Source organism: Lampetra fluviatilis, chromosome 38, assembly GCF_964198595.1.
Source record: "Lampetra fluviatilis chromosome 38, kcLamFluv1.1, whole genome shotgun sequence".
Classification (NCBI taxonomy): domain Eukaryota; kingdom Metazoa; phylum Chordata; class Hyperoartia; order Petromyzontiformes; family Petromyzontidae; genus Lampetra; species Lampetra fluviatilis.
The window spans coordinates 8,179,057-8,311,119 of NC_136312.1; the positions used below are offsets into that span (position 1 = coordinate 8,179,057).

The window sequence follows — 132,063 nt, forward strand, 5'->3', positions numbered from 1 at the left end:
GGGTGGGGTTGGGTGGGGAGGGGCTGGTCACTCCGTGGTGCCCTTATAAAAGTCAACGTTTAACCTACTCACGCCGGCTTGTGCCCGCCCTCACAGTCGGGCATATTTGCGGAATACACCACGCCGCCGTTGACCCTGGCCATTGACCGAGCAACCCAACGTTCCTACCAGCTCCCTTCGCAGGAATGTTTTTTTTTATTAAACAAAACAGATCGGGACATTTCAAATTCGGAGAGAATGTAACATTTTATTTCACACATGCTGTACAAATCCTAAATACAGGGGACTTTTTTTAAACAATGAATAAAGCGATATGTCTATGTACAAGCTTCAAGGTCGACAACGTAGCAGGAAATGCACTGTGAATAAAAGAGAAAAAGGTACCAAGACAAATAAAAATCATAATATAACATCTGAAGAAAAATACTTGTTGATTAAATCCCATTAAAGCACGCACAGGGTTGGGAAAGCCGCTGTCCATGTCCTCATGCGATCAGCTTTAGTGCTGTTGCTCGTCAGGGCAACGTAAGATTAATTAGGCCTAGTGCTTTAATTACGATGAAGGCACGGATCTAGAAAGTAGTAGTAATTGGTAAATTTATCGATTAAATTAAAGACGTCAACAAAAAATATGTATAGAAGGCCAATGACCAGGTCCAAATTTGGTAAAGAAACGGTGCAGGTTCTGTGCAAACTGTGAAAAGTGTTGCTGTTTTGTGTTTTAATAGAAAGAGCTAGAGTGTGCATCATGAAGAGCAATAAAATAGAAAACAATTAATTTGCAAAAACCTTTTCATCTATACAAATATACAACACTGTTATTTATCTTACTTTCTTTCCTATTCGTTTTTTTACACACACGCTGTACACGGATTTTAAAAGAGAAGTCCGTTTGTTTTTATTTCAGCATCGCCGCGGACCTCCGTGCTTTTCGCGACTTCCATCGACGCTTGAGATCCAGAACAGGGAAAACCGTTGCTCTTGTAAAGTTGTCCTTCGACTGGCACTCCATTCACTGCCAGAGGGACATTGTAGGCCTGTAGTGTTGTTCAGTACCGATGTGTATTGTTCAAAGGAGTGATGTTGCAACTGAGGTAGGGGAAAGCATTTCACAAACTGGCTGCAACACTTCGTAGTACCGTTGTTGTCTTGGAAATCCTCTCCAACTGTGAATTCATATTTCCACGTTTTTAGAACATGCGGCCAGTCTTGGCGCTATTCAAGTCGTACAGCCTTCCTATCTCTGCTGAGCAGTACCATTAGTCGTGCTAAGCAAGTACCAGCACAAGTACCGACAATCCAGGGGTCACGCCCTTTGACGTACAAACACTTTCGCAGGATGCCAAGTACTGTTCTTGCTTGCATCGCGCAACCGTTGTGACACAGGCTTGCTGTGCTCTGCAACGCTGAGCTCACGTACAACTGAAGCCAAAAACTTAAGAATAAGTTACCATCCCAAGAATCCTGGGCCAGGGTATGGGGAGAAACATAGAATGCTTTCTTTCTGTGCAGTTTGACAAACCGTGTTTCCTGCGTCATTGCAAATAAGCGGCGTTAACAAGTACCAACTTGCGGTCACGGCAGCTGTTTACAGTCTTAAGCCGCTTAAGAGAAGGTCCGCTACCCATCTCTCAGTGAGCACGATGGGCACGGGGTGCTGCACGTCAGTCCACGTGTCCGAGACGCGGCTCGCCGGCCGCTCTACGTCTTGATTCGTCTCGGTTGTGGCTGCGAGGCTTCCCTCGTTCTCTGTCCGAGTGGTTCGCTGCGGCCCGTCGTCTCGGCGGCTGGGGGAACTGCTGCTGCCGCTGCCGCCGCCGGAGCAGCGACACCGCCGTCTGGGAACGGTGGCTCCTCGACCTGACCCCCGGGCGGGGGCTGGCGGGGGCAGCCGAGCGCGTGAGTGTCGGCCGGGGAGCGCCGCACCGAGCGCGCGCATGCCTCTGTAACGTTGCACGCACACGGAAGGAGAGCGATGTTGGAACGGTTAGCTTCGCAAAATCAAAAATGTGAGATTTGCGGTTCATCTTTGCCCAAAACAGCCAAAAGGCACCGTCATGCTGATGAATTATTCCCACCCCTCCCCACCCGCTGTTGGTGAAGGGTGTGTCGGTATGTTTTGGCCAACATTTTTATCCACACTAATCGAGCCAGAGAGAGGTGCTGGTCTTTTATAGGTGCTCTCACCCAGTGGTGGAAATTGCAGTCTTTCCCAAAGCAGAGCCACTTCTGCCAGTACCCACATGGATAACTACTGCACTGTCCTTGTAGAACCTATGTTAATACACTGTCCAAGGTACTCGTTTTAAGGTGGAGTCAACTTAGGGGAGATCCGCATCAAGTTTAAATTACAATTGAAGGTGGATGTCCATCAGGAAATCTAATCCAGGTTTATGGGTTTTGCAGCAAAATGCGACAGCCCCTTAAGCCACACACGCATACACAAACCAGTACTTCCTATGCAAGTAAGCTGACAAAATGGTATGCAGAATATTTAAACACTCCAGGGTCATCAAAAACATTATACTTGGTTCTCAAGCAACGTCAAGCGTGATTAATACCGCGGCTAAAAATATCTGACCCAGCGATGTCCACAGGCGACCATGTTTGTTAATTCATTATTTTACAGGAAGGCGGTGATTAATCAAATGTTGGCTTCCAGCAAAACAAATCTGCTTTCTCCGGCATCAAGTTCATAAACTGTGGTTCAGTTTCCAACCAAGGCTTGTACCTGAACACCTTTGGTGTTTTAAATTGAAACAATTCCATCCATTCCCATTAGCTGCGATCAACTGATAATTCACAGGACAATCATCTTCAACTGGTTTACTTAGATGGTGACTGTCCCCAACAAAGGAATGTGGAATTTCCAATACAGCGTCAAGGTATCTAAAGACGGGCGCTTACCCCCATAATGAGGACACTATTTTAGTCATCTTATCGTTCAGTGGTGTAATTTTTTACTATTTGGCGAATGTTGAATTTAGTTACTCATTTTAGAGATCGTGTTTCGTCATTTGAAAAATAGTCGGCCATGGGTGCTGGGAAATTACTTCACCCACTTTTCAACCGCTCACAGAGGCCACTGGGAGTTCCCAAGCTAAACTACAACAGGGCTTTAGAACAATTGAGATGGCATGTGATGGAGAGAGACATTTAGGCACCTGGCTGGATCCAAGAACCCCCTCACACTGCCGTAGTAGTAACCTTGCCACCCAGCCCACCCACTCCCTCACCGGCCCATCCCTTACCGTCGGCGCACTTGGATGGGCAGCCCTTCCAGCTGTCGGTAGGCCCCGCTAACCGGTCGTGGTTGCTGGGATAGATGTGGCTGCCATTGCTGGTGGGCGGTGAGCACGCGGAGTCGGGCTGCTGTGGGGCCATCCCGTCATCCGAGCTCTCCCCGCCGCCGTCCTCGTCTTCGCTGATGACGTCGTCGCAGTCGACTGGGTTTCCATTTGGGAGCAGGGCCGCGTCTGAAAAGCGAGGAGACATTAATCATATAAATTAACTGAGTCCGTCCCTCTGCAGATTCACCGTTGATATCCCACAAAGCTGTACTCATGTTAATGACCCCGGACGAAAGGAAAGGATGTGTACGACCCACGACCGGGATTTGAACTGTAGTGTAACGTTGCGATTGCGAGTCATGCACTTGAACCAGAGAAGCCACGCGCGTACCCCTGGTCATGTCGGCGGCTTGCTGCCTTGCCAGATGGCCCCGGGGCTCCCGCTTGCTGTACAGCACCCTGAGCTCGGCTCCGCTCGCCTGCGGCTGGAAGAGGAGGGGCCCGGCCGGAGAGTCCGCGTCGGATTCCATCTCCACGTGGCAGTGACCGCCGCCTGCACGGACGGAGCGAGAGAGACTCGTCAAACGCACGCCAACGATTTCTTTGCGAGGTACCCGTACAGCGTTGCCTCCTCACATGCCCTGTGTGTCCTTCGGCTTCCTCCCACAATGCGAAACACTCAATAATAATGTGGCCAAACTTCTAATGCACAATGCGCTGGAAATATTATTGACAAATCAGTGAAGCTTCCCAGTTTACTTTATTAGTGACAGTCGTGAAAAATGCAAGGCTGAAAAAGACTTATACTGCTCCATATTCTATTTGACAACCATGACCAAAGCATAATAATGTAATTTATTTATCTATTCGCTCACCGAGTCTCAAGGCTCTTTTCAGGAGGGTCCTGCACTGGGATGTATGGCCAATTAATTTTTAACCCTTTCCCGTGATGATGATGTACGTATACGTCATCGTAACTTAACCGGAAGAAAAAATTAAATAACTTTACTGGTGACGAGGCTTCCCACAAGGCCATGTGGGAGAGCGTGGCACAGTTTGGCACCAGCTACTATAGAGTGCGGTCGTGTCACTCCAGTTCTCTATTGTGAGCACAATGGCTCTATGCCTCTGACTAAAATTAATTCTGAACCGCTTGCGCATTCCGAGATTAGTTTAGTTTTTGTATTTACTTACAAACGTCTCGGACCAGGAAAGGGTTAAGGAACATTTTGCAAGTGGAAGGAAACTAGAGCAACCTGAAGAAGGACACTGTTCTAAGGGTTCACACAATTTTAATTGATTAAACTCAAGCATCGTTGCGTGCCTTATAAATAACAATGGTGACAGCAGTGAAGGTGAGGGACATGGTTGATTGCACAACAGCAAAGCAAAGATTCTGTGTTTGCGTGTCAACTCACCTCCACCGCGGTGCTGTGCCAAGTGTCCATTGGGTTGCAGAGCCCCAATGTTTGGCTGGTGGTTGGGACCAACGTCGCCAATCTGCCCCAAGACGTCCTGCCGCTCAGACAGCGCCCCTTGCGATGAGAGGCAGCTGGGCACGTCCGGGGGCACCATCGTCTCGTCTGTGTCGTGGGCGACACGCACGGGGGGGTAAGGCTTTAATCCACTACGATAGGCCTAAGCGAATGACAAAAATCTTCTTGGTTCTTTCGGTAAAGTCACGTAGAATGGAAATAATAAAATTAAAACATAATAAAATAATTCTCACCACGTTTCGGCCACAAGGCAAGCAGCCGTCCTCAGGTGGAGAACAGGTCTTTCGAGAAGACAGACCTGAGGACGGCTGCTTGCGTTGTGGCCGAAACGTCGTGAGAATTATTTTATTATGTTTTATTTTTATTATTTCCCTTCTACGTGACTTTACCGAAAGAACCAAGAAGATGAATCCCTGCAGTCACGAAAGCTTTAAATCGAAATTGAATGACAAAAAGTCACATTCGTCAACAGTACTGCCTTAAAAGGAAACTGTATGTAGAAAAGGTAATGGAATTGGCAATGGCCATTCTTCATAGCAGAAAAATGGAATTATGGATTTGTGAAACTTAAACCCACATGCCTATGAGGTGGGCAGCAGATGGAATATGAGCAAGTGGATTAATTAGCCCATCTGTGCAGACCCTTGGGGTGTTTATCATCTCATATGCCTGGGTTTAGGATAGTGAAATATTAACAATGAGGCTGGTTAATTTACATTGTTGATTAAATTGTACTTGGCAGTGCTGGATAGATGAAGGTGGAAAGTCCTTTAAATACTGTTTGTTCCCATTAGAGAAAGTGGCATCCAAAAAACAATTGCCACTACACAAACATGTTGGTAGCGAGGTTGTGTGTCCCACATTGTTCAACGTGATTTTCAATCTTCCTTCGATTAGAAGGCATGGGGGTGGTAAACTTTGATCACTATTACAGAATTATTCGCTTAAATCACATTAAATTATGTAATCACGATTTGCAATTGACCCCAGCTCCGGTGATATCATTGGAGCCCACTTCTGTCAAGTGACAAATGCTCAAATTTGTGATGTTACACAACCTTGTCTATTAGGCGTCATTCACAAAACGGTCCCTCTCTGGCATTAGCGCAAATGAAGTGTGCCTGAGCGCACACACAGGCGGGCGAACGCCGTGTATTGCAAAAGTTAATCTATAATTGAGGGTTTGTAACAAAAAAATCAATCACAGTAACAAGCATGTAAAAACATTTGTATTTCATCGTGCCATTACAAAACTGGCTTGGCTGCTGGATTGCGTGGTTAGCGGTGAGAGGGGCTAGTATAATACATCCTTTGTGCAGCTGTAATCTGTGGTTGAGAACAGCCCAAAGGTCTGATATGTAAAAATCAGCCAAGAGGCCTAAATATTTGCTCACCTGTGTGAATGAGAATTCTCCTATTTCCCTCGCGTCAAAAGCCGCATTGAATTGAGTGCGAAATCAACACTTTAAACACTCGCAGAGCCTTATCGTACCGTTGGCACTCAAATCGATGTGTGCTCTGTGGTATTTTCCTATTCTCTTTGTCAATATGCAGTATTTGCGGCTGTTGTACAGACTACCTGCTCTAACACCCGTGGGATTCTGAAAGTCCCTTTAAAGTAATATTCCCGTTAATAAGGTTGTACATTGATGATGGATGGTCTGAAACTAACACACACTTTATTCCTCACTTATAGACTCAACTGGCTTTCCTTATAGGTTCGTATATTTCAAGCAGAAATAAGTATGGTTTTGATCGTGTATCTAAGTATGCATTTTAATACGTGACTGCAGTGAAGTCAATAGTGAACACAAGGAAGTCACGGGGCCGACTTTTTATCTTCCCAGTGATAATGTTTACACACCACACCAGGTCCTCATTTGAGTCAACGTAGGGGAGGCTCAGGACCAGCCTAGATATTCGTCACTGATATTGGCCATAAGCGGGACTCAAACTCAGGTCGTCGTTTGTATAGCACAGCGCACGAACCACAACATTACTGCACGCGTACCCACACACACGTTCGTTCATACTCCAAACGGTCTGCCCTGTGACAACACCCACGCGCACCTGGCTGGGTTTACTTTAAATCCAAGAACAGAAATTCCAAAGCTTGATAAACAAAGAAGAGAGATTGCTTGGGTCCAGTGCAGCTGGTTACCTTCCTGAGGTCCCACAAGGGTGAAAAATACTGAAGTTCTCAGAAGCAAATTGTAAAGTACTTAACCCAAGCAAGCCTCCATGGAGTCTGGTTTAAATGGACTTGATTAGGATGGTTCTGATTTGGGATATTAAACCAATTTCCTACGTAGCACTTTTTTTTAGTGAAGGCAGTTGAGCAGTGTCCTGAGGATACCCACTAATATTTCAGGGTGGGGCTTAAATTTCGTACACAGGTAGACAATGCAATTGCACTGCCTAATACACACTGTTGTTAATTACAGGTGGATGACTGGTGGACTTAATGTCTTCATCAACCAACCCGAGTCACCACGATAACAACCGTGAGTCCACCACAACCAGAAAACAACGGTTATAGCATCTGTCTTGCTCACCAAAGCAATTGGGGAGAGCTCATCCCCCTGTTAGTGACCCTAAGCCAAAGGGGGAAGATTCTGCATTATCGTGGCAGGGGCCAGTTTGTTTACGCATGGGATGACAATTTTGACACTCTGGGCCCGATGCACGCCTCTTTGTCTGATAGGCACAGAAAATGCACTAATGTCCCTGTCGCGATCATCCGTGTGAAGCTGGCGCTTTTGTCTCGGCTTGAATCTCAGTGGAGAGCCACCGAGTGTGTGCAATGACCCCAAACTGCAGAGGGGGCGACGGTGAAAGCGCTGTGTGTGTTTGCAGCAACGCACTTCTCATCTCACCCGTGTTGGTGGAGCTGTACTCCTCGCTCTTGCGCCGCGTGTGGTAGATGATGATGACCCACACGAGCGAGGTGCCCACCACGCAGCACACCACGGCGATGGTCACGATTCCCAGCACCGTGCTGCCATCGTCAATCTTTAGGGGTGTCGCGGGCTCGCAGTTTGGAGACGGCGTCACTGCGGCACAGAGACCACGCTTAGGTTATATTACACGTCGCGTCCCAACGCTTGCTTTACCATCTGTGGCTACTACATCTTCTTTCGAAGGCAAGAGCCCCATTCATTATTTTAACACTGGGATGAATGTAATGTTGTAGGGGTTTTGGGCTATAGACGTAATAGACTGTTGGAGCAAGTGCTGTCTGGTGAGCATCTACTAAGGCCAGCACGGCACAGGAGGTGGTTAGTAGTCAACACCGTGCCTTGTTGTCCGCTCCCCTACACAGCGCACCAGGTACTCATTTGAGGCTGAGTTTACAAGACAAATGATCCCTCGTATAGCCTCAGTAGGCTGTTGGGGCGACTGCTGTTAGCGAGCAACTATGAACGCCGGCACAGCACACGATGGGGGTGGGTGGCCAGCACCACGCTCGGCCGCCTTTGTCTCCCCTAGTGGCGATGTTTACACACCGCACCAGGAACTAATTTAAGGCTGAGTCGACCGAGGGGAAGCCCAGAACCGGTTCAGAGTTGACGCACACACTCGTGTTGCCTCCACCTTTGAGCACGATGTCTCCGCGCTCCGTGCCGAGCGTGTTGGACATCTCGCAGGTGTAGCGCCCGGCGTCCTCCGCGCCGGAGCCCACGATGATGAGCAGCTGGTTGCTGGCTGTGAAGAAGTGGCGCTCCGTCACGCTGAGCACGCCGCCGTCCTTGGTCCAGGAGATCTTGGGCGCGGGGCTCCCGCCGGCGATGCACTGCAGCACCGCCGTCTCGCCCACCACCACCGTGCGGTCCTCCAGCGGACGGACAAACGAGGGCGTTTCTAGAAGAGAGGCGGGACAGACATTGAGGGTGAATTACGCTCGTAGCGCGCAAGGGTTTGCTTGTTTGTTTTAATCGACCAGATTGAAACGTTTTCCAACTATGAGGTCGAAAGTGTTCATATGCAGGGTCGCAAAAAAAGTCTTGCGATGATCATCCAATATGAAATAAACTTCGGCGTTGCAGAGTTTGAGTTAATTTCATGTGTTACACAGATGATCCTGATTAGCCAGTTGTGCCGCAACAAAAACGCCAGTATCACAGAGAACGACTCCATGAATATTGCACAACTGACAATGTATTTGATGTCATACAAAAACTCAGTTCAACTAAACTCTAAATTTAGTAAAAGTAACATAAATACACGTGTGACAAACAGACTGATGTTGGCCACAACTCGAGTGGCATGGACAACAAAGACAGATCTCTCGTGTAGCCTGAGCAGACTTTTGGGGTAAGTGCTGTTAATTCTAGATTTGAAGCTTTCGTGACTGCAAGGAATCATCTTCTTAGGTTTTTTCGGTAAAGTCACGTAGAAAGTAAAATAAAATAAAAAAAGTGCTGTTAGCCAGTACCTTTGGAGGCTGGCATAGCACGGGCAAGGTGGCCAGCACCGATAATAACTTAAGGCAGAGTCAATCTCAGGGAGGCCCAGGATCATGGTCACTGGTACTGGCCATAAGCAGGGAAACGAACTCTGGTTGTCTAGTTCGTAGCGCTACACTACCCAAGCGTGAAGTTGCCTTCAGTGTGCGAGTGTGCGTGGTTGACAAGGCCCCCTCACCGAGCACGGTGAGCGTGGCATTGGCGGTGATGGTGCCGGCGCCGTTCTGCGCCGTGCAGCTGTAAACGCCCATGTCCTCAGGCTTCACGTCCATGATGAAGAAGACGTCGTCCTTGGGCATGACGTGCATCCGCCGCTCGCGCGCTGCGGGGAAGTCCGTGCCGCCGTCCTTCTGCCACGCGATCTGCGGCACGGGGTGGCCCTCGGCCGCGCACTCCAACCTCGCCTTGGCCCCCGCGCGGATTGTGATGTCCCTGGGCAGCTTGGCGAAGGACGGGAAGACTGGCGGAGGGGGGAGGAGGGAGCGGAGATTGAAATTATGCTTAACACTTACACTCCCGCAGCCAGTTATTCGCAGTTGTTTTTTTTTTAGTTAGGCCACAATGTTCTGGCTAAATTTGTGTCGTTAAGAGCCATTCGCCACCTGGCAAAGATAAAAGGACATCATTCTGGAAGTCATTCCGACTTCCTGGATGTTTTTTTCTGGAATTGGCAAACTGAAAAAGTTATAATTGACCGTTTGCAATTTAATTAGTTTGGCTGTCAGGTGATGGAGGGCCCTTAACGAAACAACCGCACTCCTATTTTTTTAAAAATAGTTTGTCGTAACTTTGACCCCATGCCCCTATTGGACATCTGTTGAAAAAGAGATTCATAACTCATAAGATTTCTCCTCGACAAATAAAGATTCTGAATTGGCCACATCATTGCATGGCCTAACCAAAACGGCAGCAAGTCAAGTCAAGCAGTAAAGTTGACTTAGCCGTCAGTAAATAACAGAAAGGTCGACCCCTGCCCCTCTTTACTCTGAAGGACGACAGACAACAGAAATGTTCAAACTGTTGTACAGCAAAAGCTCTGTTATCCGGTACCCATGGGGAACGGAGGGTGCCGATTAATCAAATATGCCGGTTATCTGAGAGTAATACTTATGGCGCATAAAACTTTTCAAGAAAGAAACTCGGCCTACATTTTAACTATGATATAGGAATTACTGTACTCTTTTAGAGAGGTACTCGCCAGTCAGTTGCAGAGCATCTTAAGTTCATTGTATAGAGAAGCAGTGGGACTGCTTAAGAGTACAGTAAGTACTGTATGTACAGACCGGCGCTACCAGCGTCCTAAATATTCCATAAACAATAGATCTACGAGAAGAGCACAGCAGGATGTCGTACGGACGTCGGAATTTTTCCGGATACGTCAAGGAAGATTTATATTGCCAGATGCCAGTTAATAGAGCATTCCGGATATTGTCTGTTCTAAGGCAGTGTCGGAAAGTGAGCGCCCAGCCTTACTATTGACAGTGAGCTTGGCCTTGTTGGAGTAGGAGGCCCCGAAGTGGTTGGAGATGACGCACTGGTAGCGGCCTTCGTGCTTGAAGTCCACGCTGATGAGGTGCAGCCGCGTCGTGTATTCCGTCACCTCCTCTTCCCGCTCGCGCACCTGGGGGTTGGGAGCACGAAGCTGCTCGTTGCCAAGGGTGTTTGGGCGCAGAGAATTCCACCTCGGCCCGGTAGTAATCCCAGCAATTGTAGGGGAAGCGATTGTGACGTGGTGCTACTCGTGTGTATAGTTGTGTGGGTGGGAGGCCGTAGCCTTGTCGCGGACCCACCTGTTGTTACCTTAAGCAAAACTAATACTGTCGTCTAGACAAACTGGACGTCGTCAATGTGCATCCAATAATTGACGTGGCATCACATTGCAATGTGATTTCAGAGATCTAAGTTCAAATTCTGAACTTAGATCTCTAATTTCACGGTGGTTAACCCACTGCACTGTTAAGCCGTTTGTTGTCCTTCCCACGCACCTCAGATGAGCACAAGTTGCCTACGTATGGTGCGAAAGAAGTTTAACATACACACGCTCCAAATGAAACTAAAAAGCTGGAAAAGTTATAAAATGTCAAATAAGTTGCGCGAGTAAGTGGCGGTGGTTAAGCGGGCGAGTGAAATTGAACAGGTGGCCCCATCTCATTCCTTGCGCAGTGCCAACCACGCCATCAGCCGACGGACCGCCCCTCTCCTCTTTACCTGGGCGTAGTTTTCGACGTGGCCGTCTGAGATGACCTCGTTGTCTTTCTTCCAGGAGAAGGTGATGGGCGAGTCGCTGCTGGAGCGAGCCGAGCACACGAACGTCACGTTGCTGCCTCGCAGCGCCATGGTCGTCTCGGGCTGGACGCTGATCTGCGGCTTGGGGAACGTGTCTGCACGCACATGCACACACCCACCGCAGCAGCAGCAGCAGAACACGGGCGAGACACAGAAAGGGATTCACTCAGGGCTGGCTCGGCTCGGCAAAAAACACCTGTTTCCCGCGAAGGACGCTCGCTGGCACAGCTTGGGTGAACCAATGTGAGCTCGGAAAATTCAACACGGCCATCCAAGCATTTCTACCTACCGCACATTAACTGAAGCCATTTTCCTGGCTAACTAATCTGGACAGACTTCAACTTGCACGAGTTGTTATTCACCCAGCCACGTGCCGCCGCAAACACTGACCGCAGACGTAGGAGTCAGGCTCCACGCTGAAGATGTCCCTGCCCTTGAGCCACTCGGGGTGAGCGCAGTCGGCCTCGATCGTGTCCCGGAAACCGCGCTCCTCCAGCCACGGCGGCAGCCACTTGAGGGTGCAGTCGCACAGCAGGCTGCTGCTGTTCAGCCGCCTGCATGGCGTGGGAGATCCGGGAAAAAAAGGCACGCAAGGGCGGTTAAGAAGGTTTAGTGCAATAATTACTAATTAAGCATCAAGCCAAAAACATGCTGCTCCAATCTTGCAAAAAGTTCAAGTCGCAAATTTGTCCCGCGCATTTTTTTGTTGTGTGGTTCAGAGTAGTGAGAAACCATAGACAAGTGGGAAGGCAGCCACAGAATCAGCGCCAAAAACTGTCCCGAGCTTTGGGGCCCTGAATTGGTATATTCGGCCAATTCCATTAATGAGTGATTAGACATGTGGGACGAAACCCAGGAGTTTGATGGGGGGGGGGGGGGGGGGCACAACTCTAAATCCACTTGCTCGCTATATATACTGTCAACTCTGCGCGATTAATGGGAAGGGAGCATACATTTGCGTGATCCACAAACCCTCTCCTCCACAGCCTTGAATTACAGGTGTGCGGCAGCAGCAGCAGCACCACCGTGAATTATAAATGTCTACATATGTAGACGTGAGCTGTAACCAAACCATCCAGAATGCACCCATTCTTGTCAGATGCTATTCAGAATTTGAGCACAAGTGGCGGGATTGGCAACCACCATGCACAGCAGGTGATTAGAGACTGGAGGACGATGTCGTAGGCACCAGAGGGCGGTGTAGCATTTGTTGTGCTGTACTCCTACGCTAACACAAATATGCTCTCCACCTTCACCAACCAGCGCTATCGAGCGTGGTGAAGACGGTCAAAATAACGGCCATGACCCACACAGCATGACTAGACGAATGCTACATTTGTAATCATGCATTCGTTTTGGTGCTACCTTCATTTGTACTCACATTTCTGTCAGGGCTTTCAATGAAGAGAAGGAACCGTCTTGGATGGACATCAAAGCGTTGTTGCTCAAGTCCCTGAAAGGACACGCAGGAAGGTTACTTGACCGGTTTTCACACAGCCACACCAACAAAACTACTCAAAAGGAGGTTACTTTAGCAATAAAGACAATTCAACAAAGCTCCAAGTTGTTTAAGTACCCACTTTGTTTCACCGTTGTGCTTCCCTATACGCTATGTTCACTGGGTCCACTGATGGGGGTGGTGATAATTGTGCACGACTTGGGAGTGTGTGGATGATGCAGGTTTGTTAGCCAGGACATTGGCTGTGTTGTGCTGCAGCTGCAAGCATGTTTAACAAGTCTTTGACACTTGTGATTTCTTCAAGGCATCAGTCAATGACAGAGATACCCCATCTTCATAACTTTTGAATGGCAGGGAATCAAATCAAAGAGGTCACCGCCTGACAATGTTTGCTGATGCCACCACTTATCGCTGTCATTTTCTTTCGCGTGACGGATCCCTTGGCTGTTAAACAGTTAACGAGTGATGTCCGAGACCAACATTTGGCTTCAGGTCTTCACTCTGTTTACTGATCCTCTGGGAGCCACACCAATGCCTGTCTTGATAACCTGACCCTCTATCCTGCACATGCACCACCGCCATTACAACTGTCTCTCCGAGATGACAAATACAATGTTTTCATGGCACATGCTATTCCAAGATTTCAAATTGTTCGCACCAATTTTTCCAAAAAGTTCTCATCGTCCATGTGTGTCCAGACGAGATATTTCACTTTGTCTGTACTGCCCGAGGTGGCATGACTTTACCGCTTCCAATTTTACTCACGTGGCAAATTACGGTGAACTATCAAATCATTTAACTCGTATCCGCCGAGTAAATAAATCGGTTACTAAAGTTTTACAACCTTAGATGCTAACGATTTCTGCTCTGGTTCATGGACTGCAAGTATCCATTTACATGCACCTGCACTCAAAGAGAAAATTATTTTCGCGAGTTTTTCATTGTTAAAGTGAACCTCCCTTACCCAGAGCGTAACACGGCCATTCCTGATTCCAAGTTGCTCACCCAATCCTGGATTGCTATTGGTAGCATCCTCCTCTTATACCCGAGGGGCAGAAGCTGATTTTGGATTAATATTGCTCAAGAGGTAGTACATTTGAAATCAAGAGAATGCGGCTTATTTTACAAATTAAAGGCTTATTTTTCCCTATTTTGATCACTGATCTAAAGCACACTTTTTTCTGGCTCTGCCAACGCTGCTAACAAATGACTCACAACCGAGTCAGCCATGTGGTCTCTGCGCTCCCGGCAATGAGTAACGTTCGGCTGACTTAATACAGTGAGTGTTTCACAATTCGTGCCTGCCCACACAGTTATTTTAACACTAAATAGCAGGGTTTTTTCGTGTCATATAAGCTAAACCACAGTCATCGCGTTACATTCTTAACTACGATGTAATTCTTAACGAGCCAAGACCACTCGCGCCACACAATTGCTCATTAAAACTCTGCGCTTACAAAATACGCAGAGGAAAGACCTGCCTCGCAAAAATACACATCTGTCCAGCAATAACTGGCAACAATGGGCGATCTTCGAAGCGGAAACGAACTGGCCAACCATTCAGTCTTATTATGCCTCCTGATACACACCGCTTGGAAGTTCCCAATACTCACAATTTTGTTATAAAGTAAAGGTAAAGGTGCAGCCTGACGGCGATCGCTTGCTCCTGCCACTGCTGGCTGCTGGGGTAGGAAGGGCATTCACTAGAGGGAGCTCTGCAGCCTCCTCTAGAGCAGTAGTGTTCTTCACTAACTTTCGCCGATAAGACATCATCAGTGTGAGGGCTGCCACACATTTGAAACCATTGGGGTTTGACAGCAGCACGATGATGATGATGGAGGGGTGTTTTCACATTTGTGTATTGTTGGGGGCCGCGCGTCAGGGGCCGCACTAAAGGCCACCACAGTGGCCTGCAGACCTTGCAGTGAAGGACGCTGCTCTAGAGGCTATTTGGCCTTCTCTCCCACACTTGCCAGATGCCTTGCAAGAGATGGGAGCACCAAAACTTCAACCCCCGCCACATGCGATATGCCGATCGACTAAGTGTGGAGGGCCTATTTATACTGCTGGAAGGACAGCGGATGATGGGGTTTAAGAAAGCGGATGATGAGGTTGAAGCAACATTATTTCAAATGGTGAGTCTGGAGAACGAACCGGCGACCTCTGGACTGCAAGTCCATTGTGCTTCCCGTCACACCGTGGGCAGCATCCCAATAATATGTTAATGAAGAATGCAAAATACAAAAAAAGTATAGAACTCCTACGCTTCGATGCAACACTCTACAGCTGCTGCACGGCTGGTGCACAGAAGTAAAGTGACAGGGGGAGGGGGGGGAGGGGGGGCAGGAGGGGCATCCTTCGGCAATTACGTGACCAGGCTACGTCGTCTTCCAGTGGAGGCTATTGTGGCGTTTCGGTGGGCTCGCAATCGACGCTGTGGGGGAACGTTCGCGAACGCTAACGTACGTGACACCGACGCGAAGAGGGAAAAAAAAAACACAACAAAAAGACATTTGTCCCGCAAGAACTGGAAACGGCGCAACGCTCGCAGAAAAATAACAAATCCAGTCTAGACTCGCAGATGTGGCTAAAGCGAGGGCTGGTTTCGGAGCCAGATTGCCATATTACAAAAGCTATCTTGCGCGCGCTCGTGCAACCGCCAGCCACATGTGTAACTCCTTCCTGGGCTTCGACTCGCTGCCAAAGTAAATGCGCGGTTACCCACGAGCGTCCAAAACGAAAGTGGAAATGTCGGAAGGGCTCCAACTTGAGAAAGAGTCGAGAAAGAGTTGGCGTAACGTGCACAGTAAAGCAAAAGCTACTAAAAGCATTTGCAAGCGGCTGAAGCCAGCAACAGCTGAATACTTTAGCACCTGTTTTGGCCACACTTCTGTATACCCCTTTTATAAGTTTTGGTCGCATTATTGTGATTGGCTTCCGAGCAACTTAGCGCATTAACGTATAATGTGTATTTGCACAGGGCAAACACGTACACAGTAACTCTCACAGAGATGCAATCTGTGGCGGAGAGTCTCTTCAAAGTCAGCCATGCTTATAATGCACTCTACGCGGTTATAGGCGCTCAATATCCAGTCACGTGACAATGTAGTGAGACCAACTTTTAGTCTACTTCATCGTCATCGGTTAATTTTTTTACATTAAAAAAATCGTGGCAGCGGCAGTATATGTAAGGTAAAGGTGTAGCCCTGCAATTTTTTGCTCGCTCAACTGTTGGCAGAAGGGTAATTTGGCCTACTCTTCCACACTGGCCAGATGCCTTGGAAGAGGTGGGAGTAATGACACTTTCCCCCCTGATGCCCGACCTGCTGATCAACTTTGCTCAAGAATCAATACACTGGGTACCACTTCCACAACGGTACTCAACTCTTGAGCAGAGCTCTGAATCGGCCATGAATTGGGACTCTGAACTCGCGCATGTTTTGACTGCGAGTTGAGCGGTGTAACCACAGGGCCACTCAACCGTATTGTGACTACACAATTCTGCTCATCGGCAAAACAGAGACGAATAGTCAAAAGGCAGTCGGGAGTAACTTACAAGTACTGCAGTCTCTCCAGACCGATAAACGCCTTCTTGGCAATAGACTTGATCTTGTTCTCACTCAATACCCTGGAATCAAAGAGATACACAAACAAGCAGGAATGTTAAAAAGCTGTCCCATAAGTCACATTACCACATGCTTTCCAGAAACAACAGAGCGCATGCAAAGATGTGCACGCCAAATTTTATCCTACAGGGCGCAGTAAAAATACGGTGTGCAAGGTGTGACTGTTAAAAAAAGGTGTCTTTTTGTGGTTAAAAGCATTTAGAAATTTAGCACAAGGCACATGTAAAACAAATTGTGGACTGCGCGTGATAGATTAAAAAAACAAACATCTGTTTTAATACGTAGGGGTTGTCTGTAAAGACAGAAGCAGTTTGAATGGTGGGGCTGAATACTGGGGCTGTGTGAAAGACAAAAGTGTTTGCCAAAAAATGTATATTAAAAAAACACTTGAATGATTTTCGCAATGCACATAACAGAAGCATTTCAAACAATCACACCTGAGACAAAGGCCAGCAGCGCCTGGGACTATCAAATCTCGATACGACGAGTGTTGCCAACACTATGGCAGACATGTGGATGTTTAGAGGGATTAGACTTGTACGATAAAAAAGTCATACTACCAAGCGCATGTTTTGTCTTATAGGCCCAGCTCTCACTGCTGTACAATTGGATTTTTTTTTTTAGTTTCCTTCCCCCTAATTCTATTTTAATTGTACTTGTACTTGCATATAACTAACCAAAAAGCCACAACGTGCTTTTATGTTGATGCGTTTCAATGACGAGATGGCGCTTTGGATGGCAGACTTGTGCCAGAAAGGCACCACGTTTTAAACACCAATAACTTGACTAGCTGTCGGGGTCGTCGTTTGCCAAGTACACTTCTATTCGGAACTCTGCACCTAACCGTGTACCACTGCGTCTCAAAGAACGGCCCCCGAAAGATGACGTCAATTCAGTTACTTTGCAAAAGACCACTTTTAATCATGGGTGTCTGGTCCAGCTTTTGAAGCCAGGATCTCAGCAGTGCCGGCTCGGCAAGCTCAACTCTGAGCCACGCGGACAAATTTGAATACATTAGGGTGCATGCTGGGAGGTGGAGTTGGTGCTTGCTATGAAACAAAAAGATTGCACATGGAATTTTCTGTTTGCAGCATTGGATGCTATTAACTGTCGTACTGCATGGAAGAATCTTGAATGTGTTAGTCCCTAATATATCTGGGGTTCATCAAGGTGCTCCAGCTATCCCACATTCAACATAACAGTTAATAACAGTAAGTTATTTGTAAATCAAGGGCATTGTGAACATACATTAATTATCAAGCAAAGAGCATGAGGCAATGTTCACAACTTAGTGCCTGAACACAGTTTGCATTTAAAATATTTAATTCCTATAAAAATTAACGCTTGCTTCGCTAGCTCCCCAGTGTGCACTCTGCTCCACACACACGTGTCACAATGCAGCTAAACCTGTCAAACCACTTTGTGGGTGTCATGGCAAGAAGTCGCGCTATTAAGTTTTACCCCGGGGACAACGCCCATCCCCATGTCACTGATGAAGACCTCTTCGCTCGACGTGCGTCGACAGGTGCGAACACACCACCCGGCCACTCCATCCATCTCGGCCCCTCGACAAATTGCTTTGCGCGCCTCCGTTTTCCAGCGCCGGTGTTTGTGTGCGTGCACGCGCAGCGATATCCTCGCCAAAGCCAAATTGCTGCCATCTCCCTTATCGTCGGAAGCCAATCGAGCTCGCCGCCGCGTACGCCTGGCGTTGCACGAGGCGCAATCGAAAAGGCAGGGGCGTTCAAATCCCGAGGATTGACTCGGGCCTCATCATCCCTTTGAGGGTTGATAAAACGTCGGACTGATTTACAGAAAGACAACAGCGTCGAGCACCCCCCCCACCACCATCGGAATGTGGAATTACCAACAAAGTCTGGCGGTGATGAGCATTTTTTATCTGAGCAGCATGACCACTGGGTTTATTTTCCCCCATTACAAATGTACATTGGTGCCTCGATAAATAAATTACCCCATCTTAGGTGTGGCATGATCTCTCCTGGCTATGCTATATTTTAAGTTTGTATTACAGAACACCTTTCTTCCACTGCAATCTTACGGCTTATTATGAATAATAGGTAAAGTGGTCCCTTCTTCATAGCACATACAATGATTCTTCATAGCAAATACAATGCTTCGTCAAGGCACATACAATACTTCTTCAAGGCACATACAATACTTCTTCAAGGCACATACAATGCTTCTTCATAGCACATACAATGCTTCTTCAAAGCACATACAATGCTTCTTCAAAGCACATACAATGCTATGAAGAAAGGTAAGAACAAGCAATCAAGGGGATTATACACCTACGCAAATACAATTTCTTATTGCTGCCTTGTTCAATGTTGACATAACTGCACCAACAACCAAATGGACGATTACAAATACCGCCCTTGTTGATTTGCTATGCATGAATATATATTGTTGAAGATTCAAGTCGGTAATAAATTTAAGCTCGTTTTAAAATGACGACCCCATCACCGTTTTACAACGCGGGAGGGTTAGCGTGTTATATTTCTAAAAGGAAACCGTCTGAAATGCACATTATGGGGAGGAAGAGCTGTCGAAAATGAATAGAGAAAATGAAAGATAAATGATGATGGTGAAGGCATAATTCAATCTAGACACATTAGACTGACATGTAGAAAGCCCTCACATCATCTCAGGTGAGCTTAAGGGCTCTGACATTTCGAGTGGGGCATTTGCTTTCAATGACAGCTAAAATTGCAAGTAGTAAAAATATTAGCAATTCAACTGTAGAAAAGTACTGTGTTACAAGTAAAAAAAAAGGAAAACGTTACAGTTTGCAGTGTCAAGCTTTTCCTTCCTACACCAACGTATGTTACCATCAATAAATAAGGCAATCTTATTTTTGATGTAACTCACTAAACTGCTTTGCTTAGTACTTTTAACATTTAGCATTATTTTGCTATGGTATCCACTCATTGTTATGTGACAATTGGAAGGTTACAAGCTTAAATAACCGGTTTGCGGGCAAACTCAACCCATCATCCCCCCAGGCTCACTAAAAGAGCACCAATTTGTGGAGTGTCATTAGAAGTCCACATTGAGAGACTGATCCCCTGCCATGAGAATGTGGAATTTCCCTCCACTCGCTCAGGGCTGTCAACGGTTAATGGGCGCCACTATTTCCACATTCGAGAAGGGAGACAATAACTTGTTTCTAGAACTCGCATAACGTCTGGTTAACAATGCCGAGCTGTCCACAGCAAGCGATACATATGTAAGAAATGTCTCGGGTCTAACCCAGGGTAATCTTCGCACGACGCCACTGAACAATGGTCTCTTCTCGGCATAAGTGTCAAAGCGAATCCTGAATGTCACAAGTGGACAGGGCAGAATTGTTGATCGATGTCTCTACTGTGATGGGGCTTGCCTTGTGACACCGTCTGCCTTTGCAGCTCACAGCCATGCGTAGCGTCTTATCTCATTGGCACGACTCATCTCAAAACGTGGATTTTGTTTTCCCTCTGCAGGCACTTCAGCCGCACCGAAAGGCGCGAGGATTTTTCAAAGTGGTCCTTTTGTTTGAAACGAAGAGCCGCGAAAAGGACAAAGAAACCAAAACAACACTCGCTGGACCGGCTGAGCCAAGGAATAGGAGCTGTCGACACCCGAGCTTGCCAACACGGCGCTAACGATCGCCCAAGCATGCCATGTGTCGACAAAGCTAGCTCCAAACACCACGTCAACTTTGCCCTCGAGCCTAATCCACGTGAAGCCATTCTTCACGGTGTACATATATACCCAGGTAATTATTCACCATATAATTGTGCAGACTGCAGGGGCAAGTGCTGTTGTAGCGAGCACCTATTCAGGGTATGGCAGACGCTACAGCTAGCCACCTTTAGTATTTCCAGTCCTCATTTTTACACAATGCACGAGGCACTCATTTACAACAGAGCTCACCTACGGGATGCCCAGAACAGGTTCAGAGATTACTGATGATGTGGCGTGGCTGTGGCTCGGTGCTTGAACCGCCGGTCAGTGATTGTACACACACGCACACCAAAAATGTGGATTCCTTCAGTGGGTGGCTGCACCAACTTTTGCTTTAAAATACAAGAATAAACGTGCGTCTTAGAAATTGTGGACTTTGGTAACAATAATCAAACATTCTCGCTCTTTGCCCTTAAGAGCAGGCAGGAAAACGCCTTGATACACACATCCCAATGTTGTCCCGCCATCTAGAAAATCTGTCACATTTGAGATGCTTTATAAGTCCAAACTGTGATGTTGGTAAATATATATTTTCAAGTCGATCCTGTAGATTTTCTTACACTTGGAAAAAACAAAAAAAACCGATACATTCACTACACTAACACATGATGACTAAAGCCGACCAATGCAACTTCACCAGTAAAAAATCTGACCGTTTTGCCTTTGCATCCTGTGCTATTATATATATTCTTACGTATTCCTTCCACACTGGTCTGCTTGCGAGCGCGCCTGCGTGTGTGCGCGCGCACGCAGATGTCCACCCTGTGACAGGTGCTGAAGCAATCTGGAGAATGTTAATCAGTCGAGTTGGTATTTTTTTCTCTGGTTGTTTGTTGAAATCTGGCCCTGCGTGGAGGAGGACGACAGCTGCGCAAAGCCAGTGCTGCTCTCACACTTCCTGCAGGTGCCTGTGCTTACATTTTCCAAGAGACACGGCCAGCCAAGCAGACACAAGAGCTCGCTCAGACACACACACGCACACGTGTTTCCCCACCACCCAAACCACTGCTTTGCCTCTTCCACTGCAAGCCGTCCACCTCGCAGGCATCGCTTTGTTCCCCAAAGACGCGAGGGGAGGGAGACGTGGGGCGAGTGCGTTCACGCAAAGGTTTGCGGTCCGAGCGCGCAGTGGCCGCCCTAGTTAATGCCGCGTGTGCGCATTAACGCACCAACGTACGACTTGATGTGGCAGAGCGGTGGGAGCTTTTGTTTGCCGCTTGCTGTAGAGGTTCGTGGTTCAAGCCTCACGGCCGCCCTGGTTAATGCCGCGGGTATTTTAACCAATAGGCGCCGTCTTCCTCACAAAGGATGTCAAGGTTACCGTGAAGCTCTTCAAAAAAGCGTGGGTTACAAGTGCCGGGATCAGCCCCCTCTAGCAGACTAAAGCCGTCTGAAACATAGCGCCTTAGAGATACCCTTGCATTCTAAGAATCGCACGAATACAAACTGTACTAAATGACTATTATTACAACTCACAAGACGGTTATTTTAAGTTTGCTTTATTTCCTTGTCTAACTTGAAATAACTTCATAGCTTTAGTGTGCACTCTATCATCTTTAATGTATGTTATGATGTTTATAAAACCAATGGATGGCAATTGTAGCGTGGTGGTGTTATGGAAATATAGTATGATTACAACTTCTACTTTGGCTGAAGCATAGATTATGATCGACGGTTATTGTAATTGTTAGGCATTGTCCAAGTGTTGCTAACATACATTCACGTAAAAGGAGTTATAAAAACGTCTTGTACAGAATGCTTCAACATTCATTTCTTCATTTAGACATACGGACAACTGTACTGGAACGGGCGTAACTTCACGAGCATCTATTCGGGCCAGCAAGGCACACGAGGGATGGATGTGAGACCAGCAACATGCTGAATCGCCTCCATCTCGCTCTCCATCCCCATCAAATCCACACCAAAAGAGGCTTTTGGCCCCAGCTGTCGATTGAGGTTATTGCTCAAGAACATTGAACCCAGGTTTTCCAGGATGGAAGGAAGCACACGGTGGAACCACTACACTAGTGCTCCCCCCGTGATCACGTATACACTCGTACAAAAATAATATTCTCTATTCAGCTCTCTAAACCAAAGGGGGCAAAAAGTGCTCCCTCGTGAACACTTCGCAAAGTTCCAGAGTGGCTCAGGTGTGGAAAGGGATGTCCAAATACGAAATTGGCCACCTTTGTCTTTCTAATGCAGACCATTTCACCGAGCGTCGGAGTCTTCCCAATCTTCTTCTTCTTTTTCCGTGTGTGTGTGCGTGAAGACTGGTACTGTAGTTGTTAGTACACTTACGTTTCTATTACAGCAACCAAGATTCGATTCTTGGCCCATGCATACCAGTTCTAAGGAGCACCTAAATTCTGCCCTCGACTTTCCTTCACCCAACTCTTACTTCAACCGATTAAATGTTGCCAAATGTGGTGCAGAATGACTCAAGGCGCACGCCCGAGAAGAGTTGACAATCTGAAAAATGCATCGCTGAGCTAAAGCCGATTGAAAAATAGAGTTTCGATTTAAAGCTTTCGTGACTGCAGGGATTCATCTTCTTGGTTCTTTCGGTAAAGTCACGTAGAAGGGAAATAATAAAATAATTAAAATAAAACGTAATAAAATGGAAGGGTAATAAGTATAACCCGTAAAAACAAAGTTTTTCACTATAAATCCTTTATATGCGTGGCAGCGAACTTAATATAAAGGATTTAAAAATATATTCGCCTGTGGAGGACGCGGGGATCGATCCCGCGAACTTTAGCATGGGAAGCGAGGGTGCTACCAACTGCGCTACTCCGCCACGGCCTGTGGAGGGGTTACGCTCTGGGCTCTTACATTGTTACGTTCAGCCAAAGCCATGAATGAGTTCTATTTGAATATATGTAAAATCATTTTTTTTGCCTATAAAGTGTACAATTTTGGGAATTTTTTTTCACGAACATTCATTGTCTCGCACAACGAGTCTGTGTGGAAAATGTCAGCTCGATTGGATCACGGGAAGTGGGTTAAAAAACGACCGAAATATTTGCACGGTCGTAAGCAAGCAAGCAAGCACGCAAGCAAGCAAGCAAGCGAACTTAATATAAAGGATTTAAAAAATCTATCATCATGTAAACTCCTTTGTCAAGGCGCTCTTCTCCTCCCACCCAGCTTAAATACGCTGCCAAGCTTAGCAGTATTCATTGGAGCGCTGTCTTTCCGACAGCTCTGTTTCTTCACCTGAGGACGGCTGCTTGTGTTGTGGCCGAAACGTCGTGAGACTTTTATTTTTTATGTTTTATTTTTATTATTTTATTATTCACCTTCTACGTGACTTTACCGAAAGAACCAAGAAGATGAAAAACAAAACTTCACGAAACAACAGCTTGAGAACAGGACTGCCCCTTGACTCAACATCAAAATAAAAAAGAATTGGGGGCGCAGGTGGCACAGGTGCTGCATTCCTGACGACGGCCCTGCCAAAGGAGGTGGGAGGAGGTCTGGCTACTTCTCCTGCACAGCCGGGTGTAAAGTCAACGCAATTCCAGGAAATTGATTGCTAGCGTGCGTGCCTGCGTACATGCGTCCGCGGGTGGTTTTTTTGGCACCGTTAGTATAATGCTTCGTGCCGGTGCGGTGTGTGAATATTAGTCCTGAGAAGACAAATACGGCTGGGTATGCTTGATCCTGGCCTCAATAACCCCCCCCCCCCACCACCTTGCGTACCGTGCTGATCTTGCCCCGGTGCTCTGCAAGGTTTAACAGGCAGCGTTTGTCTTTGAGGCGGTTAGTCGTTCCGTGCTTTTATCATGGCAATGCGTATTTGACTCCCAGTCCGAACATCCATCATCATCAGTGGCAAATTTGTATTATGAACCAAGCATACGCCACCCCAAGGTCAACTCAGCAGAAAATCCTGATGTGGTCTCAACATCAGCACTGGGCGAGACAACTGTAGGCCAGGCCATTTATGGTTTTGCCGACGCAGCCCACTTGTGTGTGTGTGTTTTATTTGAGAACTCACAGTTTGTTGAGGTTTTCCAAGCCTGTGAAGGCTCCGTGCATGTCTTCTATTGTCCATGAGATTTCGTTTCCTGCCAGGTCTCTGTTAACAGGCACACAAAAAAACAAAATAAAGACATAGCAGCAGCAGCAGCTTACTCCCGAGCCAAAATTCCCAGCAGCCTTCCATGGTAATGGTTTCACATGCGATGAATAATGTTGGCAGGATAATGTTTTTGATGGGAAATATTGTCAAAGTGACAAAAAAATCCTTGTTTTATGCATTCAATCAGTCTCACTTTAAATGAGTGCTGAACACAAACGTTACTTTACAAGTTGAACGTTCATACCGTGTTCAGTTACACACGAATTGTAATAATTTAGCAGATAAATCCAAAGCCACCCAACTGTAACTATCGCACGTATTCGTGAGTAAAATACTGTCACCAAAACGTAACTGCATACGGCAAATTGTTTCCATTCTGTAATTCAGTAAAAGCACACTTTAGGCCACTCGCAAAACGTATAATCTCACTTTGGCAGTGGCCTGAGGGGCACGTAGACTGGATGGGATTGCGGTGTGGCAAGTCAACTTGTCAGCGAAGTGAAAGGTTACCAGGTAGAATTCTTCTTGGGCGTAAACTCGGCCCATAATCCCCGCCGAGCAGATAAAACAAGAACCATTTGGAAGGAAGTCCACGTTGGACGTTCATCTTGTACCGCAGAGGGATATCCATCATCCGGTGGTCCCCCTCGACTAAAAAACTGCGCTCCTAGACGCTCATTGCATTACGGTGTGCAATATAAATGCACGTTGTTGTTGTGGTCCTAGATATGTACTTGCGCCCACCGCGGAAATGTTGAATTTCCTGCGTTGGTTCAGGGCCTTTTATCCAAGTCAAATGCCCCCCCCCATCCCCCCCCCCATTACTTGTTGGAGAAGCAGGACACTCCGAATTGACTCGACTTTGAATGGAAAACCCCTGAGCAGCAGAAAAGGCCAAACTCGTTTAAGTGTATTCCAGTGGTTCTCACCGTTCGTAGCCCCCCCAATGAAGACCACTAGCACCCCACCCCCAAGGTACTCGGGGGATCATTATTCACTAAGATCACTTGTCCACACCTCTAGTCAACACAGGGTGAAGAAGTAAGGGATATGTAACCTGAAGCATTACACCTTTTGTCGCCGCAATGCGGCGCTGACATTCGCTCGCGCGCAATCAAACATTTCTCCCGCACGGTATCCATACAGCAGCCTGGCACCACCCCCCCCTCAACTACTGTTCTAAACAGTGGCGGCTCTCGTTGTTGCACACGACAAAAAGGATCCCCCCCCCCACACAACCCCTCTCCTGCCACCTCCACCGCCGCTACTGCAAAACGAAATCCCCACCCCCACCGCGCAAACAAACACGCCCTAATCGGAGTGCCTTCACGGCTGGCTGGACGCAAATGGCCGTGGGGTAGCGCAGCGTTAATCAGAGCCTCTCTCCCCTCTCCAGGGCCGTACGCTGCCCCAAAGCCGACCCCCGGGCCTCAATGGCCGCCTGTCCATGCCACTTTCACACCCACTGCCTCCCGTCATTTCCTCTCAACAATGGCACTTAATCAAAGCAGGCCTGCACCCAATTCTTTTTCCACTCGAAACTCTTTGACACAGAAAGAGGCCCCCCGTAAGGTTCGTGTGTGTCTCTCTCTTGGCTTTCCTTCTCCCCACTCTCTCCTATTTGCTGGCACCAAATAACCACCCCTTCTCAAGAGTTATACCTTTCGGACATTCAATGAAAACCTTACCATTTCAAGTGATTGGCAAACAACTGTAATGCAGTCGACGAGGAATGCTTGCAGCTCGTGAACAGACTGTCATTCCACCAAACTACGTTTAGCTGGCCCAAGTTTGTATGAAGTTGAACTTCTTTCGCACCGTACGTAGCCAACCGTGCTAATCGGAGGTGCGGGTAAAAGTTTGACGCTTTAATAAAATAAGCACCACTTTGGGGTAAAGTTGAGTGGTCCACCTTACGACAAGGGTTGACCCCCACTGGAAACGTAGAATTTCCTGCACTGGCTCAGTGCAGCGAGTAGAGACAACACGCACGGCCCCATCGCTCCTTGGAGCAGGAAGACACTGTTTGAATGTTGACCGATTTGCAAGGGCACTTACTGCAATGGCTACGGGCACCGTACAACAATTGGTGAAGGCGAATTGCATGACAATCTGCCAAGGTTCCTAAGGCCGTGTGAAAGGTGATGAAGGTGGGGGGGGGGTGGCAGGAGCAGACACGTATATACAGCGCGGCTTGCGGGAAAATGCGACGAGAACTTGGCATTTACGTCAAACGCGCGCAGTGATCGTGCCGAAACGGGGCAAGGCATGCAAGGTATGCGGCTTGCGAAAGAAATATTTCGTTCAGGTGAACACATTTGCTGAACGTGTTGCGGTTGCATGGTGCAATTAACTCACACAATCTTTGAGACCCTGCTCACCCTTATTGCTCACTGGTGCATTAAAGGCTAACAAAAAAGCAGGCGCCACGCTCAAGTGTAAAAACGGTATCTTTGTAACGAGCGGCGATTTTGCGTAACTCGCTATGAGCAATGATGATAACTGGGCGTGTATTTATTTACAGGGCATGTGGGCAGTAGCATGGTGTATGATATGCGAATAGATTTGTAAAGTCTACAGATCATCTGGCCGATGCAACAAATGGCATCACACCTCGCCATCACTTCTTTCCTTCTGCCATACTGCACGGTCCACTGTCACAGTATCCCACCAGCTGGTCTCCTAAGCTCTTTTACGGTGGCGCGATGTGAACTACCTCGCCCGGTATACAGGAGGTCGTGGGTTCGATCCCAACCCAGACCTCTGTATATTCCGAGTTTGGATGTTCTCCCTGCGGTCGCGTCGATTTTTCTCCGGGTACATCCGGTTTTTCCCTCCACATTTACAAACAAGAGTTTAGAGTATTTGGCCGCTATAAATCCCCACACAAGCCACTTCGTTGCAGACAGGTCACTTCTGAAAAAAAGCTTTTTAGCTCAGTGGGCCTTACCTGGTAAAATAAAAATGGTTTCGTTTTTTGTTTAGTTTTCCCCTTGAATGCCACTCCAATGCACATGTATTGACACCCAACCCTCCTCTTATCCTGCACATGTTCCTCACCGATCAGATTGTCCTCTCACCAATTAAAATCTACTACGCCGTCACACACACTCTAAACAATCACGACTTGAAAGAACCTGTACGGCTGAGACGCGTATGGCCAGCGTGCATGACGCTTGCCCAGACAAAGGTTTTACCTCCTCCCCCTCACCACCTTCCACTCAAGCCATCAACGCACCTTACTGCAGGTAAAGTGAAGTTCAATGTTTATTTATTTCATTTATTCCATATATTTATTCATTTATTCCATTTATTTATTGTGTTTCTTGTTTTTTTAAATGATTTTATGCATGTCATTACTGTAAACTTCGTGTAAAAATGCTTTATAATGAGAAATTTCTTGTGTCTGGAACCAATTAATGTAATTTACATTAATTATTATGGGGAAAATGAATTCGGTGTTCGAACAAATCGGTGGTCGAATGGCCTTCTGGAACGAATTAAGTTCGATCTCCGGGGTACCACTGTAGTATGGTAATGTTTGTTGAGTATGTGTATATATGTATATACAGCATAGCTACCTGTACCATTATGCTAGGCTACGTTTACAACATGCAATCGCCTACCCAACGCAGTGCCAATGCCAAGGTTGGCGAGTTTTAATTTAGTAGAGGTCTATGGAATGTGGAGGCAACTCTAGTTTCACCATTGCCACTTAGTTCGCTGCTCCAGGAAGCCACTGTACATTTCGACTGCCCAGCGGCAGATGCCCCTGCGCGCTTCGGTAATGCGAATTTACAAATGAGTCGAAAAGCGCGGTTCAATGACGACCGTTGAAAAAGCGGAGCACTTACCACGAAAAAAGCGACGTAGACCGTGCAGAGAGGTGGACTTTGAACACCGTGTTTTCGGCGCGCGCGCGTGCATGAGAGCACGCGTACAAAAACATCGCCAGTACGGCTTTGCGTGCGCACGCACACACACAACACCTTAATTGCACCTATGGGAATTTCAAAACGAGCAGTTGCTAAGGGGGCTGAAACATGTTTATTCCTATTGTCGGCGGGGCTGCGGGCACGCACGTAGCCGCACACACAAGCCCTCCTTATTGGGTTGAACCCGGTGAGCGTTAAGGACGCCAAGAAATGCGTCAGCAAGGCCTGGCAAAAAGAGCTATAACACACTGAACCAATAACGCGAGCGGAACGTCACACTTAATCGCCTGCAGACCCTTTTGAGGTGGCAATCGGGGCTAAATTGGCTGCCTTGTAGTTTTGGACTTCACCGCGATGGGTCACAGTGGCACACGCATGGGGAAGAATTAGCCAGCCACTGAGAATACCGTTGAGGTCTCCGTTTGACTCATGTTTGCGTAGAACAGACGTGCGCGATAGTCGATTTTGTCACGCATATGAAATCCGTACGCGATGCATGCAAATAGTTTCGACTGCGTCACGTAACTTAACGTGAGAAGGTCGTGGAATCCATATACTGGTGATGGGTCAACTTAGGTCAGTAAAAGACGTACACTTTTGTGGCAAGTCTACGGTGGTTTGTTCTACAGAAAGACTGGCCTCCCATCACTGTTTCAGGTCCACAGGTAGAGTGGATCACTATCTCATGCTCTATGAAGCAGACACTTTCACGAGACTTTGATGCTTTTGACTCTGTTCCTGTCCATGGGCGGCCCTGGGGCCACTGCTCAGTGGAAATGCTCCAGTCCTTTGGTGGGGAGTAGAAGCACTATACAACAACCTCCGACAAAGTTGAACTCGTTTTATCCATTCCAGACCAAGACATGAACTTGCACGTTTCCGACTTAAGAGCCAAACACTACCCACAGGGCCACGTGGATTGGTTGGAGCTGCCAGACGAGTAAACTGTAACTGCCAAGGAGTTACAGAAGAAGTAACCAAGCTGTGTGCCCATTGACATACGGTGGCCACCTACCCACACGCCAAAAGGTATGTGAACGTCCTATTGAGCCCCTCGGTAAAGTAAAAGAAAAAAAAAGAGGCTCTTCACCCCTGACTCACAGCGTGAGGAGGCTGCGCAGCTCCTTGAAGGCGCCATCGGCGATGTTGCTCAGGTGGTTGTGAGCGAGCAGGAGCGAGCGCAGCATGCCCAGCCCCACGAAGGTGCCCTCCTCGATACGGCTCAGGTGGTTGTGTGACAGATCCCTTTGGACAAGAGGAACCAAGGGGCAAGAACGCACGCGACTCAACGCCGGGCACGTCCAAATACACGGATTGAAATTATTTAAATCGATTCCTGTGATCGTAATACACGCAGAGAGAGAGCGTGAGCAATTTGATGATTTGCGATTCGTGCGGATTGCACGTAAACGTTAAACTTCGGGCGGTGGAACGAGATGGATGAAACAAGACGACGACGAGCGAGATGGCACAAACGAAGCGTAGCTCTTCCATCGCATCGTGTCACCAAATCATGACAGAACCGTTGCACGGGAACCGATTAATATCGTCTCGTGTCAGAAGTGATGTGACAGTGAGTGGGGTGGTTAATGCCAGGCTGTGCCGCCGCCACCACCGCCGCACTCACAGCTCGTCCAGCTTCTGGCAGAACTCCCAGGCGTCGAGGTCGATGCGCGACACGTTGTTGTGGCTCATGTTGAGCTGCTGCAGGGAGGAGAGGCCATACAGCCAGCCCTTGGTCACGTTGGTCAGCGCGTTGAAGTCCAAGTGCCTGCGGAGGAAGAACGAGTCGCTGTTTATCACCACAACGTGGGCCTGATACCTATGGTATAGTGTATCGATGGAACCAGATATGTCCACCTATGTATGTTGAACTTCCACACTGCACGTAGCCAACCATGCTAATTGGAGGTGTGGGGGAAGGACAACAAACTAAACACAAAAAAGCAGTCCTAAAGAAATGTGTTTTCAATCTAGATTTGAAAAAACATAGCTCCAGTGGCTTCTTAATATCGGATGGAAGAGCGTTCCAGATGGCCGCGATGCAGTGACCGTCTTTATTCGATTGCTCGCCAAAAGCCGCTGCGAGCATTACCGGAGTTCGTGCGACCAAGACCACCACCACTCGCATTTATATCACGGGGCTCTCACATTGTGGAGATGAGTGGGGGGAGGGGGGTGTCTAGCCTGGCTGCAAAGCTAAAATCACGTGACTTTGACTTTCAATTATGTTTCTCATTCATAAAGCCTCCAGGTGTGTGTCAAGACAGCCTTGCGATACGAATCCTGCAAGGAGTGGTGACGCAAGTGTTTGCACCGCACTATGAATCCGGCTGTCTGAGATTGATTGCCGGTCATGGCTAATATCAGTGGCGAGTGATAACGGACGCGTTTTGGCCTTGGTAAATATCAGCACGAGAGATATGAGGGTGGGTGGTGTGGGTGCTTGACTAGACCAACTCATCAATGCGATGTTTTTAGCCTTAATAGGTGCTCGCTAACAGCACTTTCCCCAACAGCCTACACAGGGTAAACAACTTTTGAATATGTTTCCATGTGCATCCATGGTATCTACAACACAACTGCTATTGCATTTCTACTCGAATTATACATCAACAGGAATTGACCAAACAACCCAGTGCATGATCCTAGTGAATACAAGAGTCCCGACACTTGGCAAGGCTTTCTTGGGTAAGACAAAGAATGTTCAAAAAAATCGAATTGACGTTATGACTACGGCCAGCGTCAATTAGCTAAACATCTGCAGCGCCGAAGAGGAAAGGAGAGCAGAAGAAATATTGGTAAAACGAGCCCTTTTCGCAGACACTTACAAGATCTCCAGCTTCTCCAACCGCCAGAAGGCACCGTCCATCAGACGCCCGATGTTGTTGCGCTGCAGACGGAGCGACTGCAGCGACTCGAGACCAAAGAAGCTCAGGCTCTCGATTCGCTTGATGCGGTTTCGCGTCAGCTCACTGCAAGGGTTGGGAAATTCGTGGAGACAATGGAGGTGCGGTGAAATGAGCACAGTGTGAACCAGACCGAAATCCGCATCGGAGATGCTACTGGCATGATTTTGCGTTTCTTAAACAGCTAACTACGTCACACCACAAATGCACAGACTCCTCGCGGCACATGTTCGCGAGACGTAAGAAACGTCGCCAGTCCGTCAGAGAGTCGGTCACGAATGGGCATCTGTGAAAAAGAGGTTCATTTCGATTTAAAGCTTCCGTGACTGCAGGGATTCATATTCGTGGTTCTTTAGGTAAAGTCACGTTTCGATTGCAACACAAGCAATCGAAACGTCGTGAGAATTTGATTGTTTTATTTTTATTATTTCCCTTCTACGTGACTTTACCGAAAGAACCAAAAATATGAAAGAGATTCATGCCTCATCGGATTCCTCCAGTCACGGCACTGCCTCAAAACAATTTGTTGTGCAGAGCAAAGCAAAGGGCTCATGATAAAAATTTGCAAAATAAATTTTGGCAAATTACTTTATTTGGCAATTCGTTAACAACATCCCTCCCTACAGCTAGACAAATGGCAACCTTCACACCCGTGCTGTGTTGTGCCGCACAGGGATATCTTCCATTAGGGGGTCCGCTAGGTGGAAAAATAAAAGACTAAAGTTGGGCATTGTAATGATTGAGGCGGGACGTGATGCAAGGCGCTTTGAGTTGCCGAGGGATTTAGGCAAGCGTCCTTATTCTGACGAGGAACTAAAGCACAATGAAGAGCAGTGTACCACCTATGACCTTTCACCATGACCAAAAGTCTCCACGTTTTAATCCTAAGGGGGTTTCTGAAATTCCTAAACTCTCTTCCCATTACTGATTTTTTTTTTTGCCGAGTTGAGAATTGGGAATAGTTTTTCAAGTGAAGACAAATGCAGGAAGCATGTGGGGGACAAATTAAGTCTTGAGAGGGACAAAACCATGAAGTTTCAGGCATTCTCGAGTCTCCTTGCTGTACCCGACAGGGAACGTACCCCGAACAACAAGCTCTATGGTAAGGAAAGCGGTATGCTTTTGTTGTAAAATCGGCATTCAAATGTCAGGGCTTGTGATCATGTAAGTGGTTTTATGTCATCGCCATACAAAACATAATGCTTTAGTCTATCAGCTAAGGGGGCTTACAGACGATTGTTTTCCACTAGCATTGGTGGTTTAAACGATGCAACATATGGACTGGTGTCCACTTCTCCGAGTCTCATCAGCAGGCTGTGGCCTGCAAAAACAAATGCTTGATGTTACAGGAAAGAGCTCTCCACAAACACCATTGGATCCCAAGCAATGTTCAGCAGAGCCGCAATATTGTTACTAATAAGAATGGAAATTGTATATCCCTCATTTCTTCCATGATTAAATAATTGAAACAAATTATTGAATTAAACCATGTGATGATCCCCAGAACAGTCATCTCTCCCAACAGATAAGCTTAAAGCCTATAATGACAATGCCAGGGACCCTATCAAACCGACAAGACGTTGCCTTTGGGTTAAACGTGCACACACTCTGAGCAAACGTCTCCTTTAATTACAGGCATGCGTCTCGCGATTAATGAAAGTGTCCATGGGTATTTAGTCCAAGGCAAACAATCTGCGCGATTGGTAGTTCGTTACAGACTGACGAGTACAGGAGAGAGCGCATGCAGTTTTTGCCACAGGACGTTTAACGCCCCCCGCGAAAAATACTTAGGGCAGCAGTCAAGAAATCCGAGACATGTGGTGTGTGCATTCTGAACCACTTCGGCATATCCCACAGCTGCGTGAACAATGACAAACACGCCTCTGTGCGTAATGAAATAATTGAGGTGTTGGCAGACTAATGGCCCCTTTTTCTCGTTTCAATTAGTTTTTGTCATCAGCATTGTTCGTTGCCGTATCTATTTTTATGCGATTATCGGCGTTTTTCAGATAAACGCAGTTTTGCTGCCTCCTTTAAGAGGTTCCCTGCTTGTGTTTATTGTGAAACGTAGGGTGTCTTTTGTTGCTATCAACTAAATGAGGTCGAGGAGAGAAAGTTGTTGGAAATAATAAAACACTTTTCTTCGTAAACTTGCAATGAAGACAGCTCGCAAACGACATCAGAGCACGCAATTGATAACAACCAATTTAAAACACCAGAATATCGGCCGCCTTATCCTAGCTCTCGCGGAGGGCTTCTCGCCACCACTGATGTCCTCTTCTTTTCACCCCCCTCCCCCCGCAATGTGTGCAGATACTGCTGACTCAGTAGGTACTACTGACTCTATTGTATGTAGAGTGTGTAGGGATATATGACTCTATAGTAGATACTACTGACTATATTGTATGTAGGCTATGTAGGCATATATGCCTACAAATTAAATTTATTTTTTGGGGGGTCCACTATCTATAACTTTGTGATTAAGGGCTTCTGAAAGGCTCTTATATTTTCGTAGATGGACAAACGTAACGCCGGGCTTTTATAAAGGTAAGAGGATGGTTTAACATTGAAAATATTTCCTCTGCTCAAGGCCCTCATGTACAAGAGGGGAAAGCTCATTGATAAAATAGCAACGATTTCCCCAAACTGCTACAGACCCGTCACAGTAAGCAACTCAATGCTCAACTAAGCTTTGGGTCGTGTTCATCTCTGTTGGTAGCCCTACGCCAGCGGTCAAAATTCCACATTCGCGTGGGAAGGAACTCGCCATTCCAGAAGGGCAACCATTATTCACTTCCCCAAAAAGTTGTTCAAATATTGCTGACCACAGAGACATGATGGGATTTGAAACCTGCAAGTTTCTGAATGGGAGTCAAAAATGTAACATTCGTCAACATCACTTCCCACTCCCCTAAAGTAAAACATCAATAAAAGGCAATATTTTAGGCAATGGCTCTTCTTCATAGCATAGAAATTAAATAGGGCTATTGGACAAAATGCCAACTTTTCCGTTTGTTTTTGTGTGGTTTTTTTCCCTTTTAGGGGATCAGAAGTCAGGTGGCTCTTGCCACAGTGCCATCTGCCCGGTTTGGTCAAGATTAAAAAAATAAAATACGCACGTTGTTTTAAAAAGTTGAAATGCTACGCAAGTGAGAATGGCTGTTTGATGACAGGCAGTCGAGCGCTGAGAGAATGAGTGTAGCAGGGATGCTGCGGAAGCTCTCTAACGGGTTTAACATGGATCGGGGCGGAATTTCACGGTCCTGGCGTCACTGCCCATCCGAGGGCACACGTGCAAATCTCATCAGGAGGCCGCAGTAAGGACAATTCTGCTAAAACACCGAGCGAACCTTATTAGCCAAAAACAGCCCAAAGTAGCTGTTCGGTACCCACTCATGGATTACAATTAATTGCTACGCTTTTAATACATGCATGTAATCGTACGTGTAGGAGTTGGTTGTGACCCATAGTCTTCTATGCGGTTGGTTCACGTAAATCCTGCAGCTACTAGAGGTGCTGCATTCACAGCAACGCTCAAAAACATAACTAATCCTTGAATTAGATCGTGATGCTGAATCGCTATGATTCGCATAATTGCGTGTTGGGTGAATCGGTGCCCGTCCTTAAACTACCAACAGGAATACAACTCACGACGTGGACATTCAATTTGGTGGCACAATCAGACAGATAATCGGATGTTTGAGTATTTGAATGCCGGTCAAGGGTCGCCTCAGCCCATCATCCATACAGGGTCGATAAAATGAGTTCCACTCTGCTGTTAAAGCAACGTATTGTTTGTGCTCTACATAATCTGTCCCTCGTTATGAGAATGGAGATGCGTGTGCCACCCCATGCTCATTTGAGCACAGAGAACCCCTCCCATTTGATATTTGTATTTACCTTGGCACGCCGACACAACTTTCCAACTCTTATCAAGCGGACGAAGGAGTGCCAAGCCATGGAAATACTTATAGAATGGACACAAAGAGGCATTTCAAGACCTGGGAATGACTGCGCTAGTTTTTTTTTTATCGCAACCACTTGCAAAACAATAGGACAAAAGAAAGAACGGCATTACAAATTTGAAGACGAACAGACTTGAGAATAAAAACACAAATGAAACGTGGACATTATCTGATGATTTAGATGAGTGTTTTGCAAAAGGAAACAAAAACATTGGCAGTTGGGTACAATTAAAACAAAAACCATCTCAAAACTCACCATGTGCGTGGTTTAGACTGCCAACCATACAAGAGGAAAATACATTGTTTTTATTCTGAAAGCCAATTTACAACAAAATTTGCCTTTCACATGTCTTCTGTTGTGAGGCAGTGTTAATGATGAACATGAAAAGATGTTAATATTCATTTTAAATGATTGTTTATACCTATGAGAAATTCAACATACATTATGGATACATAACAGATATGTTAAATAAAATGCACCGGGACCTATTGTAATCGAGTAATTTTAGAATAACGAACATGCAAGCCGTCTAGTAAAAAATAAAGTAAAGAATCAGTCATAACTCGAATGCAATTGAGGTAAACGTTCCAATGGAAATAAATAAATTCCGCTAAGATGCATCACTGTGCAATGAATACATCCGCCAGATGTTATAACAAGCTTTTCAATATTACACAAAATACATAAAAACACGCCAAAAGATTGATGTAAAATTGTCTCTCTTGTTCACAGGAAAAGGGGGTAATGGAGGTTTTGCTCAAATTTTTTGCTTTTACTGAAAGACAAGTTTTACTAGCCGACGGATTCCAAAATAAAAGCCCAACATACGGAGAAGACATTGCTTCACGTGTGCTGCGACATCTGCTAAGGCTATTCATATCGCGATTAACCGGCGGTCACGTGACCGTGTGGAGCTAGAGGTTAAAGGCTGGAGGTCACAGAGAGGCGGGGTGCATGCCTTGTGGGGGAGTTTCGCTTGAGCAGGATACAGGAACGGTCATTTGGGTGATTCTGACAGCGTGAAATTAATCAAATAAAACACCACGCTCGGCTACCTGTTGGCCGATGGCCACTTGACACGCTGATTTTAAATGTGGCGTAACTGCCACCGCACAAATCATACGTCCATATTTTATTTTAAAAGGAATTTTCACACGAACCCATGACTATGGACAGTAGCAGTATCGGGTGGCTTCACTGCTAGATTTCCTATTCTTCTCTTCCTCCTAGAATGTTTTCAAACTCATGAAGGATCTGCCTTCCTACCTCTCTTTATCCTGTTCCGGACCATCATCTCCGCATCCACTCCACAGTCCGTCACATCCTCGCTCACCACTTTGAGTTCCCTCTTTCTAAGCCCACCTCTCAGTCTACCCTCGGGTGCGTCCCTGTTCCCTGCTAAATACATTATTCTTGTCTCGCGTTGTATTCCCAGCCATCTGAGTAGACTTCGGGGCCCGACGGTGGCGAGATGTTAACTATCTCGCCTCGTATGCAGGAGGATGTGGGTTCGATCCCGACCTTGATGCCGGCATATTTGGAGTTTGCATGTTCTCCCCGTGGTCACATGGATGTTTCTCCGGGTCCTCCGGTCTTTCCATCCACATTTGGCTGCTATAAATGGCCACGTGATAAGCAACTTTGTTGGGCTATTAGTTGTGGCCAGGTCGCTTCTGAAAAAGAGCTATATAGCTCAGTGGGCCTTATCTGGTAATATAAAAAGGTTTAGTTTAATTTTAGTTTCTTTTAGCTTGTCCGAGATAGAAGGGTCCCACCACTCCTGCCTTCTTCCTCTCCTCTAAATATTTGACGCTACCCTGTCTTGTGATCCGAGGTCCATCTCACCATCCTCATTTCTGTGGTGCACAACATCCACTCCTCCCTGGATTTTAGAGTCTAACATTTAGACCCAATGTACAGCAATACCAGTTCCATTACCATTTTATGTCCAGTATGGGTGGGTCAGCAAGTAATATGTACATCGCAGCGTTAACTCGCCTGGCCTGCACTACTGCACTGGGAACTCACACAATACATCCTTGGACACACAGTGTACAGATATTGAGGACTCACAGGTGCTGCAGGTGCGGTAGCTTGAACAGCTTGGGGGCCAGGGACGTTATCCGGTTCTTGTTCAACTTGAGACTCAACAGAGATTGTGAGAGGTTGTCCAGGCAGCCCAACTCCAACTGAGAAATCTTGTTGCCATTCAAGTTTCTGTGGGAATGATGAAACGGAGGTCAGCGATCCTTAAAAGTTGTATTCGTTTAAGTTATTACAGTGCGAAACACGGAAACAGGAAAATGCGGATTCAGGTACAAGCTCAGGTTAATGACACGATTCCCATTGTCAAAAAACGAATTTTTGTTTTTTGGCAGGAATTGTCGCTAAGAATGGATGACAGCCGATGGTCCAGAATAGCAATGGTGAGATAGAGGCAACCAATCAATGGATTTTATGAAAGAGGGCAGCCAACCGCGGAGACGGATTGAATAAATCCGTTCAAGTGCAGGCGCTAGGCGGATTATTTTATTTGAAGATCATGAGAAGTGGTGGTGGCTTTGGGTGGCCATCATCCAGCAGTGAATTGATAATAGGTGGTGACTAAACGAAAACAAACTAAAAATCTACAACCCCATTTAAACCCAGCATATGTAAAGGTGACGTTCCATTATTCTCAACTGCCCTGTACAACTATTCACCTGGCTGTTAAGATGTCCAGCGTAGTGCACCCACATCTTTTTAATAATAAGATATCTGAATCCATTGTCATCTGGTCTTAATTAGTCTTTCATTGAGTACCAAACAAAGATCCCCTGTATAGCCTTAACACTGTTGGGGCATGGTGCTGTTAGCGAGCACCTATGAAGGCCGATACGGCGCACCAGTGGGTGGAGGTCAGCACTATGCCTGGCCGCCTTTGTCTGCCTAGTGGCAATGTTTACACACCGCACCAGAACAGAGCTCGCACACGCACATGTACATTAATTTTATTTATGACCAGCTGAGAGCCCATTGAGACAAACATCTCTTTTTTGCAAAGCAGACCAGGGATGGGGAAAAAAAATATTGAAAGAAAAGTTAAGAGACATTAACAACAAAATCATACAAAGACGAGATAAACTATAGCATGGTCAGTGGTGACCGAGCTGAGATCATTCGCACCCTGCGTTTGAGAACTCATTGAACAAAGATGGTCACCGCATTGCACGATTTCAAATGCGCTTCTGAGGCCGTGTGGAACGCTCTTACTTTCGGCATTAGGAAGCCACTGAAGCTATGCACTTTTAAATCTAGATTGAAAAGGTATTTCTTTTAAGAATTGCGTTTTGTTGCGTTTAGTTTCTTGTCCTTCCCCCGCACCTCCGATTAGCACGGATGGCTACGTACGGTGTGAAAGACATTCAACGTCATACGTACGTACCTCAAACGTGTGGCTAATATTTACAGGGTGCTGATGACAACAGTGGGGTTTATATACTTACAGGTGCTTCAGGCGCATGCCCTCTGGAAAGGAGCCAGCCTTTAACTCCGTGATGTGGTTGTTGCTTAGCTCCAAAGACTCCAGCGACGAATACTTGTGGAAGTCCTTTGCCGCAATGGCTCGGATCCGGTTGTGCTGCCTGCATGCAAGCGATAAGCACACAAGGGCACCGTCAGCCTATACAGGACCACGTTCAAACAATCGCAGCAGCTCGCACAGGGGGAAGCCAAGGCACTTTGAAAATCATTTGCGTATTTACCGTGGGCATGCGAAGGTGCGACAGTTGAAATGGTCACGTTGACGAGAGATGTGTTGAATTGTGTGTGTAAGCATCGACTAATCGACGATTGATGCAAATTTACATATTAAGGGAGTGAATGACACTTTACAAAAGAGACAAAAAAAAAACAACATTAAATGTAAACGAGACGGTGAAACTACGTAAAAAATATAATCGAGAGTTGCATCAACTCAGAAACATGAAGAGTGAAAATGTTTAAGAATCATGCGGCGGGGGTGCTGAATAGTTACGAGCCTACTCATGCAGATTTTACATTCTTCCACTGGAAACAAAACTTCCATCATCCTGTATGACCTCAACGACAAGGAGTTATCTAGAAAAAGGAGGCTTACATACGTGGCTGAAACATTTTACGTGGGCCGGAGCAGGCCCAAATGATTTTGGCCAAGTTGTGTGTGCACGTGCGAGCGAGCGCGTGCCACACATCCACACTGCGCCCCAAGACGTACAATCAAAACAAATAAGACGTAAACCCAAAAGCAAACACCTCTTTAGTTATATTCTTTGGGTCTTTCGGTAAAGTAACGGAGATAGGTTCAAAGAAAATAACAAAAAACGACGACGTTTCGATCGCAACACAAGCTGTCGTCATCGCGAAAAGGGGGTTAGCTTCTAAAGGCAAATTGTTTATAAAGGTTTAAAATGGGCATAGCCCAAATGTCAGCTGCATGGGTGGGGCAGCTAGAGTTAATGTAAGTGATGGGCAGCGACCACGATTGGCGGTGGGTTTCCACCAATTAAAGGGCTGCCAGGTAAAAATTAGCATGTTCATGTAAGATCGGTGAGCGGCCTCCACGGCGAGTACGCCGAGGTGGCTATGTTAATGTGAGAGATTAGCACGTTAATGTGAGAGATTAGCATGTTAATGTAAGATCGCAGAGCCGCCGCCACGTCGAGGTACGGCGCATCAAGGTGGCTGTGTTGGTGTGAGAAATTTTACCTGTTAATGTAAAATCGGAGAGCCGAAAATAACGACTAACATCGGAAGGTGGCAGGATGGGAACATCACAGCCAGTTATGACTTAAACAGGTTGATAACGTCCTTTTAATGATTGCTAAATGTGTACCCATCTTCTCGGTTGAAATTGTGTCTGTGTCTGTATATATGGATGGCTTCATGAACAAATCTTTGTTGATAGCCAGTGGGTTTGCAAAGTACCTTCGTCTTCGAGAAATCAATCTCGTGTGAGCCCACCGCATTAAAACAATGATCAGCCACGGCCGAGGAATTGGTCCGACTGTGTTTCAGATCGGCCTTGTGTTCACAAACACGGTCCGAGACATGTCGCTTAGTTTCCCCAATGTAACTACTGCCACAGACACAGCTAAGTTTGTAGACGCCGGGGTATTGCATGTCAGGGATCACATCCTTCACAGATGGGATCAGATCACAAATTTTAAGTACTGTGATGAATCGGACCTGGATCTTGTGTTTTTTATAAGATGTGTGCCCTCTCACTGTTCCAAATGATTCTGAAGCTTTGTTACCATACACTCTGGACTCAGAAGCAATTTCCCCTGCGCCCCGCCTCGTATTTTAAAGCAAAAGTTGGGGACGTATAATACAATCCGGTAGTCGGTTGACTATGACCTCATAACGTTTTATTTATTTTTGTATTGCCACATGGCCCAAGATTTGGGTCTTACAATCCGGAGAATAAGGTATGTGTCGATTAAGGCAAGACCAGGATTGTCATCATGGACGAAGCCAACGATGCCATCACACCTCTGCAATGCCTTCTTATATTCACCACATCCCACAGCTGCCACACATTACGTGGCCAACTCCAAGAGATGCCCAAACAGTATGCCGCCATTTAGCCGCAGGTCTTCCCATTGGTCGCCGGACTAATGGGGATCACGCCAAGGCCTGTCTCATTAACATTAAATAGGACCCGAGCAGAGCTCTGCATAATGAAACTCTAGAAGCCTGCCTTATTTCAGGCAGGTAGCGGATCCTTTGCACTGGCATTCGTTTGCAGAATGCGCACATCAAATGCTTTGGCCTCCAGCCATACTAAGTCAGTGCGGACCATCTGCAATGCATACCAGTCTCTGTCGTCCAAATGGGGATATAAGGCACACGAGAGGATAGAATGCTTGCATGCATGTGCGCAGACTGCACAGCAAGAATGCAAATGCTGATGCACACGAGCGGATGCACACGCAAAGCATCAAGACAAAGATGTCCCATATAGGCTTAACCGACTGTTGGGGCAAGTGCTGTTAGCGAGCACCAATGAAGGCCGGCACGAGCGGTGGTAAACACAAAGCCCAGCCGCCTTTGCCTCCTCAGTGGCGATATTTTTACACACCGCACCAGGTACTCATTCGAGGCCAAGTCGACCTAGGGGAGGCCCAGGACCAGTTGGCTGGGTTCGTAGCGCAGCACGCAAACCGCTACACTACCGCACACGCGGACACACACGCACCTAGACAAACACAAAGACACTTGCACAAACCGACCACATCTCCCCTGGCTTGCTCGCTCTCGCGCTCTCTCTCAAAGCGGCTTTGTGAAATCTGCTCCAACTGCAGGCACAGTGACAGTATTGATGTGGGTGATGTTTACTCAGGTGGGAATTAGGGCCCCTCTCTTGGGGTAAATACATTAGCCCTGGCCTGTATTAAACCCAGTGGTATATGGAAATTCACTGCGTTCTCATCCTTGCCACCATCGTCGTCATCTGCTTCTTGCAATATAGCTCTATAAAGTAAACAATTGCCATGTAAGGTTATTTTCATCCGCTTTGTATTTCTGCATGAGTGCCTTGATTCCTTTGTTCCATCTATTCTTGGGTTATCCCTTTGTGCTTGCACCATGTCTAGCTGCCCATGTTAGCATTAATCGAGAGCCACTGGTTGCCATTAATTTAAATGATGCATCATGCCAAATAACTCGTGGTGTTCTTGTCAGAGAAAACACAAATTTTTAAAAGGCATTCATTTTCTGTATCCCTCTATTTGTCGATCATCATAAGTGTAAAAAAAACAATTAATCATCTATTAATTTGCAATGCAATCTCTGGGAAAATAAAGTTAAACATATCAAAAGGAAGCCACCCACTTTAATTGAGCACATCAAATTTGATAAATTCCGGGGTCAAAATAATTCACTTTCTACTTGTGAGTGCAAATAAAAGTGTGTGTGTGTGTGTGCATTGAAAATCTAGGTTTTTTAAGTTACCTAATAGTGTTGCTCTTGCTAAGGAAGAGGGCAGCACAGCAGCTGCTCCGGCGCCATGACGGGCAGCGATAAAAGTCGCCCGTCATGGTCATAGGCTGGCCAGCCACAGGCGCTGTGATTGGAGCAGACGTTTGCCGTCGTAGGTGCGCGCGACCATTCGCAATTTCAACAAGGGGGAGGTAAAATGTACGATTATTAATTAGTAAAATTTAGTCAAAACCACGAATAGGACCACCATGGCCGGGACCTGGACCGATTTAAAAAAAATGAAATCTTGAATTGGCACGCGATGCGAGTCTGCGCTGAAAATTTAAGCTTGCTAGGCTTCGTAGATCCGAAGATATTCAGCGTCAAAGATTCCAAAGAATATAGACAGACAACACGGCAAGTTCAATAAAAGTGTGTAAAAATAAACTGCTTGATAGGCGAGCTCTCTTACCTGGTAGGAAATAATATGTATCTGTATTAACAATAAAGCGAACTTCAGAGCAGTAGTCTTTTCCTATTTAAAACAATCAACCGCATATGTTTCATGGGAGTGATTGTAACCAGCTGTCACACCACCACACTGTAAATATTTTCACACTTAAGCCGTCCCGGGAACACACACACACACACAACCGTACATAATTTAACAAGATCCAAATGTTGCTGTTTGTTCAAATTTCTTGTTTATTTTTGATGTTTTTTTTGTCTTGTTGTGCAACTCACAAACGTGTTTCCATCTTTTAACAAAAAAATTGCTCGGCACCTGCAACTTTGTCACTCTACTAAATACTTTATTGAATGCCATTAGGTGAGAAAACTCCACCGAGTCCCGTGGCATTTGGGCTACGTGCTTTTAGATTTACAGACTCCTGTTGGTTTTTTTACGGTGCAAAGTGCATTCAAATGCCACGACTGGCACACACAACAGCACTGCGAGTTCTTTGGCCTATGCGAGAATACAGTTTGGACCTTGGGCTCAGCATCCGTTGTGCTGGAGAACAAAACACATGCTCTGATTCAATGGTATAAGATGCTGAACTGAGAAAAGTTAATCTTAAAAAAAAACACGATTGAACCATCAGTTTTCTATTGCCCGAATGCAGCAATGCCGACAATCGGGCAGTAGAAAACTGATACACTGGTGTCAGAACAGAGGGTTTTGTTGTCATTGGAAAACCTAACACTCAACCATTCATACAATGCAACAGTCTGCAAGAGTTCAACGCCCCTTATCAGTGACCATGTTATTTATCAATGTTATTCTCTTTGGAAATACTCAACCACAGTTTTTATGTTCTGCTTCAGCATTAAGGTGAACTGCTTTTGGTATTTAATGAAAGGCTTAATTCCAAATCAGGTGTGAGGCCATCAAGACAATTTTTTTTTAAGATCTGGGGGTAGTGCAGTTCGAATGCCAAGGATCGGGTGTAACATGGCACAGGACAATACAATATAACAAATGGAATACTACACATGTACAAATAAGGTTATGGCCTGCGACGGAACTGCAATGTCAGAATTTAGGAAAAGGAATGCTCGTTTCTTTCAGTGTTAATTGTCAGGTCCACATGTTTGACAATCGGGGCCAATTAATGAGGGTTAAGGGAAGCTCTCAAAGGCCAGTTACCGCACGTCAAACTTCAAAACACACGCAGCTGCTTCATCGCGGAGGCCCATACTCCTTGCCGACGCTGATTAATCTGTAGCAGATGCAATGCTGCGAGTGCTGAAACTGAAATACATTTTGCACGCTCTGCCAAACACTGTAAATTCATTTTTCAAGATTCTGAAACACCTTGGTTAAAACATTCTTGCCGTGTTTGAAAACTCAAATTTCTCGGCACACAAGCTGCCCAAAACTTGGCACAGTTGCGCTGTGTGTGACCATCCACTTTTGGAATTCACTTGAATTAGTTGAAATCTACAGAAGGGATATCCATTTACAAAAATGTGTTGACTTTGGAACATCTAGAACTAGGCAACAAGCAGTGGCTATTTCATCAACGTTGGCAACATTTACTTATTCTCAAAAAAGAGTGGGGTCTCTTAGCTGAAAAAAGTATTTTTAATTTGTGGGAATTAATCTAGACATCAGCTGCAAAAATCCACCCTTAACTGCCACCCAGATGTCCTACTTTTACTGCCAACTTGCACTCCATGTAAATCTTTATAATCCCAATAAACTATTCACCGTGCAGCAATGTAGGATATTCAGACGTACCTCGTAAAATGCTTGCTAAGAACACAGCGGTTCGTCCCCCTTTTAAAGTTCCAAGAACAAACTCTTTGCAAAGGTATGTAGTGGCTATAGGCCTGGTAAATAACCAAATGTAGACAATGATTCCACTGGACTGTTATCGGACACCCTGCAGCCCCTGCTCAGGCCAAACTGCATGAAGGCCCTCCCCCCTTTCCTAGGCTGTAAACCATACATCCACCGGGTCCTATTAAACAATGTTTACAGCTTCCAATGTTATCCTAAGTTAGCAAATACGAGAACATACTGTTCCCCAGAAGCCCTTTCATGTTTCTGATTTGCAGGAACACTTAATAAAAAGGTTTATGTATGCTTTTTCACACTCAAACACAAACACCGTTCTTCACCGATCGTGTCAAGTCAAATTAATCTCAGAGTGTCTCTCCGCTCATATCATGAGTGCGCATCCATTAAGTAGTAAGGTTTACGTGACAAACCTTACCGGTTAGCTGTGTCGGGTGGTGGCGGGTTAACGACACATTTACACATACACGATCTCACCCAAAAATCTTTATAAATGAATAAAATTGGCCACGCAAGTCTACGTGTCAAACTGCTATAACTTTGATCGACACCAGACAAACGATAGTCTGGGTTGTCCCCCAGCGGCAATTTGAGCTCCCCCCACACGAGCCAGCTCCAAGCACAGCACCAGAGTTCTTCTGAACCTAAAACTGTATATACCCCCTCCCCACCAACATGGCTTAATACAGGGGCACCATAGTGGCGAGATCTTAACTACCTCGCCTGGTATGGTGGAGGTGGTGGATTTGATCCGACCCGGATGCCTGTATATTGGGAGTTGCTATTTCTCCTTCCCCGTGATCGCATGGATTTTTTCTCCGGGTCCTCCTGTTTTTCTCTCAACATTTAGAAACATGCATTTAGAGTATTTGGCTGCTATACATTTCCACTTGATAAGCCACTTCGTTGAGTTATCATTTGTGGCCAGGTCGCTTCTAAAAGAGAGCTACATAGCTCAATGGGCCTTACCTGGTAAAATAAAATAAATGTTTTCATTGCTAATGTGTCTGACGAAACTCAAACGATCCCCCGACAAGACTCCTTAGCAAGACAGCCGAGCAAGTAAAAAAACCCCGGCATAGATAATGCTTGTTAATGTGGAGTTGTAGCTTCCGTTAATTATACGTGTGTTCGGCACGCTGACATGTTTAACAACATCAGCAGCACCTTGCCATTACCTGTTTTGCGGAGTGAAAGGGGGTGGGGGACTCAATTTGTAATTCATTCAGGCAGCCCATTTTTACAGCACGGGAGGATCATATCTATTTCATCCGCTGACATTACATAACCACAGGCCTGCCGACTCCAAATCTCTAAATTACAGGCTTGCATGGATATCCAATAAACAGACGTAAAGATCATTGCAAACCTGTTTCACCACAAAGACACGTCCTGGAAATTGCACAGAGAACTAAAATAAACTATTAAGGTACTCGATGTGCAGGTGGAAGGTTTTTTTTTTGCCAGTCTTATCCTCTATTAGTTACATGAATTCATTCCACACGAGTGTTGTTGCATAAGGTTCGGAGTAGCAAAAGTGTTTGTTTGTATCTACTTACATTGGTTCACGGGTTATATGATGTATATTTTCTAATGAGAACATTTCAGAAAGTGTTTAATTAGTTCCATAGTTGTACAATTTTGCTGGACCGCAATTAATATGTTCATGGAGGCTGTTTGTCTCGAACTGCAGGCATTGAACAAGATCAAAGTCAACACCTCTAGAGTCTTGCTTGCTTAAATGTCGGTGAAATTATGGTTGCTTACTTTATTTCATGGTGGTGTATGTTTATTTAATTTACAGACATTTTAATATTCAGTTTTGCAATCACCTAGCCAAGTGAATTACTGCACAGATTCACTGAAGTAGCAACACTTCAATGCCACGTGTATGTGTGATGCACAAGACGAGCAATTTAGACGCAACAATATGTTAAACGAGAAGCATGCAATAATAATAACAATAGGGGTTTTCCCCTTTTTTCTGGCAACAAAACTCTAACCTTTTTACAAGGATTCATGTCTGCATTAACCACAATATGTGCAGTCAAAATGGAAACAAAAAACACACTATGATAATATATGCATTGTCCTTGCAACTGATTGGTCCACACCAAGGCACGGCTTTCTTTTGAGCCTCGACTCAATTGGTGCTCGACCAGAGGACGCCAAAAGGCAGACCAATCAGTTTCAAGGACAATGCATATATTATCATAATATGTCTTTTGTTTGCATTTCGACTGCAAGTATTGTGGTTAATGCAGACATGAATCCTCGTAAAAAGGTTTCAGTTTTGTTGCCAGAAAAAAGAGGAAAACCCCTATTATTATATTTTGGTACTGGCAAAGGAGGTCTAATGATGGAGAAGCATTCACTTACAGCGAGAGCGTGGTGATGCTGCCTGTTGCACTTCCGAGGTCGGGAACTTCCAAGAGGTGGTTGTGATTCAACTTCCTGCAATGGACAATTTCAACAACGCACATTTAGCCGCAAGTTTGTGCTCCGGCAACGACAGAAAAACCTCAAGATCAAATATTAATGCAATTAAAGCGCTGTGTTTTGTTTTGCAAGTGAGCACCAACAGCAATTATGGAACCTGGCAACTGACTAGCAATTGAATGTTCAGCTGCAATAATAAACCACTGTGGTGTTTACCAAATGAGCGTTGTTATATCTAGAAAGCCAGTATATGTGTGTATATATATAAAAAAACATGTGTGTGCATGTGTGTGGGTAAGGATTGAGAAAGGAAACATTTCAGCCATTCATGAATAGAGCATGGTCTAATTAAAACCGATCACATTGTAAGTATCAAGCGGAGCGCATGACCAATGTCAAATGCATATAATACATTACTCTAAAACACAACACTGTTCATGGTTGAAGATCAAATCGGTATGCACATTGTTTGCCAAGGTTACATTTTACATTAAAATATTATTTTTGGAAAATTCACATTTTTGTTTTAATAATAATCGAAATGTCCCGTTTACTTTACTTTTTGGATTTAAGTTAAAACTAAACTATTTTTTATTTTACCAGGTAAGGCCCACTGAGCTACATAGCTCTTTGAGAAGCAACCTGGACAAATGACAGCTCAACAAAGTGGCTTATCACGTGGAAATTTATCGCAGCCAAATACTCTAAACTGAAATCTTACGTTCACAACACTCAAAACTCATTAACCTGTAAACGTGATAATCGCTTATTATGGATTATGAAAATTCCATGCAAGTGAATGCAAACGTGACATTCAGGCTAGTTGAACGAGAAAAGTGCAAGGCAGAAAATACCAAAACCAGTACGAACACAACGACCAAATTGTTGAATCGTGACTCTGATCATGACAGTTCATCGAATCGCAAGGTTTGGAGGAGGGGGTGTATCGTTACACGCTTATTATTTACTGCGCGAACGCTGCGGCAGCACGGAGGCGAGCGACGCAAACCCACGAGCAGAGCAAGGGCTTCGGGGCTCCCGATTTCGCTCTCTCCTCTCTGCAGCCTCACGCGGATGGCGCAGCTTCACACACCACCCACCGTGGGCCTCCTCACTTAGCATTCACACAGCTGTCCCGCCTGTCTCACGAGAGCCAGTGGGGGGGGGGAAGGGGGGGTTACCATGCTCAAATGAACGCCCCCTTTCCCCCCGGCTGCCTTTCCCCTCCTTCCCCTTCCTGCCCCGTCTGCTTGGGCCCCATTCAAACTCCTCCCCGCTGGCTTGAAGTCAAAATGGGAGCACGGCGCCGTTGCGTTTCACCGCTGCCGATTATGAATGGATAGTCGATGCGCGCTACAGTGCACGAATCTCAATGGGCTTCAAGCTGGTTTTCACATGCATACAACACATATGCAGCGCCTATGACCAATTCACCCGGAATGCACCCCCATCTCATGAGATTTTGGAAGCCGAGCAGATTTCGACCTGGGTTGTTGCTCGAATGGGTGACCACCGTACATAGCAGAGGTGTTACGGGCTGCGGCGCTATGTGGTGGTTCAGCAGCAAGTAGTGCAACAATATCGAATGATGGAACTGCACTTTACACTCACGCGTCTATGTTCCCTATCTTCACCAATCCACAATGCCTAGCATGGTAACGTACAATAATATAACCACCACGACCCGCATGGCATGGGAAGACCCTCATTGCAGCATGCAGCAGTGGAGATTGACAAATGGCTCTACATGCCGATCCATATTCAACTGTGGTTTTCACGATCGTACGTGTGCATTGACTGAATGACTTCTGGATCGACTACAAAATGATACTGGGAATGTTTTTTGTCGGAATCTGAAAGCTATAACAACCTTGGAATGCCACGCGCATTGAGCAACTGCGCTCAATTTAAATTGCATCCAAAGTGGTCACAACGCTTTTGTGGTTTTATTTTTTTTCTGGTGATTTCTCTTCAGAGCGTGTACAACTTTCGCTCTTTGGGGTAAAAGCTTGGCAATTGTAAAGTCAGAGCGATTCCTTGTTCAAACGGGCATTGAGGCATGGTGCTCATCTCCTGTTACCAGCCCTGAGCCACTGGTGCAAATTCCACATTTTTATGGCAGGGGCGAGCCCCCACACATCGGTATGCATCGTATCGAGCCCAGAAGGATGGTGAGTTGAGTCAACCCCCAACCAGGATTTGAATTTGCAACATTCCAATTGCGAGCCACTCGCTTTACCCCCACGCAACCTCAACTAAACTTAACGATTTTATTTTTAACAGGCAAGGTCCACGGAGCTATATAGCTTTTTATCGGAAGCGACCTGGCCACAAATCATTGCCCAACGAAGTGGCTCATCACGTGAAAAAATGTATAGCAACCAAATACTCTAAACGCACGTTGATTCTATTTGTGGAGGGAAAAACCGAAGGAACCTGAGAAAAATGCAAGCGACCACGGGGAGAAAATGCGAACTTCAAATATACAGCAGCAGGCATCAGGGACGGGAACGAACCCACGACATCCTGTATACCAGGCGAGATAGTTAACATCTCCTGGCCACCGTGGCACCTGTCTGGTGTAACACTGTACGGCATCAAGACTTAACGTGATACTCCCGCGCGGGTTCACTGTAACCATGTAACGATGCGTTGACTAACACCGCCATCGATCGAGCGACAATTCTTCCCGCCAAAGTGGCAAATCATTTGACGAGCTGCACGCTCGGGGAGCTGTGTGTCGCACACACACATACACACACGTTGGCCGGGTCGATGTTTGAAGGCACAAGAGGAGGCGGAGGGCAAGTGGCAGGAACAGGCGCTCAATAGGAGCAATGCCGATTCGTCACCCCATTTGCGCGATCCGTCCATTCCATAAAGGTGGGCGCCGATTGGCTAAGCTACCACATGGGAGCATCGGCGTGAATCAATTCTGAATGCTCTGCTGCTCAAGGCAACAACGGGACGGAGGCAGACGGGCGGACAAACTGTGTGTACGTCGCGACCCTCGCTAATAGGCTGTAGCTAAAACTAAACTATTTATTTTTATTTAACTCGGTAAGGTCCACTGAGCTGTATAGCGGCGTGGCCACGAATGATAGCTTAACGAAGTGGCTTATCATCACGTGAAAATTTATAGCAGTCAAGTAATCTAAACAGAAATATTACGTTCACAAGACTCAAAATTCATTAACCTGTAAACGTAATAATTGCTTATTATGGATTAAGCAAATGAATGCAAATGTTACATTTAGGCTATTTGAAAGTGAAAAGTACAAATCAGAAAATACCAAAAACCAGTACAAACAAAACGACCAAATTGTTTAATCGAATTGTGACTGATCATGACAATTCATCGAATCGTAAGGGTTGGAGAGGTGGGGGTGTATCGTTACAGGCCAAATACTCTAAACGCACGTCGATTCTAAATGTGGAGGGAAAAACCAGACGACCCGGACAAAAATCCACACGATCACGAGGAGCGAGAGACACACGCAAACTCCAAATATACAGCAGGCGTCAGGGTCGGGATCGAACCCACGACCTCCTGCTGCTGCTGCCCCCAACAGTCGTCGTGTTTCAAGTGCCCGATATAGACCCGTGATTGGATGGCTCTAACGCGCGCGCGAATCTCCATGCATAAATCATGACCGATATATTGAAGCACGATCGATACGTACACTTCGTGTAGGTTTACGAGGCCATCCAAAGCTTCGGGATTTACGGTCGTTAGCTGGTTGTAACTCAAGTCCCTGCAAGAGAGAAATCAATACACATTACAGTTAGCGCGATCATGTCAAACAAATAAAACATTACATTTTGACGCGTTTTTGTTTAAAACTGTTAGCGGTGCAGCCCGCTTAACATTATTGCTGGCACACCACCGCTTGTTTATTTTCCCTCAATTTAAATGTAAATAAATTACGCTGACCTAAACAATAACGCACTTTGGGCGCATGTGAAACGGTAAATTACATTTAAATGCTACTGTAAACAGCTACCGAAAGTTTAATGATTTATTTAAACAAGACTCATTCAATAGGCAGAGCACAAACAAGTGTTTTTGGAAGTGGGTAACAATAACTTGCGACGAAAAAAACAAGGCCATTCATTTACCCAGGAGAGCTTAACAAAGTCCAAATACTATTTTTCAGGAGAGTCCTGCATTTAAGATGTTGGGAAAAATCTCATTAAAGAGCAATATGTGCTGACTCCGAGTTACCCAGAGAAAACCCACACAGTCACGAAGGAATCACACTCGCAGCTTCCCCAGTTAGAATCAAACTCATCGCTGCACTGCCATCGCGTCCATTAAATTAACTAGACAACAGGTGAAGAACAGTGGTCCTACAGTAGAACAGCTCTGACGAAGAGCCATCGCCTGAAACCACGTATACAGATATTTCCATTGTATGGCAATACTAATTCGGGATGTGGTGTTTCTGGCGACAGATGTAGGCAGTCCCTTCAAAAATGTTATTTCAGTGCAACTTTTAGTTCCAACAGAACCAGATGTGAGGTGCTCATCCCCCACCCTCGCCCCACCAGGAGATGCAATCCCTAGTGCAAGATAGACCTGACTAAACTATAAGGAACAATAACTCGATGTTCAATATTAAAACTGAACACAGCTTGTTTCACAGCTGAGGACTATTTGTTTTCAAATAACCAAGCGGTGCTATTAATAAGTGGGTCAAAATGCACTTTCAGGAATGCCAACAATAAGTGAAGTAAGGGTCTGATTAGTTGTTTTTTTGCACAGGCATAAACATTGGGTTGTGCTCGCAGTGTTTTCCCCAAGTCAGAAAACAAAAAACTTCCTTGGCCAAACTTTGTCTGTGACAGCCAATTCCCAATAGGGGATTGGGCGTCCGTGGCAGGCGTGTGTCAAAGTATAAAGCAAACAGGATAACAAAATAAAATAAAGTCCAACTCAAGCAAAAAAAATCTCAGAGTCAAGCAATTCAGGTTTTTTTTCAGCAGCCAGCAGATAGCATCAACGACTTCCTTCCACTGTGTAATCTTTATTGGCAAACCACAGCACTTCTCTCAATAGCAGAATACCCTTTTAAACCCCCCCCCCACACTTCTGCAAACACTAGCTACATTCACACCCTTCTGGACACAGACCTTGCAGTTATAACTTGAACCAATACAATGAGCAGAAGCACAAAGATGCTTGTAAATGTTGTGCCCGATAAAGGAGTGCACTTTGGCACCTATCTAAACACCGACAGCTTTGTGTTCTTCTTAAGGTGAGTTTGTTATCCTCACAGCCAGTACCGTATATTTATCTCGGCGCATAAACGACTACACAAGATAAACGCGGAGTGCATGTGGGCCCACGAGATAGATTGCAAAGCCACGTGGAAACATGGAAAAGACAAGGTGGGGCGCCATATGTGAAGCGCATCTTTTCCAAAGAGTGAAATGAAGCTTCCATTAACCAATGCCAAACGTACAGACGAGTTTACGGTTCGGTTATGACTACACTGAGGACAAGGTTACTGCCAGGAAGAGGAAAGGTTGAGTGCCACCTCTTTGCGAGAAAGCAACAGTTGTCCAATAGTGACTCATCGTCCCCATTGTAGAAATGTAAATTCTCTAGCAGGAGCTCAGGAGAGACATTGGACCGCTCAGTGTCCATTGGAATGGGAAACCACTTAAGACCACTGACTATTGGCTGTAAATTAGAGTAATGATACAGTTCGAGCAAGTCCAGTCGATATATACTATAAGGGATACGGTTATCGTTAAGAATAAGGTTTAATTCATTGCCCTTTATTTAGCCAGCTGAAAACTCATTGAGATTCATGACTTGCTATACAAGAGATGGATAACTGTAGTAGCTCAAACGCGGTTCGACGGGCCAAATACCCTCCACTGTTATTTCTTTACTGCACAACAGAAAGGGCGGACGAAAAAAAAATATTGCCATGTTTAGCGGTAGCATATAACTACGTGCAGAATGCAACCGGCGCTGGTCAATTCTTGGCTGGCGACCAGGCGTCTGTTTATGCAGGTGGCAGAGCACACTTGCACAAATCCATCTTCGCCAAATTCCCCCTACGTACGTAGGAGCCACAGCCGGAGCTAAGACAAACGAATGAGTTCATTCATTCCTGAGCGGCCCGGGACACAGCTTCCACGATTTCTTTGCCGCTGCCGGCGTTATCAAAGTTAACCATCGATTGCAGTTTTTTAGTACGGAAAAGCTCTCGGGTAGCCGTGAACAATTTGCAAGCTGGCAATTGCTGCGAAGCACTGTGGAAACTGCAGGGCTCGTTTCTCTCACGATGTCAACCAACCAGAAAAGGCCCCCAACAACCCTGCCAGATTAGAAGTCAGCCTGGCTCTTGTGGTCTATTTGAAGTGCATTATGCATCAGTGGGGACTGACCAACAGAACGCGTGTGAATATGGGCAATGGGAATGGCAGTGCAGAAAATCCATCCCACGAATCCTCGGCCAGCAATGGCCCACACGCCACAGGAAACGGGTCCGTATGCAAAACCTTTAAGACAAAGCTCATGCATCAGCAAGCTCTTGAGTGCAACAAGCTGGAAAGCCATAATAATGAAGGTTGCCCCAAAACTTTGTCATGTGATTTCACTGTACAAAAACAAAATACGTTCACAGACGTTCGAACACTACATTGGTGCCGATTGTGTTAAACCGGCTAATACGTTGCAATAAATAATTGAAATTTCTTTAAATATAATCGGTCAATCAATTGGGCCAGCATGACAGTGAAAAGAGATTGCAAGGAGGATATCGTCAATAACGGTGTATATCTACTTAAGTCTTGTGTGTGGAAGCTGCTAATTTAAGTAAATTATGTGAAAATTGCATACAATTTTTTATTACATTAAATGGTGCAAGACCGATAAATAGATTAATTGATTTATTTAAATAATCGGCAACTGCAGTGCTTCACTGTATAAAGCCGCCAGGCTGTGTTTTAACAGTGCCAAGCGGCCTCAAACTGAAAACACTCGAGCAATCCTCAAACTCCCTCCATAAGAATGAGCAGTCTCAATAACGCCAGTGCAATCCTAATTAATTACTGCCTGTTACTCGCTTTTAAAAGGTCACGACAAAAGCTTTGCAAGTTCAGCACAAGTTAACCTCCCCAAGCCTTTGTTCTGCCTACAACGCAATCCGAGAGCCTACACACACAAAAAAAACAATGCCGCTCAGCAGTTTTTTTAAACTACTGTCTTCGGGGGCTCTCCTTACAAGGTCACTGAGCCAGAGCAGCTTGCAATGATATAACTGGGGCAACCCTGTTTTCAAATGCGCCAACCCTCCACCAATAAAAATGCCCTTACAAAATAAATGTTTTAAATAGAAAGAAATACACTATTCCCATGTTTCTACAAAAAGTTTTAAGTGCGCCAGATCCAGGCCTGTGCCAAAACCATTCCGAGTGGGCGGACTTGGGTCCCAGAGTTGTCCCTCGCTCACCCCCCCACCCCTTCCCTCTTCGCATTTTCACTCTTCCTTCTCCCCAAGTACACCCTAGTGTCCGACCCCAGAAAGGTGGGCCCATTTGCCAGGCAGGAATCTAGGTGACGACGGACAGGTTGGGCAATGGTTGGGAAGCCGTGCCTTAACAAATACTCTTTAATGAAACCATAGTTTAGGTGAGACTGAGATACATTGTAGTCAACATCATGAGTGATATTTTGCCATGTTGATTTAATGTGAGGAAAAGGCAGTTGTAAGCCATGCAGATGGATAAGGACAGGAACCTGCAGTGGCAACCGAGAGGTCAGCAAAAACAAGGGGACACCTCAAGGAGGTGGTGGATGAAACTTAGAGCAGAATTTTCCAGGACGAGTGTTGCCTTTGTAACTATGAGATGGCAAGTTGCATTGGCATTCATTGCATTAACCTCAATGGCCTCTTCTCTCTTGTTACCAACATGGTCAGGTGGGTGAAGAAAGGTACAGTCACCCCGTGACATCACAAATGGTTCTGGGATTGGCCCGATTAATTCCCCTCCGACGTACATCGTAAGCGAATGCTTCAGTATGCATTGGTCATAGATCAATGTCCACCGAGATGCCATAGAGAACACCGGCTCTGTTTCAGCCAAGCCTGACAATTCGGAGGGATCATGAAAGCAAACCGGAAAAAAAAAACTCAAACCCTAAATATTTCAAATGAAGTCGTCTTCAGACCGCGCATGTTTTCTTTACAACAAAGGCTCCAACTAAGCCTTCTTAGCGCAACAGCGCCAATGGATTGACGAGCGAGCCATCGATTTGGTCAAGCGGCACGACACAGGTGAGCAACGAAGCACGGGTATCGATCCCGCAAAAAGGGGGTGGGGGGGGGGAGCTGCCGCGGAATCTTTGAAGTTGGCGAGCGAAACCGGACATTGGGGCTCAACAACCGCACGCTTTGTGAGCGCTGCAACGATGGGCACGCAACTGCATCTCTGCGCCCCGGATTGGGTTTCGACCCGAGGGGAGGCGATCCTGCTAACCTCCACGCGGCGTAGGCCAGCCCACCCGCCATTTAAACGCGGCACAACGAATGCCCTGACTTTCGCTGTGCCTTGGCGGTGGTGGTCAGGTGACAAGGGCTGGGGGAGATGGACAATAAGCCGTTGATTGGATCGCCGACGTTGAGGTCTCGGCAGTTCACCCGCAATCCGCACGCAGTTCCTGAGCTGTCAACAACTTAAAGTTCACGAGTTTCCATGCTCTTACGAAGAGTGAAACTGTCAAGGTGTTGTGTGTATGCAGGAACATTTTCAAGCACGTTATTATCAACACTCGCAAAGCTAATTATGCAGATATATCAGCTTGGTCATGTGCGTCGATTACACAATTTACAAAACATGACCATCGCACTGGTAAGCTGACGATCAAGCTAATCCTGGAATTTCCCGACATTGGAAGGAATAAAAAACTTCAGCACTGCTCAATGAAGTCTTACTTGCTTACAACTCAACAACAGAAAGAGCAACTTCTTAACAGCTCACTTACCAATCAATATTGCCTTGTGTGAAAGCTTGTAGGCACACATTTTTAACCACTTGGTATGGTAGCCCCCCAATTAAAAACATTGGTCCTCATTAACCCCCCCCCCCAGGTTATCTAGGCCACAATACAATAGAGATCACATGTCCACGCTTCTTGGCAACGAGGTGTTAACAAGGTATTTGTTTCAGGTTGTGTAATAGTGTCTTATTTTGACGCAACGTGGCACTGACTGATGTTGCCCCGAGTACGTTCAAAATTTATCCTGCACGGTAACCAAGCCATAGTCTGAACTGCCCCTCCCCGCCGCCCCAAGGGAGGGGGGGGGGTGACCCACGCGTTAATGACCGCTTATTCTTGGTTCTTTCGGTAAAGTCACGTAGATGGAAAACAAAATTAAAGATAATAAAATGTTAAATTATTTTTTTCAATAATTAATTTAAAATAATCGCAACACAAGCAGTCTTCAAGAGTCCTTATGAAGACTGCCTGTGTTGCGATCGAAACGTCGTGGGTTTTTTGCTTTTATTATTTTCAATTTATTATTTTTATTTTATTATCTTTTATTTTATTTTCTATCTACGTGACTTTACCGAAAGAACCAAGAGAATATGAATTCCTGCAGTCACTAAAGTTTTAAGCTAAAATTTAAGGACCGCTTCTTTAAGAGTTAAGGTCGGAGTGTGTGGTGATAATTCTCAGAGGCAGCCGACGAAGAGCCTGTTCCCTAGTACAGCCCTGTGTTGGCACAGGCTGGGAAAACTACATCACAGAAATAACAAAGCCCACTCGTGTTTGTTTACACTCGTTTGGGTCACTCAAGTTGGGCTTGGTTTTTAATTAGCAGTACAAGCTCTTCTAACAACGTCCTCATGGTCGTGGTGCAATGGAAATAGTATTCGTTGCGGGCTTATTTATGAAGCAGGCTAAAATCAAAGATGAAATGTTAGTGGCTGCTGGTAATATGAATGGCAATAAAAAAGCGTTTATAAGAAAATCACTACCTCTAAAGGCCTGTCCATTAACCACACCAATTGCTTGGCATTAACAGTTAATAGTTAATATGACTGTACGTCACCGACGACTGTAAAATGCTATTTTTAACACGTTAAATATCCAGAGGATCAATTGCGGGAAAAAAAAATCCGAACACGCACGCACGCACATAGCCAAGACCCTACATCGAATGTCTGCTGCTAGCGTGTGCAGTTCAAATCATCCCGTTCAAATAAATCGCAGGAAATTGCCTTAGCAGCAGGGGAAGCGGAGTGCAAACTCAAACAAATGCTAAAAGCAAAGCCAAACACAGTTGGTGGGACAACTAAACCACACCTGGCTACTGGCCCCGACTAAAATCTCCATGACATGAAGGCAACACCCAGTGAAAAAAAAACGCTCACGATGGATTCCTCCTCAGTTAGCCGCTCACCTTCCAAACCGATCTGGCTACCCCACGGGTGGGCAACCAAAACAACTAGAGCCATTTTGCTTCCAATTTCAAAAGCCGCACTGCAGTCCTTAAAGAGCCACCGCATGCGGATTCAGAGCCACAGGTTTCAGACCGCTGGGCTAGCCCTACACTCGGGACTTTTGACTCGAAGCAATTTCACTCCTGCCCAACATCTCTGCTCACGTCAACCTTTACCACCGTCTGTCCATTCCATCACCGTCCCTTGTGATCCTGTGATGGCAAGAATCCATCTCACTTCTGCACGATATCTTGTCGCTCTATCCTCCACCAGCGGTCAGCCTCTCGGGGCAAGGTTCTCTATGCTGGCCAGCACTGTCACAAGTGCTGTCCACTGGCCTTCATCCCATCCAGCCCAAGCCCGCTTTTTCTAACAATTCTGCTAGGGTGACTTTCATTGCATTTGCAACCCGATCTACGTGCTCCTCCTATCACTCTGGGTAAATACCAGGACGCATCTCTCTGCTGCTTCCTTGCCACTGCTTTGTGATTCCAGCTGGGTTCCCAAAAAGGGAATATGGCTTAGTTGGCAAAGTGGGAGAGACCAGTGACGAGATCATCATTATCAGAATCAGTCATGGTTAATTCACTGCTGGATTAAGGCTTCCCCCAAAGCCGCTGCCATCTCTCATGATCCTGCGATGAAATAATCCATGCAGTACCTGTACACGAGCTGATTTCATCGCGTAACTTCCACAGCGGACATCCTCTGGGACACGACAAGAGAAGGACAAGTGTAAACGCTGGCCTATCCAAGTTCATCCCCTCTGGGATCGACAAAATGAGCACGAGACATTGACCACTCCTAGACAACATCGGTTGTTCTCTGACTAGATTGGTCTGTGCTTTTCAAATGGTTAAATGTCATCCATCACTCACTGAGAACCGCTAAGAAATGAGCACTGCGCAACCGCTCATTTGAGCACGGAAACTTTTTCAACACTGAAGCGGCTTTTGCATTAAATACAGTTCCGCCAATTTGTCTCGTGCTATCCTTTGCAATGTTTAATACAAATGTATTTACGTAACCCTGGTGTGCTCATGCTTTCCCGAGTCATAATTCTCAACAAAATATGTATGATGCAATTGAATATATTGAAATAAATAAATATCCATTGCACAGTCGGACTGAGGATATAGGAAGATTCAACACACAAAAAAACCCTATCTTGTTTGATGACCGACTTTAAATATTTATAATTGCAAAACAAAACCTTCAAGCGACGGTCAGATCCTCCATTATAGCACAATGGTGACATCATTGCGACGCCTCTCTCATTTGACGCGAATCGCTCTCACAAGAGTGCTGTGGTCGTGACTTTCACATTTCCTTTGTTTTTTTCCTCGAAACAAAGCTTAAGAATTGTGTTTAACAGCCCCAGGATGTATAGCCGAGGTCTTGTATACGCAAGACCCCATTTATTTCCTGACAAGTGCCTTCCTTTAAATGTACAACACACACACGCGCGGCAATGGCCGACAACTTGCGTTTCACGGGACAAGAGTGTGTGAACGTTTAATTTCAATTTGCGCTCAAAATACGCGAGATATACATTTGCGCGACTCAAATAGTCGGGTTTGCAAGGCCTGTTGAGTAAAGACTCTAAATCAGTTTGAAAAGCGGGGACTCCATCACCCTCCCCCCACGGCGTCGGAGGCAAAAGTCACTTGAAGTGCCCCCCGGCCCAACCGGGGGGGACCTGCGGGCCATTTAAATGAGCTACATTTACACGTCTGCATAACAATGCACTTGGCCTGTAATAAACGCGCAGTTTTCAACAACAAAAAACGCTAAAAACATTCTGCCCATATAAAGCAGTCTTCAGTGCTGCATCGACCCAGTTTTTTTTCCCCGCAACCGCCTCGCGTTCTGTAGTTTTCTGCCAAAAAGTCTCTGTCGGGACTAATATAGCACTACCACCTGGAACAGCGACCATCTCATCTTCAGCACCACTTTAATGTCCTTATAGAGCGCCAAGAGAAACAATGCATTACGTAGTGGTGACTGATGAACAGCGTAAAGAAAATCAAGTTCCTTCTCAACACGAAGCTGTGTTATGGTATACTTGAGCTGGACTAAACATTTAAAAGGGTGCATGAAGTAATGACTGATTTTTTTCTCTCTCTTTAAATCGGACTTAGAAAAGAGCAAACGCATGTACGGAAAATTCAGTCAAAATATCCAGACAACAAAAAAGCCTATTATTATATTCGAGGCTGCATATCGTAAGCTATGGATGGGGATATGCCAGATTTCCCTTGCAAAACAGATTGTTGTGTGAAAGCTCTTGCACGGGGTTATACAGTTCATCATGTTATAGTGACCATAAGTGAGAGATGAACATTTTATTGTCTTCTGGAAGGGCTAGAAGGGTAGTTTATTTTTTTTTGCACAAACATAGTAAGAGTCTATGCTTATTCTAAAAAACAATATCTGAAAACCAACGCTTTGAATTGTGGGTCCCAAAAAAGTATAGCCTGGCGATGTATCGCTTTTCACACATACAGCAGCTTCAGCCTCAATTCCTAAATTGCTTAACTAAAAAATACACAATCTCCATCATCAGTGTAATAAGTAATTCACCTACTTTGGAGTGCGATACTAAAGCCGATAAAAATGCAACCATGCCTGCTACCATTACAACTTAAGTTCACGTTTATATTCATGTATATATACTCACGAAGTTGGCTGAAAATAGCAGGTCTACATGTTGCCAAAAGCAAAATGAGATTGTTTGAGAGTATCATGAAAGTCAATGGATTAAGGTAATAGGTTTAAATAAAGACCTCTCAACTACACCACTTTAATTTGCACACTTGGGGAATTGCCAGTGGTGCTAACCATGGTGTAATGGTTAGCACCAGTGCATTTGCAATCCAGGTTACTGGTTCAATTCCATCTACTGGAGTATATTTCTTATAATCCCCCCCCCACCTCTGTCCACCCAGCAGTAAAAATCCAGCTACAGTAAAACCTTGGATTGCGAGTAACTTGGTCTGCGAGTGTTTTGCAAGACGAGCAAATTTTTTTAAATAAATGTTAATTTGATAAACGAGCGAGTTCTTGCAATACGAGTAGTTCGTGTATACGCTTTGTCTGCCGAGCGTCACGTGATCACAACTGATATATGAGTGCTTTGATATACGAGTGCTTTGGATTACAAACACATTTCCGGAACGAATTATGCTCGCAATCCAAGGTTTTACTGTACCTATAACAGCTCTTTTTCAAAGATGTCCACCAGTAGGTGCGGGTCAGAAAGTTACAACAAACATAATGAAAATACGATAGGAGTGCAAAGTATATAAAAGGCAATAAAATCAGAAAAATAACTTTCAATGTGTATTTTAATGGGTGAAGCGCAGAGATGTTAGCTTATTTTTCAGAAGCGACCTGGCCACATATGATAGCTCAACGAAGTGGCTTATCATGTGGAAATGTATAGCGGCAAATTAATATAAAGAACCTAAATGCACTACTAGCTAGTTAATTGGCAGATCATATGTGGTGAGGGAAGGTGTGGGTTACACCATGCCTTCCTAAGACATCTTATCAGCATGCCCATCTGGTGGAGGCCGTTCTACCAGCAGCATAAGAAAGCACTTTCAGGGCTGTACCTTTACCTTTTACTACGAAAGAGCAAGCTGAATATACGTATGCAAAACTCGATGACAAGAAACATGTTGCTATCAATAACACATATAGTCCTCAAAACGCTACTACTTTCTTGTCCCGATAGCTGACTGCATGACTATCCAGGCTGTTGATAAAATAAGTACCGTTATGGGAAATCAGCAATGCTTTTCTGATGGATACCTGTTCCCCTGCTATATAATTCATAATTTCCAATACATTTGAGCAACACAGCACTCGTTTCAGCAGGAATTACTTGGGGAATTATTTCATAATTACTTCTTACCATTAAAGGTTTGTTAACATGGATGGTAAATGTGAGTCTGTCCAATTGGCGCTATTGCCCGTGCAATTCCTAGGAATTTGTGAGACACCAATAAACACTCTATGGTCATGTTATTGCAGTATAATCTGATATATCTCAAGCCCTACTGGAAGCCATATAAACAACATCTTTTGGAAAGCTGTTAAGATCAGACTGATTTTCTTCTTATAAACACTGACCTAATGTTTGTTCTATTTTCACATCGTCTGCCAAGTAGTGGGGCTGAAGGCAAATCAGAGGAATGAATTGAACACACCTTTGCCAAAGTAAAAAATTATTGGCAGTTTACTTTCTACTATACAAATACTCCAAGCACTGCAATACCCCGTTTCGTAGAAATGTGATCAGTATATAATAAATCAAAATACTTTATCCAGTTGATGATTTATTTTTTCAATTAAAAAAATGCTATACTTTAAAAGCAACAATGGCCTTCATGAAATATGTAAGTTTAAATGTATTAGCATTACCCCATCTCCTTTGCAAAAGACACTTGAGTGACAATTAGAACGGATGCTGCGTAGGCTCGCCATTTCAAGTGTACAACTAACAACCAGAAGAGGTTGCCGATTAAGATCCCAGTCAGACAGTGTTGCTGGACTGCACACCTCTGGGGCTGCTAAAACGAGAACCAATTTACACTATGAGACATCTCCTTTACCAGTGGCAAAATATAGTAATAGGTTTTTACCCTTTCAACTGGTACAAAAACTGACACCTTTATACAAGGCATCATGTTTGCAATAACCACAACACAAGCAGTCAAAATGCAAACAAAAAGAAACAACTCTGATGACGATAATGATATGCACTGTCCTTGAAGTTGATTGGTCCACACCCGAGACAGCTTTTCTTAGAGCCTACTCTCCATTGGTGTTGGACCAGATGACGCCAAAAGGCATACAACCAATTTGTTGGAAACCAAAAGTGTCTGGCCCTGGGCACCGCGACCTGTCTCCATCAAGGGGAATGTGGAATTTCCATCAATGGCTCAAGGCTGTAAACGGGAGATTGAGCTCATTTGCATGCGAGGGAAGCCATTTTTACTTTGTTTTGTATGCATCGTCAGCCATCATCTATCCACTGCTGGATGAAGGTCTCTCCAAGCTATCACCGCCTCTGGAATGTTTCCTCCTTTAACTCTCACTCCATTAAGTCTGGACCGCCGCCGGTCAAAATCCCTTCCACGTGACATGTCATACGCAAGGCCACTTTTATTTACAATTAATGCGATGTCTCTAAATTGCATTTGCTCTATAATCCACGTGTTCCTCATTCCGTCTCTCAATGCAATATCAAGCATTTTCCTACCACTCCCAATTTGCCACATACATTAATTCCGAAGCACAAAAACACACAAAGCAGATCAAATGCGCTTAAATAGGATTTGTTAGAAAATTGTAGAAGTTCACATTGTCCAACGGCTAAAATTTGGCAAGCCAGTATAAGGGGGATTTGCAGAGAGACCATTGCTCAACTTGAAATGTCTGCCAAATAGCCCTATCTATGGAACAAAGCACCACTACAAAGCAAATGTTCCGCCTGAGAGAGGAGCAGACAAAGACAGAAAGGAATTGTTGTACAAGTGCCAACAGCAAAGCAAGCACAGCTGTGGCCCCCACAGAAATTCATTATCCCCCAGCAAGGGGCATCAACACCACAAACTTCACACGCTGGTACTTAGAAACACTGTCAATAGGCTACGGCCGTTGTCAACCCTTTTTTCCTTTTAAGCTTTCCTTTCTACGGCCCCCTTTTTTGGGGGGGGGAAGGGTGGTGGTCAGAAACCCTCCTAAGGGCTCCCACCGTCCAGGGCTCTTGCATTGTGAGTGAGCCTGGCACAAAGGTGATTATCAATTTTAAAGGCCACGCAGCACGGACAAACAAAAGGTGAAGGCCGTACGCACGAACGGAGCGTCCCTTGCTCGCGCTCGCTCGCCCGCCGTGAGCACGGGCGGCCCCAAACGGATGTGGGGATGAACGGTGCACAATGACAGCCTTGTGAGTGTGAGCACTCCGTGCCTGCAGGGCAGCTGCCCCCCCCCCCGCCGACCTCTAGAAGCGCTCGAATGCCAACAGATGGGACGCACACACACATGTGTGTGCACATGCGCACACACATGGGCACACAGACAAATATCCCCCATATAGCCTAAACTGGCTGCTGGGGGGTAAGTGCTGTTGGCAAACACCTATTACGGAACAGCGTGGGGCTCGAACCACTCCCGACTGCTTTTGTCTCCTCGGTGGTAATGTTTTAAACGACGCACCGGAAATTCGTGAAAGGCTGAGTTGACCGAGGACCGGATCCGAAAATAACCATTGATATTTACGCGATCTAACCCAAAAACCTCTATTATGGATGATATTGGTCGCGAAAGCCTGCTACGTGTTAAACTAATCATTGATATTACCCAAGACCAGGGGAATCGAACTTGTGACTACAGGGTTTGTTGCGTAACGTGCTAAATACTACACTGCAGCTCCCTGCATGCACACTTGAGGGTCAACCCCCATTCTAGGTGGCTAAATAATTATAAAAATACCCTAATTTACATGTCAACATAAACCACTTCTTTGTATCCATGCCACAGCTCCCTCCATTATGCACTTGGCTGAGAGATGACTACATTCGAAATAAGAGCTATTACTTTATTGTCTTGCACATCTTTCAAAGCAAAAGGCTTCCATGTGAGAGTTCACTCGGTTGTTGTTGTTGCTGAAATGTCAGTCCCCATGGAATTAAGAGTGACATCAGCGCTGTTGCTTCAAGCCCCCTGTGACTGGAGTCTGAACGCGCAGGGTTCCCCGCTTACCGGAGCAGGCATGCGTGGGGAAACGGGTTCACACACGTTGCTCACAAGTGAACCATTCTGTGCTTCCTAGCCCGAAGAGAGCCTCGCACAGATCCACGCGCAGGCACGTACCACACCCGGGACCCCAGACGTATTTGGACAACTGGAACACGTTTGTAAACCAATTGCTCGCGACATCCAATCCTGGGGCTCCACTGTGCAACTATGCACCGCCGCTAAAAGACACAGAAACAGCTACGGAGAGATTAATTTCACGTGGGTTTCAAAACGGACCACTTGCTGATGCAATAGTGTTAAAACATTTTCATGAAAATCATTAAAATATTGAAATGCTTTGGGAATAAATATAAAACTTTTTTTTATGCTTCATTTTTGAACTACTTTGGTGTGTTTATATCGATCAAAAAGCTCAAATAAGATAGGCTTGGCAAAATATTATGAATGGAAGTGCTCAATTCTGATGTTAATTGGTCTCCAACCGTTAGAAAGAAAAACAAGGTAACAATTAAATTGTCCTTGAGAACCATCAATTAACTACTGAACATGAAAACACTAAAACTAAGTACACCTATGCAAAGAATAAAGAAAAATCTGCTAAGTTAGTATAATAAGATGTCTACAGCCTTTTTTTAGAACATCGTCTTGGGTTTTGCATCAATTCTGTATAAGCGCAGGACAATTACCTTAATTGAAACAAATTTTGTACCCCGAGTTTGGAACAAACTTTAAAAGACTAAAGCACGCATTTCCTACTCCATAACTTTCCATGTGTCTACACTTTCAAGTGAGCCAAAACTGGGTTGGACTGCACATAAGGCCAAGCATTGTGTTTCTGTACATCCTATGTAAAGCTCAGTGCAGTAGTTCATAACCTAGGGCTTGTGACCTAATGGCAGGTCACGTATGGCTGCCAGTGGGGTCAATGATGTCACCAGAACTGGCGGATCAATGTCAGTAATTGCATACAATAATGTCATTTATTTATCCAGGAAAAGTCTAACCCAAGTCTCAAAACTATATTTTTTTCAGGAGGGTCTTGCGTAGAGAAGTTTGTCAAGTTCCTTTAATGAGCATTTGGTATGCCTGAAGAATCCCACGAAGACAAGGGGGATAACTCTAATTTCCACACAATCCGTAAGGGGTGACTGCCAGAGGCTTTTGTGGTTTCACAAATCTGTGCGATCCACCAACCCTTGCCTCTGAGATGTACCAACTAAAGGTATGACCTGCCACGGATGTAGTGTCATCGGTAATGAGCAGGAAGGCAGTAAGTGACATCATCATCAGCCAAGATCACTCCATTGCTGGATGAAGGCCTCCAAAAGATGATGGGAGTATGTCGGTACCATAGTGATCTTAAAACATATTTCAAGATACTGGACATGTTCTGCATTTACCCTAGCAGAATATATACATGCACTAAATTTAGTTAGACAAGTATAGTTCACAAAACCGATTAAAAAAAACACTGCACCCACACAAATTGTATAAGGAAAATCGCTTTCTTTACAAGAATAACATAAATAAAACATTTGACAAGAATAAAAATAATATTACTGTGTTAACTCTATTAGTGCTCTCTCTATATCACAAAAGATGCAACAATACACACCAGGATTTTAGGCAAATGAAAATACTGTTTAACCATATGCACAAGTGTGACCAGCGATGACTTCAAATGCAATGGTCTCCCATGTCCGATTGCTCACGTTTCAGAGCACACATAAGCTCGCAGAATTAGCATACATCAAAACCTGGCTGGGCAGCTCAGTGGGCCAAGAATCTGCCTTGCAAGCAAAAGGTCGAGAGTTCAAATCCTACCACGTGGATATGCTCGCCAAGTTGAAACACTCCTGCGCTAAACTGCCAGGCTAATCTGGATTTAACTGCCACAAGGCAACATTTGGCATGCACACAATATAAAACATTTACATATTGTACCGGCTCAGTGAATGCTATTTGAAGAGCACATCGTTTGGTCATGAAACATGGTCATGGAGTGAAACTTACAACTTTTGCAAGTTGACCAAATGTCGGAGCGCATCTTTCAGGATGTTGGCTATCTGATTGTGTTGAAGTTCCCTGGGGAAGTATGAAGGAAGGAGGGATGAAGAAGAGTAAATTGGCTCCATCAATCACATCATTAAATGCAACAAAGCTCAATTTTCTTCAGGTAATTATAGCCTGTTTGTGGTACTTCAAATCATGTAGGCTACAGAAAGAAATTCGACCTCCGCAGACCTCATTTTTTTTATTGCCCGCTTTGATGATGGCCGTGAACTTAATCAGGCAAAAGTATTTTGTAATATGTTGACAAATTCAACTCGTATTAAGATACCATTTGCAAATAGTGCTCTACATTATGCGCTTATGCAATACGATTTTGTCTTTAAAAAGCACTGCACGTTCACAAAATGGAACTGCGTTGTTTACCAATGTGCATTCAGAATGGGTAGGCGCAAGTTCAACAAGCAACAAATGCAAACCATGAGCTAAAGCCTGTGCAAAGCTCAAAGAATCTACAAGGAGTGGGTGTGTTTTCCAGGCAATAATCATGCATGTAAAATAACTTAAATCAGTGTTCCGTTGAATATAAAAACAGTCAGGCAGGCAGCACACTACAACAGTCGAGGCAATCATCCAGTACAGTACACAAATATAAAAGCTCAGACATGCTTTGCTCAAAACAAAAACAATTTTTTGGGAAAAATCCACAAACAATGCTGTATTTTAAAATCACAAGTGACAAGATTTGAGCAAAGCAACATGTGGGATGTGAATCCCAGACACCTGGGTTTATAATGGAAGATCAAGATGCCTTTCAAAAATGTGAATGCTCAACTATGGCTTGTCACCGATACTTATTTTCTAAGGCTGCACTTTCCTCAAAAAGCCTTACCACTGCCAAAAGCATGCATACTTTTACAGGATGATGTACACGTTCTTTGTCAATCCACTCCTGGATGAGGGTTTTCCCAAACTGCTCAGGCCATGGGGGTTATCTCTCCATTCGTCAGTTCGGGTTTAAAGACACGGAGGGTGTATTTGGTAGCATAGAATTACAGTACAACAACGTGCTTTGCTGCGCTACCCTCTGCTGCCCACAACATAGCCCCAGAGCTGGCTTACTAAACCTGGCGTTTTCTGGTACAAGCACTAAGTCAGGTTGTATGGAGCTTCTGAGATCTGATGGGATCGGGCACATGACCATATGTAGGAAGGAGATATGCAGTTGTCAAACCATACATCAGTGATTTGGGCTTGTGAAGTATATACCACCACTTCATGATTCTATGATCATTATTGGGGTTTGGAATTTCAATTTAAAAAATGTACTTATCTTTATGCCATTGTGGTGCATTAAGAACCTCGGTGGCTCTGATTTAGAAACGTGCGCTTGGAGCATTTGTCTGCGATACATTTCCACATGATAAGCCACTAAGTTGAGCTATCATTCGTGTCCAGGTCGCTTATGAAAAAGAGCTACATAGCTAGGTGGGCCTTACCTGGTAAAATAAAAAAAATTGTTTCAATTTAGTTTACAGGAACCAGTTGCACACAAAAATCTTGACTTAAAGCTTTCGTGACTGCAGGAATTAATATTCTTTGGGTCTTTCGGTAAAGTCACACAGATAGGTTCAAAGGAAATAACAAAACCTATCTACACGATCTTCTTGGTTCTTTCGGTAAAATCACGTAGAAGGGAAGTAATAAAATAATAAAAATAAAACATAATAAAATAATTCTCACGACGTTTCGGCCACAACGCAAGCAGCCGTCCCTCAGGTGAAGAACATGTCTGTCGACAGAAGAACATGTCTGTCGACATACATGTTCTTCACCTAAGGACGGCTGCTTGCGTTGTGGCCGAAACGTCGTGAGAATTATTTTATTATGTTTTATTTTTATTATTTTATTACTTCCCTTCTACGTGACTTTACCGAAAGAACCAAGAAGATGAATCCCTGCAGTCACGAAAGCTTTAAATTTATCTACACGACTTTACCGAAAGACCCAAAGAATACAGTTACATACAATATATTGAAAATAATCGATTCTCACACACACAATGCAATGTATGTATGTATGAGTAAAGTAATCGGTTTTGATCACTGAAACAATTCATCAATACATGCCCACCACTTGGGCTGTTGCATGGCCCTTTAGAATGAAGTCGAGGTAACACTCGGCTGCTTTACATTGAACATTTCTAAACTAAGCCATTAGCCTATAGGTGTTCACAGAGGTATAATTCAGTGCTGTCTTGAACAAAAAACTGTCCTGTTTAGTTGTGCGGCTCACAGTCGCGACCACCTCCAGTATTATAGTCCTTGTAGGGCATGTTTATCACCTACTGCCAAGTGAAATAGCCAAGCTTGCTGCTTTCATTTTTATTTGACATGTGCAACGATTGTGAATGTGAATTCAACTGCCAAGATGTAGAGAGGAAAAAAAGAATATCTAGATTGATAACTACCCAGCTTTCAACACAGATGTTCCTGGTAATTCAAAACAATACTTGTTCTAAATACCACAAACTTAAGGCGTCAATGAAGCAGGGCTTAAGAGAAGCAAATGACAACCTTTACATTGAAAATGCTCACAAAACGCATGTCCATCCAAGGGGAAAACTAGAAATCTGTATCTTGTTCATTCGTAGCAGCAGCTACCCGTGAAAGTGCGGCCAAGCCACAAGTGGTCCTGCATACTTTTACCATTAGGGTAGTTGTTTATCAAGCTCAAATTCCTAATCATAGAGCCGTTACATTTCGCTAACTTCACCACTGCAAATTCCAAGTCTATGTGCCTACGAAACGCAAGCCCTCTGTTGTTCCGAGCTCAAGTTTGCATTCTATTCGGCCCAACTCTTTTGACATTAGGAGGCAAAAAAAATAGTTGTTTTGCTCAAATGAGCATTGGAGCAGCAGTCATCTCTTGGTAACAACCCTGAGCCGGTGTTTGAAATTCCACATTCCTCGGGCGGGAGCAAGTCTATATATATAGGAAAAGTTTTGTCCGACATATATATTTTAGATATCCCGGAGGAATGATGGGCTGAATCAGCCTCAAACCATAATTGAAACTTCGCAAACCTTCCGATTACAAGCCGATTGCTCGACCGCTGAGCCACCTCAGGAGGCAAGCTATTCCTAATATTAATAAGCACGAAAATAAATCACGTGAGGGTCTTCGCTGTGGCCAATGCCATCAATTGGACTCCAACTCAACTTGGATGCCAAGTCGAGGAATTACAGCGTTTGGTCCATTTATTTGTAACAATTATAAATACAAGGGTAGGCAGCAATCGTAGAGAAAAAGGATGCTTAAAAAAACGAGTAACACATTTTTTCAGACACTGTAGTGTGCATGCATTCTGCCTCATTTGTCAAATATAATAGCCACTTGTTCTCTTCAGCGTCTACCTAAGATATTCTTTTGACAAAGATGTCGGTTTTGATTTAGTGCAGGGGAATATACAACCACAACAATGGCAGCGTTCACTGCAATTTTGACGACACCTGGGAACTTTCAACCATTAACTTGGCTTCTAAAGAAAATGCATAAAAAACTACAGCCTGTACTTTATTACTTCTCACTGTCCCCTGTGTGAGCACGTAGGTTCTCGGTGCAAAGTGGTGTAAACAACCAATGCACAAACTGACGAGTTGTTACCAGAACACACTTGATGTGCAGCCACTTTAAAACCTTCACCTTGAATACGAAAGTGGCCACTTGTCGTCTCAATGGATGGAAACACAAACCACCAAAATAAGTCTAGCCCCCTACCAGCACATTACGCATACTTCATTATAACACATACGAGGGGGTGGGTGACAGCACTACGCCCGGCCGCCTTTGTCTCCCCAGTGGCAATATTTACACACCACACCAGTTACTCGTTTGAGGCGGAATCGACCTAGGGGAGGCCCAGGAACGGTTGAAATAATCGTCACCGGTGGTGGCCGTGAGCGGGAATCGAACTCAGGTGGCCGGGTTCGTAGCGCAGCGCGCTAACCACTACACTACAATGCGTTACGCTTCCACATGCGCGGGTCACATGACAGATTTGACGTCACAGCTCACTTGCATTATTGAGCTCCCCCCCCCAAAAAAAAGTGTATTTTTATAATTTTTGCATGGTGTACAGTCTGGAAAGTACTCACATGGCAAATTTCAAGTTTGTTGCATGTCGGGAAGTACGCTAAACATTTTGAACAGACACACATAATCACAACTTTGCCTTTTATATATATGGAGATGGAGATATACCGCATTAACAGAATTTGACCGAATCCCCGAATGCTAAGCAGGCTTTGGGGCTGGACAGAGTGCTTGAGAAATTGTGACAACCATGTGACACGACAGTTCTAACAGCCGTTGTGAGAAATAGAGGAGTAGCGGTGCAGCAAAATCGATTTGTTCTACTCTACCCACCCCCAAACCGACATTGTAAAATGTGGTGAAGTATGGTCAAATTTCTCTCGGCGTGGGGGGGGGGCCCTCGTCCAGCAGTTGATTGCCAAAACGCGCCGTACATGTACAGTATACACATAACATGAAATGCAACAGCACAGAACTCATTCTATGCATGACATAGTGCCGTGCACTGTATAGGCACACAATGCCCCCCATTTACCCTACACACAGCGCAATTGTGTACCGTTCCTACACATATAGGCACGGTAAGGGTTTGGTAAGAACATCGCATGCTTTTTATGGCACGCGATATATACCTAAGGAAGGCAATACTCCCCGTCAGAATGAGGATTGATGGACCCTAGGAGGATGAAGGATACCCTGGGAGATAGGTGGAAAGAGGAAGGCCTGGGGGAATAGTGAGTGGGAGTGTTTGTAAAAGGGGGCCTCTGCAGAGATACGGTAGGGATATCCCAGAAAGTGTACGCATGGGGGTTCTAAAAAGATGGAAAGCTGCACGAAGGGGGGTAACAAATTTTGTGGATGGAATTACAGGGCAATCGTTTTGGGGAGCCGATGGCCCTCCTGGTGGGTTAGAGAAAGTGGGTCCTGGCAGAATGGACCTTGACAGTGGACATAAATGGGTCTCGAAGATTGTAGAGGGTTTAATTAAATAATTAAAATGCCCCTGGAGGGTGCAAAGTTGAAGATGCCTGTGGGGGTGGATTGAAAGCATAGCCCGTGGGAGAGGAGACTGTGGCAGGTTGAACTACAAAAAAAAAAGACCCTGGGAGGTTAGAGAGGGGGGACACCTTGACCCTGGAACGTTAAACGTGGGGATCATGAGCAGGTAGAGAAAGGAGGCATTATTCAAGATGAAAAACCATGACCCTGGCCAGGTAAGAGTGGTGGAAATCGCGTGAGGCTAAAGAGAGAGAGGGTGTGGGGGTGTTTACGAAAAGCGTAAAACGACTCAGGAGAGTGAAGACTTGAGGCGGGCAAGCGACCAAACTTGCGATCGCTGACAGACAAAGAAGCCAACGATGGAGGGGTAGAGTGCACGAAAGTTGTGTTTATGAAGCGAAGACTACTACTGGACACAAATGCACGCACACATACACACATATTGTATACACAAACCCATACACAGAGGTACCACACTAACGCATTCACAAAGGGAATGCAGTACACCGACAGTACTCTTACGTACATGTATATCGTACGGCAGATGTGTATAACAGCATACACGTTAATGCATAAACACACAAACACCCAAAACAAATATTTCGTTATGAAAATGCTGACGCAAAGACGCACGCATACCCAAATACAACATACATTTATGCAACTTGCGCTGGCATCTTTGGAGAATATACCAACCCGTGTATATGTTGCCTTGGTCTGCCCGGTGTTGACGTTTATAAATACACGTATACCCACATTAAGTAAGCTGACATACACAATCACAGACACACATACACACATAAACTCACACTGATACAGACGAACACGGTACACATACATATTCATGCAGTATATAGACACATATACACACATCCCGACATATACTGAACACAGTATATATACACAGAAAATTTCAGACACATAAATGTATCAACTTGCACACATACAATCGATACCTGAAGTCACCCACATTGCCGCACATACATATAAACACAGACGCAGACACACAAAACCACAGGCAGTACACGGACAAAGTGATACATTGTTGCACACAGCCAGACACATACAATCATTCATACAGTCGCAGTCAGACACAAAGGGACAGTCACATGCCAAGACAAAGAGCCCCCGTGTACCCTTAACAAGACTGGTGGGTCAAGTGCTGTTAGCGAGCACCTATGAAGGGCCGCATGGCACACGAGGGGGTGGGTGGCCAACACCACGGCCGGCCGCCTTTGTCTCCCTCGTGGTGATGTTTACACACCGCACCAAGTACTCATTTGAGGCTGAGTCGACATAGGGGACGCCCATTATCGGTTCAGATAATCGTCACTGGTGTTTGTCGTGAGCTGGAAACGAACTGGGGTCGCCGGGTTTGTAAATAGCGTCGCGCTAACAGCTGCACCACCGCTCCCCATATACAGACACACACACAGTTGTACACATTCAGACAGGGAGATGGGAAACTAGAAGATATGTGGAGGCCACTCATAGCTGATTCTCCACACAGTGACACACACACAAACAAGCAACTCTCACAAAGTCGCACACAGCCAGTCAACATACAGTCTTACACACAGTCACCCAGACAGGCACCGAAGGGTAACACAACAAGCGGCCACAGCTGCATCCAACGCAGTCGTCTCCTCAGTCTCTCTCACACGCGTCCACACAGGCGATGAGAAACCATCAAGCAACTCACCGAGGCCACTCAACAGCTGCCCACAGCAATCGGGGGGGGGGGCACAGCGTACTTGACGCATTCTCACACACACACAGCAACCACACGGCGCCTGTGACGAGGCCACTCGCAGCTGTCCACGACATCGTCAAGGCGTACGGTGCCAAAGCAGGTCCACACACACACATTACAGGAGACGCAGCAACACACAGAGAGATGAGGAGAGATGATGAGGTAGAGGAGATGGAGGAGGAGGTGGAGATGGAGGAGGTGGAGGAGGAGAGATGATAAGGTGGAGGTGGTAGAGGAGGAGGTAGAGGAGGAGGTAGAGGAGGTGGAGGAGATGGAGGAGGAGGTGGAGGCACTCACAGCTGTCCCCGACATCGTCAAGGCGCCAAAGCAGGTCCACACACATCCAAGAAACGCAGCAACACACAGAGAGAGATGAGGAGAGATGATGAGGTAGAGGTGTAGGATGAGGTGTAGGAGGAGGTGGAGGCACTCGCAGCTGTCCCCGACATCGTCAATGCGTACGGTGCCAAAGCAGGTCCATACACATTACAAGAAACGCAGCAACACACAGAGAGATGATGATGAGGTAGAGATGATGATGAGGTAGAGGTGTAGGAGGAGGTGGTGTAGGCACTCACAGCTGTGCCACTTCGCCCGGGAGCCCCGCGGGAATTCTCCCCAACGCCGCGCGGCCGCAGTCGGCGCCGTCTCCTCGGCACGAGCAGCCGGGCGGGCAGCGCGGCGACCCTTGCGCTTGCTGCTCGGCTGACGGGAGCAGCAGCAGCAGCGGTAGCAGCATCATCAGCAGCAGCAGCGAGGTCGACGAGAAGAAGCTACGGACGTTGAGATGATAGAACGACGACGATGATGTCGATGATGTTGATGAGGCGAAGGAGAGCGGAGTAGGCGCCATTTTTCCCCCGTGGCGGCCCGGACTCCGCTCCCTCACTTCTCCTCACGAGTCTAGGCAAAGAAGTTGTTGTTGTTGTTGCTGCTGTAGGTCAGGATTCTTCTGCTGCTGCTTCTTCTTCTCGTCTTGCTGGAGCGGGTGTGAACCGGAGAGTGGTTTTGCTGGAGTCAAGATTCTATTGGTGGCACCAGCTACCCCGCCGCGCTCTCTCGCCCATCGTTGTCATTGCTAGGCACGAATCGGTGTCCTCAAACACACCGTGTCTCTCTCTCTGTCTCTCTCTCTCGCGTGTCCGAACGCTACACAACGAAAGCAGACGACGCGAACCGCTTTACAAACACGCAGCAGCAGCAGCAAAAAAAATGAACAATGCGTTACGTGTATATACTGTATAGACACTTACAGTAAACGCGTTATTAACACGGGCGGGCGTTAAACGACGAGCGAAAACGGCGGCAGCTCATGGCTGCAGAGTTTAGACTTTTAGAAATAATAATTATCCAAACAACAACAACAAAAGGAAACTGTCTTATTAGAAAATTAAAATCACAGCCGCCGCTCGCTGCCGCCGCTGCCTCTCTCTGACTCCATCTCCCGCAAACTCGGGAGCTGCATTCCTCGCCGAGCCAGCCCTGACTCACACCCCCCACCACCACCCCCACCGTGATCATCGCGGGCCATCTTGGTAAGGGAGACCCTACCCCATCACCCCTCAGCGGTTACGTCATCGCTATAGCCCCACCCCCCAATCGCCTCGCTCTGCTTCGCCTATCAAGACTCCTGTTGACGAGTGAATATCCTTGACCAAGATGGCTGCTGCGACGTCGTCGTCATCAGACGGTCACGTGGTTGGGATCCAGTTCCCTCCCCCCCCCGATAACTTATCCCCCTCCACCCCTTTAATCCCCCCACGTTCCCACTCTCACCCCAGGCGCGCGTCTCGATTGGTCGAGAACCCGTGCACGTGACCAGTGTGTGAGATTCACCCCCCCACCAACCCCCCCACCCCCGCCTCTCTGACGCCTCGTCAGGCGATTGGATGAAGTGGCGCGTGACGTCACCCCGCATTCCTCAGCCGGCTGAGCGAGAGGGGTGAGAATGTGTCCAGACAAATGTGTCAAAGTTACTTTAATATAACAAAAAATTATAATCATTTGCCCGAATAATGTACACGCTACAAAGCACGGCATTGTAATTAATTCAAACCATGCTCGTATGCCAACAACAAGGAGCAAAAGAAGAATAATTCGATAATCCCACAATTGCAATGCTAAAACTTGCATCTGAGAAGGGACCTGTTCATTCAAAATCATGGAACCTCTGTCGTGATTTCGCCTTTATTAGTGATCATCAGCGTTGTATAGCCACATCTTCCTCCACAGCAATTTCCCCCCCTCCCCCCACTAAATGGTTTCACCTTTCTTAGTGGTCATCAGCCCAGTGTAGCCCTGCTGAAATGTGCCATGTGATAGCTTGAGACCTTCAATCAACAGTGGATGGAACATGACTAATGGTAATGAAAGGAGCAATGCGATTTTAATCATCTCCGCTAGTGATATAGACTAGAGTCTAATCGCTTATACTCTCACTACTTAAAGTTATACAAACAGAAAATTAACTGCATATTGGCACAATTGGCACAAACCATTGTACAGCTACTTGATGTTAACGATTGCTGCTGGGATTATTGGAACGATAAAATGCCCATAAATGACGTCACGCAATTTTTGACGATTTTTGACCCCCCCCCCTCGTCACAGGCGTTACAAAAAGTCAGACCCCTCTCAAATATGACGTCACAAAGCTCTGCCCCCCCCCCCCCCCATTTTTTTTTAAACATGCTTTAAATCGCTTTAAACTATTGCCATTGTAGTGCGTATTTAATGTGACACTGCACTCTGATGTTGTAGGGGAAAACATTTATTAAAAAGTCTATTTAATTAAGTAGAACGTGTTGTCTATATTTATTTAAAGTTGCGCATTTTGATGTGACGTCACATTTCTCACCCCCCCCCCGTCACACATCGTCACAAATGTCTGACCAACCCCCCCCCCCAGGTGCGTGACGTCATTTATGGACGGCCCCTTACCCAGTTACCCATTTGCGGAGCCACACTGGGTGAGCAAAAATTTCCTATAATCCACGATTATCCGTGAACTTTTCTATGGGAAAGTGGAGTGAAATCGGGGAGAACCTTTGCGGATAATAGCAATATGCAATATTGATCCTTAACATTACCGTGGATAAGAGGAGTTCCCAGTAAATATGTAACGTTGGGCCAATGTTGACTCGTGGTTGGAGCCGTTGGACCACTTTTTTGTGTTATTGGGCCAATATATTCCACGTTTACTGGATTCGTATGTACCGTATATACGAACCATGGGTTAAGAGAATTTGGCTGATATAAATTTCCATATAAGCCACTTCGTTCAGCTGTCATTTGTGCCCAGGTCGCTTCTGAAAAATAACTAAAATAAAAACATGTTTAATAGTTTTAGTTTAATACGATGCACTTGAACAGTATGAGTTTAAAGAATGCGTCAGAATGTCTATCTTTGCTAATGACCATCAGCATACCACAACCTGTTCAAAAGTCTGTCAAAGCACATGTCCTGTTTAGTGTCTGCATATGGGGCATGTCAATAGACCACCTCGGCCAATGGACCATCAAAAGGACTAAAATACAATTTTAAAAGGCCCACTTGTTTAATGTTTTCAGAAACATATTTAGCCTTCTGTGTACCGCAGCCAAACTTGACACATAATCCAACTGGACTGGCATGCCTCCAGCCTGTGAGTCCAAATAACCCAAGCTCACTCACTGCAGCAATTGTATCCCAGAGCTGAGTATGAGATGAACGCCAGAAATCCAAACATTTTCACAAACCTTTTTCAAAATCCTAATTTTTGTGGACACTTAAGCTCTGGTTGGGTCCGAATCAATCCACCATCTATCTGAAGTGGATACAACGAGTACTGCTTTGTGGGAAGTCCTTCAGAAAGACTGCCCCCATCCCCTCCACCAAAGTACTGTATAGGTCATCGCAGTCGACGCCATCGATACAACTACACCTTGCCATCGCTTCTTTCTTTCTGTCAGGTGCCACAATTTCATAATCAACGTTTTTTGTTGAACAGTCAAATCAAACTTTCATTGTTTGCTCTTACATTATCCCAACATGTGGCTCTAGGTCTCAACTTTGGTCTCTGACCTCATGACGTCACTCCAATGCCCATCTCAGTAACCTGGCCTTCTCCATTCTGCACATGTGCCCCAGCAATCCAAGCCTCCTCTCTTTCCCATCATGTTCACAATACTTTCTTGTCATATTTTATTCTGAACTTTGAAGCTGATTACTCTATCCTACCATGCTATATATAGCAGCCTCCACATGTGCTCGTATTCAAAGGCCAGATGTTTTGCAAAACTCAGAATTTCCACGACATGCATAGTGGCGCTAAGATAAGTGAGCCCTGCTTCATTGGTCTTGGAGCGGGATACATTTTGAATTTCACTCTCAAGGTCTCGCTGCTATATATTGCCTATAACTGAATCAACTGGAACACATCCAATCTCATCAGATGTCAGAAGCCAAGCAGGATTTGGGCCTGCCCTCGTGCTTGGATGGGCGACCACCATGCACAACAGCAAGTTATAGGCTGTGGGGCAATGTGGCAGGGTAGCAGAGGATAGGGCAGCAACACCCATTGCTGAAATGTACTTCTATGCTGCCACAGATATGTTCGACACCTTTGTCAATACACACTGAATTGTGTGTGCGTTGGGCATATATAAATATAATAATATTCATAAAAGGGCCTTTTGTACATGGTCAGATAACTCCCACAAAGCTGGGGAGGGACCTCATCCAGCAATGGATTAACAAAGGGCTGTACATGTACTGTAGATGTAGATTTTCATATTTGTACATTCCACAAGAGAGAATAACAATTAAAACATGGATAATTATGAGTTTAGCTTAATTCTGCTTTCATTCTGTGTAGATTGCAGACACCTTCATTTGAGCTCACCCATCACATCAAGCATTTTTTGATTTGTAATAAAATGCACTTGTAAAGCATGATTAAAAGACCAACAATACATTATGGGTGTTCTTTAAAAATAAATATTTAATGTGCTATGAATTTCAGCCAAAGGCAAATCTCTATAAACTGTAATGCTTTTATATAATAGCACGTGCAATGAGAGAGTACATTTGAAATATATATAAATATATTTTGTTTTCTCAAGGGACTATTCAGTACTCTGTGGAACAAAACCTCGATTTTTGCATAAGTTTTAATTTGAATGTGTAGCATCAGCTGTTGAAGTGCCATGAACCATATTTAAAATATAGGACATATCATTTTCTCTCCAAATAAGCCGGTTTTTTTCAAAATCTAACTGAGGATTAATGTTGACATGCATGTGTTGTACATCTTTAACAACGAACATCATTCCGGAATTACAATTCATAAACATTTGTCAATTTTTTGTTATTACAAATCCACTGCTGGTTGAAGGCATCCCCGCATAATGCGTTTCAAATTACGTGACCACACTTCATTACCCTGGTCAGTGTGGGAAAGTGAAGGTAGGGAGCATGGATGTCAGAGCAAAGTACAGTACAACAATTTTACTATCCTGCTCTTCACTGACAACATAGCATTTATAGTTCCTCACCTCTTGCATGGCGCATTGGGATCCCTGGATGAATTGTGCCTTATAAATGTCAATTACTATTAGACCCGTGGTCACTAATTCAGTATTGGTGTTCGCCCATCCAAGCACTATCAAGCTTCAACCTTGCTTTGCTTCTGAGATCTGACAAGATCGGGCTCGTGTTCAGGGTGATTCGGGCCAGAGGCTGCTAATGGCAACATACACACACTAAACACATGCAGTAGTTGTATTCTTTATTTATATAAGCATTGGAACAAACAAAATCCACTTCCCTTGTAACTAACAGCAGCTCAACATATGTTTTTACTGATATGCCAGTAATGGGAATAAGTAAACATTTTTGCTCGCTGGAGCAATTCACATGCACATGACAGTTTTGCCAGATCGCAAACCTAGCAACCATAATCCTTCTGGGCTGGGAGTGCACACCAGAGCAATGCTCACACTCGTACAGCAAAGCCGAACGCCGACCCTGCCAACAGGCCAGTCAAACAAGCAACGTCCTTGTCTTGGTCAAAACAAACCCCATCTGGGTCTACATGTTGGACTAAAATCCAAATATATTGCTCCGAATTCTAACAAATTATCTTTGCACGTAGTTTTGGAACGGCTGGATGCTAGGCTGAGTAGATCTGCCATCTCATCAAGGTGTGTTCAGCTGTGTCGTTTTTGGGTGCCTTTCCGACCAAAAAGCTTGAATGGCCGCAGTCTGCCGATGAGACTCGGAGAAGTGGAAACCAGTCCAGAGTTTAATAGCTTCAACAAATGCTGGTGGAAAACATTGTTCCAGCTGGCGTTTTGGTTGATGGCATTAGGAGCTGCTTCATATAAGCTTGCAAAATGAAACAGACCTCTTGTTGTTTTTATTGTTATTTTGGTATCCATAACCAATCAAGATGGGTGGATTGTAGGACCAGTGGTTTGCGCATTGTGCTAAGCACTGCATGACAAAGGTTATTTGATAATTATTCATACAATCAGCCGAAGCAAAACACAACAAAAAATAATAATTTCAATAATATGCTGTAGATGTTTTCTACACCTTCAAAGCCACTGAAGTAAATTTTGACTCTTGATTCACAGACATAATTAAATTTGACTGAAATAACTACGTAAGCATCTGAAGTTTACGTGCACATTTTCAATCAATCAAAATATTTAAGTCTCCTCACTTTGCAGAACGCTTCCCTCAAGGCTATGAGGGATAAACGGGGGGGAGGAGGGGGCTGTACATTTTTAGCTTTTATCGTTTTTTTTATTTGCTGTGACCAATGCTGAATGCGAACTTTGTCCACATGAATTCAAGAAATTCTCAGTGTAGCAGGAACTGCCACCCATTCGCCCCGTGGGAATATTCTGAAAAGAATGGAGCGGGAGCGAGAGCGCAAGAAAGAGGGAATATTCAACTAACAGTAACCTCGCGAAAAACACGTGGAGGAGAATCGAGTAAAGGCAAATAAAAGGACTCGAAAATGCATTTGCATTGGGATGTTTTATCCAACTGCAGTTTGCTGGTGAATGCACCCAAAGATTTCTTCCAGCCCAGAGGGCAATAAGCACACCAACACACTGGCTCTCACATATTAATCTAAGGAAATCAAAGGGACTCTTTTTTGTGTGTCGTTTCTTTTGCTTTCTTTTCTCAGTAAATGGATCACAAGGTCTCTCTTTTGGAAGCTGTAGATCAAGGGAGAGAGAGCTAGCAATGGGGGTGCTGCCTATATAATATGACAAAGGACAGTTATTGTGGGAGGTGTGTGTGTGTGTGCTCGGGGTACGTGTGACGTGTGTGTGTGTGGGGAGCGGTAGTGTCGCGGTTAGCGAGCTGCTTTACGAAACCGAGTATCTGAACCGGTCCTGGGCATCCCGAAGGTCGACTCAGCCTCAAATGAGTACCTGGTACGGTGTGTAAATATCGACATTCAGGAGACAAAGTCAGTTGGGCATGGTGCTGGTCACCCACCCCCTCGTGTGCTGTGCTTACATAGGTGCTACTCGCTAACAACAGGCTGTTAAGGCTTTACTGGGGATCTTTGTCTTTGTGTGTGCGGTGAAGAGGGGTGGCGCAGTGGTTAGCATGCTGCCCTACGATCTTGGTTGAGACCTGGGTTTGATTCCCAGCCATACACAACATCAGCGGCTAGCGGGATTTCAACTTTCCCCCCTGAGCCTCTCCTACCTAGATCGACTCATGGGTTAAATGAATACTTGATACGATGTATGAACATCTGCGCTGGTGTTGCTCCTACCACAACTCGTTATGTGCCATGCCGGCCCTAATAAGTGTTCACCAGTGGTTAGTACTAGGTTTTAAACAAACTACGCAAGTGTCTGGCCCCAAATAAATTCTCGGACCCAAATATATTTTAAAAACCCCACGAGTAATATAACATTTAAAAAATAATTGCAATTGTACTTGGTATGTATTACATTCATTATAGCAATGCAGCTTTTCCACAAGATGCAACTTGCTCATTTTTGTCCCGATTGGAAATCTGTGAAAAAGAGCTTCATAGCTCATCGGATTCCTCCAGTCTAAATAAATATTCTGATTCTGGAATAATGTTTGTAGTAAGGTGATGCATTCAAAAATAATTTCTGCTTCGGGCCTCCAGTGGGCTAGCACCATCCCTGGTGCTCACTAACACCATTTGCCACTACGGTCTGTAAGCCTTAACAAGCAAGGGATCTGTCTCTTTGTGTGTGTGTGTGGTGAGGTGGTTTCTGACAGCATAGCAAGGCGGTTGGGGTGTGGGCTAGCCTGACATTGCATGAACAATAGCCATTGACCAGCGGCAATGTGTGTTGGATTGTGAATTGGGCACAAAGTATTGGGAGTGGAGGCAGCGAGCTCGGCTCTTTGTTGGACACTTCTTTCAGACTAAACTCACTAAACGATGCACCCCCACCTCCTCCTCATCCCCACCCACCCACACACGTTTCGCCCCACTGCCTTTTTGCCCTCTCTGCCGCAACATTTTGTGCACATTTAGGGCGGAGAGGTAATACATTTTTCATCTCTAATAGCGGAGAAAAATGGGTCTTTCAGAAGTCGCTTTGCAGGGACGGGTATCCGACCATTAACCAAAAGTGCTGTACTCCAGCAGAGCAATGTCCCCCAGACCCCCCCACCCCCCACCGTGTGCCCAGCGGACGCATAAATGGACAAAATTATGCATGCGTCGAGGGCGTCTGAGACTCTTTGCATATTTTGGTTCGCTTTGAGTTGAAATCACCCAAAGTGTGACCTTGGGCGCGGAGACTCTGGCCCACAGCTCGGTCGGACTCGAATGATCGAGCGTGGGTAGAACATCCAGCCAGCGCGCGGGTGCCAGTGAAGGAGAAATCGCACGCGCGGAGGGAAAAGCACCTGCGCGGAGGGGGTGGTGAAATATTTTCTGAGCTGGGAGGGATGTGAATCAGGGTTCCAAAATAGATATAAACCTCCCCCCCCCGCCTTGCTCGATGGCCAATGAAAATATATTTTTTTCCATTTGATTTATTAATTCACTTAGTGCGCATGAATACCGCGCTGTGCAGCAAGAGCTTCGACGGCTGAGGACGCCCTGTAATGGAAGTTATATGTAACACTGGCTTCTCTATTCGAAAAAAAAAAACATGGTGCAGTGCTCATCCATTTACAGACCTGAGCCAGTTGTTGCAATTCCACATTTTTATGGCGGTCTCTCTGGAGGGCAATCGCTGCTGACTTCCCGCAAACGAAAGTGCTCATTCTGTCTAAACTGGACATCGACCGTTTGAACTTATGACCTTCCGAATATGAGTTTTATTACCCTGACCGCATCGCAACACGTGGCTGGGTGTATTCTGGACATTTCATAATACTGCGTCACACTGCAAAGCACCCATCTTGCAGGGCTGCCCGACAAGGTGGCTTGAGCCTAAGTGAGACTTTAATTGATAAATGCAATGTTTAATATTTTTCAAAGTATTATTATGTTATGTTGTCTAGGGCATGGCTCGTGGATAACTCCCTATGCATAAACAAAGTACGTGTTAATTGGTTTTTTACCCTTCTATCTGGCAACAAAACTGACACCTTTTTTTACAAGGAGTCATGTTTGCATAGACCACAATACCTGCAGCCATAATGCAAACAAAAACATAACTCTGATAATATATGCACTGTCCTTGAAGTTGCCAGATAAAAGGGTAAAAAACCAATTATCATATTTTTTACTGGCAAATGAGGTTCCAATGGTGTAAATGCTTACCCCGAGCTCTCATACTCTGATGGTGCATTGTCTTTGAGTTGTGCGCCTTTTGGCGTCATCTGGTCCAACCCATGTGAGCCTAGGCTCTAAGGAAAGCTGTCTCGGGTGTGGACCAATCAACTTCAAGGACAGTGCATATATTATCAGAGTTATATTTTTTTACTGGCAAATGAGGTTCCAATGGTGTAAAAGTACGTGTTACTTCTAAAGGGGCTGAATTGTATGCAGAGGGGCTACATTAATTCAAGTATAAATAAATATTCTGATTCTGAACTGGAATTTTCCGGTGTGGATCAGCAACATTCTCGAAGGAAATTTTCTGGGGAGCCTGTTTTTGAGCTCACCTCTATCTGTACACCAGTAAAAAAAAAATCAAGGTCATATTGGCCAAAGAGGCTCATGCCACCACACCATCCATCATCACATCGTTCCTTCTACCAGATCACACGACTGTTGCACGGTCATCATCTCACCTCAAAGATCCACTCTGACAGTATCCCACCATCTGGCTTTAGGCCTTTCCTTCGGGTGTCTGGCATCTGGGTGCTACTCCAATGCCTCTCTTGGTAACCTGCCATTCTGCATCCTGAACATATGATCCATCATCCTCTCTCTTCGTGATTATGTTCACAATGCTTTCTTGATCTTCTTGGTTCTTTCGGTAAAGTCACGTAGAAGGGAAATAATAAAATAATAAAAATAAAACATAATCAAATCATTCTCACGGCGTTTCGGCTTCCGCACCTCCAATAAGTGCAGTTGGCTCCGTACGGTGCGAAAGAAGTTCAACATACATACAACCTCCAAGCTGCCTACCCTATTCTGTAATGGCATTTATAGAATTTCATGAGAGAATAGCACTCTCCACAAGCACATACACACACAAGCAAGAGCTGTACATGAGTACATTTCTCTGAGTGACACAATCGTATGGTGTATTTAATACTCGTATGTTGGTCAGAGAATCATATTCTAGAAACGCAACCACCATGCCGCAGTGAAGAAACATTTCACCTTTGGGTAGAATTACTTTCCCGAATAAAATGTGGCAATTTTTGCGATCTGTTCACAAGTAAATCCTTGCAGATGAAATGCATTGTGAGGAGGCGGCCAAACTGGAGAGGTGAGGTTTGTCGGGGTGTGGTGTCAGACACCCGTAATCCAGGAACTTGCGGTCGTTAGCTCACACAGAACAAAAGCCATAATTTGCATGTGAGATACAGACACACACACCTGCACGGTAGGTAGAAGGCAGTATAGCAAGTAGGCTTTTAATTTATCATTACAGAGTTTGAGTGTTGTCCACTGATTTCTCTTGGTTTTTTTTTCTGGGCACTCCGTTTTCTGACCACACAAAACTAAAAAAAATTTAAAAATGAAAATGGTTTTCCAACCTACGTAGGATAGAACTGTCGTAAGACTCAAGCGTTGCCTCGCTGGCTGGATGAAGAAGTTATTATTTACGTGAAGTAAGTTGAAATAACCCCCCATGACCCTCACAGCGTGAATTGTCAAAAATAAAGGCGCACCGTGGAATCATCTCGACATGTATTCGTGCGCGGCAACACCGTGTGGGTTCGGTGACAAGCGAGTTGAGGCCTTCATCCAGTAGTGGATAGACCATGGCGGATAAATGATGACAGTGATATTATTCGTACGACCGATAATTACATGACCGTGAATGCACCAGGTGCTATCGGTTCTGTTACGTTTCCTTCTACCGTCCACATTGCTCGCACCGCAAAACAAATGAACGAGCCCACACAGTGGCGGTTTTTCTTGCTCCATCGCCTGGTACGCAGGAGGTCGTGAGTTTGATACCGGCGAGATGTTAACTCCATCGCCTGGTACGCAGGAGGTCGTGAGTTTGACACCGGCGAGATGTTAACTCCATCGCCTGGTACGCAGGAGGTCGTGAGTTTGATACCGGCGAGATGTTAACTCCATCGCCTGGTACGCAGGAGGTCGCGGGTTCGATCCCGACCCTGACGCCTGTGTATTTGGAGTTTGCGTTTCTCTCTTTCCATGATCGCGTGAATTTTATCTGGATTCTCCCTCCACTTTTTAGAGTTGAGAGTATGTGGCCACTATACATTTCCTACACGATGAGCCACTTCGTTAAACTATCATTAGTGATTGCCAGGTCGCTTCTGAGAGAATATCTTAGAAACAGCTCAGCGAGGCCTTACCTGGTAAAATAAAAAAAATAGTTTTGAAATACATTTATTTCTCTCATAAATATACAGGAAATGAAGCCACGTGGGCAGGTGTAGCCGTGGTCTATTCGAGAAACTTGGCAACGGGAGATCCTCTCAAATTTGCCCACCACTTGGGGGTTTGGGTAAGCACGGTGTGAACAATTAAAGCATTGCAGCTCGTCGCCTCCCTGGACTTTGCACGATTCAAATCTTTGTGTGCGGACCTGGGGAGCAATTTTTTTTTGTTAGCCACTGGTGTTCAAAACGGTGCTCGGGGTGGTAATCCAAATCGGAACACGGGCTCATATAAGTCGATCATCTTATAAAAAAAGGTGCCAAGAGAAAAGCTCACGCACCCCCCCCCCACTTCCCTCATTTCCTGTGGTGTAAAAAAAAAATCACCGCATACTATGCATGCAGCAGCGTGGGACGTGGGATTAAATGTGTGGGAGTGGGTTTCTGTTACCTCTCTCTCTCTCCTCCCCTTTCTTTTCGCGGCCCTACGGCGCGTGTTTATTTAATAACAGCAACTCTCGTCCGAGTCTGCCACCGCATGCGTTTAAAACGTTACGCGTTTTGGGGGGGGGGGGTTAAAAATTGCGGCGCTGTAAGGGGCTCGGTGTTTGTTAAAATACGACTGTGTGGGGGTTGTGGTGTGGGTAGAGTGATGTTTAATGATGTGGTTTGAACGTGCCTACCAAAGGTCTACGGTCAAATCGCCCGCGACGACGCTCTGACCCATTTGTGCTGTACCACGAACTGGCGGTGACGTCCACACCGCGCCTGTGCCAGGCTAGGTGCACGTTAAGGCCACGTGAAGGTGTTGAACGCCCGCTGGCAGGAGGTCACGAGAGACACACGGGTGCCACATGGGTCGACTGACTGAGATGAGTGGCCGATGCGCCACCTGTGCCCCCTACTGTGCCAACTCCCAGCCCAGACCTTCAATAACCCTCACTGCATCAGTGCGGTGAATTGTGGCGAAGTATGGTCAAATAACCCCAAATGACACGCGCGGTGTGTGGAAACACCCCGCCCACGAGTGGATTGACAACTCGGCTGTGAGTATATACGAGTCCAAGTTACCGCGTCACTTTGCTCAAATGGCTCTGGGCTAGTTGTGGAAATTCCATATTCCAACCTCTGTCGACCTTCCCATATGCCCCTTTTCCACTGTGCTAGATCAGGACCCTCACACCCTGAGTGATTTTCCACTGGCTTTCTAATAATAATTATTATTATTTGCCGAGCAGAGCCAAAGCCAAAACGTGAAACTCCGACCTCACATCTCAATCTCAGGCTCGAGCCAAGGAGAGCCAAGGGGTTGGGATTAATATTTTCGTCGTACGTTGCGTCAGCGAGTACGTCCACTGCGCGTGACTTGAGTGGCACGGCTCGGGTTCTGCAGTGGAGAAAAAACCCGAAGCTGGCTCCTCCTGAGCAGTGCCGGGCTCGGTTGTAAAATAATGGGGGGGGGGGGGGAAGAGAGAGATATACATGCGCGTGACCCTGACTTGGATTTGAACTTGCAGCATTCGAATTGCAAGCAGCGTACTCTAACCACTGTACCACCTGGCCTGCATGCGGTGTATTAAAACAGCAATAAACGACGTAGCACCCGTTGTCAATCCACTGCTGGATGAAGGCCTCCACATTTCCGTGTCGGTCGCGGGCCTGTTTGACCTTAACTTCAACACGCCGGTCACTGTGGGTTGATGACGGGACCCCGAGCTGGTTCAGATATCACTTGAGACTGATGTTAGCCGTGGCAGGGAATTAAAATCGGGTGTAAAGCTCCTTGGTGCAGTCCACTAACCACTGTGCCACCGTCTCCTCGCCGTGCATTGAGGCTGTGTCAATATTTTTGAAAAAGACAAATCACGGCTTATGACGACGACGATATATAATTTGCGGTGGTGACAGAGCGTGAGAAGGGTCAATCAATTACCTCTTCTTAGCGGCATAGTTCTCGAGTGCGGAGGAGGTGCACCTGCACCGATGCCCACGGGGACAGAGGGGGTCCAGGCACTGGGCTAGAAAAGTTGGTGGGGAGAGGAGGTCGGGGAGCAATTGGACAGGGTGCCCCCATCTCATGCCTCACACCAGGGTCCGTGCCCACCACGCTACCACGCCGCTGGTCTCAGTTGAACGCTCACAGCGCTGGACATCGTTTTAAATGACATTAAGAAATGGTTTAGCCCCATGCCATGAAACGTGTGAAAACCCTTTCGGATTAAGGCTCATTTTTAGCGCTTGTTCATCCGTGGAATTAAACACGGTGCTCGTGGCTTTTAGTCCTGCCGAATTACTTTGCCTCCTTTAAATTGCATCGTCCTAGTTTTCTACGCCAGCTTTTAACCTCACAATGCGTCATTTGTGCAGGCACACCGGTTTGGCCGCGCAGCTGAATGAATTGTCAACAATTATAACAGTGGCACATTACACATTGTACAATTATCTGGGTCTGTCGTGAGGAATTCAGTCGAAATGTGCCCGATCTCGTCAGTTCTCAGAAGCTAAGGAGGATTTTCGAGCCTGTACAGTTCTTGGATGGGCGGCGATCACACATAACAGGTGTTATAGGCTTGGTGAGGACAGTGCCGCAAAATCCGCCGTTCTACTTTATCTCGACGCTCCCACGTCTATCAATTCTCCCCTTCACGAGACCTGCACTGACCACCCGTGGTGTGAAGTCTGTCGTATAACCCCTCACGAACCGCGCACGCCTTGAGGGAGACCCCTCCTGCAGCAGCAGATTGACAAAGAGCTGCACCTATACAACGACAAAGGTCCCCCGTGCAGCCTGCAGCAGACTGTAGGGCCAAGTGCTGTTAGCGAGCACCTATGAGGGCCCGGAACGGCACTCGGAAGGGGGTGGGTGGGTGGCCAACGCCACACCCGGCCGACTTTGTCTACCCAGTGGCGATGTTTACACACCGCACTAGGTACTCATTTGAGGCCGAGTTGACCTAGGGGAGGCCCACGACCCGTTCAGATAATCGTCACTGGTGTCGACCGTGAGCGGGAATCGAATCCGGGTGGCCGGCTTCGTAGCGCAGTGCGCTAACCACTACGTCACTGCTCCCTACATACAAAGATCCCCCGTATAGCCTTAACAGACTGTAGGGGCAAGTGCTGTTAGCGAGCACCTATGAAGGCCGGAACGGCACACGAGGGGGTGGGTTGCCAGCACCACGCCCGACCGCCGTTGTCTCCCCAGTGGCGATGTTTACACACCGCACCAGGTACTCATTTGAGGCTGAGTCGACCTATGGGAGGCCCAGGACCGGTTCAGATGATCGTCACCGGTGTTGACCGTGAGCGGGAATCGAACCCGGGTCGCCAGGTTCGTAGCGCAGCGTACCGCTAACCCCTGCACTACCGCTCCCCACTTACATACATACATACACACACGTACAACCACAGATAATATTAATTCATTGGACAACTTAGTAGGCTGGAACTTAATATGCTACCTTAGTAAGCCGAAGGCCTTTAAAGAACACTTTCTTTTAGAATGTTATTTAATGCCTCAGCTTGAGAGGATCTTTTCTACAATTGCCTTGCGCCATTTCCCCTCTAACTAATTCAGTCCTCTTGGCGCTTCTCTCCCAATTCCTTGCCACTTTATTGTTGTGTTATTTTATTCGGCTTGTGTTTCTCACACCATTTATCAAAACCGCGTACAAAAGCCACGATTCCTCGCCAAAGCCTCCTGTTATATGTGTGTTTTTTTTCTTTCAGCAAATGCGGCGCACAAAATGAAGGGGGTCCGGCAAAAAAAGAGAGAAAGAAAGAAAAAAACTGCAAAGGTTGATTCTCGCTTTTCTTTACCCCCCCCTCCTCCTCCTCCTTCTTCTTTTAGCCTTCCCTTCGTGGTGAGTAATTGGGGGCGGCATAATACGGCTTTATTGTAGCTATTTTCCGATTTGGGCTAATTCCAGTAGAGAGGGGTTGTGGTTTGTCAAGGGGGGTTTGGGGGGCAGGGAGAGAGGTTGGTCACAGGCAAGGGAGAGAAGGGAAGAAAAAAAAAACCCTCCCCTGTTTCTTCCACAAGCACAAAGCTCGTGGAATAAAAGGTTTATAAAGGGACCATAGCAACCGTACAATCATCCGTTGCAGTGAATGTGCGAGCCACAGTCTCGGCCTTTGAATGGCGTCCTACTGTGCAAAGCTGTTCTGCATGTGAATTAAGAAGGCCCATTACTTGCGGTTTCTCGTTGGCGCATTCACGGGATGGAAACGCTGTTGCTGCACAGTCTACCAACTTTGAGCGCGACGACCGTGTCACGGTATGAGAACTGGCCCACGGTTTGATATGAGCGTGCGTGAGTAAAATCGGGTTTTCGGTGAAACTTGGCGAGACCATGGCCGGGGCAGAGACGCCTTCGGTGAGAAAAGCGAGGAACGCCGCTGATCGTGAAAAGTTGTCATCGCCGCGTTTCTCCCCCCCCCCCCCCAAAAAAAAAAATATGAAACCCCTGGTGAATAAACAAAGCAGCTGTCGCGTATTTGTAAACAGAGGAGTAACTCGTAGTAATGTTTATCAAACTCGGGGCTCTTTCACTAAAAGGCTGCGACTTGTTTGTAAATAAAGTCAAGGGCCCGATTTCACGGAGAGAAAAAAAAGAAGTGTCACTACGTGACACCAATACGCGTGGCGAAGCCTTGTTATTTGTGCACGCTTTAGGGAAAATGAACCGTTGCATTTCAGAAAGCGTCATTGTGCTTAGGACGGGGTGAGATTATTACGGACCGTAGCATGTAACGATCTGTTTTGCCACGCAGAAAAATACAACGAAAGATAATTTTGGTCCATCAGACAGCAGGGCTTTTTTGTAGCAATGCTTTTTCGGTAGCATTTGAGTGAGAAAAACTGCGAACTTGTGTTCACCTTTCTGAGTCTCGTCAGCAGGGCGTGACTCATCTGTGGTCCGAGAAGCGGCAACTATGAAGCGCACTCAAAAACGACACGGCTGATAAGATGATACAACCGCTACCATTCGTCCGATACACGTCACAGACGCATTTCAAATCGGCACTGGGGAAATCCAATTCCACGTCTTTATGAGCTATTTGAAATCCCCAAAAAATCATACTCTCTGGTTCTTTCGGTAAAGTCACGTAGGAATATAATAAAATAAAAATAAATGACGACGTTTTGATTACAACACAAGCAATCATCATCAGGTGGGAAAACCACAGCAAGAAATTGTTTTGCTGAAGTGGGAGAGAGATGCCGTGGTAAGAAAAAATACATTTCTTGCTGTGGTTTTCCCACCTGATGATGATTGCTTGTGTTGCAATCGAAACGTCGTGATTTATTTTAATTTCATTTTATACCCACGTGACTTCACCGAAAGAACCAAAGGGTATGGATTCCTGCAGTCACGAAAGCTTCAAACCCCCCATAAATCATTTCAGCATCAAGTGATGATGTAACCACATCCTAATAAATACGGAGTGATGGAATAGTCCATGGTTTGACACAGAAATGGATGAGTGACATTGATGCAGCTCTGGGCTAATAATCTCCACGGAGCCCGTTCATGTGCAAGGCACTTGGTCCATTGCTGCTCCAATCCCTGCATGGAAATAACTCTGACCCTCTGCGTTATGAGCTTTGACCTGAAGATGCCTGACGCAGTCTCAAGCAAAACTTTGTATCTTTTTGCTAAATTTGGTTGTGAGAATTGTTTACCGACTCACTTACCAGTGAGCTGAAATAGTAGAATGATTTGCTTGTTAAACACTTGTACATGGGACATGTACAAGTGTTTTAATTGGCTATGTCGGGTAATAGATGTGTCCACAACATAAATGTGCACGGAAAATTACTTGGCCTAATCCAAAACTCTGTGATGAGTCGTATTAATGGCTGTGAAGATCTCGACATTAATTTAACTCTCCTTGCTCAAACGTTTAACATTAACAGCAAGCTTTTCTTCATTGTCGTCTGCAGATGGCTTTCCCAACAAGCGATTCTTAAAGTGTGGACACATGTGGAAGGCGCTGGGACCCGTGTTCGGTGAGTATCGATTTCTTAAAACATGTTTTAATAGATATCCTCAGATTTTTTTCTCTCCAGAGCTGTTCGGATTATTCAATTCCCTTCCTTCATTCTTACATCCGAGCACGTGAAAAAGATGCATGAAACACATGTGGGAATAACATCGTATATTCTAACCAAGTTTGGAAATTACTCCACACGGTGACCTTGTTTTTCCTTGACCGATCACCCAATTTTGCTTCGCCACTCCTTCACCGAGGAGGGTGCTACCAGGTTTCTGTTGCAGGAGGGGCGACGTTGCTGCTGCTGCTGCTACTGCTGCTAAGTGTAATACCAATTGAGTCATGTGCAGGGAAGTTTCAGCATCGCGATGTTTGGTCAGCGCCAGTTGAAACACTCAATTCTGTAGAACTGCTTATTTTGTGTTTTTAGTTTGTTGTCCTTCCGCCCGGAAACCTCCAATTAGCGTGGTACGGTACAAAAGAAGTTCAACGTACATACAGTACAGTAACAGTGCAAGTTATTTTTTTTTACCAGCAGGAACGCGAGAAAACCGAAGAATCCGTGGGAAACCCACGCAAAACAAGGGACAGAACACACAAAGGCGCCCGTGTTGGGAATCGAACCCAGGACCCCCTTTTTGTTGCGACGTGTGGCACAAAGCGTTACTGCTGTGCCACCCCTCGAATGCCACAGACGACGACCTCCTCCACAATCTGCTTTGTGCCAATGCCACTGTCGGATGCGTCGTCGCCGGCGCGGTTATGCTTTTGGCCACCGTTCCAGACTTGCAAGAGGAACGCCGCGTCCATCTTTCTTCTCTCTCCCACCGCGCAAACAACACGCGGACGCGTGCCCAGCTTTTGGCGCTGACACTCAATCGACGAGTCGCACGTGGCACCTCTTGGGTCGTCTTCACGGCCTGCGAGCGAGCTCGTGCGCTTCCACTTCTTGGCTCGGAGGGCCTCATCCTCGATCCGTCAGCGAGAGAGCCTCACGGCATCCTCTGGGCAAACTGAGATCCGTGGGAAAATGCTATCTGGGTTTTTTTTAAAATCCTTTATATTAAGTTCGCTTGCATGCTTGCTTGCGTGCAAATCTTTCGGTCGTTTTTTAACCCACTCCCCGTGATCCAATCGAGCTGACATTTTCCACACAGACTCGTTGTGCGTGACAATTAATTTTCGTGAAAATTTTTTTTCCAAAATTTTACACTGTTTAGGGAAAATGTTTTAAATATTTAATTACCAATTGCTTAATGTTGGCAGACAATCATCTGACCCATAGGTGGCAGCCATCTCAAGCCAGAGGACGAGAGTACTCTAGCCGCCACGCATATAAAGGATTTAGAGTGAAAAACTTTGTTTTTACGGGTTAATTTTTTCTCTCCCGAAACCCCACCTCTCCTATGAAATGTGTGTGCATGTGTACACAGTGAGATATTGCCGAAGCGAGTGAAGACTGCTCGACTCACCGTCCGAAAGCGTGCGAGTTCAAATCATCCTGTGTTGTGTGGGTGGGTTGATTAAGCCCAATGGGGGATGTGGGGGAGGTTTGGGGGGGGTGGTCGATAAAATAAGTACAACTTTGTGTGAAGCCAAGAGTCGGTTTGCAATGGCAAATCAGGCGAGGGTACGGGGTCCCCAGGAACTCAACAAGCCCCGGATGCATGAAAAAAATAATAATAGCAGTGCATTGAATCTGGTCTTAAATTCACATCCTAATCAGCAAAAGCACGCTAATTAGCATTTTAAAAAAAAACGTCATTTAGTCTCTCACATCCTCTATCTCGTCTGCATCTCTCTTCTTTCATCACACCTTTATCTCTACGTCTTTATTGATCTTATCTCACTACAGCTATATCTCGTGTCTATGGCTCTTCTGTCATCTCGCTAAGGTTGTATGTTCTGACAGGGAGGCTTCCTACAAGTTTTCTGCATAGGGGCCGTCCATAAATGACGTCACGCGATTTGGGACGATTTTTGACCCCCCCCCCCTCGTCACACGGCGTCACAAAAAGTCAGACCCCCCCCCTCAAATATGACGTCACAAAGCTCTGCCCCCCCCCCCCCACAAAACCATATTTCCATTTTGAAAATAAATCATGCTTCAAATCGCTTTAAAATGTTGTCATTTAATGTGGCGCTGCACTCTGATGTTGTAGGAGTGTTGTTATAACAATTCGTTTGTTATAAAATTTTTTATATTTATTTAAAGTTGCGCATTTTGACGTGACGTCACATTTCTCAACCCCCCCCCCCTCGTCACACATCGTCACAAATGTCTGACCCCCCTCCCCCCTAGGTGCATGACGTCATTTATGGACGGCCCCATAGCCACCCCCAACCACAATGGGCGAGCATCACCACTGCCAATAGTGGTCGACCCATGGATATACTGGCCACTGCCATGGGAATGTGGAATTTTCACAACTGCTTTGGGGTCACCAACGGATATGGGAAAGGATAGCGGCGCAGCTCCGTTTAGCGGGGGAAGCACTTTGACCTTTTGAATCGCGTTCTTGTTTTAGCTGCAGTCGTATTCACGTGAGGTTTGCACGACATTCGCTCTCGTGCGCCATCTGGTGATGTGGCGGTATTGCACCCACTTGAGAAACTAAGGTAGACTAAAAAGTGTAACAAAAATCACCGTTTTTAACAAGCTAGATTTGAAGTTTTCGTGACTGCAGGGATCCATACTCTTTGGTTCTTTCTGTAAAGTCACGTGGGTAGAAAATAAATTGAATTAACTTTTTTGTCTGGTCGTCCTCTAAACGTTTTCGCAGCACTCCCCTCCCCCTACCCCACACCCCCCTCTCTATCTCTCCCCCCTTGCTCCTCCCCCTTCTCTTACCTATATAGCCTCTTGTTACAGCAGCCCTTTTGCCCACTTCAGCAATTGTTTCTTGCTGTGGTTGTCCCACCTGATGACGGACGCTTGTGTTGCGCCCGAAACGTCGTGATTTAATTTAATGTATGTTATACCTACGTGACTTTACCGAAAGAACCAAAGAGTACGTTTTTAACAATATTTTACCAGGTAAGGCCCACTGAGCTATATCGCTCTTTTTCAGAAGCGACCGGAAGACACGTGGTAGCTCAACAAAATGGCTAATCATCACGTGGACATTTATATCAGCCAAATACTCTAAACGCATGTTTTAACATGTGGAGGGAATAACCGTATGACCCGGAGAGAGAGAGACGCAAACACCAAATATACAACAGGCGTCAGGATCGGGATCGAACCCACAACCTCCTGTACACCAGGCGAGGTAGCTAACATCACGCCACCGTGGCGCCCCATCTAGTACCTGCACACGAGATAATTTCATCGCTCCATCTCCAAAGTGGATGTAGTCTCGGGAGCGTTCCCTCCTTTGGCTGATATTCCATCGTTAGGAATCGACCATTGGCCATCATCCCTTGATGGGAAATGCCCTACACAGGGCCACTTATGTTTCTTGAAGAGTCAGTGGGATGTCTCTAACTTGCATTCGTTCTATTTTTCTGCTGTAGTTTGTTGTCCTTCCCCCGCAACTTCGATTAGCATGGTTGTCTACGTATGGTGCGAAAGAAGTTCAACATACATACATTCATACGTGTCCCTCTTCCTGTCTCTCATTGTAATCGAAAGCATGCATCTACCCACACTTCTTTGCACACTTCTCTGCTTTGGTAAAAATGTTTTATGTCAATGACCACTTTCATTTTCGTATGTTTTTAATGATCGAATGCTCATTGGCTTGTTTTTTTATCAACTCAAACATGCCAAAGCAAAATACCAATGTGCTCCCTAATATTAAAAAAACATACTTACAAACATCGTAATGTAATATACACAGTCAATATTCATATAAATACTGTAGTGGTTATGCTCTCTGGTTCTTTCGGTGAAGACGGCCGCTTGTGTTGCGACCGAAACGTCGTGATTTATTTTATTATTTTTTCTACCTCCTTAACTTTACCGAAAGAGCCAGAGTGTATAGATTCCTGCAGTCACGAAACCTTCAAATCAAGACTGTAGTGGTTCATTGTACCATGGTTCAGTTGTGAACTATGTTGGGACCTTTTAGCACACAACACTTCCCATCCTCAAATCATCTGCCAAAACCTCAAATCGGCTGCACGTGCAGACCGTGGCAGGCCCTCGAATATTTTAACACTTTGCGTTCATTTTTCTTGGGCATGCGTGATGTCTACAGCCACGAAATGTGAGTCCACAAGCCATGCCAGTGTTGACACTGAGAAAAGAAGGCCCCCTTCTCTGGCACGGTCTGGCACTGCTGTGACAGACGATAAAGGAATCTCTCCAATATTTTTTAAAATTTTATTTATCCCATGCAAATAAAGTGCACCCTGATTCATTTACCCCTCCGACCTGTCCACTGGGGGTTTACTAGTTTAGAAGTAGACTTCGATTTAAAGCTTTCGTGACTGCAGGGATTCATCTTCTTGGTTCTTTCGGTAAAGTCACGTAGAAGGGAAATGATAAAATAATGAAAATAAAATATAATCAAATACAATTCTCACGACGTTTCGGCCACAACGCAAGCAGCCGTCGCTGTCTTTCTGACAGACCTGTTCTTCACCTGAGGACGGCTGCTTGCGTTGTGGCCGAAACGTCGTGAGAATTGTATTTTTATTATTTTATGGTAGTAGGGTTACTAATTGTCTGGCAGTAGGGTTACTAATTGTCTGGTAGTAGGGTTACTACTATGGTAGAAGGGTTACTACTATGGTAGTAGGGTTACTAATTGTCTGGCAGTAGGGTTACTAATTGTCTGGCAGTAGGGTTACTAGTCTGGTAGTAGGTTTACTAATTGTCTGGTAGTAGGTTTACTAATAGTCTGGCAGTCGTGTTACTAATTGTCTGGCAGTAGGTTTACTAATTGTCTGGTAGTAGGTTTACTAATTGTCTGGCAGTAGGTTTACTAATTGTCTGGCAGTCGTGTTACTACTCTGGCAGTAGTTTTACTAATAGTCTGGTAGTAGGGTTGCTAAATGTCTGGCAGTACCGCAACATGAATTCAACTGCATTGTTTGATGTTCGTTGTTGAACGTGTACGTTTGAAACATTCTGTACAGATTGTCAGCCTTGTTTGAGAAACAAAGACTTGTAGCACTTGTTACACAATTGCAGGCAATCTGTGGCAGATAACAGAGACGGCAGATAGTCATTGTTTAACCTCCAACTGCAGTATGGACACCAAGGACACTGGAAATTATTGAAGCGCATTGTTCATCACTCCGGCATAGGTTGCCATCGTTGCACTGTATCTCGTATGGTTTCTGGTGACGCCGCGTGTCATTCGGCACGATGTCCGACGTTTCACTCCGCGTGCTTCTTAAGCACATGGAGCGAACCGTCGGACGAACCGTCGGACGTTTTGCTCCGCGTGCTTCTTAAGCACACGGAGCGAACCGTCGGACATCGTGCCCAATTAAAACGCGTTGCAAAATCTAAAACGCACCTCACGGCTGCGCAGTGTTTGTGAACATTTTTAGATTTAAAGCTTTCGTGACTGCAGGGATTCATCTTCTTGGTTCTTTCGGTAAAGTCACGTAGAAGGGAAGTAATAAAATAATAAAAATAAAACATAATAAAATAATAAAAATAAAACAGAATAAAATATTAAAAATAAAACATAATTAAATTATAAAAATAAAACATAATTAAATTATACAAATAAAACATAATTAAATTATAAAAATAAAACATAATAAAATAATAAAATTTCGATTTAAAGCTTTCGTGACTGCAGAGATTCATCTTCTTGGTTCTTTCGGTAAAGTCACGTAGAAGGGAAGTAATAAAATAATAAAAATAAAACATAATAAAATAATTCTCACGACGTTTCGGCCACAACGCTGCTTGTGCTTGCGTTGTGGCCGAAACGTCGTGAGAATTATTTTATTATGTTTTATTTTTATTATTTTATTACTTCCCAAGAAGACGTTTATCAACAGTTAAGGAACAATGTATTGCCTAACAAGAAAGGCAATTATACAGTGAAGATATAATGAACGTTCAAACGCACGAACATTTTAGCAATGCGTGAATTTGCTGCAATGTGTTAAAATTGTACAAAAGGTGAAGGTTTGGTGAAATGATAATTAAAGTGGAATGTCTAATGTGGTTGCCTGCGCCATCAACGTCTAGCATAGCCTCATTTTATAATTTCCCATCAGTCGTGGCGAGCGCGTGCAAGCTCAAGGCCAGATTTATTTCTGGAAGCTAAACACCAACACTAAGGGAATAAAAAATGCTCTCTTGTCACATGCGGCGTTGCGATTGTTTATTCCTTGTGCAACAAACTGGACACGTGCTGTAATGACGAAGAAACAACGCGCATAGGATAGCGCATGCCACGAAGGAAATATTGTGGGGTTTGTTTTTAAATTACGGAATCAAAAGAAAACATATTTTGGAAGAGTATAATGTGAACTTTTGTGCTCAAAGCTGGGTGTTTAAGGCCTATGTTAGGCCTTTCGGTCAGGGACCTGAACTTGAACGACAAAGCAACTGGGGAGTGGGAAACAAAACATAGTTCTGGCGTTTGAGAACAACTGTACATTGTGGGTTCCAGCGATTTCACAGAAGGATCAGGCAACACAACGTTCAAGGTTGGAATAGACCATGGCTCGATAAACGATCCATATTTGTTTTTTTTGGGATGGGAAATGTGGTAATTTCACGCCAAAATTCTCGTCATTGATATGTCTTCGATGAGATGTTTATATGTGATCACATGCATTGCGTGCCGCGGTGGTGAGATGTTAACTATCTCGCCTGGTATACAGGAGGTCGTGGGTTCTATCCCGACCTGACGCCTGTTGTATATTTGGAGTTTGCGTGTCTCTCCCTGTGGTCGTGCGGATTTTTCTCCGGCTCTCCCGGTTTTTCCCGTGCGTTTCGAGTATTTGGCTGTGAAAAATCTCCACGCGATAAGCCACTTTGTTGAGCAATCATTTGTGGCCAGGTCGCTCCTGAAAAAGTGCTATACGACTCAGTGAGCCTTACCTGGTGAAATAAAAAAAATCGTTAATAGTTTAAATACTGTACTTTACAGTTTAGTCGATGAGGATTATAGGTAATAGGTGGGGACACACGTGTAGGATGGAGAAGAGTAGGTTACTGAGACGAGCATTTGCACAGCACCCAGAGCTTGGAAGCCATGTGGAGGTCTTAAAAGCCAGACGCTGGCCGTGATGAGACCATAAAAAAGTGGACCTTAAACAGCGTGTCAAATATCAGAAGTAACAATAATGTAATAATGCCCTATATTACCTCGGTAATTCCTCATTGAGCCTAAAGACTCTATGCTGGAGGGTCCTGTATTGGGGATGTTTAACAATATAATCGGTCTTTGTTTTTTGCACGTGGGAGGAAAAGCATAGTTCCCAGCCTGAGAAAACCAACACGCGCGAGAGGGATAAAAACAATCAAAGCTCTGCACAGATGGATTCAAGAATACATTGCTGTGCTGCAACCTGACGACAAATACGTACAGCACAGCGAAGTCAAATGCAATACCCCCCTTGAAATTACACATTCTAAAACATTATACAAGCACGGGGTAAGAGGTGGGGGGGCGGGGGAATTACAAATACACTCTGCTTTTTAAATAATATATTTTTTATTTGCAAAACTTTCCGAAGAAACCCCTTGTGGGAAGATTTTTCTTTTCTCCCATTAGCATTGCAGACGGAACATCTGCAAGCTGCGTTATAAAATCACACACAGCTTGCTCTGAATTTAGCCCTTGCTTGGGCCCGGACAGCGCACAAACACACCCATCACGTCTTCTCCTCCGACTCCTGTCAAAGTGTTTAGCGGGGCTGTACCCTGCTGGGCATTCGTTTTTATTACAACGCGCCTCATGTTTGAGGCCTCATTCATTGGTCTGGCACGCCAAGGCATCCATCACCAAGCCTCACAAATCATCATCGAGCCATCGTACCGAGTGAGCGGTGTGGGTTAGCGGTTCGTCAGCGGTCGTTTTACACGCCTACGAGCACCGACTGTGAATGATCATTTGAATGAAGTCACGCATTTATCTGGGAAAAGGGCGAGTCCCAATGCATTTATTCAGGAGAGTCATGTTAAATTTAGATTTGTTCTTCACCTGAGGACGGCTGCTTGCGTTGTGGCCGAAACGTCGTGAGAATTATTTTATTATGCTTAATTTTTTATTATTTTATTATTTCCCTTCTACGTGACTTTACCGAAAGAACCAAGAAGATGAATCCCTGCAGTCACGAAAGCTTTAAATCGAAAAGACGACACCATTGAAGCGCTTTCTCTGCCCTCCTCTTGAACGCACACGCCGACGAAGCTGGGAACGAGAAGACTTGTTGCTTCGGGAGTCTGGAGTTGGACATGCGGACGACGTGGCCGGCCCAGCGAAGCTGATGTCGAGTTATCATGGCCTCAATGCTCGCGTTGTTTGTTTGCGAGAGGACTCTGTTGTTGTTAGTGCGTCTGTCTTCCCACGTGATTTTAAGGATCTTTCGCAGGCAATGTTGATGCTACTTCTCTAGCGCTTTGAGATGCGTGTGTGTGTGTGATACTACTGCGTTGGCAGTAGTGCAACGGCAATAAATAACAAAACGAAAAAACTGAACGCGTCCGTCAATAGCAAAATATCTCCCCACAGACAGCTGACAGGAAGCCACGTAGCCGATGCATTCTGCATCCTCTCCGTGTTCATTCAACACCCAGCGGCACGGGGCATCGTGGTGCAGCTCGCGGAGGGGGCTCGGAGCGGTGGGAACATCTCCTGTTGGTCGTGGCTGATCCAAGGGGGAGTGGGGGTGGATGTGGGCGATGCCCCGCCCTGAGATCCCGAATGTTGGTATTTGTGTTGATGTTCACCAGCAGGGCCGGGGCTGGCGCGGGGTGCTGGGTGGGGGCTGCACCAACGAATGTCGCTTTGGCCCCCCAGCCAGGATCACTTTCCATAACGGGGTATCACTGGGATGGCCCCCCTTCCCCCCTACAGCCATACTGCCCCCCCCACACTACAGCCCTACTGCCCCCCTCCACTACAGCCCCCCCCCCACTACAGCCCTACTGCCCCCCCCCACTACACTCCTACTGCCCCCCCCACACTACACCCCTACTGCCCCCCCCCACTACAGTCCTAGTGCTCACGGGCAACTCGATGGCAATGAGTGCTCTTTTTTAGTTTTTCCCGAACGCGCACTGAAGTGCACAGTAACGTCAATTGGGCAATAGAGCCACAATCAGCCGCTGTTCTCACAGCCGGACTTTCACCCCCGGTGAGTGACATTTGCGGTGACTTGCCCCTGGTGCTGATTGGTAATCTTTTTAGGTGATAAAGATGTGTTCAGATGCTTGACAAAGTCGTCATCATCATGCTTGACAAATCATCACCCGACATCATCATCATCGTCGTCGTCGTCGTCATCACCCAGGCATGATCAATCCATGACTGGGGGAAGGCCTCCGCCAACCATTGCCATCTCTCACGGAGCTGTGATGCAGATATGAATCTGGCACTTGCGCACAGGTTGACTTAATCACCCCGGTGTCCCGTATGTACGTTTGTTGAACTTTGTTCGGAATTGTACATAGCGTACCATGCTAATCGGAGGTGCGGGGGAAGGACAACAAACTAAACATAAAAAGCATTTCTAAAGAGATTAGTTTTTAATATCGATTTGAAAGTGCATAGCTCCAGTGGCTTTCTAATATCGGAAGGGAGAGCGTTCCAGACGGCCGCAGAAGCGCATTTGAAAGCGCCACGCGATGCGGCGAGCGTCTTTGTTCGAAGGCTTAGCCAATAGCCGTTGCGAGGATGACCGGAGCTTGCGTGATGATGGTTTGTGCTCCTTGCCGAGATCGGCAAGGTGTTGTGTAGTGAGCGTGACCTCGTGATATATTCGTTCGGCAACCAGAAGCCAGTGCAGCTCGGCGAGCACAGGGGCAGTTCCATCTGAAATTAAGCACGAGGTACAATTATAACATTTTTCTACAGGCCCTTAGTTAAACCAACCAACCAATCAACCACCAATACTGAAGTCGACATCAACTGTGAGTAGGACATTGAGCAAGGGGAGATTGGTGGTGGCCGTGCTAAAAAAAAAAAGTTTGCATTATAGTCGCAGGTGCAAGATTAGTCCAAAAATCCCTGCATCACAGTGAATGCAAACAGCTCACGCCATACCCCCCCCCCCCACTCCCGCCCGCCCCCCCTTAATCCTGGTCTGCCGTTGTTCGCAACCACGGTGCCTTTGTCCAAACTTCCCTTGTGCACGGCCCCCGCGACTGCACGCGGGGAGACCGAGGCCACGGGGTTACGGCGAGCCAAGCGCGGTGAAAGAAAGTCGCCGCCGCGGTCGACAACTCGTCCTCCTGTCGCCCGCAACCCAGGTGCGGAGCAACCTCGATGGAGAGCGAGCGCGTCATGTGCGTGCGACGCGCTCGCTCTGAGGTCTGTGTATGCGACGACGCGCGCTGCCTTTGGCGTTCTCTGGTCTAACGCCGGTGATGAGACAAGGCCACAAAGTAGGCTGTCTGTCTCTGGTGTAGGCCGGTCAGTTTCGAAGAGAATGCATTTATTGTCGGAGCTTGTTTGTCTGCATGCACGGTTTTGCCACAAGTACGTGTGGCTAATGCAGACATGATTCCTTGCAAAGGGTTTCTGTTTGGTGTTTTAACATCTTAACGCCTGTTTTATTTCCAGAAAGGGTAATGCCTAGTCTTTATTTTTTTCATAATTTTCATACTGGCAAAAGGTCTCATAGGTATGTCCACTTTGTTGTGCTGCAGTATTAGCAGCATGTATTTGAACTTAAATGTCCTAACAGTGGATGCAATGCATTAGCAAGGGGTTTCCACTTAAATGTCCTAACTTTCGACACATTCATCACGTGTTAACGTGGAGCATTATGGGTAAAAGCAAATACAAGCAGAATTCAGTTGTGTGGTTCCATATGTAATGACGACTTGACACACTTCTCTTGAGACTAGCAGAAGTACCCGGCGTTGCCCGGGTGAAAAATATATTTCTTAATAACCTTACATATATACACACCCTCACCACTCACCACTCACCCTCACCATTCACCCTCACCACTCTCCCTCACCACTCTCCCTCACCACTCATCCTCACCAATCACACCCTCACCAATCACCACTCACCACTCACCCTCAACACTCACCCTCACCACTCACCCTCACAATTCACCCTCACCACTCTCCCTCACCACTCTCCCTCACCACTCATCCTCACCAATCACACCCTCACCAATCACCACTCACCACTCACCCTCAACACTCACCCTCACCACTCACCACTCACCCTCACCATTCACCCTCACCACTCTCCCTCACCACTCTCCCTCACCACTCATCCTCACCAATCACACCCTCACCAATCACCACTCACCACTCACCCTCAACACTCACCCTCACCACTCTCCCTCATCACTCTCCCTCACCACTCATCCTCACCAATCACACCCTCACCAATCACCACTCACCACTCACCCTCAACACTCACCCTCACCACTCACCACTCACCCTCACCATTCACCCTCACCACTCTCCATCACCACTCTCCCTCACCACTCATCCTCACCAATCACACCCTCACCAATCACCACTCACCACTCACCCTCAACACTCACCCTCACGACTCACCCTCACCACTCACCCTCACCACTCAACCTCCCCTCACCACTCACTAATCACCACTCACAATCGCCACTCACAACCGCCCTCACCATTATATTTTTGGCCCAGTCAACGCCGGATATTTCCCATTCGTAGCAGTTTATATCAACTCTATAACCAACTTATATTAAAGAGGAAGCGCGATCCTAAAGTAATTTACAACCTTCGATTAGACTGATTGGCCGTGTCGGGTGGTGGAGGGTTACAACACATTAATAAATAAGGCGATCTAAACCCAATAACGTTGTTTATGAATAATGGTCGCGAAAGCCTACGTGTTACAAATTGACAAACTTTACTTAATAACCAGGCTACAGTCTACATTATAGACTGCCAGTACACCCACCCAGCTTAATAACCAGGCTACAGTCTACATTATAGACTGGCAGTACGCTCACCCAGCTTAATGACCAGGCTACAGTCTACATTATAGACTGGCAGTACACTCACCCAATTTAATAAGCAGGCTACAGTCTACATTATAGACTGGCAGTACACTCACCCAGCTTAATGACTATTTGTACAGTCAACATTTAAAGAATCGATTCTTGGCGCGTCGGGTTTAAAAGTAATTAGACAGTTGTTTTTTCATTGGTATGTAATGTTTGAAAGTTTTCATAAGATTTTAAATGTATTTTCCCCCCGGGCAACGCTGGGTATATCGAGTTTATACCACAAAGTCGTTGCTTGACACGGGTGGGGTGTCGAGGCCTAGTACCATGCAGAGCCTCCGGCCTCGCCTAGATTGCCCACCCGGCTGAGGCTGGGTACCGGGGCCGTTCCCCCCCCCCCCCCCCCGCGCTACAATAATACTGTGTAATCGCTATAATTTTATTATCTACCGACCCTATAATAGTAATTGCACACATTGTGGTGGGGGGGGGGGGGGGAGTGAAGAGGACGTGAAACTTTGATGAATTTACCTCAGAGTCGCGTGGTGGGTGTCGAGGCCTAGTACCGTGCAGAGCCTCCGGCCTCGCCTAAATTGCCCACCCGGCTGAGGCTGGGTACGGGTGCCGTTCCCCCCCCCCCCCCGCGCTACAATAATACTGTGTAATCGCTATAATTTTATTATCTACCGACCGTATAATAGTAATTGCACACATTGGGGTGGGATGGGAGTGAAGAGGACGTGAAACTTTGATGAATTTACCTCAGAGTCGCGTGTTAATGCGTGCGCATATTTTTAACGGGAATTAAAAATGGCGTCCACCCCGCTGCGAATGCGTCGCTACTCGTTGCCAGGGGCAACCGCCGTCCAATGAAACTGCGTATGCTCCGGCGACACACAGACACAAACACAGACAGACAGACAGATTTGCGATTTTATATATATAGATGGCACTTCATTGAAGACACGTCCACTTGACATCAAGCGGAGAGCCCCATTGCAACAGCCCCGAGTTTCCTGCGCATCTCCCCCTTATATACCAACCCAGGCCACGCCCCCCTTCTCGATCATTCTCGCTTACTCTGGACGCTCGCTCCACCGGCAGACTCCACCATCGTCTTCCGTCACCTGACCACGCCCCCCTTCTCGAACATTCCCGTAGCCACCAGTCCCTTCATACTCACAACTGACTCCCCTGTCATTACCTCCCGTGGCCACCAGTCCCTTCGCACTCACAGCTGACTCCCCTCTCATTACCTCCCGTGGCCACCAGTCCCTTCGCACTCACAGCTGACTCCCCTGTCATTACCTCCCGCGGCCACTAGTCCACTCAAAGCACACGTAGGCTCTACTGTCATGACACATATAAACATAAGAGATATTTTTTAACGTCCATCAGTCTATATTGGCTGAATGAAGTGCCATAGCTTAATTGGGAGTGATCTTGCCAATAGCATCGAGTAACCCAGCAGCATTTGTTTAATAGTTTAACAAACCTGATTATTAACGAAACCGACAAACCCTGCTCGATAATAGAAATGTGTTAATTTACATATAATATGTATTTATTCTTGTACATATTTACGAATGATAAATGAGCGAGTGAGGTAAGACAAACGAACACAGTGCAAATGAGACTGGAAAAAAAAGTTGATTCTTTCATCGAATCGTGATGACAAATCACGTGTAAGATAGTTACAGCAAGTTGGTTGCCACACAACCTGGAGGGATACTTCAGTGGCATCTCACGGTGTCTATGGGATTTCTCCGAGTGATTCGTGTTTTTATTTTCCCTCCCCCACTTGCAAAGGTTAAAACACAAAAATCTAATTTGGAATTGGCAACAAAAAGCAAAAAAAAACCTCGGGAAATGTTTTTTTTGACTCGGTTGAAGGTTCCCCACGTAAGTAAGTGACACTTAATATTATTAAAACAAACTCGAATGCTATCATTAACCCTCGCATTAACCTCATGCTATAACACAAATGCAAAACACTAATCCCAAAATTAGCCCGCACACAGGCTGGTTTGGGCAGCAGGTGTCTCAAGGCTTAAGCAGCGGGTTGAGGCACAAGGACGTTAGGAATGCGATTGTGTGAAAATGACACAATTCCCTGAAGCCTTCACTACTAACTACCGTAGCCTCCAGATTATACCCCCCCCCCCCCACCGCTGCACAGTACTGCATTGCAAAGTAGAAGTTGGGGTGGGGGGGTGTGTGCATCTTCTATTACGGTACGTGTGTTCATGTGTGGGACATCAGCCTAGTATAACGTCATCAACACTGGGCCCCGTCAACAAATTTATAGCCACCGATGCCACTATTATTACCGTATTCTCCGGGTTATAAGGCACACGACATTTTCCATCCATCCCAACTCTATATTCCTTATCGTTGTATTTTACACCCTTGTGTGTCGTTTTTCTGAGCCGACCTAGGGAAGGCCATGACGGTTCAGATATACGTCAATGATGTGGTTAATGCAGACATCATTCCTTGCAAAAGGTTTCTGCTTAGTGTTTTAACATTTAAACACAACTGTTTTACTGCCAGAAAGGGTAACACCTATTCTTATATTTTGATAGTGGCAAGTGAAGTCCCATGATGTAGCTGCTCAGCCCGAGCTCTCAATGCCCTAATAGTGGCATGGTCTTTGTGCTGTTCGCCTTTTGGCGTCCTCTGGTCTAACACGGTTTGAGACTAGGCACTAAAGAAAGCTGTCTCTGGTGTGGACCCATTAGTTTCAAAGATAATGCATATACTACCAGATCATGTTTTTTTTTTTTGCAAATTCACCACAGGTGTGCGGTCAATGCAGACGTGATTCCTTGCAAAAATGTTTCAGTTTGGTGCTTGAACATGTCGTTGAGCGGGAATCGAACTCGGGTCGCCGGGTTCGCAGCGCGTTGCGCTAACCGCAGCGCGCCACCCCTACACACAGAGACGCGTCGCACGCAACCGTGCAAAGTTGATGAAGGAATAAAACAGTGATCGCTTTACTGGCACCGAATAAACTTTGAATGCTAGATAATTGCCGAGCAACAACGAGACATGGGGGGATTTGATAGGCGTCCCGCAATGGCCAAGTGGCTGAACGGGGGGGGAGGGGGGGTGCAAGGTACATCACAGCCAAGTTTCAAGTGTCATTTGTTTAACGAGGTGAGAACTCGAGAAACCAGGATTCAGTCTCATTCGCAAGAGTGACTGACTTGGGGGTTGATGATCGTTTCTCTGTGTATACATCGTGAGCAATCATGAATCAATGAATAAATTAACGAACGATCACAATTTCGATTTAAAGCTTTCGTGACTGCAGGGATTCATCTTCTTGGTTCTTTCGGTAAAGTCACGTAGAAGGGAAATAATAAAATAATACAAATTAAACATAATAAAATAATTCTCACGACGTTTCGGCCACAACAGGTCTTTCGGGGAGACAGCGTCTGAATTCTGGTCTTCACCTGAGGACGGCTGCTTGCGTTGTGGCCGAAACGTCGTAGGTTTTGTTATTCTTTTTTAAGCTATCTACGCGACTTTACCGAAAGCCCCAAAGAATATTAATTCCTGCAGTCACGAAAGCTTCGAGTCAAGATTTGACCCCTGAGCGTGTCAGCTCAATGTTCGAGTGCTTGCAATGGTTGGCGTGTGGGCAGCATTGGTGTAGCGGTTAGCGCTACGAACCTGGCGACCCGGGTTCAAGTCCCGCTCACGGTCCTGGGCCTCCTCTAGGTCGACTCAGCTTCAAATGAGTAGCTGGTGCGATGTGTAAAAACATCGCCACTGGGCAGACAAAGGCGGCCGGGCGAGGTGTTGGCCACCCACCCCGTTGTGTGCCGTGCCGGCCTTCGTAGTTGCTCGCTAACAGCACTTGCCCCAACAGTCTGTTTAGGCTACACGGGGGGATCTTTGCGTGCGTGTGTGCTACTGTTCACGTTATCGGTTTATGGCGGACACGTGGTGGAAAACTTTCTGTTTTTCGAAAAATAAAAATTGCAGCAATCGCCCAAAAGGCGCAAGGTCCAACGAGGGAGCGTGCGTTTTTTTTTATTTACAGCCAGCCGAGCCCACGGTGTCAGCGAGCGAGCGATCTGGTGAGGTCATAATGGGTGCCCAGTGCTCACGGTGTCGTATAAAATAAATGAAAGGAAACAATCTGGTTGACCTGATAGGGTGGCGGACCGCCGAGACCCAGGGCCGGAGTAGGGTTATTTGAGCAGGGGGTCGGAAAACATGCAGATCTTCATGGATGCGAAGTGAAGTTATACTGGTAGGAACCTCCTGGTTACACCAGCCCACAGGGGATTATTGTGTCCGTCGTGCAGGGAGGGGCTGGGTGGGAAGGGAGAGGCTGGGTGGGGAGGGGAGGGTGGGGAGGGGCTGGGTGGGGAGGGAGGGGCTGGGTGGGGAGGGGAGGGTGGGGAAGGGATGGGTGGGGAGGGTGGGGAGGGGCTGGGTGGGGAGGGTGGGGCTGGGTGGGGGGTGAGAGGGGTGGGGCTGGGTGGGGAGGGGCTGGTCACCCCGTGGTGCCCTTATAAAACTCAACGTTTAACCTACTAACGCCGGCTTGTGCCCGCCCCTCACAGTCGGCCATATTTGCGGGATACACCACGCCGCCGTTGACCCTGGCCATTGACCGAGCAACCCAACGTTCCTACCAGCTCCCTCCGCAGGAATGTGTTTAAGAACCACCGTCTCGTATTCACATTGTATTGCGACTCTCGAAAAAAATTGCTCGTTATTTTGGTTGCCGACCTCTGGTTATGAGGCTCCTAAAGCTAACAGGAGGAAACGTGATGATGGGCGCTTGTGTTGTGCCCGAAACGTCGTGATTTATTTTATTTTGTACCTACGTGACTTTATCGAAAGAACGAGTATAGGAGGAAACGTGTAAAGTATGTTAACATACTACAAAAAGTAATAAAACATGTATTTACTTACCTTTGTAAAAATGAACACATCTATTCGACTCAAGGTAAATTCATAAAACATAAGTCACTCACTGCACCCACGCCTTACAAACATTCCGAGCTTGAGCTGTGGCATAATCATGAATGAAGTCACCGTAATTCAAGGACAAACAGATTCTGATAGCCGCTCAGCTGTTACTTCAACACGGATTGAAGGGCCTAAGGCCCTATTAGCCTTTGGGTTAATCCGGCCCTGCCAACACCGTGTTTGGTTGGCTCAGAAATCCCACAAGCCCCTTGCGTGCCCTACGCCTCTGTGTATGCGTGTAGGGGACATAAACTAAACGAACGAAACTTTTTATTTGACCAGATAAGGCCTACTGAGCGATGTAGCTCTTTTTCAGAAGCGAGACTGGCTATCACTAATGTATAGCTCAAGACGAAGTGGCCTTATCATGCGGGAATGTATAGCAGCCAAATACTCTAAATGTGGAGGGAAAAACCGGAGGACAGGGGAGAAAAACCACACGACCACGGGGAGAGAGAGACACGCAAACTCCAAATATACAGCGGACATCGTCAGGGTTAGGATCGAACCCACGACCTCCTGCACACCAGGCGAGGTAGTTAACATCTCGCCACCGTGGCGTATCCATAGCCTCACCGACCACTAACAATAATGCCTGCTCAAAATACAGATGCATATGTTAACACGTATTTCTCAGATTGGTGATGGGGTTTCAACCGAATAACCCCCTTGCCTGACCCAACATGTTTCTGAGACTTAAACGTATGAATAATTAACACCAATATCTTAATTTTAGAACTTTCGTGACTGCAGGAATTATTATTTGGTTATTTCGGTTAAGTCACGTCTAAAGATAAAATAATAAATTAAATTAAATAATAGAATACGACGTTTCGATTGCAATCGAGGAATGTGTTTAAGAACCAATCGAAACGTCGTATTCTATTATTTAATTTAATTTATTATTTTATCTTTAGACGTGACTTAACCGAAAGAACCAAATAATAACACCAATATATTCACCAATTGCCCATTTTGTGAGGAATCCCTCACTAGCTCGTAACTGAAAGAGAATAAAACAAAGATTCAACGGACGGTCTGCATGCGTGAGGGGCCGTCCATAAATGACGTCACGCACCTAGCGTGGGGGGGAGTCAGACATTTGTGACAATGTGTGACGAGGAAGGGGGGGGGTTGAGAAATGTGACGTCACATCAAAATGCGCAACTTTAAATAAATATAGACAACACGTTCTACTTAATTAAATATACTTTAAAAAAATGTTTTCTCCTACAACATCAGAGTGCAGCGCCGCATTAAATATGCACTACAATGACAATCGTTTACATCGATTTGAAGCATAATAATAGGGTTGTTCCCCTTTTTTCTGGCAACAAAACAAGGATTCATGTCTGCATTAACCACAATACTTGCAGTCAAATGCAAACAAACATCCCTATTATTATATTTTTGTACTGGCAAAGGAGGTCTGATGATGATTTGAAGCATGTTTTATATTTTATGGGGGGGGGGGCAGAGCTTTGTGACGTCATATTTGAGGGGGGGGGGGTCTGACTTTTTGTGACGCCGTGTGACGAAGGGGCGGGGGGAGGGTCAAAAATCGTCTAAAATCTCGTGACGTCATTTATGGACGGCCCCTGAGGTCATTTGTTCACGCTCGCTCATTACTCTTGGAAGCCACGTTGTTTAAGATCAATTAATTTTAGAAATGTTTATATATCGTTCTCGATTGCCAAATGGATTTAAATGTTATCGTCGTCATTTTATATAGGCAGGTTTAAACATGATTATTCACCAATGACTCCCATGTATGATTTAATTTCACACATTTATAAATCACCTCACGTACACCCTGGGACACTGCCATGTTCCCTCCAGGACTCCGCGCACCCCCTGGTTGAGAACCACTGGCTTATATCCTGAATACTTGTTCATAATAAACGGAACACGTCTTTTCTTGGTGTCCATTGATTGCAGGGATATTTAGCTTTAATTACAATCCTGATTTTAATACAACTTTGGTTGCGAGAAGTGAATAGGTGGGCACATTCTCAAGCGCTTGTAAACGTGACAATTTCATTTGTTTGGCTATGCCATGCAGTGAAGGGGTTTTACGACAGAAATTCCGTCAGATCATTTACGCGTGGCCTGACCAGTGCCGGATGAAGCTAGTGCAGGGCCTTAGCATATGTTGTAAAGGGGCCCTAAAAAAAAAACATTTATATTTAAACACCAATTTTTTAACTTGCATAGTAAAGTAATTGTATTTTTTCATTTGCTATACAACCAGATAATACGACAAATCGCTAACCTTAAACGCTCAGTCGTTCATAAAAGTTGAAGGCGGTATAGTACTAGAGTAATAGAGCAAGTGCAGAATCACTGAACCGGAGTTGATAGCTTGAAAGCATTTAGCGCGGAGCCCTTGAAAGTGCTGGGCCCGTATCATTTTCCACTTGTGCTACCAGGATAATCCGGCACTTGGCCTGACTCCCCACCCCCCCCCCCCAAATAATAATTTTATGAGTCTATAATATTGCCTGGGCAAACCTATGTGTCGCTGGCATATTCGATATATTGGGCCTGTTCCCAACAACTGTGATTATATATATAAAAAAGGAATAACCTTCCCCATGTTAACTCATTTTCCAATGCCCCACCACGCCCCGCGAAAGCTGTAAACAATTTGACTGCGATGAAGGCGTCCGTGTTGTATGTGTGTGGTGTGTGTGTGTTTTGTGTGTTGTGTGTGTGTGGTGTGTGCGCGCGTGTGTGTGGTGTGTTGTGTGTGTGTGGTGTGTGCGGTGTGTGTGTTGTGTGTGTTGTGTGTGTGCGCGCGTGTGTGTATGTATGTGTGGTGTGTGTGTGCTGTGTGTGGTGTGTGTGTGTGGTGTGTGTGCGGTGTGTGTGTGTGTAGTGTGTGTGCGGTGTGTGTGTTGTGTGTGGTGTGTGTGTGTTGTGTGTGTGTGTGGTGTGTGTGTGTGGTGTGTGTGCGGTGTGTGTGTGTGTAGTGTGTGTGCGGTGTGTGTGTTGTGTGTGGTGTGTGTGTGTTGTGTGTGTGTGTGTGGTGTGTGTGTGTGTGTTGTGTGTGGTGTATGCGTGTGTGTGTATGCGCGCGCGTGGGGTTTTTTCTCCGTCTTCTTCACGGGCTTGCTCAGCTTTTTAGACGGACGGCCTCAAATAGCTCCCAGTGCGACTCGCTCTCAAGTGGTGAGGCTGTTACTTCGGCGGTGGGAGGAAGATGAGGAGGAGGAGAGAGAGAGGGGGGGGGGAGTTAAAAAAAAATGTTGCAAGAAAAACAACGCGCTTGGCTGTTCAAGCTGTCACTGGCCGATTCGTGCCAAATTACGCAGTGGCAAAGGTGACGGGGGTTGCAATCGCATCGAGTACACAAGTCGCCGTCGCTCTCAGTGTCCAAAGTATGAAGAAGGAAAAGAAAAAAACGGCGTGGAGGAATTTCGCATCATTGTAATTAACGTTTGGCAGAGGACCAGCCGAAAGGTTACGGACAATTTGGGACGTTTCAACGTTGAGGGTTCGAGAAATTTTCTCGGAAAAGCCGCGGGGACACGCCACGAGATTGACGCGCGGGATTGGGGCGAGGTGCGTTTACGTCTTTCTGTCGATGTTTTTTTTTCGTTTTCATGAAAGAGCATTGGCTACGTCTGCCCGACGTTTACTGGAATATAAACACAACCTTTAGGCGTTGTCCGTTTTTGTTCCCGTAGAAACCAATCACTCAATCATCAGTGACCAGCCTGGCGAAGTATGACCCCAGTGAGCAAGGAGCACAGCACTCATCTCCGTCGGCGGCCCTATGTCAGCGATGGAAATTCCACATTCCCATGGTATGGGCACGTCTCTCCACTGATGACGACTCACAAAGTGGTACTAATTTTATTGATTGGTGAAAGGATGATGGGCTGAGTCAATTGTCGTGTGGGCATGATGTTCGTCTGTAAGTGCTTAAAAAGTTCTTAAAAAGCACTTGCAGACTTACAGACTTACAACCCAACGGGAACACAAACACCCCACGACTCGTACACCGAACGTGACGTCTTAACGAATGCACGGCGACATCAAGACAAGGGGCAATTAGGAACTGACACATCTAACAGAATGATGCACTTCGTGCGCAAACCGTCACACAGAACGCAAGAGTGTCAAATAAAAAAACCGCGTTTATTTAGCTAAAAAAAAATATAGTCCGCTGAAACTAGCAAACAAACGATGCATTGGGAACAAACACGTTTGAAAATAGATATATATTTACAAAGTGCTCCTTGTTATGGTGTTGCCGTGGTGTTTTAAGGTCGCCGGTTCAATCTCCGGGCGCGGCAGTCGAAGCATCATTACAAGCTTCCCAAAATACCCCCCTCCACCACCAAGCCATCTCGCGCCTCTCTCCACCCATCAGTATCGATGGGTGACATCGGAATGAATGAGTCGATCGTCAGGCCCACACGTGGTGGGTTAAAGTATGGGTGGATTCTTCCACCTCATCCACAACGGTGTGGAAGAGTAGGCCAAAATATCCTGTAGAAGTGGAGAGGATGGGCGACAACGATGACGAACTCCCCCCCCGCCTCCCCACATCGCTCGTTGTAGTGGACGCTCTTCCGTCGGCAAGTGGCGTAGGCGAGCAATTGCAGGGCTGCACCTTTACAATGAGCACTTGCAGGTGTCGCTTCCTGTCCCCCACAGAGGCTTTGTTGTGTCGGGGGTGCGAATAGGAAGGAGGTGGGGGGGGGGGGGTTAGAGCTGCAGGTGCAGAGAGAACGCAACCCTGGCAGGCATTCCACGGCGATGCCTTTGGGTGCCGGGGCAATCTCGCTGAGACTCTCCAAATCGCTCCAATTCCGCAGATGGATCTGATGGGATGAGGTCGGTCGTGGGGAGAAGGTAGGGGAGCAGGGGAAAGGTGGAGGGGGGGGGAGAAAAGTGGGGGGGAGGTTGGGGGGGGAGTTGGGGGGGGGGGAGATGGGGTGGTGGGGGGGGGAAGTGGGGGGGGGAGAGGTGGGGGGAAGGTGAGGCGGAGGAAGGTGGGGGGAGAAAGGTGGGGGGGGGGGGCGAAAGGTAGGGGGAAGGTGGTGGGGAGGAAGGTGGGTGGGGGGGACGTGATGGGGGTGTGTGAAAACAGCGCTGCTTTCTGTAAACAGCGCACACGGGCGGTGTGCGGCCAGCCGAGTGACACTGCCGGGGTTGTTTTTTTGACCCGCGGAGCATCGAGTTTCGGTAAACACGAGGATTGAAGGGAACTTGTGTAGCGAGTCTTAGAGTCGCAGAGGAATGTTCAACAACAGCTGTTGCGGGTGTGTGTGTGTGAGCACGCTGCGGGGTGGCGGTGGCGGAGTGGTTAGCGCATTGCGATGTGATCGTGACGAGCCCGAGATCGATTCCCGTATCACGGACAATAATAGTGACGAATATTTGAAGCGGTCCCGGGGCTCGCCCCTAGGTAGACTCGGCCTTAAATGAGGACTTGGTGCGGTGCGTAAACACCGCGCGCTGGGGAGACAAAGGCGGCCGGGCGTGGTTACTTTTGACACCCCTTCCCTCCCCCGCCCGTGTGCCGTGCTGGTCTTCATGTGCTCGCCAACAGGACTTGCCTCAACAGTCTGCTACAGGCTATACGGGGGAGCTTTGTCTTGATGACTGGGGTGCGATAGGGGTACAATAGTTTGAACACAATAAAGAGGTTTTACATTTTTTTATCGAATTAATTACCGCATTATAGGACGCACTTTTTCCCACCCGTGTTTTAAAGCAAGACGCGTCCTATAGCCCAGCAGGTGCGTGCGTGTGTGCGACCAGAATCCCATATGACGTCATTGACACGTGACAAACATTTGGGATGTAGATTATACTTTTTTTTAAAAATATATATACTATCATTAAGGTGCAACGTCATATTACGTTAATGCCAGCAGCAGCAACAGAATTTTGGTCGACTTCATGAACATAATCTGTATACCCTTGCGTCATGGTGGCGAGATGTTAACTCCCTCGCCTGGTATGCAGGAGATCTTGGGTTCGATCCCGACCCTGACGCCTGCTGTTGTATATTTGGAGTTTTGGTGTCTCTCCCCGCGGTCGCGTGGTTTTTCTCCCCTGTCCTCCGGGTCTTCCCCTCCACATTTAGAATCAACATCGCGCGTTTAGAGCATTTGGCTGTTCTACATTTCCACACGATGATAAGGCCACTTCGTTTCGAGCTATGCATTTGTGATAGCCAGATCCCTTCTCCCAAAAAAATTAAGCTACATAGCTCGGTAGGCCCTTACCTGGTCAAACAAAAATGTAGTTTAGTTCATAGTTTAGCTGACTATACGCGCGTCCGCTACAATCACGGATGGATACTTTCCGAACGTATCTCCACTTTCACAGGAGGCGGGCTTCCACGGCCACATGTCCGGGTGAGGGGTGGGGAGGTGAGGTGAGACACGGGCTGCACCCAAGGTGCTTATTTACATTTTCCCATACTTTAGAGGTCAGCTTCGCCTTTTGTTTGCTTTCGAACGAAAACAAATTGACGGTGCTCATAACAGCCCACACATGCCAGCCCGCATCAACAGGCCACGAAAGCAACACTGGGTTATCATGAACTTTACCCTCCGACAAAAAAAAAGAGAGCCTCAAACTGAACGCCACAATAGCACGTGCGCTGTTTTCTCGGTTTGTGGCCCAGTGCCGACAATCCATGGCCCATCGTTCATCATCGTTCGGCTCCAGCAACCCTCTCCACTCGCGGGTCCCTTCACCGTATATGTGCACTCCTAATTGCTTGCAGGCTGCCTCCTCGATTGTTTTGACATCTCCACCAGACACCGTCCCCGCACACAACAGCGACGGAACATATTCGGGCTCAGGTTTGGAGACCACACGTTTTGTTTGTTGTCGCTCAGCATCTTAGCCGTGGCGTTTATAAAAGAAATATAAATATAAAAATATATATGAAAAAAAAACCATATAGAAACATGTTTATAGGTTCCAGTCAGTGTTACATTTTGGGGGCTGTCCCCTGATGATGCTCGTTGTAATTATTGGCGAAACGTCGTACTCAGATTGTAAATGTTGTGGATTTACTCTCCAACACACCGGTGTGCTGTTCTATTAACGAATTGACACTTTCTGTTGACGTGACAAACCTCTTACTAATTGGCTGTGTCGGGTGGTGACGGGTTTAACGACACATTTATATTTACGCAATACAACCCAAAACACCTTGATTATGGAGTGTTAATTTGTAAAAAAAAATCAGTCAGTTTTGTTGACGAAATTAACATGTCAATTAAAAAATATATTATTATTTGAGTCACTGGTGACTGTCTTTGGACGAACATCATCAAGCACGGTGATGACTATGACTGCTGCTCCCAAAGACACAACGCTCTGGGCTACACACAGGCGATGAGCATGGCCCTATTCTTAATTTTGAGAACTTTCGTGACTGCAGGAATTATTATTTGTTTCTTTCGGTTAAGTCACGTCTAAAGATAAAATAATAAATTCAATTAAATAATAGAATACGACGTTTCTCTAACCCCCCTCCCTCGCTCTGCGTCCGCCCTCCTCTGTCTATTTAAGGCCACCCCACAGAGCCGACCACCTCTCTTTGTTACCTGTGTTGCTCTCTCTATGTATCTTGGTGATATCTGTCTGCTAATATGTCTGTCTATAGTTTTCTGGTTAGATTTTATGTCGCTATTTCATTATACCTGATGATGATTGCTTGTGTTGCAATCGAAACGTCGTATTCTATTATTTAATTTAATGTATTATTTTATCTTTAGACGTGACTTAACCGAAATAAACAAATAATAGGCCCTATTATTTTTAGTGTTCGACGGTTCCACCTGAAGACGGAAGCTTGTGTTGCTTCCGAAACGTCGTGATTTTTATTTTATTTTACTTTTATTAATTTTTATGTTTTACCTACGTGACTTTACCGAAAAAACCTAAGAATATGTAGTGTTCGAGTTTCTTGTCCTTCCCCCGCAAACTCCGATGAGCACGGTTGGCTACGTACGGTGAATAAGAAGTCTGACATCCACCCATATTCTTGTGTCGAGTAGGAATCACACTTCTCGATCTCAATCAGACCAAGCCTCCTCCCGAAACTCGTGTGACTTCTGTGTGGCCTCCTCCACTCTGAGTCCGTTCCCGCTCCACGCCCCCTGTGAGAACAGACGCTGCTCCGTACAGCTCACTGCTGCTTGCTGTTTCCATCGCCCTCTCTTCCATCCCCTCTCATCCCCAACATCTCGGCCCGGCCATTCCTTCTCCTCTTCCTCCTCCTCCTCCTCGTCATCGCCTTCCCCGGTGCTCACCTCTTTATCCGTCTCGGGAACTTCCATCCCAGCGTTCCTTCCCTTTTCCCGCTGTCATCTTCGCTCCGCAGCTACGATTAGCACGGCTGGCGATGTACGGCGCGAAAGAAGTTCAACGTACGTACATCGTGTCCCTGCTTGTCTGCCACGCCTTGTATGCAACTGACTCTACCGGACCTTATCGTGGTGTGCCGTGGGTACAACGTTTTATCTCGCACGTATCGACTCCGTCATCACTCTTGACCATAGGTCCCGTGTCCTGTTTACTAGAAACTAAATATAGAGGGCTGTAAAAAAAAGAGAAAAACCCCAACATCTTGATAACAAAAACATTACTCACGCATTCTCACTTCGATAAACCTCGTTAGTGGCAGTGGCACCGAAGCCAAATGATTGATTAGAAATCGTTGCTGCCATGATAACTCCTCAAATAACGTTTTTGCTTTTTGGCAGTCAGCACAAGGAAAGCTGCAGCAATGGTAAATGTTATAAAATGTTACAAAACACCCCAATTAATACACGTGGCACTTAGGTGCGGAAGTAAATAACTTTTTGTTAATTATTTATAAATGCTCAAACCGTTACGGGGGGCAGGTGTGCGGGGTTGTGTTGCGGTAGAAGGCTCGTAAAAAGGACGCGTGATCGAAAAGGTTTAGCTGCTTTTCCCTTTAAAGAAACTCGAAGCAGCGTAGGCAAGGGCAGGTTTAAGTCGGGCGGAGCTGGCTGGCCCAGAGGTCAGGTCCCTCAAACAAACGGGAACAGATGATCCATAATACAGGGGTGGTTTTCTGGGGGGTTAGATGGTGAAAATATATAAATGTGTCGTTAAACCCGCCACCACCCGACACAGCCAACTAGTGAGGGTTGTCACGTAAACAGAACATGGACAATTCGTCACTGGTACAGCACATCCGTGTGTTGGAGAGCCAAGCCACACCATTTACAATCCGAGTATGACGTTTCGCCAGTAATTACAACCAGCTTCATCAGGCGACAGCCAGATTTGTGGAGAAGTCCACCTGTTTCGTTCCTTAAATAGAGGCGCAGACGAGTAGGTGGTAGCAAGTGTGAAATGTTGGGTGATACCTTTAAAAAGTCACCAGGTACGTGTATATACACATAGGATGGGTGGTAGATAGTTTGCAAGTTAGAATGGTAGGTAAAAAGTTATATTATATTGGAAGGTAGATAAGCGGCAAGTTAGGATGGTAGGCAATTAGGTATATGAGGTAGGTATGTACACAGGTAAGTAGGTTGAACAGAACAAAGACAAAGATCCCCGTATAGCCTTAACAGACTGTTGGGGCAAGTGCTTTTAGCGAGCACAAATGAAGGCCGGCATGGCGCACGAGGGGGTGGGTGACCGCCTTTGTCGATGTTTACACATCGCACCGGGTACTCATTTGAGGCTGAGTCGACCTAGTGGAGGCCCCGGGGACCGGTCCAGACAATCGTCACCGGTGTTGCCCGTGAAAGGGATTCGTGCTCGAGTCTCCGGGTCCATCGCAGCGCGGCGCGTTAACCGCTACACCGCCGACACACAGAACACAGCCCCAGCACACCAACATTGGTGCCGATGTCGTCAGCATTGCCATGAATGAAAACTGCCCACCGATTGGGTCAATGCCACCAAATCTCCGTGCCTCTCTGCTCCGCGTGTCCCTTGTCATCGCCACTTGGAGAGTGAACGTCAATGGGGCACGCCCTTAACAGGGCCCACTTGGGCAATCGTGCTCATAATCAGCTGTTAATCAAAGTCTGCACTTTGGTCCGGAGGCGATTGACACCACTGCTTGTTTGCCCAGGGGTTAGTGGAGGGTGGACGGGGAAATGAGAGGCTCTGAAAAACATCTCGACAGGAGACTCTCGCCTCGATTTATTTCACGCCCGCGCTTTTCAGGGGGGGTCAAAATAAGAATCGAATAATAATAATTAACATTTATTTTGTAAGGCGCCTTCAGCTAACGGCTCAAGGAAAGGCCGAGAGAGACGCAGAAGCTGAATAGGATAAACTGACTCAAGACGATGTGGGTTTAAGGCGAGAATTACACGTATACACATTATCGGACGAGCGAATGTCCAAGGGGAGGGAGTTCAACAAAGGGGAGAATAATACTCTTTGGTTCTTTCGGTAAAGTCACGTAGATGGAAAATAATAAAAATTAAAAAAACCACGGGAGAATGTTTTGCAAGGACGGGCGGCCGACGGAGATGGAGTGATGAGATCGGTTCACGTGCAGGAGTTAGACGGATGGTAGCAAGCACTGATCTGTGTGTGGGGGGGGGGGGGGGAGAGTTCCAACAGTCCGGGGAGGCATTCATCCAGCAGTGGATGGACCACGCCTGATGATGATATTTTACAAAGAGTCAAGGAGTCCACCTGCTGAAATAATCAATGTGGCTGTGCTCCATTACATCTTTGCAGTTTTGAAGCAGTCGTGGAAATGTCACATTCACATGGCGGGGCCCAGTCTCTCCATGTGTATTTATGTATGTTGGACTTATTTCGCGCCGTACCTATAGCCAGCTGTGTTCATCGGAGGCGCTGGGGAAGGACAACAAACTGCCCTGTAGCTCGCTTCGATTTACGTCGTTTCGATATGCATCGTCGCAGCTTTCAGGAAATGCATCCCCGTGAACCGGGGCGGGGGAGGGGTCATCGCTGCACCGTCGCCTAACAGGTAGGCGATGCACCAACGCTTTAGGGAGGTCCCTCTCACGACTATTTTTTTGGCCTACTCTTCCACGATGGCACAGGCATCTCGGAAGAGGTGGGGGTAGTCACGTTATGTAACCCCACCGGCACACACGATCCGTCCAAGGACGAATTGCGGTGGAAACACGTTCAGTTTTCATATCGCCCGGTAGACAGAGGCGCGGGGGGAGAGATTCAAGAATATTCCCCATTGCCTCGAACAATTTCTGCGCCCAGGGGATTGAAAGTCCGGCGTGCTGGGCATTAAGCCGCGGCTGCAGCCATCTCATTGAAACAAAACATAAAATCAAGCGCTGCTGAATTTGTACTGCCAAAAGTTCCAACCAATGGAGGTCCGTGGGCCTTTCTTTCGTGCCTTTCGTGCCTTTCACTTCTCCGGCTGCAATAATTAACTGGGCTGGTAAAAACAGGCAGTTGAGCAACAGAGAGAGAGGGAGAGACGTGGGAGTTTCCCTCTGCTTGTCAATTAATAAAATGTCTAATTAATTCAGGTCACGTGCGCCCTTGCCTCTCGGCGATTCTGACTGCGCTTATTCCGAGCACGGAAAGCGATCGCCGCTTCCATCTGGTCCCGACCACAGGGCAACACAGACAGCACCCAGCCCGTTTGATCGCACTGGTGTGCGCATGTGTGCGCATGTGTGTGTGAGTGTGTGTGTGTGGGGAGTGGTAGTGTAGCGGTTAGCGCGCTGCGCTACGAACATGGCAACTCGGGTTCGATTCGCGCTCACGGCCTACACCCAGTGACGATTATCTGAACCGGTCCTGGGCCTCCCCTAGGTCGACTCAGCCTCAAATGAGTACCTGGGGCGGGGTGTAAACATCGCCACTGGGGAGACAAAGGCGGCCGGGAGTGGTGTTGGCCACCCAACCCCTCGTGTGCCGCGCCGGCCTTTATAGGTGCTCGCTAACAGCACTTGCCCTTACAGTCTGTTAAAGCTACACGGGGGATCTTTACCTTTGTCTTTGTGCGTGTGGGAGTGCGTGTGGGAGTGCGAGCTCGGGTGTGTTTGTACAAGCGTGGCTGGGGTGTTCTTCGTCCGGTGTTTTGGTGTCCGCGTGCGTGCCCTAAGTTTTACCGCAGCTGCACAATGCTGGCGAAACTCAACAATTTCGATTTAAAGCTTTCGTGACTGCAGGGATTCATCTTCTTGGTTCTTTCGGTAAAGTCACGTAGAAGGGAAATAATAAAATAATAAAAAATAAAACATAATAAAATACAATTCTCACGACGTTTCGGCCACAACGCAAGCAGCCGTCCTCAGGTGAAGAATTCTTCACCTGATGACGGCTGCTTGCGTTGTGGCTGAAGAAGAATTCTTCACCTGAGGACGGCTGCTTGCGTTGTGGCCGAAACGTCGTGAGAATTATTTTATTATGTTTTATTTTTATTATTTTATTATTTCCCTTCTACGTGACTTTACCGAAAGAACCAAGAAGATGAAACCCAACAAGTTCGAAGGGCATTTGCTCGCGATCGTCGCCCCGTAGTTCGGTGCGGCTCGAGACGTGTCTGTGCGTTCGTACGCGCGCGTGTGTGTGTGCTCGTGGCACGGCGGAGTAGCGGTTAGCGCGCTGCGCATCGAACCCGGCGACCCGAGTTCGATTCCCGCTCACGGCCACCAAAGCCCAGTGATGATTTTCTGGACCAGCCGTGGGCCTCCCCTAGGTCGACTCAGACTTAAATGAGAATCTGGTTGCGGTGTGTATGAGCATCGCCGCTAGGGAGACAAAGGTGGGCGGGCGTGGTGCTGGCCACCCACCCCCTCGTGTGCCGTGCAAGTTTTTATAGGTGCTCGCAAACAGAAGTTTATCCAACAGTCTATTATGGCTACACGGGGGATCTTTGTCCTTGTGTGTCCATATGTACGTGCAAATTTGTAGCTTAACCACAGATGTCATGGTTCTCTCTTCACTGCTATTCACTTGACATGGACACTGATTCATTTCGTCGACTTATCTCTTCGCACAGTTCAATGTACACCACTAAAATCACCAGCCGTTCATTGTGACACCTGATGAATGTGAACTGTTGTCCTTCCATTCGCATTTCATGAAGAAAAAATCAACACTTTGTTTGGACCTGCAAAAACGTTGTCCTGCAGTGTTCCATATTTTTCAATATAAAAAAACACACGTTTACCCATAAACATTTATAGTTGTGTCTATTCCATATTTCAATGTATTACCCTACTAAAATGTTTCGCTTGTAACAAAAAATGATACTTATAAAAAACATATGCGTTGTGTTTACTTATTATTATCATCAGAAAATTTACGAGTTGTCCAAAATAGGCATCGATGCCACTGCACTTGGTGAAATTATTTTCCCGAACCTCTGATTTTTTTCGTTAATTTTAATAACCTTGTTTCGTTACAAAAATTCTCAGCAAGTTCGGATAGGCAAGGATGTTTTTTTTTTTAAGCAAATAAACCCAGAGCTTTGAACTATTTTTCAGAGGCGACCTTGCTCAACATGATAGCTCATCGAAGTGGCTTCTACCATCATCGCATGTGCGAATTTATAGTTGCCAGATAATCGAAACGCAAGTTTCTCAATGTGGAGGGCAAAACCGGAAAACCCAGAGAAATCCGCGCAACCACAGGGAGAGAGAACACGTGGATCACATTGAACACATGGACACCCCAACGTGCAACAGGCATCGTCAGGGTTGGGATCAAACCTACGATCTCCTGCATACAAGGGGAGAAAGATCTCACCACCGCGGCGCACCAATTCATAATGATGTTTTGATCGATGATAAAGCTGACGATGATGTTCGACCGATGATTACGATGACGATGATGATGAGACGAACACAAATAGGATCGAATCTGAGTCGCGTACTGTGCTAAAGATTACTTAACACGTTGGTTTTCGCAGGCAATATCAGGATTCACAATATATTTTTGGATTAGTTCATGCAATAATCTGGTGAAATGTGTGTCATCAAGACCCTCAACTACCCGACGCGGCTAAACAAAATGTAGCGGTCACGCGTGCAAGCGTTGATTGACGCGTCAACAGTTATTGTTTCGGTTCACGAGCAAATTTGAAGACCCAATTTTCGCAACAAAATTGAGCGATTAGATACTCAATCGTGAAGACGTCAGAGTGCGCGTGGATTTTGGGGGAAACTGGCCGGAGGTCGAGAGGAATTCCGTTGAAGGGGCGTGCGATGGGACGCAGATTTCGAAGGCGCGCGAATCGCGGTATTCACCATTGCGAGACATTTGAGTTGCGCGCGTGTGTGTGTGCGTGTCTTTCTCCTGCTTTCGTCATTTTCTGCAGAAGTCTTCCCTCCCACCGTTTCCCTCCCAAAGCTCCAACGGGCTAATCACTCCCACGTGGGGAAGAGCGGATGGAGACACTGTTTCTCAAGGCCACCTGCTTGTTTCCGCCCCCCCCCCCCACAAACTCCGGGCTTCGTGTCAGACCGGCTGGCGGGTGCCGAGACCCCCAGCAACAACAAAAAAAAAACACGACTCCGAATAATAAAAAAAATGTGAGCGCAATACGCCACGAGCAACAATTGCCACGGCGGTCACGAAAAGTCCGCGCATCGGTCAGAGTTCAGAGAAAACTGGGGCCACGACATGACGCTTTGACAAAACAGCTCGGAAACAATACCCACGCACGCGCCAATATTTCGCGCATCCACTCACACACGCGCAATCGGAGGTCAAATATAAATGAGACGTTTAATTTTATCAGGTAAGGCCCACTGAGCTACATACATTTTTTTCAGAAGCGACCTGGCCACAAATGATAGCTTAACGATGTGGAAATTTATCGCAGACACATACTCTATAATGCATGATTCTAAATGTAGAGGGGAAAACTCCGACGACCCGGCGAAAAATCCACACGATCAAATATCCATCAGGACACGCAAACTCCAAATATACAGCAGGACACGCAAACTCCAAATATACAGCAGGACACGCAAACTTCAAATATACAGCAGGCATCAGGGTCAGGATCGAGCCCACGACCTCCTCCATACCAGGCGAGGTAGTTAACATCTCGCTACCGTGCAAATATATTCACAAGATAGTTGAGCACTGGTGAAGCAAGTCATATTTCATAATGACAAAAGAAGGTCTGGATGTGTAACCTAATAAAAAAAAAATCATTTAGAACAAAAACATTTATAATCTGAAATTCGAGCCCGGATATGAAATTTCGGATTGATCCGAAAGTATAATGTCACGTGAAATGACATCGAGTATCTTTACTCACTTGCGTGCTGTCACGTGGCATCAGGTGCCATTGCTTTTGTTTGCACGGAAATCGGTGAAGTTGACATTTTAAACTATCCAATTTTTTATAATTATCCCAAGTCGCCTTTAAAGACCTGAAATATTTACATCTGAAAACAATCCCTATTCATGGGATATTGACGGGAGATAAATGACAGCTAGGAAGGAGATAAAGAGATGGATTTTAGAAAGGTCTGCATCTAATGGATTTTATCCGGGTCCTCTGGTTTTCCCCTCCACATTTAAAAACACGCGTTTAGAGTATTGGCTGCTATAAATATCCACGTGATAAGCCACTTTGTTGAGTTATCATTTGTAGCCAGATCGCTTCTGAAAAATAAGCTATATAGTTCAGTGGGCCTTACCTGCTGAAATAATAAGTTGAGTTGCGTTAAGTAATGCATATATTCCAGGGTGACGCTTTAAATAGAAACTCAGACCTAGTCATAGATCAAGAACATTATGATATTGATGATGAAAAAAAATGGTAAAGGTGCAGCCCTGAAATTTCCTGCTCACATTCCTGCTGGCTGAAGGGCCTCCACTAGAAGGAGCTCTATTGAGTATTTAGCTAGATGGACATTTCGTAAGGGGTGTGAGTACTCACACTTTACTCCACCACACATGGCGACATGGACAAGGTATCCACAAGAGGAACATGATTGGTCTTCGATGGTTAAAAATGAAACAAAAGTCACCACCACCTTGGGCTTATTTACCACTTTAAGTGTGACACAAACAATAAACGCGAGCCCACGCAGACACGTTGCTTCAGACCGTATTCTGTCTCGAGCCGCTCATGTCTACAGCTCTGCTTGCGTGCGTGTGTGTGAGTTGAGTTGTTCTCCACCCCACGTCCGGCCAGCACGTTTGGCTACGCACGCTTGCGGAAAGAAAGTTCCAAAATACGTGCAGCCCATGCCACACTGGATCGAGCGGGGAGGACCCTGGAAGCTCTCAAACGTTGTCTGGCTGCAAGAACTTCGCAAGATTACCGGAAGAAATGATGCCAGCTACGTTTAAGTCTAGATTGAAAACTCATTTCTTTTGAACTGCTTTTTGTGTTTAGTTTGTTGGCCGTCCATCGCGCCCTCTGATTAACACGATTGGCTACGTACGGTGTGAAAGAAGTTCAACATGCATACATAGAGACTGCTCCACCAGCATGTAAATGTGGAATGTCCACCACTGCTTCAAAACTGTTTGATGACATTGAGCACTTCCACATTGAGTATGCCTGCCACATACAACGTGTAAATGTAGTTAAAATATTTTTTTTAAAGTTACATTTAGTTTGTAACAGAAACCTACCCGAGGAGGAGCAGTTCCGAATCAGACTATTTATTTATACTGCAAGAATCCGATGAACTTTCAAGCTCTTTTTCACAGTTCACTCGGAGCATCCTCGACTCAATCCCCATGCTCAAAACCTCTCCTCCCCACCACCACACCACCCTTCCATCAACACCGCAGCTCACCGCCGGGGCAGATGTGTGCGTCCACGTGTGGAGGGAGCCTTGCGTTTGTCCCCAGAGAAGGAACGTCTGGAAATGGGAGAATCTGTGTAAACACACGCTCCCAAAGTCTATGCCTTGTTTGGAATCCAAACAAGGCCGCTTGTGCGTGCCACAAATGGAAACAGAACTTATTTCTTGCTTGCAGTCATCGTGCGCGAGTGTGTGTGTGTGTTTCGCGCGTGCTTGTGTGTGTGTTTTGTCAGGGAGCGGTGGTGTTGCGGTTAGCGCGCTGCGCTACGAACCTGACGACCCGAGTTCGATTCCCGCTCACGGACAACACCAGTGACGATTATCTAAACCGGTCCTGGGCCTACCCTAGGTCGACTCAGCCTCAAATGAGTACCTGGCGGGGTGAGTAAAAACATCGCCACTGGGGAGACAAAGGCGGCCGGGCGTGGTGCTGTCCACCCACCCCCCCGTGTGCCGTGCCGGCCTTTATAGGTGCTCGCTAACAGCACTTGCCCCAACAGTCTGTTCAGGCTATACGGGGCGTCTTTGGTTTGTGTGTTTGTGCGTCTGTGTGGGGAGCGGTGGCGCAGTGGTTAGCGTTCTGCTGCGCTACGAACCCGGTGACCCGAGCTCGATTCCCGTGCATGACCAATAACGGAGATGAATATTTAAACTGGGATTGCCCCCCTCTCTCCCCCCCTCCGAGCCCCGAGGTCGACTCAACCTTCAAGTGGGTATCTAGTGATGTGTGTAAACATCGCCACTGGGGAGACAAAGGCGGCCGGGCAAAGAACCCCATATAAGTACTAATAGGGGTTTTCCCCGTTTTTCTGGCAACAAAACTGACACCTTTTGCAAGGAATCATGTTTACATTAACCACAATACTTGCAGCCTTTTGGCGTCATCTGGTCGAACACCATATGAGACTAGGCTCTAAAGAAAGCTGTCTCTGGTGTGGACCAATCAGTTTCAAAGATAATGCATAAATTATCAGAGTATTGTTTTTTGTTTGCATTTGACTGCAAGTATTGTGGTTAATGTGTAAGCATGATTCCTTGCAAAAGGTGTCAGTTTTGTTGCCAGAAAAAAGGGGAAAAACCCTATTAGTATATTTTGGTACTGGCAAAGGAGGTCCCATGATGAAACCCCATATAAGCCTACAGATACTATTGGCACAAGTGCTGTTGGTGTGCGCCCATCAATGCCAGCATAGGAGGTGGTGTGACCAACACCACGCCCGACTGCCTTTGTCTCCCGAGTGCTTGTGTGTGTGCGTTTTTTTATTATTATCCACCACACCAGGTAGTCAATTCAGGCCTGAGTCGATCTAGGGGAGGCCCAGGCGCCGCAAATCAGACATCACGTGACGTCACCCCAATACATTTGCGATCACGCAGAAATCTTCAGACGCGGTCACAGGTATTTGTATCTGCGCGGGAGGCAATGCGAGCGAAAGTTTTTTTTGATAGGAAACCTTTCACTCAAAGGGTCCGACGCCGCGCCACTTGGAAGCCTCTCTGTTTACGGAGAAACAAGCCAACCCAAAAGGGCGACTTCACTTTTGCCACTTATCCACAAGGGTCCCCAACACCCTCCACTCTCTCTCCACCCACCCCGCCCCTTGTTTGCAGGGCAGAAGGCAGCAGGATTCCGCGCGTTGTGGTGTGGCCGCGACTGTAATCTTGGATTGCAAAATTCGGAGGGGTGTGGGAAGCATGCAATCGGCTGACTTCCTCTTCTTCTAGGGATTGCGTTCATATTTAAAACGAGTATGATACAAAAAAATTAAAATAATGATGATGATTCGAGTGACAATTTAAAGGGCAAATAATAATAATAATACATTTGGAATTTGCGACAATTTGAGAAATTGCTCATTATGAACGCAATTCTAAGTCAGATCACCGTTCAGGTCGTGATTTTAGATCATTACTTTGCCAATACCGAATACGGTACTGCGCCGTATTACTCCTACAACTTTTGAATGATCAGCAATCCAGACAAATGCAACCCGGAATGCGCCCGGATCATATGTTAGGCCGCTGACCAGCGTGGTGAAGTATGGTCAAAACGTCATCACTGCCTGCACGGCGTGGTGGGGAGACCTTCATCCAGCAGTGGATTGACAGACTGCCCACAAAACAGACTGCCCACAAACAGCAGAAAGCCACGACTCCCATGATTCCTTGCATGCATGTCATGTGACATGCATGATCACCACATTTCATGTACGATGCTCTCAGCCTTGTTTAGACTACCAGCTCGGAAGAGCTGAATGTGTTGCCATATTCTTGTTTATACCACCATCATCATCATCATCAACCAACAAAGATCCCCCGTATAGCATTCAAAGACTGTAGGGGCAAGTGCTGTTAGCAAGCACCAATGAAGGCCGGCACGGCACACGAGGGGGTGGGTGGCCAACACCACCGCCCGGCCGCCTTTTGTCTCCCAAGTGGCGATGTTTTTACATACCACACCAGGTACCCATTTGACTCTGAGTCGACCTAGGGGAGGCCCAGGACCGGTTCAGATAGTCGTCAGTGGTGTTGGCCGTGAGCGGGAATCGAACTCGTGTGGCCGGGTTCGTAGTGCAGCGCGCTACCCGCTACACTACCGATCCCCACACCATCATCATGGTGCCCTGCATGTGAAAGGGTCGCGTGGAATGGTGTTAACTCCCTCGCCTGGTATACAGGAGGTCGTCGTTTCAATCCCGACCCTGACGCCTGCTGCTGTCTATTTGGAGTTTGCGTGTTCAACTCCCTGGGTCGCGTGGAAGGGACGGGCAGAAGAATATACAGAGGGGGTGGGGGGCTACGTGAGCACAGGGCCACGCTGTGGGAGGGAGCTTCTTCCGAGTGTGCCGGTGTGGAGCTGTGTTGCTGGAACAATAAAGTTCCCTTTCCAGGACCACTCGGGTGGACGACCTTCCGCATGCGTCCCGCATGGATGTGAGTCGTGCCTTGCTGCCGCTGTTTGTTCCGTCGCCGCAGCAACAGCAGCAGCATCAGCAGCAGCATCAGTAGCAGCATCAGCAGCATCAGTAGCAGCATCAGCAGCATCAGTAGCAGCGGTAGCAGTAGCATCAGCAGTAGCAGCAGTAGCATCAGTAGCAGCAGTATCAGCAGTAGCAGGAGTAGCAGCAGTAGCATCATCAGCAGTAGCAGCATCAGCAGCAGCATCAGTAGCAGCATCAGCAGCAGCATCAGTAGCAGCATCAGCAGCAGCAACGGCATCAGTAGCAGCAGTAGCAGCATCAGCAGTAGCAGGAGTAGCAGCAGGATCAGCAGCACCAGCAATAGCAGCAGTAGCATCAGCAGTAGCAGCATCAGCAGCATCAGCAGTAGCAGCATCAGCAGTAGCAGCATCAGTAGTAGTAGCAGCAGCATGAGCAGCATGAGCAGCAGGAGCAGCAGGAGCAGCATCAGTAGCAGCAGCAGCATCAGCAGTAGCAGCAGCATCAGCAGGAGTAGCAGGAGCAGCAGCAGTAGCAGCATCAGTAGTAGCAGCAGCATGAGCAGTAACAGCAGCATGATCATCAGCAGCAGGAGGAGCAGCAGCAAGAACAGCAGGATCAGCAGCAGCAGGAGTAGCAGCAGCAGGAGCAGCAGCAGCAGCTGCACCCCTTTGCGTGTGGTCGCGTCTCTCTGTTGCCAGCCTGCAAAGGCATTCTCCGATTGCGATGGGGGGCGGCGGGGGGGAGTTTTCTCATCACTTTACAGAAAGTGTTGGGTTTGAATAGCGCACGCACATGCGCAGTCATCACCTCGTGATACGGCAACTCGTTGCAACGGTAGCCTCATTTACTTGATACAGCTGTCGTGGCTGTGACGGTTCCACCTGAAGACGGAGGCTCGTGTTGCTTCCGAAACGTCGTGAATTTTTTAATTTGTTTTATTTTACTTTTATTAATTAAAACATTTTTTACCTACGTGACTTTACCGAAAAAACCTAAGAATAAAAAAAACGGTAGTTTGCTTTTTTTCAGCAAACTACAACTTTTCAGGACACGTCCGTTCCGCCTACCGAGGGATGCACCTTCGATTAAGCACGGTTGGCTACCTCCGGTGCGATGGAGGTTGAAGATGCATTACGTGCATGCCCGCAATCGGCGTACGGGATCGCTTTCGGGAAAGGTGCACAGACATTGGCCAAGGGAATCACTTCGTCGCGTGTTCTTTGTCCTGACGGTGAATTAAGCACAGCAGAGAAAAAAAACTTGATTTGGAGCTTTCGTGACTGCAGGAATTATTCTTTGGTTCTTTCGGTAAAGTCACGTGAAATGTAATGCAATGCAATACAGAGGGTCGGTCAACACACAATTAACGCATAGCCTGGTTGATTACGTTCTTCCAAAGATTGCTAAATTAGAAATTAAGTGTGAAATTTGAAAAAACACAGACACGAAGACCGATACACAAGCAGAGATAGAGACAACGAAAAAACCCAGAGAGAGAGAGAGAGAGAAAAACTAACTTAAAACTTCCCCGTAGAAGTGGTTCAAACTTGATTTGGAGCTTTCGTGACTGCAGGAATTATTCTTTGGATCTTTCGGTAAAGTCACGTGACTTTACCGAAAGAACCAAAGAATAACACAGCAGAGAAAGTGAGCGAGTCAGAGACACGGAGGATGGGGGGGGGGGAGAGACTTGTTGGATATTGCTGGGATCTGTTTCAGGGAGGGCTGATTGATGACTGCCAGGTGGGTGTGTGTCCGTAACCACCCCCCCCTGACCCTCGCTTCAAATCTTTTGTCCACCGGTTGCCTCCGTCGCAAGTGTTTGAGGATCAGTGTCAGGCCGAGGAGGAGGAGGAGGGGGAGAAAAAAAACCGAGAGATCGCGTTGGCACCTGTTGGTTCGGCCTGGCCGCAGCAGCGGGCTTGTAAACGGCACGAGTGATGGTGAATTTCACGCACCCACCCACCACCCCCCCTATCTCCGAATGACCCTGCACCGTTCACAGTGCCGGATTAAGCTAGTGCAGGGCCTGTAGCGTATCTTATAAAGGGGCCCTAAATAAAATAAAATACAAAAACACGATTTAATTTTTGACTTGTATTGAAGAGTAATTGTATTTTTAAATCCTTTATATTAAGTTCACTTGCTTGCTTGCTTAGGACCGTGCAAATCTTTCGGTCGTTTTTTAACCCACTTCCCGTGATCCAATCGAGCTGACATTTTCCACACAGACTCGTTGTGCGTGACAATAAATGTTCGTGAAATTAATTTTTTCCCAAAATTTTACACTTTTTAGGACAAAAATATTATATTTAATTACCAATTGCTTAATGCTGCCATGCAATCATCTGACCCATAGGTGGCAGCCATCTCAAGCCAGAGGACGAGAGGACTCTAGCCACCACGCATATAAAGGATTTATAGTGAAAAACTTTGTTTTTACGGGTTATACTTGTTTCATTTGCTATACAGCCAGATAATACGACAAATCTCTAACCTTAAACGCCCAGTCGTTCATAAAAGTTGAAGGCGGTATAGTACTATAGTAATAGAGCAAGTGCAGAATCACTGAACCGGAATTGATAGCTTGAAAGCACTTAGCGCGGGGCCCTTGAAAGTGCGGGGCCCGTAGCTGCTACATATGTAGCTGCTACATGCGTAGTAGCTATTACATATGTAGTAGCTGCTACATGTGTAGTAGCTTCTACAAATGTAGTAGCTACTTTTGCTACTACGATAATCCGGCACTGCCCGTCCACCCTCCGATCCTGTGACTTGAATCAACGCCGTAAACGTAGCCTCGATGGCCGGTTCACTCAGAATTTGCCCAATTCCCATCAAATGTCGCAAGCTAAGGAGGACCGAGTCTGGATAGCGCTCGAACGAGATGAGCAGGGTGCGTAAAGCAAAAATGAAATGTGTCGCAGGCCCGCCACCTGGCCAACCAAACAATACGCACATCGAAAAATATGAACAGGTTTTAGCCTCTTCTTGGTTCTTTCGGTAAAGTCACGTAGAATGGAAATAATAAAATAATAAAAATAAAACATAATAAAATAATTCTCACGATGCTGTCTTTCTGACAGACCTGGTCTTCACCTGAGGACGGCTGCTTGCGTTGTGGCCGAAACGTCGTGAGAATTATTTTATTATGTTTTATTTTTATTATTTTATATTTCCATTCTACGTGACTTTACCGAAAGAACCAAGAAGATGAATCCCTGCAGTCACGAAAGCTTCAAATCGAAGGTTTTAGCCTTTCTGGCAAATAAACAGGTTAAATTCCGATTTTAAGCTTTCGTGACTGCAGGAATTCATATTCTTGGTTCTTTCCCTTCTACGTGACTTTACCGAAAGAACCAGGAATAACAAAACAGGTGTTAAGATGTTCAAACACCAAATAGCCAAATAGAAACCTTTTGCAAGGTGGGTGGGTGGGGGGGCTGATATTGCACAGGGAGGGCCCCATTAACTTCCTTTCATCATGAACGCATGCCAACCAAGCAACATTCCTTGTAATGACCGGAGCCCAGCCCGACAGAGGCAAACGTAGCGCACGATCAGCGACGCTTCATGCAAATGGCCCATTGAGGTATGGCGACAGAGCAACCTTCTAGTTATTTTTTTATCCCCCCCCCCCTTCTTTCCCAAGGGCGACTCGGAAAAGTTTGGGAAGGCGCGCGTGTCACAATCTCTCTCTCAGTCCCATCACGCGTGTCACCATCTCTCTCTCAGTCCCATCGCGTGTCACAATCTCTCTCAGTCCCATCACGCGTGTTACCATCTCTCTCTCAGTCCCATCGCGTGTCACAATCTCTCTCTCAGTCCCATCGCGTGTCACAATCTCTCTCTCAGTCCCATCGCGTGTCACAATCTCTCTCAGTCCCATCGCGTGTCACCATCTCTCTCTCAGTCCCATCGCGTGTCACAATCTCTCTCAGTCCCATCGCGTGTCACCATCTCTCTCTCAGTCCCATCGCGTGTCACAATCTCTCTCAGTCCCATCACGCGTGTCACAATCTCTCTCAGTCCCATCGCGTGTCACAATCTCTCTCTCAGTCCCATCACGCGTGTTACCATCTCTCTCTCTTTTTTACGATCAGTGGAAACAAGAAGATGCTCGGTGTATTCGGAACTTTGCTTCGTTCATCATTTCGTATTTTTTTTTAAAATAACGTTGCTTCATGTAAACCGCCACCTCTCGCTCACTCTCTCGCTCTCTCTCTTTCTGCACACAGCCCTTCTCGCAGTCCGACGGCC

The 132,063-nt window shown here is 46.2% G+C and overlaps 1 protein-coding gene across 3 annotated transcripts; it reads right to left on the reverse strand.

Annotated features, from left to right (window-relative positions):
* Positions 1-235: 235 nt before the first annotated feature.
* Positions 236-74,517, reverse strand: LOC144945613 (leucine-rich repeats and immunoglobulin-like domains protein 3). 3 transcript variants are annotated; one of them, XM_078874139.1, is made up of 22 exons: positions 73,615-74,517; positions 66,193-66,264; positions 50,628-50,699; positions 46,885-46,959; positions 38,750-38,887; positions 37,338-37,481; positions 31,221-31,364; positions 30,017-30,160; positions 29,491-29,634; positions 24,371-24,451; positions 16,554-16,625; positions 12,920-12,991; positions 11,929-12,092; positions 11,461-11,633; positions 10,726-10,873; positions 9,431-9,712; positions 8,381-8,647; positions 7,663-7,839; positions 4,709-4,873; positions 3,682-3,843; positions 3,252-3,476; positions 236-1,943 (listed from the first exon to the last, which is right to left on the reverse strand). In XM_078874139.1, the coding sequence occupies exons 1-22, from the start codon at positions 73,887-73,889 to the stop codon at positions 1,702-1,704; spliced, it is 3,438 nt and encodes a 1,145-aa protein (XP_078730265.1). In that variant the 5' UTR covers positions 73,890-74,517; the 3' UTR covers positions 236-1,701. The 3 variants fall into 3 exon arrangements, with proteins under 3 accessions (XP_078730265.1, XP_078730264.1, XP_078730266.1); XM_078874138.1 differs by having other exon boundaries at positions 7,651-7,839; XM_078874140.1 differs by lacking the exon at positions 66,193-66,264 and having other exon boundaries at positions 7,651-7,839.
* Between the last annotated feature and the right edge of the window lie 57,546 nt (positions 74,518-132,063).

Excerpts from the sequence above, each read along its gene's own strand:
- LOC144945613 (XM_078874138.1), bottom strand. The coding sequence starts at position 73,889 with ATGGCGCCTACTCCGCTCTCCTTCGCCTCATCAACATCATCGACATCA. Across the intron at positions 9,713-10,725 it reads GGCCAAGCTCACTGTCAATA|TCTTCCCGTCCTTCGCCAAG; the intron begins GTAAGGCTGGGC and ends CCCCTCCGCCAG. Across the intron at positions 3,477-3,681 it reads AGCCGCCGACATGACCAGGG|ACGCGGCCCTGCTCCCAAAT; the intron begins GTACGCGCGTGG and ends CTCGCTTTTCAG.